The 128,402-nt window shown below is 49.7% G+C and overlaps 4 protein-coding genes across 11 annotated transcripts; 1 reads left to right on the top strand and 3 right to left on the bottom strand.

Moving 5' to 3' along the window:
• Positions 1–12,268: 12,268 nt before the first annotated feature.
• Positions 12,269–22,996, bottom strand: CD40 (CD40 molecule). 2 transcript variants are annotated; one of them, XM_061127401.1, is made up of 9 exons: positions 22,855–22,996; positions 19,421–19,499; positions 18,971–19,096; positions 18,537–18,683; positions 18,085–18,178; positions 15,202–15,263; positions 13,419–13,517; positions 13,294–13,322; positions 12,269–12,830 (listed from the first exon to the last, which is right to left on the bottom strand). In XM_061127401.1, the coding sequence occupies exons 1-9, from the start codon at positions 22,903–22,905 to the stop codon at positions 12,669–12,671; spliced, it is 849 nt and encodes a 282-aa protein (XP_060983384.1). In that variant the 5' UTR covers positions 22,906–22,996; the 3' UTR covers positions 12,269–12,668. The 2 variants fall into 2 exon arrangements, with proteins under 2 accessions (XP_060983384.1, XP_060983385.1); XM_061127402.1 differs by having other exon boundaries at positions 13,431–13,517.
• Positions 22,997–39,878: 16,882 nt separating this feature from the next.
• NCOA5 (nuclear receptor coactivator 5) lies at positions 39,879–69,143 on the top strand. 5 transcript variants are annotated; one of them, XM_061127397.1, is made up of 8 exons: positions 39,879–40,015; positions 51,410–51,476; positions 59,915–60,241; positions 61,597–61,733; positions 62,907–63,033; positions 64,859–65,058; positions 66,423–66,743; positions 67,211–69,143. In XM_061127397.1, exons 2-8 carry the CDS (start codon positions 51,439–51,441, stop codon positions 67,798–67,800), a joined length of 1,740 nt encoding a protein of 579 aa, XP_060983380.1. In that variant the 5' UTR covers positions 39,879–40,015; positions 51,410–51,438; the 3' UTR covers positions 67,801–69,143. The 5 variants fall into 5 exon arrangements, with proteins under 5 accessions (XP_060983380.1, XP_060983379.1, XP_060983382.1 ...); XM_061127396.1 differs by having other exon boundaries at positions 62,862–63,033; XM_061127399.1 differs by having other exon boundaries at positions 66,423–66,766; positions 67,211–67,392.
• Positions 69,144–72,197: 3,054 nt separating this feature from the next.
• SLC12A5 (solute carrier family 12 member 5) lies at positions 72,198–106,600 on the bottom strand. Of its 2 annotated transcripts, none has more exons than XM_061125885.1 (26): positions 106,477–106,600; positions 93,099–93,193; positions 92,645–92,776; positions 92,244–92,390; positions 91,397–91,451; positions 90,780–90,910; positions 88,583–88,824; positions 87,397–87,608; positions 85,648–85,818; positions 85,261–85,359; positions 85,055–85,112; positions 83,888–84,062; positions 83,170–83,288; positions 82,764–82,862; positions 81,718–81,837; positions 81,307–81,411; positions 79,670–79,838; positions 77,593–77,788; positions 76,572–76,741; positions 75,970–76,101; positions 74,787–74,894; positions 73,790–73,912; positions 73,503–73,702; positions 73,149–73,163; positions 72,739–72,872; positions 72,198–72,530 (listed from the first exon to the last, which is right to left on the bottom strand). In XM_061125885.1, the coding sequence occupies exons 1-26, from the start codon at positions 106,598–106,600 to the stop codon at positions 72,439–72,441; spliced, it is 3,423 nt and encodes a 1,140-aa protein (XP_060981868.1). In that variant the 3' UTR covers positions 72,198–72,438. The 2 variants fall into 2 exon arrangements, with proteins under 2 accessions (XP_060981868.1, XP_060981869.1); XM_061125886.1 differs by lacking the exon at positions 106,477–106,600 and adding an exon at positions 98,767–98,833.
• A 4,900-nt stretch (positions 106,601–111,500) lies between these two features.
• MMP9 (matrix metallopeptidase 9) lies at positions 111,501–119,042 on the bottom strand. 2 transcript variants are annotated; one of them, XM_061127395.1, is made up of 13 exons: positions 118,657–118,934; positions 117,919–118,151; positions 117,415–117,563; positions 116,988–117,116; positions 116,726–116,899; positions 116,344–116,517; positions 115,756–115,932; positions 115,478–115,633; positions 114,444–114,729; positions 114,182–114,321; positions 113,597–113,747; positions 113,401–113,504; positions 111,501–111,816 (listed from the first exon to the last, which is right to left on the bottom strand). In XM_061127395.1, exons 1-13 carry the CDS (start codon positions 118,792–118,794, stop codon positions 111,698–111,700), a joined length of 2,130 nt encoding a protein of 709 aa, XP_060983378.1. In that variant the 5' UTR covers positions 118,795–118,934; the 3' UTR covers positions 111,501–111,697. The 2 variants fall into 2 exon arrangements, 1 of the variants encoding a protein (XP_060983378.1); XR_009690138.1 differs by lacking the exon at positions 113,597–113,747 and having other exon boundaries at positions 111,774–111,816; positions 118,657–119,042.
• Positions 119,043–128,402: the final 9,360 nt, after the last annotated feature.

The following is a 128,402-nucleotide window of genomic DNA, read 5'->3' as shown; positions in this document are numbered from 1 at the left end:
GCAGGGAGGGAGAGAGGAGTAACAGCCTGAAAGGGGAGGTGAGGTCTAGGCTGGAGCAGAGCAGCCTGGGGACTTTTCCGGTCTTACCTGAGTCCGCGCCTAACCCCTCAAGCCTCAGAACCAACACCTGCGTTTCCTTCCACTTTACTTTCTGTTTATCCCTAGTCCCTCCTCTTCCCCCAGCTCTCTCTGACCCCACCTAACACACAGTGTTAGAATACTGAGTGCTTTCGGTTCAATTCAGTTCAGTCGCTTAGTCGTGTCCGACTCTTTGCGACCCCATGGGCTGCAGCACGCTAGGCTTCTGTGTCCACCACCAACTCCCGGAACTTGCTCAAACTCATGTCCATTGAGTCGGTGATGCCATCCAACCATCTCATCCTCTGTCGTCCCCTTCTGCTTCTGCCTTTAATCTTTCCCAGCATCAGGATCTTTTCCAATGAGTCAGTTCTTCGCATCAGGTGGCCAAAGTATTGGAGCTTCAGCATCAGTCCTTCCAAAGAATATTCAGGACTGATTTCCTTTAGGATGGACTGGTTGGATCTCCTTGCAGTCTAAGGAACTCTCAAGAGTCTTCTCCAACACCGCAGTTCAAAAGCATCAATTCTCTGGCGCTCAGCTTTCTTTATAGTCCAACTCTCACATCCATACATGATTCCTGGAAAAATTCTGTCCTCTGAATTCAATCCTTAAACTCCTCTATTTCACAGATGCGACAACTGAAACAGAGAGGGCTAGCCAGTTGCTCAAAGTCACACAGTGAGGATTCCAACTCAGGGGCTCTGACTCAAGACCATATCACAGTGATGGAGGAAAATGGAACCCAACCTCCTATCCCTCAGGGAAGCCCTCCATCAGTGGGCCACTCCTTGCATACCTCCAGTGATGAGTGTCTCATCACCTACCAAGCTGCTTTGTTGGTTGAGAAAGTGAAAGTGAAAGTCGCTCAGTTGTGTCCAACTCTCTGCGACCCCGTGGACTTAGTCCATGGAATTCTCCAGGCCAGAATACTGGAGTGGGTAGCCTTTCCCTTCTCCAGGGCATCTTCCCAACCCAGGGATTGAGCCCAGGTCTCCCACATTGCAGGCAGATTCTTTCCCAGCTGAGCCACAAGGGAAGCGCTGGCTGGTCAGGATGATTGGTAAATCCCTCTTTTCCTGTCCCTGCAATCTGTACCCCTATAACTTCTTCCCATTGGTGATGTAGCGGAGGGCTGGGGCCTGTCGTGGATGGTGGCATAAAGATAAAAAGAGGACTCAGAAGTCGAGTCAACCTAGATTAGGAGCTGTGCACCCCCTCATTGATGCGAAGAGCCGACTCATTAGAAAAGACCCTGATGCTGGGAAAGATCGAGGGCAGGAGGAGAAGGGGACGACAAAGGATGAGATGGTTGGATGGCATCATCGAATCAATGGACATGAGTTTGAGCAGGCTCCGGGAGATGATGATGGACAGGGAAGCCTGAGTCCATGGGGTCACAGGAGCCAGACACGACTAAGGGACTGAACAACAACGACAGCCTCCATGTCCTCATTCAGGAGCCCGAAGAATGGCTGAGCCTGCGTTGTGAGGATTGAGTGGCAGATGTCACTTCCATCACCAGGCGCGCTGAGAACCCTGGGTAGCCGGGAGCTGCTAGGGTCATGGTGACATCTGTTGTTTGTAGTCCATCCCTGCCATCCCTGGTCATCAGTCCAGGCCCTGCTGTGGTTCATCTCTGGCCCACGCCCAAACTCCCCCTGCCCCGGGCTGCCCGCCTGCCTGCAGCTCAGGTGAACCCAGCTGCGCCCGCTCCCTAATCAGGATGCCAGCCCCCCTGCCGCCCCCCGCGGGGCCCCAAGAGGCTCCTGGCTAATTCCTCTTCCTCAATCAGCCAGTGCTCTCCTGGCCTCTCCACTGATTGGCCCTTTGTTCCCTGCCAGGCCAGGGCCACCTCCAGGGCCCAGCTCTCCCTGGACCACCCTCTGGGTGCCCTGCCCCCCCCACCCCTGCTCTATTCCTTAGACTGTGTTTGGACCTGCAGGCTGCTGAGGGGGTGGGGTATGATAGAGCATGTGCACATCAAACTGCTGGGAATGTGTGGTTGTGTACATACACACACACACACAGACACACACAGACACACACAAGAAAAATCTCAATACATGAGCAAGAAGCCAAGTACTCACCCAGTATCCCTTTAAAGGACATCCACATAAACCAGGGAAAGACACACACACTTTGGGAAAACCAAAAGGCACAAATTCAACCCCCCCAAGGGACCCACACACACACACACACACACACACACACACACACTCCAGCAGGTGCTCCCTCCACTCCAGCCTGTGTTTCAGCTCCCGCCACCCCTCTGCTTCCGCCCGCCCCCCCCCCACACCAACTTCTTAACTCCTCAGACAGGTTAGCTAATGCCCAAGGCCCTCGGCCTGAGCGAGCACAGATAACAACGCAAATCTCATTTCCAGAGTCGGCTGTGTCTGGCTCCCCCGAGCCCACTGCCTCGGGGCTGCACTTGCACTCCAGGGCCCCCGCCCAGCCCGAAACACCACTAGGTGCGGCTGGTCTGACTGTCTGGACTTTTACCATCCCCCAGAGTCGCCGTGCCCCTTCCCAGGGGAGGAGTCCCAGGGCTAGATCGGGGTGGGCGGGGTCGGCCAGTCCTGCCCAGGGAACCCCGCAGAGCCTCAACAGTTTCCCACAGCAAGAGCTGGCCTTGCTCAGGAGGCCGGATGACCGCATCCCAGCTGGCTGGCTGCATCCGCTTCCAGCTCAGTGCTCAGGGTGCAGGGTTGGGGGATGGGGGTCCCCTGAGAGCTGGCTGAAGTGGGGGTGAGGAGAGGCAGGAAGGCTCTGGCACCCTGCGTTTGGGGATCCCTGGATGCCCTTCATCCCTGGGCTCATCCTCTGACTCAGTGGCCTCAAGACCAGGGTCTTTGGGGAGGGGACCCAGACACTGCCAGCAAGAAGGGAGAAGGAGGAACCACTGGTCCTGGGGACTGGCTCCAAGACTGGCATTCAGCTGGAACACACCATCCTGCTATGAGTGAGTGAGTGTAAGTCACTTAGTGGTCTCCCACTCTTTTCAACCCCATGAACTTTAGCCCACCAGGCTCCTCTGTCCGTGGGATTCTCCAGATCAGAATACTGGAGTGGGTTGCCATGCCCTTCTCCAGGGGGTCTTCCCAACCCAGGGACTGAAACCAGGTCTCTTGCACTGCAGACACCAGGGAAGCCCCCCATCCTGCTATAAGGCATGGGACAATACTAACTACACTTGACCCTCGAAAAACACAGGTTTGAATGGCACAGATATCTATGCAGATATTTTATATAAAATATCTATAGGCAGACCTTTTTCAATAAATGCATACTATGGTGCTACACTATCTGCAATTGGTTGAATCTTTGAATGTGGAATTGTGAATACGGAGGGCCAACTGTAGCTACACGTCGATTTTCCACTGCATAGAGGGTGGGCGCTCCAACCCCCATGTTGTTCAGGGGTCAGCTGTACTTCCATACATAGCAGTAACTAGGCGCTACCCCAAGCTCTCCAAGTAGCACCCCCTGAACACTGGTCCCTCCTGTGACTCTCTCCTCATTCCCAGAGATTGAAGAGTTAATACCAGGCGCAGCAGGGCAGCCTCCAAGGACCCCATCCCTCTGAGAGGCCTTCTGGTTGGTCCCTGCCCATGATTACAGGTGGGCAACCACAGGTGTGGAGCATCACCCAGGACCATGGTCCTGACCCTGTTTCTGCTGCCCCTACCCGCTCATGCAGAACCCAGCCCTTCCTCCAATCCAGCTGCCCTGCACAGCTCGCCCTGCCCGTCTCTCTGACTCTGGGAGTCTGGAAACACGGGGAGCCTGGTGGGCTGCCGTCTAGGGGGTCGCACAGAGTCAGACACGACTGAAGCGACTTAGCAGACCTGCAGCATGGCCCCATCAGAGCTGAGGTCCTACAAGCAGCCTGGTGGGTTATGAGTCTCATTGAGCAGGGAAGTTGGAGGCCGAGATGGAACACAGCTGCCCCAGTCCAGCCAAAGACTCTGGAAAGTGAGCAGGGTCCCCCTCTCTGGGTCTCAGTCTAGGAGGGGGTGGCAACGGCCCTCCCACCTGAGCCCCAGCTTCCTCTGCCCCTGGCACCCTTGCTGGTCCCCAACCCCCCAGCACCTCCATCATCTGGAGACGTATTTCATGATAATTTCACATCATCCCTGACTCCAGGAAGATGGATCGGCCAACAAGGTGATTGGGGGATCTGTGTTGGGCTCATAAATTTACTGCCCCTCTGTGAAGCCCCCACGAAGTCCTTTGCACTTGGGAAGGGTGGATAGAGGGGAGTGATCCTTCTCTCCCTGCCACCCATACTGGGGGCCGAAGCAGGGGCAGGGCATTCAGGGGGCAGGGGAAACTTCCCTGCCCTAGGACTACAGAGAGGTCTCGCTCCACATTCATTACAAGCAAGGCTGACTGGCACTTGGCTGGCAGGGTAACCTGCCTTCCCCTGCCCCTCGCCAGCCCCCAGCATCGAGGGGAGGCTGCCTCTTGAGTGGGTACTGGAGCTGGCTTTGGGAAAAGGGGGAAAGAAGCTGGGGCTTTTGCCCTCTCCCCCTTCCTCTCAGTGGTCAACAGGAGGCTTTGTGCTGGGCGGGAGTGGGAGGCTGGTGAACAGCCAGCCCCTTTCAGGAGGGAAAGGCATGCTCACACAGACCCATCTAACACGCAGGCACACACACACAGAATAGCAGCACGCCCACACTAGCACCTGCTGGAGAAGACATCACAAACACAGCAGCAGCATCAGAGCCGCCGCGGAGAAAGGAGCGTGGGGTTTGGAACCCAGGAGAGCCAGGATGTTGGCTGTGCTGTGCTTCCCTGGGCCACTTACTCAACCTCTCTGATCCTCACCTTTTTCAGCTGCAAGGACAACTATACCCTCTCAAAGAGCTGTCGTCTGTTGTCAGGATCAAACGAGATCCTGTGTGAGGAGTGTCTGTATAACATGGCAGGATTACAATTATCTCACACACGCGCGTGCACACACACACACACCCCTTCACTCTCCTTTCTGCATCTCCCCATATCCTCACCTCTGACCTGCAGGAGTTGCCCAGCATAGAGCTCCCTGGGGCCACATTCAGGTCTTCTTTCTTCACCTCCCTGCCCAGGCCACCCCGCCCCTGCCCCAGAGCAGAGACTCATAGGGAACTAAGGTCTAAACAAGTGGTTTTCAGACCTGGTAGAATGTTAGAGGGAGTCCCTGGTAGCTCGGGGTAAAGAACCTGCCTGCGAATTCGAAAGACGTGGGTTCGATCCCTGGGTCAGGAAGATCCCCTGGAGAAGGAAATGGCAACCCACTCCAGTATTCTTGCCTGGGAGATCCCATGGACGGAGGGACCTGGCGGGTTACAGTCTGTGGGACTGCAGAGTGGGACAGGACTTAGAGACTAAACAACAAGCAACAACAGAATGTTAGAATCACCAGGAAGCTCTTAAAAAAAAAACTGATGCCTGGACGACTCCCATCCCACCCCCACACTGAGGACATTTTGATTTGTCAGGAGTGAGGTTTGGGTCCTTCTCAGTGGTTAGGAGCTCAAGCTTGGCAGCTAAAGAGGGCTGAGCCCCGGCTCTGGCCCATGCTGGCTCTGATCTGGGATGAATCACCCACATCCCTTCTCCCAACCTCAGTGTTCCTTGGCTTAGCTAAGGAGCCTGCCACTCCGGAGGGCTGCCATAAGGATCGTGAACGTCATCAGTCTTTCGCTCTGCCCCTGACAGCTCGGGAGCAAAGGGGACCCTCCTTGGAGCGAGCTGGGTCCCGGCAGCTCCAGGTGGGCCTGAGGTTTCTTGCCATCCAGCCCCACCTATCACATCCCCCCAGGTGCTCCTGCCTCTCGCCTCTCTCCACCTGAAACACTAATCCCGTCTTCCTGTAGCCAAAGGAAGGCTCAACATTTCATGTTCCCCAACCCCCGTTCCCTTAGTGACCCTTCCCAGGTCCAGGATGGGGTAGGCCTGCAATCAGCTTCACGCAACGATTCATTTCTCCTCTAGACCCCTGGTTTCCTGGCTGGGAGGGGGACAGGGCAGGCAGCTCTGTTCCTGCTCTGATCCTGCCCTCCTGCCTAATTAGTATTCCAAGGAGGGCGGGCTCCGCAGGCCCCAGGATTTGTTTGCCAGCCGGCCAGTTCCCTGTCTCCCCAGTTCAGAGTGAGTAATTCTGTCCCTCCCAGGCCCATTTAAGGGAGTGAATAATTAGTTACATTCAATTAGGCCTCTCGCTGCCACTGTGGCTCCTGCCTGCCTCACTTGGGGGGACAGGCTCACTAATGAGATGGCACATGTCTGACACGGGGGAGCGGGTGTTAGACACCAGCGACCCCCCACTCCTCCACAGGGGGGCCCCCAAGGCTTGCAGGGAATGGGGAGGGCGGGAGGCTGGGGATGAAGGCTGGAGAGGAGGGGAAAAATGAAAGAGGAAGTGGAGAGAGGGATGCCATAGAAGCAGGAAGGGACTCAAGAGGGAAAGACAGAAGCCACCTAAACGTCCATTAATATGGAGCCCTTACCTGAATCGGGCTCCAGCCAGACAATGGAATCCTATGCGGCAATTAAAAAGCTTGTTGTCGATCTATATTTATTGGCATGAAGAGATGTCTGCTGTACACAGCTAAGCAAAGAAGGCTGCTTACAAAATAGTGCATGCAATAATAGCCCGAGTTGAAAAAATATTTTTGGTACAGAAAACAAGTCTGGAAGGACCTGTAACTTGCGGTTGGTGGGGGGGCGGGGGGCGGGGGCGGGGAAAGCTCTCAGCAGTGGGCTGGTTTTCCTATGCATTGCTTGGACGGAGGTGGGGGGTGGTGAGACTCACCGGTCGGAGTTTGGTCATTTGCCAAAACAAGAATTCTTGTTCAGAAGAGAACAGGGGTGAGATGGGAGGGCTGGGAGGAAGGGAAGGAGGTGATCGGTCAGGGAGACAGGCCAAAGGTGGGGAGGGGGAGACGCAGAGACTACAGAGGGCGGGAAGAGATCCTGTAGGGAGGAGCAGGCAGAGAACTAGCTGGGCGCCGGGGCCCAGCGGGATGTGCCAGTGGCGGGCGGCGAGAGAGGCAGAGAGCCCCCAGGGACTGGAAGAGGGGCCTGGAATAGAGAAGCAGGGGGCCCTCCACCCCCCAATCCCTCCACCGCCACCCACTTTCTGTCTGGGCGAAAGCTGCACACCGACTGATCACCGACCACCCCACCCCACCCCCACTGTAGCAATGTTGCATATCCCAGAGGACCCCCCTCCAATGATCTTCCCCCCATCCCCCAGACTCCAGGACCACAGCATGGTTTGTTTGTTTGTTTTTTAAACAAATTAAAACTGTATCTCCCCACCCCTGCATGTGGGTTGGTAATTTTCTGAGCTAGAATCACTCTTGGGGAGAGAAATCCTTCGGGGCAGACTCTTTAATAACTTCTGCTGCCCAAGGAATCGACTGCCAGGCCCTGAAGGCTTAAGGGGAGAGTGTGTGAGCACATGCCTGGAGGTCTAGATGGGGGTTGGGGGGTGTCATAGAATTAAGAGGGTATTACAGCCAGCTCAGCCCTGGCCCCCCAGTCCTAGAATTTCAGTGTTTTAGATCCAGCTAACCAGAGTTGCGGGGTGGAGCCTAAGGCCCCAGAAACTCTCTCCAGCCTGCCAGCTGGGGTGCAGAGAAAAGAGACAATCTGCCTGGGACATGTGACCTGACTTGACCCTCCCAGGGCCTCAGTCTCCCCTCATAGAAAACAAAAGTAGGACTTCCCTAGAGGTCCAGTGATTAAGACTCCACACTTCCACGGCGTGGGTTTGATCCCTGGGCAGAGAACTGTGCCACACAATGTGGCCAAAAATTTTTTTAATTAAAAAAGAAAAGTGCTGGACACTATGAAATTCCCAGTCGCTTTTAATTTCAACCCTCTGTGATATGCTGTCTTGAGCTCTCACAGTTTTGTTTTAATTTGGGGGATTGGTAGCATTTAAACACTGGGAGATTTAATATAGAAATCTGGGTGCCCAGCAATATATAACTCTCATTCTTAGAGGGCAACCACTGGATGGAATCCACAGATGCCACCTCTCCCCCCACCCCACAAGATGGACAGAGCCTTGCTGCTGCTTTGCCCAGAGGCTCTGCCATCCTGACTCCCCCAACCTGCCTGTCTCACTCGCCAGCTTCCTTCCAACCGCAGCCCTAAAGGGAACCTGCTCCTGCCGGGGCCTTTTCTTCTGCCCTGGGTAGTCACATGGCCTTTTAACAGCCTAATGACATGCGCCTGGTTTTTCACTGGCCAGAGGTTTTGGATCAACCAGTTAGGCTTAAATCCCAGCTCTAACTCTTCAGACCTTAGCAAGTCATTCAGCCTCTGAGCCTCCATCTGTAAAATGGGCGTTCGAAGAGACTGTGCCTTATTCGGGGTTGTCCTAGGGACTTTAGACAAGCATGTGACGTTCTCAGCCCTGCGCCTCGGACGGAGCACTCCGGCCCTGCGCATTCTTACTGCTGTCCTGCACAACCCTACAGGACGGAGTGTCTGAGCACACGCGCACAGTCCCAGCTGGGGGAGAGGCCACAGGAGGAATGCAGGAATGCTTGTTAAGTGGAGGAGGCAGTGGAGAGAGACCCGAGGAACCGGTGAAGTTGGAGAGTGGAAGTCGCAGGAGGCTAGGGCGGATGGACGACAGGAGGAGGAGAGCCGGCCAAAGCCAGCCGCCAGGGTCTTCGGACATTCCTTTGGCGCCACCTTCTGGCTGATGCGAGCTTCACGCCCACCCATTGATCCACAGGTCAGAGTGGACCGTACAGTGTGGGCTGATCGTCTATATTTTTAGAAATGGCAAGCTCCCTAGAACTCATAATAGGCTTCCCAGGTGGCTCAGTGGGTAAAGAAACTGCCTACAATACAGGAGATGCCAGAGATATGGGTTCGATTACTGGATTGGGTAAATCCCCTGGAGGAGGGCATGGCAACCCACTCCAGTATTCTTGCCTGGAGAATCCCCAAGGACAGAGGAACCTGGCGGGCTGCAGAGTTAGACACGGCTGAAGCGACTGAGCACTATAACTCACCTAACTCCAGTCCTTCATCACGTCTGAGCAGGGGAAGCCTCAAAACCAGACAGCAACTTTCTCAAGGTCACATAGAAACTTCCTGGCTGAGGTCCATTTAGAACCCAGAACTTGCTACAGCTGCCAAGAATAACAACCCCTTCTCTTTGTTGGGGATGCAAGATATACAAAATTGTACCTTCTCTTGCTTGGCCAATGAGGAGAGTTCTCCAAAAGCAGATTCTGCAATGAGGGAGGCATTCAGGTAGTTTTTTGGAGAGTTGAACCCAAGAGGCACCAGTGGGGCTGTGGGACATGAGACAGAAAAGAAAAGGAAGCCCATACAGAGGACATGTGTGAATCAAGCCCTCTAGGGAAACTAGGAGACAGTACAGAACACACCTCAGATTTGTCCCTCCCAAGGGCAAGGAAGCTGGGGCATTTATCCTCCAACTTTCACTTATATTTGTTTGAGGGTATTCAGGGCATTATGTAAGAGATGCAGGTTTGATTCCTGGGTCAGGAAGATCTCCTGGAGGAGGGCCATGGCAACCCACTGTAGTATTCTTGCCTGGAGAATCCCATGGACAGAGGAGCCTGGCGGGCTACAGTCCATGGGGTCGCAAAGAGTCAGACATGACTGGTGTGGCTGAGCACGCATGCACACATTCAGGGCATTTGCTCACCCAGCTGCATCTTACCTGCCCTACACCTGCACCAAGCCTGTTTTGAAAACCAGGGAAAGCCCCAAGTACTTGCAATAGGAAACTGACTGCTCAGCAAGAAATGTGAATGCCAAGGGGGGTCGTTCTCAAAGTGTGACCCCTGGACCAGCAGCATCACCTGGGACACCTGTAGAAACGCACAGTCTTGGGCCACATCCCAAAGATACTAAATCAGAAACACGGGCGGCGGAGCCCAGCAATTTGTCTTTTATTAATGACAGGTCTTATAGGTGGTTCTGATACATGCTCGAGACTGAGAACCAGTGACTAGGAGAGATCAAAGGAGGCATCCATAGCATCTGCCCACTGTATTGCCTCCATTTGCCAGATGGGCAAACTGAGACCCTAAAAAGTGAGCATGACCTACCCGAGGTCACACAGACAATAGGTGGCAGACCTGGGTCTTTAGTCTCTTTCTGCCATACCGTCCTGTAGAGAAGCAGCACTAGCTTTTAGACTCTCTTGTGGTTTTAGTCACTAAGCCGTATCCAACTCTTTTCAGCCCCATGGAGTGTAACCCTCCAGGGTGCTCCGTCCACAAGATTTCCTGGGCAAGAATACATTTCCTTCTCCAGTATCTTCCTGACCCAGGGATCAAAGCTTAGTCTCCTGCTTGGCAGGCAGATTCTTTACCACTGAGTCACCAGGCTTCCCTGGACTCGGCAGGGGATAGAGGTGAGGGCCCAGGGCTCCCCTCCACCCGCCCCCCACCTCCACCACTTTACCCTGCTTTCTGAACCAGACGGCTCCCCCTGGTGCCTCCAAATGGTTCTCTCCTGGGAAGGTTGCCAAGCCAGGTGCCTTCTCCCGGCTCCCAGCTGCCCTCACAGCCTCCAATGGGGACAAGCCCTCTCCACCCCCACCCTCCAGGCAGCAGGACAGGTTGGGAAATCCAAAGCAGCTTCTCATGGTGGGGGTGGAGGGGTGAGGTCCCTGGGTTAAACCAGCCCAGCCCCATCTTCAGCAGGAGTCTTTGTGCTGGGGCTTTGCAATCCCCTTCCTTCTCCTTCTTGCCCTACAACCTCCCCCCTCCCCTCCCCTCTGCTCCCACTCCATCTGCTGCTCCTCCTGGCTAGGCTCCCCCTCAGTTGGCACAGCAGGAAAAGAGAACAGGATGGTTTATTTTTATCCCCAGATACTGCTTAGGGGGAAGGGGGCACCATCTGACCGAGAAGTCGTCAGAGGCTCCTATGGCATTTGGGAGGTCAAAGGAGGTGGGGAGCCCGGGAGCTCCCTGGGAAGGGGCCACAGATGTAGGCTCCAAAGAGCAGGCAGGGCTGGAAAAAGCAGCCCAGGACCGGGAAGGGGCGCTCTGAGGGGCACCGCTCTGAACTGTTGTGTGACTAGAAATTACCTCTCTGGGCCTCCATTTCCACCTCCGATAAAGACGTAGGGGGATGCTGGCCCTGCCTGCCCCAAAGGCTATTGTCGAGAATGTGAACCACACGGGAAAACCCCTTTGCAAACAGGGTGCCAAATGTGAGGGCACGTGGAACCCACCCTGGAGAGGCCGCGGCCTGGGGACTTTTCTCATTTACGCTCAGAAGGCGCCCTAATTCTGAGAGCCTGACAGCATGTGAGGCAGCTCATGTCACCCAGCGTGTCCACCCCCGCTTTTCTTTTTACATGTTTGATGACTTTTTAATTACATAAGCAGTGTGTGAATTCACTCTTCTTTGGGGGGGGGGCGGGGATGAAGCATTATGGGAAAGTCAAATCTTTCTCTAACCAACCCTCCCCCGGACCCTTCTTACCTAACTGAGACAGTCCAATTCTTCGAGCTGTGCCAGTTCTGTGCGTCCTTCCAGGACCCCGGTTTATACCCACATATATAACACACTATGTTTATACACGTATCTGTAGGTGATATATCTGGAGAAGGCAATGGCACCCCACTCCAGTACTCTTGCCTGGAAAATCCCATGGACGGAGGAGCCTGGTAGGCTGCAGTCCATGAGGTCCCCAAGAGTCGGGCACGACTGAGCAGCTTCACTTTCACTTTTCACTTTCATGCATTGGAGAAGGAAATGGCAACCCACTCCAGTGTTCTTGCCTGGAGAATCCCAGGGATGGGCGAGCCTGGTGGGCTGCCATCTATGGGGTCGCACAGAGTCGTATATGACTGAAGCAACTTAGCAGCAGCAGCAGCAGGTGATCACATTGTTTTGGGTTGTGTGTGTGTGCTCAGTCACGTCCCACTCTTTGCAACCCCAGACTGTAGCCCACCAAGCTCCTCTGTTCCTGGCGTTCTCCAGGCAGGAACACTGGAGTGAGTGGGTTGCCATTTCCTCCTTCAGGGGATCTTCCCAGGGATTGAACCCGCATCTCTTGCATCTCCTGCATTGGAAGGCGGATGCTTTAGCACTGAGCCACCTAGTTTGGGTTACATGCTTTAAAAAAAAGTTTCTGTGCCCACCATTCTGCAACCTACACCCCCACACCATGACAGTGTTTTTAAGATCTGTTGCATAAATATATTACAATTTTATTTAGCCAGTCCCCTGGTGATGGACAGTTAAGCAGTTTCCAGTTGCTCACTGTCACAAACAATACTGCGATGCATATCCATGTACATGCCTCCTGGGCTCAGAGCAGCTGCCGAATGACATCTGTCAGCAATGAACCGCTTGCTGGGGTGGAAGGTCTGGTGGATATTATTGTGTGTCCTCCCCAAAGTTTTGTTACCATCCTTAAAAGCAGGTTGGGAGATTGAACGGGCTCCAGGGCTGGGGTGAAAGGCGCCCCAAGGTGAACTCCTTCTGGGCTGCAGGCAGAGGGCGGCTGTCGCCCTCCCCCGCAGCAGCAGCCCCAGGTTGGTGTCCATGTGCCCGGGCTGCCACGCCGCTGGGCGCCCGCAGCCTCATTCTCGCTCCTGCACGGAGATGCGGCTCTCTTTGCCGTCCTCCTGGGTGACCGGCTGACACCAACATAAGGTCTCCTGCACCGGAGGAGGTGGGTGGGGGCCGGTCAAGTCCTCCGGATCAATCGTCTCCACGGGATCCTGCCTTTCAGGGTGCAGGGCCTGGGGAGACAAGGCTTGGGGTTGCCCCTAGCAACACTTCTGAGCCCTCCCCTGGAAGCCATCCCACCCCTCGCCCCTTTTGCCTTTCCCAAACCAAGGGTCAGTGCTGATTCCATGGGTGCGTCCTGCCCCCTGCTGGCCACAGCGAGAGTGTCACGAAGCTTCCGTAAGGGGGGCCCCCGGGTTAAGGAAATGCTCCTCCATCACCCACTCCTGGACCCCACACCAAGGCTCGGAAGATGCAGTTCTCCCAGGAAAGAAGAATAAATGTCAGATTTTGCCAGTGGTGCTGGGGAAGCTCTGGGGGAAGGTGATCTTGAGAGAAGAGAAAAGGGGAAAAGGGGAGAAGCCCCAAGCCCAGAGGAGGGGGAGGGGACTGGCCCTGCATCAATTTTGTTGCCATATGGGCAACAATGAATCAGTCTTTATTTCCCGTCTTAGACTGCTCCTTGGGGTGACCTACCTTAGCCTGTTTTTTCTTGGTCATGTTCCCTAGAGAGGGGGAAAAAAAAGGATGGGGAGTTGGCAAGGCAAGATCAGAAAACGGGTGACCCGTCAACTGTGCCTCCTGCCCCATCACCTCCCCACCTGGGGACTCACTGATACAGGCAGATACCAACAGGACAGCAAACAGGACTCCCAGCGTGATGGGGATCACCACCAGGGTCCTCATCCGACTCTGGAAACCTGGAGAGAGCAAGACTTCAGCCATGGCTCCCCACCCTTTTGCCCAAAGCTGCTGTGCTTTGCTGGACTCTAAAACCCTTCTGTGTCTAAGCACTTCTATATCAGAAATTTCAAACACATGGCCCCGAGTAGAAATGTGACCAGCAGATGTCTTTACTGTGACTGGCATGTGTGGTGTTTTGTTTTTTGTTTTTTAATTTATAATATTTGCCAACATTTTTAAATTGGGAGATTGCACATTTAAAATTTAGGTATCTGATTTCTCTTACAAATTTGGAAGATCCAGCCCCAGGGGACCAGCAGCCCACCTGCCACTCATTGGCCAGAATTGAGTGGTGAAAGTTGCCGCTACCAGCTCCCCACGCTCCCCACCCCTCCCTACTCTTTGCCCAGTACCAAGGCCCAGCTTCATGTACATCTGCACCCTTGTCTTTGTTATAGAAGAATGGAGGGGAAGGGAAAGTGTTTCTTGTGTCTAAGTCTCTATTCTATGTGGGAAACTGGGGGAAAAAAGACCAGAGGTGTGGTAAGGACTAAAGTAAGCCCAATGAAGCACTGCCTCAGGACAAAACTGAAGGGGACACCCAAAAGCTCAGTAATCAAGATAAGTCGTATTTTTTTGGCCACACCACACAGCATGTGGGATCTTAGTTCCCTGGCCAGGAATTGAACCCATGCCTGCTGCATAGGAAGTGCAGAGTCTTAACCACTGGACTGCCAGGGAAGTCCCAAATAAGTCATATTTTAATGTCATGTTTTGAAAAATCATATCAGCAAACTCTGGCCCACAGGCCAGCTGCCTGTTTTTAAATAAAGTTTTATTGGAACTGGAGTCGGGATTATGGTAAAGCAAGTGAGGCTGGTTGTACAAATACAGGGTTGGAGCCTGTCTTTATTTAAACTGTTGCTCTTCTATTTGTTATGGAGTTTTTACAGTAATTTTTTTTTAATATTGCCTCAAATATCTATCTTGATGACAGCATTTTTCTGGTGCTCCCTTAAATACTGTGCCCAAGGCAAGTGCCTCCCTCGCCTCACCCCAGTCCCAACCGTGCCAAGAGGAAAGTGAATTTTAAGGAAAAGCAGAGCATCTTTTTCTTACCCCTGATCTTTTTCACTCATTAACTGGATCCTGCCTAATCCCTGTAGTTATTTGAGTCTGTGATCTGTGCTGTAAGTCACCTCCTCATTTTAAAATAAAAACTGAGGTGTCTGGTGGCCTAGAGGTTAGGATTCCGGGCTTTCACTGCTATGGCCGGGATTCAGTCCTTGGTCAGGGAACTGAGATTCTGCAAGCCATGTGGCACGGCTGAAAAAAAAAACTGAGGCCCTGAGAGGAAACAGTGTCACACATGCTGGTCCTCAATGTGCAGGGTGGCAGAAGAGCACTGAGTGGGCGCTTCCAAAATGCCTGAGCCCACGCCAGGTATTTACACTGCCCTATTAGGGGAGGTGGTATTATCCCATTTTACAGATGGAGAAACTGAGGCTCAGAGAGAGGGAGTGACTTGCCCAGGCTCCACAGATAAGCGGCAGAGCTAGCTTGCCACAATTCCAAATTGCCGCCTCCTCTTGCTTTAACCTCCCCTCCCTCTTTCCCCACCAGTGCCTCCGGGTACCCCAGGCTTCCCCTCAGCTCCCCACCTTCTTAGCCTGCCACTGGGGCCCACTCTCCAGGACTTACCGCAGACAACGTCTGTCTTATTCGTCCCCGCATGTTGTTCCACCAGGCCTTTTCTCTCGCAGCTGTGTACAGACACAAGTACACACATACGTGCACATGCAGACACACACACACACACAGAAAGAGACACTAAGTTTCCCCAGTCGTGAGATTTCCAACCCCAGAGGGAGACAGCCAACAACCAACAAGTCCACGTTCATGAAGCATGTATTATGTGCACTCTCCTGAGCTGGTTGTTATGGGAATGACGCGGACTGTTCATCTAGAACTCATGAGTACAAAGGAAAGACGATGGTAAATCATGAAGGAGTGAGGATAGGAAAGCCTCTGATGAGTGCCAAGTGCACTTGAACTGGGAATGCTTCAGAGTAGAGGAGAGAGAATCCACAGTGACTGGAATGCAAGGATGAGGGCACTGCCCAAATTTGGCACCACTGATGTCCGGGGGCCACATAATTTTTCTTCTGTGGTGGGGACTGTCCTGAATACCATAGGATGTTTAGCAGCGTCCCTGGCCTCTCCCCACTAGAGGCCAGTAGTATCCTCCTCCTCTGTTGTGACAACCAAAAATATCTCCAGATATCATCACATGTCCCCTGGGGAAGAAAACTGCTCAGTTGAGAATCTCTGGTCATCCAGAAAGACTTCCCTGGGGAAGTTAGATCTCAGTGGCCCCTTGAGGGATGTAAAATTTAGAACATCAGTATATTTAGGGCATGCCAGGGGGCTCAGCGGTAAAGAATCCACCTGCAATGCAAGAGACACAGGTTCAGTCCCTGGGTGAAGATCCTCTGGAGAAGGAAATAGCAACCCACTCCTGTATTCTTTTCTGGGAAATCCCATGGACAGAGGAGCCTGGTGGGCTACAGGCTGTGGGGCTGCAAAGGAGTCGGACACAACTTAGCAACTGAACAACAATAATAACATACTCTCTTTAAGCAGGACAACATGATACTAAGGATTAGGTGGGTGATGAGCCAGATGGTATAAGGAAACTCTGGAAAATTGGGTCTTTAGAACCAGATCACTAATCAGCCATGCAGCTTTCTACTGGATTCAACTGGATTCAGCTGGTGGGTCGCATCAGCGTCCAACCAGATGACTCAAGCTGCTAGAGGATTTAATGGCCAAAGATCTCCCAGGAGGAAAAACGACAGAAAAATGGCTGGCCAGGAGGCCATTGCCCAAGTCATACATGAGATGATGAAGACTTGGACCAAGGTGGTTCCCAGGAGGAATGGAAAGGGATGGACAGAGAAGGACATCACAAAGGACAAAACATCTAACACAGGAAAAAGAGAAGCTTCAAAGAAAGCACGTATATGAGAAGAGTGCTTAAGAGTTTTTGAAACACACTTGCATGTCTTTTCCTCCACCCTTGTGAAATGAAGGTCTTTCTCATTTTCTGAATGAGGACACCAAGGCTCAGATGAGGGTCACAGTTCCACACAGTCACACCCTTTCTAAGCTTAGTGAGTTTGGAACCCAGTGCTCTGGTTCCACCAAGCCAAGGTGCCTCCCTTTCTCAGTCAACATTTATCAGTAAAGATTTATTGAGCACCTACTATGCAGCAGGCATAAGGGATACATCCATGGAAAAAAAAAAAAAGATCGTCTCTATAGTTCAGGAGTTTGCCACCTACTGGAGACAGGCAGACAGTAAACAGTGTATATGGGATGCTACTATTTGTGTGAAAGATCCGTTTGCATGTGCGTGCCTTTGTTTATGCAGAGAATCTCTAGAAGGACACGCTTGGTCCAGTGGCTGCAGGATGGCTGAGGGTGACAAGGGGACATATCACTGTTGGCCCTTGTATGCCTTCTGTCCTCATGCCTGTCTTACTCATTTTTTCAAATTAAATGTAAAAAAAAAACTTAATCAGGCGTGTGCTTAAGCATATTCCAGGCAGAAGAGTTTAATGCAAAAGAACGAACAGTGTGTTGAGGGAATTGCAAGCAACATGATGTCAGGAAGAGATCAAGAGATGGAGCTGGGAGGTCAGAGGCTGTGCAGAGGAGTTGGGGTTTCATCCCAAAGGCGCAGAGAGCCACGGAGCATTTTAAACAGGGAGTGCCGTGCTCCGAAGAGAACAGTGGAAAGCTTACTTTGGCAAAGGGATGGAGAGCCAGCTGAAAGGGAGAGGATAGAGGCAGGGAGGCCAGTGAGGAGGCTACAGCATCATCCAGACCACAGTGATGAGGTCCAAACTAAGGTGGTGACAGGAAGATTAGAGAGAAGGAGGAAGAGTCCCAAAACATTTGGAAGGTTAGACAGACAGGACCTAGCGACTGATTGGGGGAGACGGAGGGGGATGCTGCAACAGGTGCCCAGAGGCATGTTTGTGCCTGTCACAGTGGGTGAAGGGAGCAGGCAGGTGCCCCTGGCTCACCTCCGAGGAGGTGTACCCTTGGCAGATAGATACAACAGTCTGGGACCTAGGAGACAAATCTAGACAGATGGTGATGGAGAATGATCAAAGGGGGATAGTAGCCAAAGCCATGGATGTGGAAAAGATGGTCCAGGGGAGGTGGGCAAAGTGAGAGGAGACCAGAGCCTAGAACAAAGGCCTAGAAAACCAGTTCAGGAGGAGGAAGGAGGGGCTGAGAGGGGTACAAGGAAAGGAAGAGAAGTGTCACTGTGCCCCCATGGAGGGAGAATTTCACCAAAGATCAGAGAGCAGCAGTGTCTATTACCACCAAAAGAGAGCAGGCAAGAAATGCCGAAAGTGTCTGGTCAGCCATGGGGTCCCTCGAGACATTCTAGAGGTGTGTGAGTGTGTGTGGACGTGGGGAGTGGGGACCGAAGGACAGGTGGCCAGAGAGAAGGGAAGCAGGTCCCGTGCCCCTCTTGGGGCAGGAAGCACAAGGGATGAGTCCTTATACCTTGTCCAACGGTGACACTTTTCAAAAGCAGACGACACATTGGAGAAGAAGCCGGCCGGGCAGGGTTCACAGATGGTATCCGAAACCCCTGTAGCTGAGGGGGAGGAGGAGGCATTGATCATCACAGTGGACCCCCTGTCTGGCTCTTAGGGGGACCGGTGGGCAGGCAAGACCAGAAGGGCATCCTGCTTCAAAGCACTTCTCCCCACAGGACACACCTTCCCTTGCTGCAGGCAGCCCCTAAGGAGGCTTCTCCCACGGCCCTCCCGAGGCTGATGCCCACAGTGGGAGGCAGAAGGCAAAGGTTCCACTTCCAACCCACTATGGTGGAGATATCAACGTAGGCTGGTCCCTCCGCCTCTGGGGCAGAGTGCCCGCTGCCCAGCCCCTCTCCTTGGGCCCTTGCCTCCTCTCTCCTGCCTCTAGAGCTGATTCGCACACAGGCCACTTACCGATCTGCTTGACCCCGAAGCCAGGGAAACACAAGCTGTGGGGCGTGCAGCTTTCGCAGGTGTGACTGGTACAGTGCTGGCCTTCAACACACACACAAGTGGTGTCTGTATTCAAGGTGCCCTCGCTCTGGATCCGGAGCCCTAGGTCTGTGCAGAGACAGGCAGGAAGGAAGGATGGGAACCCCTTACCAGCCGTGATCCAGGGGCCCCTGATCTTCATATTTCCCGTTCTTTTCTCTTAGACCCTCTTCCTAGCAGGGAGGGCAATCAAATTAGGTAACAACCAAGACAACCCAGACTCTAACCAATCAGAACAGACCCTGGTTACTAAAAAAAAAAAAAAAAAAAAAAAAAGCCAGGGTGGCTGTACTGTCAGGAATGAGCTGGAATATCAGCCTGACTCCCAAGGGCCCCTTCCCCCGCAGCCCGCATACTGGGGTTGCAGTATCTGTGCTCGTGACAGTATTTCTCTCTGTTCCAGGTGGACAGGAATTCGCCTTTGCCACAGGACTGGCATGCTGTTTTGCTGACCTCCGTGCAGTCGTTCACCAGTTTCTGTCCTGGAAAACATCCAGAAATGAGGGCACTCCAGCCAACCCAATGAGTCAGACACTTCATTGAAAAGTGGTAAGGCTGGGCTTTAGGGAGGGGGGTTCAAAGAGAGCAGTCCCAGAGCCTTCCAGCCTTCATACTCTGGTATAGGACGCAGAAGAGATAGGAACCCTAGTTCTGGGTCGGCAGAGAGGAAGCTCAGAACATCCTGGGACAGGGACAGGGAATCCCAGGGGTCATTTAAGACACAAGCTTATAGTTGACACATGAGATCTGCATCTGCCAACAGACCAAGACAGGTCCCACGTGAGGCTAGAGGGTCAGCATCTCACCCGGCGGACACAAATCACAGCAATGATTGTTCACTGGGTATTGCTTTTCTCCGCAAGCAGTGGCTGGTTCTGCGTGGACCTAAAAACAGAATTGGGTGATTTGAAGGGATCTTGAACTCTCAATTGTAGCTTCCTTGACAGAAAGGTGCAAATCAGCCAGGACAGAGGTTAGAACCAAAGTGGAAGTACAAAGCAGAAAAAGGGGGCCTGTGTATTATATATTGCATTTGTTTTTAACTAAACCGTATGATGACAAAGGTACTCAGAGAATCATTCTGGTATCTTACAAAGTGATTGCACTGTTAACTCACAGTATTCATTGAACTAAACAGATCTTCCTTTTGGTTTGACAGCTGAGTCTTTCCTCTCCCCAGAGACCGAAGAGCACACGAGGACTCCAGCATCTACCCTGGAGTCCTGAAGCTGGCTGACTCCAGCTGGTCCTAGTCCAAATGGGGGCTATATTTAGCATCTGGCCTCTTCCTTCTATTCTTTTGCTCCCCACCCTCTTCCCCTCTCCGAGCCTCATCATGTTTTCTCCCTCCAACCTCTCATCATCTGATCATCCAACCCTTCCCTCATGAAATACAGGATGGAGCAGCTGGAAGGATAAAATCCAACTCTTTCACTTCACATGTGGTGAGACTAGGGACCAGAAAGGCTGATTCACTTGCCCAAGGTCACGCAGTGATAGAATCCGAATAAGAACTCGGGTCTCAATACTCCCTCTCTCCATCAACGTGGGTCTCACCTGCATTATTGTCACCACATCCAGGTACCACCCATGCTATTCATGACTTCTTGTTTGTTTAAATACATTTATTTTCAAGGTAAACCTCATAGCATTGCCATGAGAGAAAAACTAGTATCACTTCTCTTAAATAAAAGGCAACCCTAAAAATAAATTCAGCAGAAACAAAACAATGTCATTAAACCATAGCTGATTGCTTTGCTTACTGACAGACCTCTACCCCAGGCCCGCTCCTGATTTTTATTTTAAAAGGAGGATTAGAAGGCATTTGACAGGAATTAACTATATTCTAGCTCCAGCGACTTCCTTCTTGAAAAAATAAAAAGGATTTTAAACAGAACTGCAAAATGAATCTATGTTGTTAATTCCACATCTGCATGGGGTTGCAGAAGAGTTGACATGACTTAGTAACTAAACAACAGCAACCGCATGCTCTCTAAAATCATCTCACACTTTGGGAACAGCCAGTGAAAAGAACAGTTTTAAGGGTCAAACAGCTTAAAACTCCAGTCTTGACTTTGTAACACTTAACTAGTTATTTTGCCTATCTTATCCTCAGTTTCTACAACTCTAAAATTGGAGAGATGCCTGCCCCACAGATTAGGACTTCCTACGTGGCCCCAGTGGTTAAGAACCCACCTCCCAATACAGGAGCTATAAGAGACATGGGTTTGATCCCTGGGTCAGGAAGATCCTCTGGAGGAGGACATGGCAGCTCACTCCAGTGTTCTTGCCTAGAGAATCCCATGGACAGAGGAGCCTGGTGGGCTACAATCCATGGTGTCACAAAGAGTCGACTGAAGCAATTTAGCATGCACGCATGCACGGATTAGGTTGTGAAGATGAGAAAGAATGGATGAATATGGCCTGGTATGGTGTCCAGAACATAGTAGGTGCTCATTAAATGGCACTTTTAATTATCATACATACATAAGTATCTGCTGGGTTGCCCAGCACCCTGGCTACCAAGATCCTACCTAATTGGTGGCTCTCATTCAACCTGGGGTGGGGGGGTGGGGGGCAAATTACTTACAGAAGTGTATCTTATCCCAAGCAGGGAAGGAGACAGCAAAGGTTACTGCTCCCACCATAACATCACAACACACCATCCCGTGAGCGTTCTCCCCACAAGCCCATGGACCTTCCCCCCACACTCTCAGAGCAATAAAAATCCTCTAGGCCATTTTCAAACATATGAGAAATATAGCCCCTCCTCTGAAAATGTGTCAAATCCCAGTTCCCACTTCACAGTTTCGACCCTTCTGACACGTGGGAGCTTGGAGACTCTCACCATCTGAGAGGCTGGCTCAGGAATCAGGCAGATGTAGATTTATTGGCAGGTTTCACCTACCTAAGTGGATTGGGGCAAGCCATTTTCTCTCTGTGAGCCTCAGTTTGCTCATCTGTATAATGGGGGAGTTGGAAGAAATCAGACCAAGAATGCATGTAAAGTATTTTGCTCCAAGCCTGACACACAGGAGGCTCTCAATAAATAGCCCCAGATATTGTTGTCACAGCCTCATCTCCACCTGGAGCTAAAATTGGGACTTTGCTCTTGAGAAGCCCAGACCACCTTTCACCCTCTCCCCGCTGGCTTTTCCTCCACTTCTCCTCCAAGAGCCCCCTTCCTGCCTCCTTTCTCCCTAAGAGCCATTGCTTACAGTGAAAATGAAAGTGCTGGGGCCAGAGCAGCTTCCCCACGGCATCTCTCCCCTTGCTGCTGACCCCTACTTCATGGGTCGTTCCTGCCCTGCCTTCATGCCAGAAAGTACAGCCCTTGAAAGTTAGGGGGAGACCAGAGGGGTGGGGATGACAGTGTCAGGTACTTGGGGGATTCCCAGCCTCCAGAATGAGGAACTACAAAAATACTAGAAGCGAGTCAAGTGTGGAACTCTGAAAATCCCGGAGATATGCTTGGTTGGGCATATCTGAACCCTTCTGGTACCTAGAGAAACCCCTGCTGGTCTCCCAGCCCTTTCATGGTCCCATGAACTGTTCAGTTCCCCCTGAGAGTCCCCTATGTCATCTTAAATTCCGGAGGCAGGGACAGAGCCTTGGGTATTCCTCCTATGTTGGGGGAGGGGGAGGATCACCACGGTTTGGTTCTGGAGTGGGAATGTTAAAAGCTCCCAGCCTTCTCAGAGAAGCACCTGCGCCTCTGCCCTCATCCCTTGCTCCCGCAAGATGCCCTGGAAGAAGGCCACCCCAGCTGGCAAGGAGGTGATAACGACTCACAGAGGCTGGCATCTATCCACAACGGGAAAGAGGCAGGAAAACGGCCAGACCCGCCCCTTCCCTTGGCTAGCCTCCCTTCTCACTTCTGAAACCCCTCACCGTCTCTTTGGGGCCAGCCTCTGAGGCAGACCCAGACTCCAGTTTTTTGACTAGATAAAGGCTTAAGGCTGCTGAAACCCCCAACCTCATCTGCGCTGCCTAGGCGTTTCCTGAGGCGACCCCACTAGGCGCCCTCTGTGGACCACCTGGGACCCCCCCACCCCAGCCTGGGAGGAGAGAGAAACAGCCCATCTCATTCAGCCATGACCCCGGGTACCTTACCCAGCTTCCACACCCCCACCCCAAAATCAGCTCAGAAGGTCCCCTGCCCGAAGTATCGCTTCTTTTCCCATTCCCTACTCTCTAATCTCAAATTCCCGCCTCTGGTCGGAACGGAATTTCAACTTACGGCGGTCAGAAAGCAGGCCCAGAAGAGACACTGCAGAAGCAGACGAACCATGGCGAGAGAGAACCGGGCGGCCGGAGGAGAGCGCGCCCGGACTCGGCCGCTTCCAGTTCCCCTGTCCCGGCCCGGGGGCCCGCCCAGGAAAGAAGCGGGGTCTTCGGGGACCAATCGCAGCCGGCCTCACTGGCGGGGGGGCGGAGCTCCCGGGGACACACCTTCCTGGGATTTCCCCCAGGACATTCCCGGGGAGTCTAATTCCCCAAGGAGTTTAGGGACGCGCTTTGGGGGTGGAAGCGGGGAGAAGCGGGAAGGCGTGGTTCCAAGGAGAGCTCTTCTTGGGAACCCCCCCGCCGCCCCCTGGGACTACAAAGGCTGAGCAGGAGGGAGGCAGCCGCTTTCTGGGGATGGGGATGAGGGGTTGGGAGAGAGGCGAAGGGAGTGGAAAGAGATCCCTATGGGTGTTGAGAAGACTCCCCCACCCGGCCCTGTTCTTCCCCGCCGCCTCCGGCAATCCCTGCGGAACCGAAAGTGTCGAACGCCGCGGATGGAGAGGCCTAAGGAAGTTCCCAGAAAACGGGAAGGCCACGGCTGGGTAGTGGAAGGAGGGTTGGGGGGGCCTTTCAAGGAAAAGAGTTTCCCAACTTACAGTTTCGCTCTCTTTCAAAGGAAATTCCCTCGCGTGGGCGCCGCGTCCCAGAGCGCCCCCTCCTCCATTCCATCCATCCATCCATCCATCCATCCATCCATCCATGCTGTCCACACCAGACTCTATTCCATTCCTGTTCCCTTCCGCCACCTGAAGACAGGCACTTAGAATAGACCAGTCTTTCGTGGGATCGCAGGACCCCTTGAGATTCTCGGGAGACTGGAGACCGCCTAGTTCTGCAGAAGCACAAGTCCTTGTAGCTATTATTTCCCGAGTTCAGACCCTCCAAGCCTTTCCTGAACCAGTATTGACACTCTGCTCTGCAGCAGGGAACACCTGGGTTCCGGCCTAGGCTCTGCTTCTGATGGGCTGGGTGTCCTTAAGCCTCAGTTTGCTTCAATGAAACCTAAGGAGCTTGAACTAGAGGGTGGTTGGGGTGATGGCTCTCCAAGCTCTGAGTTTCTGGGGGGTCAAAAGGCCAAACTGCGCAGGACGGGAGTGGGCTGCTAACCCCGTCCTCCTGGCTTCTGCTGCAAAGGGCACGTTTGCAGACCTGTAGATTCTTCTTTCAGAATCCCATCCCCTCTCTTCTATCCCCTCTGCCACTGCCTTAATTCAGAGGCTCAGCATCTTTTACCTGGGCTGTCACAAAAGCCTCACTAATTCAATTAAGTATTTGTTGAGTCTCTGCTATGTTCCAGGTAACTCTGAGCCCTCTCTCTAATTGTGCACATTGTTGCAATTCCCTTCATAGGATCTGATCTGATGGGAGCACTTCACTGCTTAAAAACCTTTTTGCGCTGCCCTACAACCAGTCCATCCTAAAGGAGATCAGTCCTGGGTGTTCATTGGAAGGACTGATGCTGAAGCTGAAACTCCAATACTTTGGCCACCTGATGTGAAGAGGTGACTCATTGGAAAAGACCCTGATGCCGGGAGGGATTGGGGGCAGGAGGAGAACGGGACTACAAGGATGAGATGGCTGGATGGCATCACCGACTCAATGGACATGAGTTTGAGTAAACTCTGGGAGTTGGTGATGGACAGGGAGGCCTGGCGTGCTGCGATTCATGGGGTCGCAAAGAGTCGGACACGACTGAGTTACTGAACTGAACTGATACCCTGTTGTTGTTGTTATTTTTCAGTCACTGAGTCTTGTCCAACTCTCTGCAACCCCATGGACTGTAGCACACCAGGTTCCTCTGTCCTCCACTATCTCCCAGTTAGCTCAAATTCATGTCCGTTAAGTTGGTGATACTATCTGACCATCTCATCCTCTGTCACCCCTTCTCCTTTTGCCTTTAATCTTTCCCAGATCAGAGTCTTTTCCAAAGAGCAGGATTTTCACATCAGGTGGCCAAAGTATCAGAGCTTCAGCTTCAGCATCGATCCTTCCAATATATGTTCAGGGTTGATTTCCTTTAGTATTGACTGGTTTGGTCTCCTTGCTGAACAAGGGATTCTCATCTGAGGATGCTCCAAACTCCTTCTCCTGGTGCAGCTGAGTCTCCACTCAGCCCCACCCTCTCTTCCCACACTCACACCCTGCCATGTCCTCCCATGCATGCTGGCTTCAAGTATCCTCACCTTCTCCTCACTTTCCAAAGACACAGTTGTTTCTTTCTTCTGTCTTGCTGTTTTCTTCCTTCTCCTTCTCCAAATGAGTTTAAATTTTACCTTCTCTTTAGCTAAACCTCCTCTTAACTCCCCGAGACAGAAGTAGATACTGCACCCCACCTTCGCCCCTGCTCCCATGTTCCCATAGCATTAACATGCTGGATTCTCACCCCGTATGCCTGGCCCCATTTGATGGTGAGCTCATTGAGGGCAGGACTGAATCTGTCCCAGTCCTGGGCACCAACACATTTGCTGAATGAATAAATAAGTGAATAGGTTCGATAACTTCTTATTCTAAGCACAGTCTCCATCAGAAAGGAGGTACAAAGCTGGTAGTTTCAACACAGACCTCAAGTTGATAACCATAGTCCCAGAACACTTGAAATCAGAGACCAGGGAATTTCATGAAAGTCACACAAGAATGCTTGGGATAGAGAGAACATTAAAATATCTTTTCCCTTTTTAACCCACTTTGAAAAACACAAGCACCATTTTCATTCCTAGGGGGTTGGTGGAGGGGGGCGTTACTGTAATAACTTAAGCCATTACTTATTCTTTATTTGCTTGATTCTAAAATTGGGCCCTTCACAAAACTGCCTTGGGAAGCAAGTACACAATTAAACATTAATTATATTATATAAAACATATCATAGCAGCAATTAAAGCAGCTTAAATTAATGTGTGAAAGAATAAATAGTAGCCTCCGGGTGGCCCCATGGGGTGAAGACAAACAGATGAGATAAAGGGAAGATATTTTAGTATATGCATATCCCGAGGAGACAAGGGCTGGCGGGCATGGGCCCAGAGAAGGCATCGAATCTTCTTGGGCTGAGAAGAGTGTGCTGGTGGAGGAAAGAGAAAAGATGACTTTTCGGGAGGGTGACAATATTTCAGAGTCCCACTGAAGGGTGAAACTATTAAGTGTTCAGTGGTGGGAGTAGGGCAAAGGACATTCTGAAGAGTAGGAACCCAGGATTTTGAAATCACAGAAGAAATGGCCTTTGTAGGGAGGTGGGGGCAGGGGGATGCAGATAAATGGATGAGAAGTGGGCCTGAAGGTCAAGTCTGCAGCACTGCCGGAATCGGGCTGCTAGGTGGTTCTAAAATACAAACCCGATTGTGCACCTCTCAGATGTGAAGCAGCCCTGCAGATCTCTCACTCCCACAAGCCCACAGGGCCTCAAGGCCATGGGTTTCCTGGGCCTGCATCTCTAACTCTCCTCCCTGCCTTCAAATTCCCACTCCAGACTGTCTTGTCATCACTGCAGGGAAAGCCCTTTCCCACTGTCCTTTCAGCAACCAACTCCTTCTCTTTTTAAAAAGTATTTATAAAAAAATAAAAAGTATTTATTTGACTGTGTGGGGTCTTAGTTGTGGTATGCAGGATCTTCGTTGCATCACGCAGATTCTTTCCTTGCAGCACACAAACTCTAGTTGTGACCTTCGGGCCCCGGAGCTCGCAAGTTTCAGCAGTTGTGGCTCCTCTGTCCATGGGATTGTCCAGGCAAGAATACTGGAGTGGGTTGTCATTTCTTCTCCTTGAGTCTCCTTAAAGAATGTAAGATTTTAGAATTTATATATATAACTTTACTTTGCTTACTTTGACTATTTTTTGCCCCGCTGGGTCTTCACTGCAGTGTGCAGGCTTTCTCTAGTTGTGGCATGCAGGCTTAGTTGCTTCATGGCATGTGGGATCTTAGTTCCCTGAGCAGGGATCAAACCCACATCCCCTGCATTGCAAGGCAGATTCTTAACCACTGGGCCACCAGGGAAGTCCCCAGACCAGCTCTTTCTTATCCTTCAAGGCTCAACTCAGGTGCCCCTTCTCTGGAAAGCCTTCTCCATCAGCCAGCCTGGGATGCGCACCCCTACCTCCCCATGCCCGCTCAGAACCCCGGAGCTGCTTGCCTAGGGAAGACTCCAGCCCTACCATGCTGTATTTTAATTATTCTGTTTACTCACAGAACCAGTGTATTGAGGCGACTCAACTCAGTGGGGTATAATAGTGAAGCTTTTTTCCCCCTAATCTCTGCTTTCAGTCCTGCTGTGTTGAATCTCCATTTTCCATCCCTTAATGACATCTTGGGCAGATTGCATTACTTTTGGATCACTTTCTGTTGTTAAGCTTCCATCCTTGAAAGCTTTATTCTCAAACTCAATTTAAATCTCATTTGATCTTCTCCCTTACTTATCCAAGGATTCACTTGAGCCAGGACCCCATTTGTTTGCATAAAAAGTGGAAGTGGGTGCATGGCCTGATTGGGAGACATACCCTGCTGCTGCTGCTAAGTCGCATCAGTCGTATCCGACTCTGTGCGACCCCATAGACAGCAGCCTACCAGGCTCCTCTGTCCCTGAGATTCTCCAGGCAAGAATACTGGAGTGGGTTGCCATTTCCTTCTCCAATGCATGAAAGTAAAAAGTGGAAGTGAAGTTGCTCAGTCATGTCCAACTCTTCGCGACCCCATGGACTGTAGCCTACCAGGCTCCTCTATCCATGGGGTTTCCCAGACAAGAGTACTGGAGTGGGTTGCCATTGCCTTCACCGACATACCCTGCTACCATCCCCTTATTGAAATTGGGAGGAGGGAGCAGGGACAAGCTTCTGTAACACAGCCCTCTCCCTGTTGCTTGACCCTGCTTCCCTGGCTAACCCCGGGAGGCAAGTTTTCATCCACGGAGCATGTAAGCTTCTTAGGGTCTTCCTTACTGCCAGGTTCTCTGACAAGGGGCATCTTGCTCAGACTTGAGCTCTCCTAACTTGTCCCACCACCAGCAGGGCCCCTGCCCCTGGTGGGACCCTCTTCTCAGCAGTCAGTCTGCTTGAGCGGGGTACCAGAAAGCCTAGCTACTGGAGCATCCACCTGACCCAGAGAAAACTCACACCTCCTGGTCAGCGACTCTACTTCCTCCCCTCTCCACCTTTCTTCTCCCCTGCTCAGATAAGCACAGGAGGACATCAGCAGGTCCATTGCCAAGTAACCCCCACCCCTGGGGAACAATATCCCAGCATCCCCTTCTTGGACTCAATATCCAGGAGGGACTCCCAGTGAAAGGTGTGGGGGTGGGAACTATCTTCTGCCATAGACACTACATTCCTCAATAAAATCAGAGAACTCCTCCCTCCCCAGGATTATTATATGGGCAAGGAAAAGGAAAGCAAGGGATTGGCTAAGGGATATGGGATCATTTCTGCCCCACTAGTAAACCCTGGAGAGACAGTACTGCCTCCCATTTGGAATGCGGGTTACATAGGCTGGGCCGGTGGCATTTACCAGCTCCTAAGTAAAGCAAACTCTCAAAAATGACCTTTGGATTGGGTCCTCACTCAGACCTGACTTGATTCCTGGAGAACAGGACTTTTATAGCCAGAGGCCCACAAGGAGCCCAGGCACATGCTGGATGCTAAACAACTGTTGAATGAATGTGGGGCCATGACATGAGACTGAAAGGATGCATTGGAATCCACCTGCTCATCCCCACACCGTCCAAAGTAACTGCCCATCTCCTCCAGATGACCGGACTCTCCAGCTGGGATTCCCAGGCCCAGCCGTGGACAAAAATCTTTCCCCTCAGCTGGGCAGAGCTGGACGGGAATTTATCAAAAAGAACTAAGAAACTCAGGAAAGAACCCAATCAGAAACTAAGGAAACGTAAGAGCTAGCAAAAGTAACCATTGAGCTGACAAAGAGGTTCTTTTTTATTATTATTATTTTTAATTGGAGGATGATTGCTTTACAATGTTGTGTTGTTTTCTGCCAATCAACGACATGAATCAGCCATAAGTATATGTATATCCCCATCCTCCCCCCCACAGAAAATCTTTATCATGATCTGGTTAAAGCCCCTCACTGGCTTGGCTGGTCCTGATGCCTAGACAAAGAGGACTTCATGTCTGGTCCTCAGCCTTCTCAGACTCTGAGATCTGGAATAGGAGATGGCTTTGGTTGGAGAAGGGGCTTCCCTTGTAGCTCAGTCGGTAAAGAATCTGCCTGCAGTGCAGGAGACCTGGGTTTGATCTCTGGGTTGGGAAGATCCCCTGGAGAAGGAAATGGCCACCCACTCCAGTATCCTTGCCTGGAAAAATCTCATGGAGAGAGGAGCCTGGTGGGCTGTAGTCCATGGGGTCGTATGGGGTCGCAAAGAGTCCGGCACGACTGAGCGACTAACCCTTCCTTACTTACTTTGGTTGGAGGAAGGGATCCGAATTCTTTACCGTAGCCTTGAGATCCTGTGTTATCTGGCTTCCGCTGACCTCTCCCTCTTCTGGCCTACTTGCTTGCTACCCCACAGCCGGCGAGGCCTCTCGGCTCCCCCCTCCAGGAGTCTTTGCCTGTGCTGCTCGCTCTGCCTCAAGCGTTTGTCCTTCACTCTTCCTCTGCTATCTCACTGTTGGGCTCTCCCGGTAAACGGCATCTCCTCAGAGAGGCCTTCCCTGATTACCTTATCTAAAGTGAGTTCCTCCGCCACCAAAGGTATTAACTCTCTACTCTGTCATCCATGTTGAAAATCAGCTCAGATGTCTAACTGTACCGCCAGGCTTTCCCTGTGAACATTTTCTGGCAGGCTGTTAATCTTTATGGTTTCAGATTTTATGATGTAAAAATACCTAATGCCAAGCTCAGCTATCCATTAGTTTCTTAGAGAGAGCATTCAATCCAGTCTCCTACGTAGCATGTTGTTGGTACCCCACTCACATGCCCTCCACGTACATGTTCCTATTCCCTACTTCAAGCACCCATGGCCTCTGCCTGGGGGGCCTTGGATGGTTACAAGAGCTTGTTGAGGCGTTGAGGATGTCTGGACAGAAGTGCCAGAGTCAGTGCCCTTGGGAACAGCCATCTACAATGACAAGGATTTGATGGATGAATATCCTAGCGCCCTCATCCCTTTGTTGTTGTTCATTCAGTTGTGTCCAACTCTTTGCAACCCCATGGACTTGACTGTAGCACATCAAGCTTCCCTGTCCTTCACCATCTCTCAGAGTTTGCTCAAACTCATGTTCATTGAGTCAATGATGCCATCCAATCATCTCATCCTCTGTTGTCCCCTTCTCCTCCTGCCCTCAATCTTTCCCAGCATCAGGGTCTTTTCCAACGAGTTGGCTCATCAGATCAGGTGGCCAAAGTATCAGAGCTTCAGCTTCAGCAGTCCTTCCGATGAGTATTCAGGGCTGATTCCCTTCAGGATTCCTTGGTTTGCTCTCCTTGCAGTCCTCACCCCCTGGCGGGATAACTCAGAGTGTGTGTTCCACACTCTCTCCCTGTCACGATTAAGCCCCACTGCCCACAGGGCAGCCTGGTCCTTAACCAACCCTGCAATGGCTTCCTTCCCCTCCCTGTTTCACTTCTCCCACACCCCTATCTGCACTTCCTGGGGCCATCTCCTAAATAAACTAGTTGCATTTAAGTCCTTGTTCCAGTTTCTGTTGTGGGGAGAATCCGACGAAGGCACTTTCATTTGTGTAGGAGGAACCGAGCAGCAGGAAGTGGAGTAGCTAGGTGGGCAGGAATGTGGCCTCTGAAGTCAGAGGCCTGAGTCTGAAGTCAGGTTCTGCTCCCGACCATGTGGCTCTGAGCACTTTCTTGACTTCTGGTTTCTCCTCTGTTAACATGGGCCTAACGCAAGAGGAAGGGGATATATATATGTATACACATATAGCTGATTCACTCCATTGTATAGCAGAAACTAATACGATATCATAAAGCAACTGTAACCCAATTTAAAAAAACTGGCCTAATAGCTCACATGATTATCATAAGAATTATGTGATTTTCCTATAATATCCACTAAAATATTTATATTAATCATTAAATTAGAAAACTGAGTCCTAGAGAGTATATATGCTAGGTCACACAGAAGCCTGGAGCTCTCATATCCCACTTCAGAAGATTCTGCTCTTGTCTTCCCATGGGCTGAGGATGATACAGTCACAGGGTTCCACTTGTCCTAGACTTTGAATTCTCCTAGGTGGAACTGGATGTTTATCGGTGCTGTCCAATAGCACTTTTCAGAGAAATATTCTGTATCTACACCATCCAATGATGCAGCCACAAACTACATGTGCCTATTAAACCCTTGGGAGATGGTAAGTACAACCAAGGAAGCGGATTTTTTATTTACTCCTAATAAACATAAATAGTTGCATATTGCTGCTTGCTAAATCACTTCAGTCATGTCCGACTCTTTGCGACTCTCTGGACTGTAGCCTGCCAAGCTCTTCTGTCCATGGGATTCTCCAGGCAGGAATACTGGAGTGGGTTGCCATTTCCTTCTCCAGGGGATCTTCCAGATCCAGGGATCAAACCCAGGTCTCCTGTATCTCCTGCATTGGCAGAAGGGTTCTTTACCACTAGCGCCACCTGGAAAGCCCGTGTATCACTAGTGACTATGGTATTAGACAGCTTGGGTCTAGAGGATGGGGGTTGGATGATGGTGGGAAGAATCACTTCGTTTTTTTCTTCTTTCTTTATCTTCCCTCCTGTCACCTTTCCTAGCCCCAGCGATCCAGCCCCCTCTTCACAGCACTCTCCGCCTTTCTCTGCCTTATGTTATGTTCTTCAGAAGGAAGTGATAGGGACTGTGACAGCCGTTTTATTTTCATACACCCTGCAAGGTGAAACAGACTCCTTTGTGATCCCTGTGTTGAAAGACAAGACGAATACCTGCTATAAATAAAGCTGAATAAAGATCCTTTTCTAGATGGCTTCCATTGTTCCCTGTTCGCTTACAGTATTCATGCTGAGATAATTTCCAGCTTCTTAGAACCTCAATAGTTATAAAACATACCATTACCTCATTTTCATTTCATTAGATTTACAGGTCACAAGACTACTTTGATCTTTACCAAGTTCATCATTAATGGTTTCAAAATAATGGTTCTTTCTGTTTCAGCATGAGCCCAATACAGAACTTCCTACTTGTGTATTCTTTTATCTCCTGCTTCCTACTTTTACTGTCTAGACAATAGCAGCTAATGGAGTCTTTCAGATGCCAGTGTGTATTTCACACTCACGAAGAGGTTCCCCACAGAACTCTGTGACCCCATAGTAAAAGCAGGAAAAGTGATTTCTTTCCAAACCATCTAATCCCGATGGATGGCCTGAAAAGGTCTGCCTGAGGCATATATCTGATAAACCATCAGCTCTTCAAGGCTACACTTCCATGGTACCTTTCAGTAATTCTGCAGGACACAGTGGGACACACACAGGCTTTGGCACCTGACAGATATAGGTTTGAATCCTGACTCTGTTGTTTAGCTGTGAGAAAAAATAACTTGTCCATTTGAGTCTCAGTTTCCTCATCTGTAAAATGGAGGAATAGGATACTTATTAATACTTTGCAGGGTGCTGGAAAGACTAAGAGGATTTACATAGGAAGCAGGATATTAAAGTCACTAAAAGCACAGATTTCCTTTCTAGTATACTGTCCTATGACCTTGGGTAATTTACCTACCTCTTTGAGCCTCAATTTTCTCATCTATAAAATCGGACTAGTAATACAAGGGTTGCAAGGATTAAATAACGATATGTATAAAGTCCTCAAACATGACTGACTCACCTCTTAGTATACCCAGAGGGGAGCTTCTCATCTCATTCTTCCCAACCCAGGAATTGAACCCAGGTCTCTTGCATTGCAGGCACATTCTTCACCCTGAGCCACAAGGGAAGCCCAAGTCAGCGACCATAGTTTTTTAAATTGAAATAGAGTTGATGTATATGTGACGTGTACAACATAGTGATTCATAATTTTAAAGGTTATACTTCACTTATACTCATAAAATATTGGCTGTATTCCCTGTGAAGTACAATATGTCCTTGTAGTTTATTTTATGCGTAAGAGTTTATTAGCCCCTTACCCTTACCTCGCCCCTCCCCACTTCTCTCTCCCCACTGGTAACTACTTGTTTGTTCTCTGTATCTGTGAATCTGCTTCTTTTCTGTTATATTCACTTGTTTGTTGTATCTTTTAGAGTTCACATATAAGTGATATCATAACATTTGTCTTTCTCTGACTTATTTCACCACGTTGTTGCAAATGGCAAAATTTCCTTCTTTTTAATGGTTGAGTACTATTCCATTGTATATATAAGCTACATCTTCTTTATCCATTCATCCGATGAGCAATTAGGTTGCTTCCATATCAAGGCTGTAATTGTAAATAATGCTGCTATGAATACTGAGGTGTGTGTCTCTTTTTAAATTAGTGGTGGGTTTTGGGGGGGGAATATATATCCAGGAGTGGAAATGCTGAATCATTTGGTAGCTCTATTTTTAGGGGTTTTGGGGTTTTTTTTTATGCCATACCACTTGGCTTGTGTTTCCCCAACCAGGGGTTAAACCCAGGCCCTCAGCAGTGAGAGGATGGAATCCTAACCACTGGACTGCCATGGAATTTCTGATTTTTAGTTTTTTGAGAAAACTGCCTACTCTTTCCTACAGTGGATGAACCAATTTGCATTCCCATCAACAGCATATGAGAGTTCTCTTTTCTCCACAGCCTTGCCAACATTTGTTGCTTGTGTTCTTTTTGATGATAAGCATTCCAACACGTGTGTGAGGTGATAGCTTGTGGTTCTGATTTGCATTTTCCTGGTGATTAGCGATGTTGAGCATCTTCTCATGTCTGCTGGCTATTGGCATTTCCTCACTGGAAAAACATCTATTCAGGTCTTCCACCCATTCTTTAATCAGGTTGTTTGGTCTTTTAATGCTGAGTTGTATGAGCTGTTTACATATTTTGGATATTAACCCCTTATTGGTCATATCATTTGTAAATATTTTCTCACATTCTGTAGGTTGTCTTTTCATTTTGTTGATTTCCTTTGCTATGCAAAAACTTTCAAGTTTAATTAGGCCTTGTTTATTTTTGCTTTTATTCCCTTTGCTTTAGCAGATACATCAAATATTGCTACTATTTATGTCATAGAGTGATTGAATACTGTTTTTAGAACAGGATTCTTGAGTTTTTTTGTGTGTATAACGTTATGGACTTATCTGACCATCTGGAGAAGACTATGGACCCTTCTCAGGATATGTTTTTAAATGCATAAAATACGATAGATAAGGTTACAAAGAAAACTAATTATATTGAAATACAGTCATCAAAATATTATAAATACAAAGGTGTGATATAGCATTGAATATGCTTAATTAATGGTTTAAATAATAATATCTTGTGGCAAGCCTAAAATTTACATAATTTCAAAATAATGATGAGCATAAACAATAATTCAAGATCTCCCTCACAACTGTAATGTGACTTGAAATATCTGTGCTTTCTGTTGGAGACAACATAGCAGGTTCTGCTAACACTATTGTTTGTTGACTACATTCCTAATTGAAAGAAAAGTTTAATTTCAGTAAGAGGTAAATGAAAATAAGGAAGTAGGTTTCTCCCAGTTTGTGAACCTCAGGTCAAGGGCCCCTGCTTTATATTTAGTACCCCTTTATCCTCAGCTGTGAGATTAGGAGGTAACTCCCAAATCCTCCTCATATTCCATTGCACAGCCTCTGATTGGAAAAGTAATTTTAGGACAGAAAAGCACAGTTCTATAACAGTGCAGGGACCTCCCTGGTGGTCCAGGGGCTAAGACTCCACACTCCCAAAGCAGGGGGCCCAGGTTCCATTCCTGGTCAGGGAGCTAGATTCCACAAGCCACAACTAAAAGATCCTGTGTGCCACAACTAAGACCCACTGTAGTCAAATAAATAAATTAAAAAAAAAATTTTTTAAGAGTGTGCCATAGACTGGCAAGCTACTACCAGCTAATTAATGCATACTGAGCAGTTCATGGCAGGCACTGTTCTAGGTGTTTTAGATATGTTAAGTCAGCAACATTCACAATAATCTTTTGAGACAGTTCTTTTTACTATCTCTGTTTTACAAAGGAGGAAACTGAGGCACAGAGAGGTTAGGTATCATGCCCAAGGTCACACAGCTAGTAAATGGTAGGGCCAGGATTTGGACCCAAGTAGTCTGAATGCATAGTCTGTTCTCCTATCAGTTCAGTTCATGACCTCAGTTGTGTCTGGCTCTTTGTGACCCCATGGACTGTAGCACGCCAGGCTTCCCTGTCTATCACCAACTCCTGGAGCTTACTCAAACTCATGTCCATCAAGTCAGTGATGCCATCCAACCATCTCATCCTCCATCGTCCCCTTCTCCTCCCTCCTTCAATCTTTCCTGGCATCAGGGTCTTTTCCAATGAGTCAGTTCTTCGCATCAAGTGGCCAAAGTATTAGAGTTTCAGCTTCAGCATCAGTCCTTCCAATGAATATTCAGGACTGATTTCCTTTAGGGTTGACTGGTTGGATCTCCATGCAGTCCAAGGGACTCTCAAGAGTCTTCTCCAACACCACAGTTCAAGAGCATCAGTTCTTCGATGCTCAGCTTTCTTTATAGTCCAACTCTCACATCCATACATGACTACTGGAAAAACCATAGCTTGACTAGACAGACTTTTGTTGGCAAAATAATATCTCTGCTTTTTAATATGCTGTCTCAGTTGGTCATAACTTTTCTTCCAAGGAGCAAGCGTCTTTTAATTTCATGGTTGCAGTCACCATCTGCAGTGATTTTGGAGCCCCCCAAAATAAAGTCTCTATCCTAAATGGGGAAGGGGGGTGAGATTTAAATTAAAGCCCTTAGGATGAGTAGCAGTTAAAGAGGTGGCAGAGAAGGGAGCGGGGTCGGGGGCGGGGGGATGAAGGTGTAGGAAATGGGCTGGGAGAAGGCATGGCCCAGCTCTCAGTGCCTCCCTCTCTGTCTCCCTCAGAGCATCTTACTGAGCAAGGATTCCCACCAAGACCAGCACAGAGGAAGGAAGAACTTCTGGGCCTTTATTTATGTCATGTGGATCCTCTGAGATCTGGAAATAAGAGATATTAATTCTTTTGCCTGGAAAAATGCATTTATTGACATAATATTGTAGAGGGTTCTACTCAAAAGAAAATTACTGGCCAAGAAGGACACAGCGTCACTTCTGTGTATTCCTGCCAAAAATGTCTGACCTGAGTCTAACAATGAAGAAACATCAGAAAGCCTGGATGAGAGATGGTCCTTAAGATAAATGGCCTGAACTCTTCAAAAATGTCAAGGTCAGGAAAGACCAAGAAAGACTGAAGAAATGTTGCAGGTTAAAGGAGAAGGAAGAGACTTGAAAACTAAAAGGCAACATAAAACCCTACACTGGATTCTGGGCCAGAAAAAAAACTTTTTTGTTTCTTTTGCTCTAACTGGCATTAGTGGGACAGCTGGTGAAATTCAAATCATAGGTTTGATAATGCAAAGATAACATAGAGATACTAATAATTTAATCTAGCATAGTAGATTCAATAATACAGAGAAACAGTTACAAATTGAACAAGGTAAAATACTCAACATTTGGGGAATCTGGGTGAAGAACATTCAGGAATTCTTTGTACTACTTTTGCAACTCTAATGTATAGCCAAAGTTATTTGAAGATTTTCAAAATATTTCTAGGTATTGTGAAGTCTAGAGTTAGAGGGTTTCATGATGCAGTAAATGAGGACCACACTTAATCTGCAGCTTGTCTGAGCTCTGCACATCCTCTGTCTACAGGAAAAGACTAAGAAGTGCTCTCATGAGACAATTAGCAAAACAGGGTGGCAAGAGATTCATCAGTTGTGGAGTGCAGTGCAACCCAGGAGTCAAAAACCCAAGTCACTCACCTCCAATGCTCTATGACCTTAGGCAAGTCATATAATTTCTCAACTGATGCCCCAACTGATTCACCTGTAAAATTGATGCACTAATAGTACTTACCAAGGAGAATATCTACTTGACATCATAAGAGGGGAGGAAAAAAAAAAAAAGAAAAAGAGGGGAGGAATCCTTAAACAAGACACAGAACACTATAAACCATGAAGGGAAAGATCGAAATATATGACCACATTAAAATTTTAAACTTCTCCATGATGAGACACCATCAACAAAGTAAATCGACAAACCACAGAAAGAAGACCTAACTAATATAAGATCAGTATTGAGCATATGTAAATAACTCCTATGGATCAATAGGGAAAACATAAATAAACCCAGTAGAAAAATGGTCCAGAAATATCAGGCAGAAACCTGGAGAGCCGGTAAGAAAAAATGCTCAATATCACTAAATTCAGGAAAATTAAAACTGAAAAAACATATCATTTCACACCTATTGTCATAAGCAAAAATAAATGAATAAAGTCAGAAAATACCAAAAGTTGGCAAGTATATCTAAAAATGGTATTTATAAATTGCTTGCACGAGTATATACTAATACTTCTTTGGAGAGCAATCTGGCTATAAACCTCCTAAAGTTCAAGATGTGGTATACTACAGAGTCATCAATTCCACTCCTAAGGTGTGTATTCTAGAAAACTCTGACATGTATGGGCTTCCCTGACTACCATTGGCTCAGTGGTAAAGAATGCCAATGCAGGAGTCTCAGGTTCGATTCCTAGGTTGGAAAGATGCCCTGGAGAAGGGCATGGCAACCCACTCCAGTATTCTTGCCTGGAGAATCCCATGACAGAGGAGCCTGGTGGGCTACAGTCCATGGGGTCACAAAGAGTCAAACACAACTGAAGCAACTTAGCACAAAATATACCTGAAAATGTATGGAGAGTGATTATTTATAGGAGAGAGGAAGGAAATGGAAGGAGAATCTTAGTTCGTAGAAAGGTATGCATTATATTATCTTATGTAGTTTAATGTATGTTTGAGATATTAAGGAATTTTTAAAGTTTAAATTGTATAGCATCAGAACAGAGAGCCAGAAACAAAAATAAAAATTTCAAAGCATATAGTATCATATAGAGTTGTTGTGAAGAGTAACAGATAATGTAAAACTTCTGGGTGGGTAAAGTAACAAGATGAAGTTGAGTCACAGTATCTCTGTCCTTGGATATCTAACCAAAAAGTAATAATAAAAAGTTAAAGGATATCACCCCAAATTAAGAGTATTCAACCAAACAATGAAAAGAGTACCACTTTATGACATAAGCACCAAAAAGCAGGAATCAAGGAAAGAAACAGAAGATTCTGAACTGAGTCAAATGTGGTTTTTCACCTGACACAGAAAAGGATATCAGGAAAGCAGGTGAATCCACAAAACCCTGAGACTTCTCACCAAGAGTGGGTGAGCAACCTGGGATAAAGTAAAGGGGAAATTCCTGGCAGTAGAAGTTCCTATCTGCTTTCAGAACCTCTCAGCCAAGGCAGGATAAAACCACACAGCTTCCATTTTCCCAGATGCCATGATGAATTACGGGAAGGATCTAAAGGCCAAGCATACCTGCTAATAGGCATCAGACACACTCTGTACTATTCGTAAGGAGAAAACCTAGACAATAGAGTGCATGCCGATTTCTTTCCTTCAGTTATTTTTGTTTGTGCACAAGTGTGATTGTTCGCCTAATTCTATCTCTCCACTGCACTGAATCTCCAAGACAGCAGGGATGGGTCTGCATTCGCTCATGATAGCAAGTAGGTGTATAATAAATCATAAGGACAGCTTGTAGGTGTATAATAAACATTCAGGGAATAAATTAGTGGAGGGACCTTATGAATTGGTGTCAAAGAAATCTGATTTCTCATAATATTCAAATCCCACTGCCACCATTTTTATTTTGCATGCACTATTCACAAGAACTTCCCCGGTGGTTCAGATGGTAAAGAATCTGCCTGCAATGCGGGAGACCCAGATTCGATCCCTGGGTTTGGAAGATCCCCTGGAGAAGAGAATGGCTACCCAACTCCAGTATTCTTGCCTGGAGAATTCCATGGACAGAGGAGCCTGATGGGCTACAGTTCATGCAGTCGCAAAGAGTTGGACCCGACTGAGCAACTAACACACACATTCACAAGGACAAAAACTTGACCCATGGGGTTTGCAGCACTTCCTAACTCACAAAAAGCCTACCTGATTCATATAGCCATCACTGTGATTAACAGGATGCATTTACAATTGTGTGAGCAAATTCCATTTCCTGTAACAAATATATTCTGCAGATTAAATGAGCAATACAACATTTTACATGCTTCCATGATCAACGATTACTTTCTGGGAAATTTATATTTGACATTGAGTGAATATTCCAGAAAGAAAGAACTCAAGATGAATCTGTAACTATATCACCAGAATCCTTTTGCCTCTTGTCAGTGAAATTAAACAAGATACACAGCCGCTTTGCTGCTGCTCCTAAATCGCTTCAGTCGCGTCCGACTCTGTGCGACCCCAAAGACGGCAGACCACCAGGCTCCTCTGTCCACAGGATTCTCTGGGCAAGAATCCTGGAGTGGGTTGCCGTTTCCTTCTCCACACAGACTCTTTAATGTAAACAAAACACTTTCTCTACCTCTCTGCTCTCTTTGTTCCCTGTGATCCGGAGGTTATATGAATATATGTACTAGTCTCCAATACACACATCTATAGGTGTTGAGTTTTATACAGGGCGAAATCAAAGTATTCCAGGATTTAAATGATCTCTTTCCACAATTACAGAGGAAAGGAGGCACTCTGAAAATCTGAAGAAAGGCAAAGCCCTTTAGGGTGGTGGCGACCAGGCCTGGGACCCATCCTCACCCGGGGACGCCGTTGCTAGGCAACCCCTCGCGTTCTCAACTGCCGCGCGAGCCACTTCCCCGCCCTCATCGCTAAGGAGATCGACGCTCCAACTCAGTCCTGCCGCAAACACGCGCGCTCTTGCGACATTGCCGCGCCTGCCGCTGCGTGCGCGCCCTCTGCCCCTACTCCCCGCCCCGGCCGCCATTGCCTCGTGCCCGCGCCGGTCGGTTGGTGGCGCCTTTGTCCTACGGCGGGCAGGTGGGCTGAGGCGGAGGCGGCGGCGGCGGGCCTGAGGCGGAGAAGTGGCCAGCAGCCCGCCGCGCTGGTAGCGGTGAGTGCCGGGAAGCGGTGGCCGTCCGCCGAGGCGTGGGGCTGACGGTTGAGGGGGCCCAGGGCCGGATGGGAAGGCTGAGGCGGGAGGGCCCGCTCAACGCGCGGCCGCGGCCGCGGCCCCCCTGCGGGTGCGCGCCGGGCTGCGCATGCCCGGTGCGGGGCGCGGCCTTCTCTTGACTACCGTCGAGCGCAGGCCCGGTCAGCCGGGGCGGCAGGAGGTGGGCTCGGGGCCGACGGCGCCGCACCGCCGCTTGCGGTCTGAGCACGACCCGCCGATAATAGCCCTGTGGGGCTCCTCTGTAGGCTCGGGCCGCACATCCCACGTCTCCTCGAAACGTGAAGTCGCTCGCCTTTGGGTCCTCAGCTAGTCGGTGGCGTAGTCGGGATTCGAACCCGGGCTGAGGCGGCTGGCCTCACCGGGCTCTCTGCGGGGCGCGCGGCGCTGGGTGGCGAACCGAACACGCTGTCCCGCGTCACCGCCGCCTCGCGGCCCCTTGACAGCATCCTCGAGGCGTCTCGTTGTTAATGTGATATTTTCCCCTACACACACCCGTTTTAATAGCGCGGATCCGGGCCCAGAAAACGGGGAAAGCGACCGAGCCCGCGGTTACCCTGGCAACTAGCGACCGAGCCAGCGTCCCAACCGGCTGGTTCTCCGTCTATGGAACCTGGGTACTTTCTGCACCCCGACGGCTGGCCGGGAGGGCTTTTTTTTAGGACGGCGTTTCCCCAATTTCAGTCTCTCGCGTTGCACTTTTACATCCGTGTACCCATCTGAACAGCTATTTATTTACCAAATGTTACTTTTTCTTCTTTAAACTGACATTTTTTCCCCTCTTTTTAAAATATATTTGTTTAAGGTGGAAGCGTAAATCACCGACCGTTTAATGGAAAGCCAATTCTTTAATGCTCATAAAGAAATAAATACTTACGTATCAAAATAAACAGTGCGTCCTGATTCCTCCTGAAATTATTCTGCGTTCCACGCTTTGGGAAACGCTGCCCTAGGAATGTGGGGTTAATTGTGGTCCTTCTGCCTTTAGCGCTGTGTACAGAATTTCCCCCTGAGACTTAGCGGACTCCATGAAACGCCCTAGGGTCTTCGGGGGGTAATAATTAACGTTAAAAGCTTTCTCGTTGTAAACCGTTCTCATCGTTAACTTACGCGGGATACTCTGAGAGAAACTGCGCTCCAGAGTACCCGGTGTGCCTCCTCGGTTTTCTTGCAGCATTGTGGTGTGGTACCAGATAGTTAAAAAAAAAAAAAAAAATGTTTTGCAAACGCCGGTGGATCTGCTTTTTGACAACTCTAGATTTCATGTTTTGCGTATGAGTCAGTCTGGGTGTGAAAACTAACTGGTGTTGACTTTTCCAAAACAGTAAAGCCCAAACTTTGCTTTGTGACTATTGGAAATCACTTAGCAATATGTCGACATCAGTTTCTTCCTGCATTCTGGTTTCTTTGCCTTTCCTTTAACTCGTCTGTCACCCTCCAGATATGTTTTTGAAACCTCCGACAGTCTTAACGTAAAACATAGAAACAGTGATTTTCCTTGTAGACTGTGCTGGAGAAGGCCCAGAGGAAGGAATTTTTCTAGGTGCAAGTTGTTGAATAGCCCAGGCCTCTGAACACCACACTTTGAAGAAGGCATTGACAAATTGATTTACTCCTTAGTTAACATGGTGTTCTATTTGTAGTCTGTTCATAACCTCTGTTTTTGTGTATGAGAGAGCAGATTTATTTTAACTCACTGAGAGAGAACTCAGAAAAGTCAGCATAGGCCTTTCAAGGGCTTTTTCCTCAAAGACTGTGTAAAAATTCCTTATTCCTTGGGATTACTTTGTGCAGGCACAATGTATAATTTTTGAAAGGCTAAGGTAATTTTTTCACATTTCAAAGCAGCAGTCCTGTGTGGAGAAGAAATGAGAATTTTATTTTAGTCCAGTCAGTTTCAGAACTTCAGTAAATGGAACCTCATCTACTAGTGTTCAAAAGCTAAGAATAAACATTTTTTGGAAAGGCTTTAGAAGTCTGATGAGAAAGAGCACCTGATGCTTTGAAACTTCATTTTAAGTATCCATTGCAAGCATTCGTTCTCCATCGCCTGCAGATGGCAGTGCCTTTGTACAGCTTATTGCTGTTGAGCAAATTATTGGAATTCAGTTGTGCTTTTAAGAATGGAAAACCTTAGGGTGGGATGATTTGAGAGACTAGCATTGAAACATGTATATTATCATATGTGAAATAGATCACCAGTCCAGGTTCAATGCCTGAGACAGGGTGCTCAAGGCTGGTGCACTGGGATGACCGTGAGGGATGGGTTGAGGTGGGAGGGGGGTTCAGGATGGGGAACACATGTATACCCACAGCTGATTGATGCCAGTGTATGGCAAAAACCACTACAATATTGTAAAGTAATTAGCCTCCAACTAAAATAAATAAATTATTTTAAAAAAAAAGAATGGAAAACCTTTGGAGGAAGTATATTTACTATTCTGTTCTGTTCCATTTACATTGGTTCTTTGTTTCTGACTCTCCACAGGAGAAATTAAACATCTCTTACTACACTCACTCTTATCTTGGTGGTAATGATAAAGTACAACAGGCAGCGCTTATTGTTCACAAAGCAGGTTTACAAATACCAACTCATTTTCTCCCTCCTTTCCTTTTGTGAGATAGGTAGACCAGTCTTATATCTTTTTTGCATATGAGGAAACAGTGGCTCATAGAGGTCATATTCCTTGCCCAAATAACATATTAGTAGAACATATTGAAGATAAAAGATTTTGTGGTAAAAAATTGGGAAATGTTAAGGTAAAAAAGCAGTGTTCTTACTCCAGAACTTCTCAGAGGCTTTAACATGTTAAACATATGCAGTGTGGATGTTCAAGAGAGGAAGGTATCATGATGCCTTTCTCTTGCTCTCCTCCCACGAATCTTGTGGTTGTAGTGTTTCCCCCAAACGGACTACTCTTTCTGCTACTCTAAATTTGCTCTCTGTACCTTGCTGTTAACTAATAGTTACCATATGTCTTTAAGACAAACACTTTAAAAGCTCCGTCAGCCTTTTTGTGCCTAAAGATTTGTCCTGTGAACAGCAGAAACATTTGCCTAGACTATTCAGTAACTTGAAGTAAACTACTGAGAAGTTAAAAGGGCAATAAGCAACAGAAAATTACCCTCTGTAATTCTCATTAATGAGAGGCATTAAGGAAAGGATCAGTGTTAGGGCACTGTCTGAGGCAGCAGCACATGAGGGAAATATGAACTATACTGACAGCTAAATGTGTGATACCAGCATGCCTGCTGCTTTTTAAATGGTGGTTTTATTACCACCAAATATGAATATTTATAGGGATGGTCATTTTCATTCTTTATCTTATCACTAAGAAATGAAAGATAATAGGTCAACTGGACTAATTGCATTAATGTTAAGAAAATAATTCCACTCAAAGAATCAGAACTTTTCCAAAGCATAAGACTTTTTCCTTTTATTTCATGTTAAAAACATTATTGTTGACCTATGCAAAGACCAACAACTTTAGGCAAAGAGCAGGAGAACTTAAGTTGCATTAATGAACAGTTATAAAGCAGAATGGCTTACAACTTTAGCTCTAAAAAATATTTTGAGTGGTCTCCTGGTTTGGATCTGGAATGATAGAATTACTGGAGGTTAGGTTGATTCTGCAGCTAGTGAGCAAGCTATGAAGAACTTTGAATTACAAGTTATTTGGCTTTTAGGTTGCATACTTAATTATGCAGTTGGAGACTGAGATAGAGATGATACAAGAAGTTTGTTTTTAATCTCTTCAGAAATTATTTTTGATATCCAAAAGAAAAAATAGGAAAAAGATGATTTTCATTCAATTTTAAAACTTAGAGTTATAAATATATAGTTGAACTTTTTTTCAGTCTTTGGGAAGATTACATTAGGACAGCGTCAGAGTCACTAGAACAGCTCGTTGGAAACACGTGTTCTTGGGTGCAGCTTCCCACCCCACTCCCAGCTGACCTGTCTGCAGATGTTAGCCATTGTTGTCACATGTTCTTTGTGACAGTTTATGAACTATTCCCCCTTGAACACAGGAGTTTAGAGAGGTTTTTAAATGGGGCACTTAAGCATACATTCTGTATAAACTACAGGAATAAATAAATAATAGAGTAGCACTGTAGTTCCCAGATACCTGCCAAGAAACTTGCTTAAGTGTGGATTGGATTCCTAGGCTTTATCCTCAGATACTGAAAGTTTGAGAAGGGGTCTGGGAATCCCATTTTTAAACATCTTCTCAGGTGGCACTTATGTATCTTCATTAAAGAAATGTGATGTTGAGAATGAAAAGAAAAAATATATATGGGCAGGGAGAGGATGGGTAGTTGTTTAATGGGTATAAGAGAGTTAATTTTGCAAGATGAAAAAGTTTTGGAAACCTATTGCCCAGCTGTTTATATTTGTAAGTATATATACTACTACTGAACTGTACACTTAAAGATGATAAATGTAAGATATTAGAAAAAATAAGGTTTGTTGTCTATTTGTTCCTCGTCAGTAGATGGTTGGCTATTGAATAATGATTCCTCTGGCCATCAGTTCATTTTATATCCCTTTATTGAAGGTAAAATCATTAACTTTTAGATATTTTTCTCCCCTCTAGTCCCTTTAATGTCAAACCAGTGATCTTCAAGGAACATTATTTTATAAATGGGCAATATTTTGAATGTCATAGATTTAAATAATCCCCTGTTATTTTGAATAATAAGCATACAGTAAACCTTCATTAATTTGACCTCACTGAAACTCTGTTTATGGTAGTTCAGTTCATAACCTCCTAACATGCCCTCCTGCCACCAGTTTCTTCCTTTTCCATAACAGGTTTTTTTTGTTATTTAGTCTGCCCTGGCTTACATCTGTAATTCCACTCTTTTCCTGTTCCTATCATCCCATTTCCTACATTAAACTTCCTGCAGTATTTCTTATTATGCCCTTCAGACCATTCCTTTCCCTTTGCATATGCTGCAGTGACTTCTCTATTTTCTGGTAAATTCATTCTTCAAGACTCAGTTTAAATGTTACTTTTAGGCCTTCCAACCCCTTCCACCCATCCCTTGTCGCCTATTCCTCCCAGTGTTCTCTCCGCCCTGCCACACACATACGCATAGTTAGGCCTTCTTTATCTCTGCCATAATCCCATTTTAAATTATGTTGTGATTATCTATATACATGTGCCTCTTTTCTTTATTAAACAGTGAACTCCTTTAAGGCAGAGACTTTAGCCTTATTATTTCCTTATGTCTTAAGACCTAGTACAGAGTGTGATGCGTAGTTATGTATAGAAGCATTTGATGTCCTTATTATAAACAGTACTTTTTAAGTTCAGTAATTTAGTTCTCTAAGGATCTCTGGACTTCCCTGTGGTTCAGAAGGTCAAGAATCCACCTGCAATGCGGGAGACCTGGATTCAATCCCTGAGTTGGAAAGATCCTCTGGAGGAGGGCATGGCCACCCACTCTGGTATTTCTTGCCTGGAGAATCCCCATGGACTGAGGAGCCTGGCAGGCTACAGTCCACGGGGTCGCAAAAAGTCGGACACGACTGAGCGACTAAGGGACGAGACTGAGAGACTAAGCGTAGCACAAGGATCTCTACTTGTACAGCTCAGTTGAAATTTTACCTTTTTAAATGAACCTGTATTTTGAATTTTTTGTTGCTCCAACTTTTTTAGTAGTTTAGATTAGCTCAACCTTTGTTGGTCCAAATTAGTGAGCTTTTTCTCTTAGTTGATATTCTCCTTGAATCAGTATAACAAGTAAGGTAGAATATCCATTTTATTAGGTTTAGAGAATTCAAGTGATTTGACTAAATCCTCTCCCCCACATCCCAGAAAAGTAGGACTAGAACTCAGATTTGCTGATTCCAGCCAAGGTTCTTTCCTCAAAAGTAGTAAAAAGGGCCAGAAATTAAATATTGATAAAGAATTTTTGTCTGAGGTGTTATAGTGAATAGAATATCAGTAGTAAAAGCCAGAAACATTGTTGTTTGAGGTGATAGAAATCAAAGTTGTAATTGAATAAGCAGGTCCTACCCTATTGAGTGTCTGGGGTGCTTAAACACTGGTATGACCAGCACAGACTGCCTTTTCCAGGTTTCATCAGCATCTGATCAGGAAGCCCTCACCAGTGTTCAGAATGGAAACCAGCTCTTTCTGCTCCCTGTTGGAGGCAGCATAACATGTTTAAGCACTTTAGTGTCAGGCACACCTGGTTTTGAGTTCTAGCTCTGCCTTGTCTCTGCCTTTTGATCATCTTGTGACCTCAGATAAGTCACCTAATTTCTCTAAACTTCTAATTTCCTCATTCTCAAAATAGAGATCATAATACAACTCTAAGAGTTGTAGAAAGGTTTGCTTGAGATAATGCACGTAACATTCTTAGTACAGGCTCTGGGACAGAGTAAGTATTTTGTAAATATAAGTTATATTGTTTCCACCATTCCTGTTCTTTGGAATAATATCCTAATACCATTAAGGATATAATAATTATTTCAATTAGAAATTGAAGCAGATAACCAAATATGTGGGATTGTGTAGTTTTCAGAGTGAGCTTAAAGCATTGATTTAGAAACAGCAAACCAAGCATTCTCTCCTCCCTAACTCTTTACAGTATAACTCATAATATCCCTGATGGTACAATATATCATCAAAGTCATCTTCATAAATATGGTTTAAGTGAGAATTCCTGTCCTTTCCCTTCCCAGTTTTGGGAGTTACTGTCTCATATTCACTGTCTTGTCAGTATGGTTTCTCAAGTAGCATTATCTTTATCATCATGTATTTCCAATTTAATAATTCCTAATTGTTGGTTGCTTTTCAACTAGACCTTTTGGCAAGCTTTATTTCATTTGTAATCATTTATTGAAATTGTAGGGAATTCCCTGGCAGTCCAGTGGTTAGGACTTATTTCAACAACCAGTGGTGGTATTGTCAAATGTTACAGTTCATACTGCACTTGTTTAGAATAGTCCTGTTTTCCATTGTGACTGTCTTTGAAGTATAAAAATTGGTTTTAAGGTGAAAAGAATTGTTTTGTGGTGGTACAATTAAAAAATAGAGCAAACCAGTTCTTGATACTATGAATGAAACATGCATTTTTATTTATGGCATATCTGAGGACCATTGTGTGAACTCTGTCTGGCATATTAGTCTAAAATAAAATTGTAGATTAGGCATTGTGCCTTCCTTTGGGAGTTCTTTACCCCCACTCTTTTGTGATTTAAAACAGCTCTGCTGCTTCCTGTATAACATTTTCCAGATTATTTTCCATTTTTTTTCCTCTTATGTGAATCCTTTCAGTTGGTGCTGGTTTTCTTGTCTAAAAATTCTTACTAGAGAAGTGCTTTTAACTATTTTTACCCCTTAGAAATTATAGATATTCAGGTGTCGGTTAAGCACCTTTTGGTAATGGTGACTTTGAATGGTATTCACATTGCTAATAAATTGACAAAATGTAGAACTACCAACCAAGCTGAGGTGGAAGAGACATTGAGACTGAGCTGCCCCAGATAAAATAAATCAGGAAGAAAAAGAAGCACTATTTCTTCCCTTTTTTAGGCAGAAGAAGCATTCCACCTCTCCTTGGAGATTCTTTTAAGTTACCACTGCCCTCTTGTTGATTAAATTCCCTCCAAAATTGTGATTCCCCTCTAACGTCCAGAAAGATTCCCAAATTGTCCTTCTGTTTTCCCTTCTCCTTTACGTTGATATCATTTCTATTTCTTTGGTGTAAATTACATATCTCAGTAAGGATTTAGAAGGAAAATAATCTGATTCAATTAATTAATACAAAAACCCCCTTTACTAGTCACAGTATTTGCATTTTCAAATTAAAACTTGTTCAAATGAACCTCCAGTTGATGGGTTTTCAAATTGTGTGACAGAAAATTGGGATTGGGCAAGGTTTTGGTTTGTTGGTTTGTTTTTTCTGCTGCTTTAAATCGCTGTTGTACCATGATCAGCTCTCTGAAGTTATTTGTACTTTTGGTAGCTTCTCTGTTCTTTCTGTGTTTCCAAATTCTTAGGTTTTCCAAAAGTTCTGTATACACATATGTTAGAATTGTTTGTGTATGTGAATTGGTGGTGGTGATAGTTTTTCGTAACTCTTACTGAAAACGCCTCCACCTCTAGCCTAACCTGAGCAGTCCTCTTAGATGGCAGTGAGACTAGCAAAATGTTTCAAGTTTCATTTTGTCCATATCTTACTCCAGGTGGAGATTTAAGGATCTCTTTAATAGGAATGAATAAACAAACAGCTGCTATACCATACCAGAAGTTTGCTAACCCCTAAAATTAAGAAAATGGTCTCAAAGTTCTCTTTTCTGCAAAAGAAACTTAAGCCACACCATCCAAAAACAATTACTTTGGACTCCTCCATGAAAATGGATACTAGGAGGCAAATTACAGTCAGAATGGTTTAAAGATATAATCTTGAATTTTTTAAATAATCTTTGAAATGATTGCAAAGAATTTCACGAACTTCAAAGGAAAATATTTACGTCCATCATTCTAACTGCAACCAGTTTTGCCCTAAAGGTACATGGTACATGAGTATTTTGGTCTCCCCAGTCCTATATTTAATGGCCCTCGCAGAATTGGATATAATTATACAATGCAGTAGTCCTTTTCATATGATGAGGGCAAAATTATATAGTATTTATAGACAACAGTTATAGTAGTACCATGTATTCCATAGTCTCACCTAAGTGTTTGCTGAGTCAAGTCAGTGTTTAGATGAGTTTTATTTACATGACTATTTAATAATACATGGAATTCTGCTGGGAAATATGGTCCTTATTTAAAAGAAATATGCACGCCACTAACACCACTCCCCATGTATTCCAGAGATACTTTGAAAACTTTTTAAGTAATCAAAGACTTTACATTTCTCTCTGAATCATCAGTTCAGTTTAGTTCAGTCGCTCAGTTGTGTCCGACTCTTTGCGACCCCATGAATTGCAGCACGCCAGGCCTCCCTGCCCATCACCAACTCCCGGAGTTGACTCAAACTCATGTCCATCGAGTCGGTGATGCCATCCAGCCATCTCATCCTCTGTCCTCCCCTCCTCCTCCTGCCCCCATCCCTCCCAGCATCAGGGTCTTTTCCAATGAGTCAACTCTTCGCATGAGGTGGCCAAAGTACTGGAGTTTCAGCTTCAGCATCAGTCCTTCCAGTGAACACCCAGTACTGATCTCCTTTAGAATGGACTGGTTGGATCTCCTTGCAGTCCAAGGGACTCTCAAGAGTCTTCTCCAACACCACAGTTCAAAAGCATCAATTATTTGGCGCTCAGCTTTCTTTACAGTCCAACTCTCACATCCATACATGACCACTGGAAAAACCATAGCCTTAACTAGACGGACCTTTGTTGGCAAAGTAATGTCTCTGCTTTTTAATATGCTGTCTAGGTTGGTCATAACTTTCCTTCCAAGGAAAGTGTCTTTTAATTTCATGGCTGCAATCACCATCTGCAGTGATTTTGGAGCCCAAAAAAATAAAGTCTGACACTGTTTCCACTGTCTTCCCCATCTATTTCCTCTGAATCATAGTCACCCTATATTAGAAAGCAGTACAAAGTAAGTGGGAGGACTAGGTCAGTAGGCCCTTCTAAACCTGAACTGATACTCTTCACAATTACATACAGAAGAAACTAGATACTCCCTGTATGATCTGTCTCTTAACATGTTTTAATATTTCAGGACTTGAGACTTCTCTGGTAGTCTAGTGTCTAAGACTCCACGCTCCCAATGCAGGGGGCCTAGGTTCGATCCCGGTCAGGGAACTAGATCCTGCATGCTGCAACTAGACCCCAGTGCAGCCAAATAAATAAATATTAAAAAAAAAGTCAGGCCTTAGTGAATTTTAAGGGTTGTAACTTGTGACATGCAATACCAAACCCATGGTCAGGTATTACTGGCCAATTTCTGTGTGGAACATATTTCCTGATTCTTTATAAAGGTAGAGGGATTGTGTCTGCTCAGTTAGAAACTTAAGAAGCATTTTACATAGAATATACTTCTCTGACTGTTTAGATGTGTTACCTTCAGTTTAGTCAAAAGCCATTCTCCTAAAGATAATGGACTTCTGACTTAAAATGGAACTGAAGATCATTCTCACTTGAACAGGAACTCAATAGTTGACAACATAGCAGGTTAAAGACATACAAGACCTCTTTAAGTTTTGTCATTACTGTGATCTTTCATGTGATAAGACGCTGGTTAGAATTTTTCACACACATAATTACTATTTTCAAAGCTATTTAAAATCACTGTTTTAAATTCTAATTGTGTGATTGTTTAATACCACTTAATGTCATTATTAGATACACTGTTAATTGCTTGATATGGAACAAGGGGAATAAAATTACACTGCAGCAGAAAGCAGTTTTATTTCTCCATTTACTAAAGTATGAAATTTTTAATGTGCTTACTTATTTTTTAAGGCATATAAAAATTATCAGGCGTTATCTTTGAGCATAGATTGGTACATTTCTTTAGCTATTTCTTTATTTCTTACTTACATATGGTGTTTTTATTACTTGCTTCATTCAGCTTTTGCAAAGTAGGTTTGTTTTGTTTTTAGCCGAGAGGCTTTAACTGCACAGATTGGCTTCTGTGAGTTTATGTTTCCACTGTTCTTTATCTAGTTGTATATGCCAGGCTTCTGTAATGAAAACCTACAATGAGTGTTTTATTACTTAACCTTACCAAATGCCAGTTCTTATTCATAGGTGCTTACCTATGAGGGTTATAAATATTAACATGTCATATGCTTTGTTTAGAAAAAAACTAATTTCTTTCCTACATCTCATTTTGGAAGATTCCATCCAATAGAATGCCACAAGGCAAATTAAAAGGCACCCCTGCTTCATGGAATATTAGATGTTTTAAGACAGTGGATTCCAACCATTACTTCCTTGTAATATAAAATGGAACTACTTGCCCTTGCTCTCTCTCTCTTTTTAAAATTCTCTTTCTTTCTTTCTGCTCCCCTCAAAAAAGGATCATACATCTGGCTCTCCAAGAGTTTAGAAGACAACCTTTTCCCCTTTTGGAGGGGGCAGTTTTTAGGTTTAAGCTTGGCAGTGTTAAAGCCTTGACATAATCAGTTTTACACAAATTATGTGTTAGCTAGAAAACTGAGGGACATTCTCTACCAAGCCATGACAGCGTACTGCCGTAACTTAATAAAAATTGCCCAAGTGACTATGCGTCTGCTGAATGGATCTTCTCACACCATCTGGTTGTCATTGTAGTTTTTTTGTTGTTGCTTTCATTTGAAATGTGCTGATGATCTTGTTTTTATTCCGTAGCATTGAACAGATGGGTTGATTATTCTTTTCAGATATTAATAAGGCAGCGGAAAGAAGAAATATGAATACGGCTCCATCAAGACCCAGCCCCACACGAAGGTAAAGTACCCTGAAGCAGTGAGTTACCTTGGGAGAGTTGGGCTCTGGGGAGTTAAGCCCAACTTCGTACATCAAGGGTCTTTTCTTCCCCCCCAAGAAATCAGAAACGCACAAGCAAACAATAAGAACGTGAACCTGTGTGAAGGGCCTTGCTGCTTTTTTAGAACATACATCAGGAGATGCAGAGGAAGCTTTGTTTTCCGTGGCAAACCCAGCAAGTTCAGCTTGCACCGTGAGTTGCAGGCGATTGGAAGAGGATAAACCTCTGTGTGTCCCCCGCTCACGTGTCAGTGGGAGCCTCCACAGCAGGAGTGCCTGAGGGTCGTTGGTGTGTGCTGCGCTGCCCTGCAGCAGGCTCGACTCTTCATTCCACATGGCTGCCGGTCCAGATGTTCACCCAGGTTTACAGAAAGTGCTGCTTGAGAGATTGCTACTGTGCCTGTGCTGCAGATCCCCTGTGCGCTCGCATGCTTGGGTTACCTATTGAGGGGAAATAAAAAGGGCAAAAACACCCTACCTCTAGAAGTCTCCCTTTTTCTTAGTTTTCCTGGAAATAAAAGGCATCTCCCCAAATAGTCTTCCACTATTTACAAAAGAGACAGTCCTGATATGTACCCTCAAGATATGCATTAAATTGGTCCCAGAGAAGACCCTCATTAATGTTGCCATTACACCAAAGATGAGTATGTTGTAATCAAACTGTCTGGCCTCATAAGTAGCACACAAGTGGATGCAGTGTGTGCAGTTTTGTGTGGAGTGCAGACATACATATATCTGGTGTCTCCTCATGGCCCAAGTGGATACTCAATATGGATTTTGCCTTTGCCCCTAAGTAAAATGCCAGTTTTCCACAGTAAACTGTGTACCTAAACTATATACCACAGGAAACTACATTTCATATGATGAGTGAACATGCTGGGTACAACAAATCCTAGTCTGTACTGGTAGCTCCACAGGTCACTTGGGGGTATACCCAGCTAACTGGGCACTTACACATAACATATCGCTGTCCTGCTTTGAAACAAAAACACCTATAGTTTGTTACCTACTTAGAGGAAGGATTGGCTGCTCTGTGTTTGTACATGCGCCCACTTGGACCTGATGGTATTTTCTGAGCTACCAGGATTAAATTACACAGGTATGTTCTGCAGAGTTCAAGCAGACCTTAGGGACAGAGTAATGCTGCTGATTTCAGTTAGATTCTTTGAGCACTCTGCCTGGAAGTTGAATCTAACACCACAATTATAGCTGCACCACAGCTGTTAGCTGGATGCCCTGGTCATCCATTGGTTTCACTGCAGAAGTGAGCATATACATTGGTATTGTTTGTTTTCTCTGACACCATAAGGAATGCCTGCAGCTTGCAGGAAAATACGGTATTGATTGATTTTGTGTATATGTGTGAGTGTCCTAAAGAACATAAATGAATGCTTTGGAACTTCAGCAGATCCATATAATGTCTGTTTCCGTTGTGCTGCATCTAACCACGCTGCAGATGTTGGGCAGTCCCTTCAGTGTTGCTCCTCGTTGCCCTAGTAAACATGGAATACAAGTGACTGAGAGTTTGCATCTAATAGTCAGACATATGGGGCTTCACTGGAAGCTGTGGTTGCTAAATGACTTGAAAGGAGATGCGGTGTATATCCAATTTCCAAGGAGTTCAAATGTGTATGTTTCTGAGGTAGGTAGCTTATAGGAGTGTAGAATTGGTCACTGTAAAGACACGCCCCTGGTAAAATCCTCCTGCTCTGTGTATACTTATGATGTCTGTGATGTCAGGTAGTGTTTCCACAGGCAAAAAGGAGGCGGGGCTGCACGTCACAGAATAAAAAGTAGTTCTCATCTGTGCTGTGATAAGAATATTATATGTCATTCCACTAAAAGTATACCTAACCAGATGCTTTTAACATTTCCCATTATTGTAGGTATTCATTAAGCATTGGCAATGTTGGGGAAATAGCTTACTCCCCTGCTTGAAATCCAGTATTGCCATTGCCTGAGCATTAAATTTAAAAGATTAATTTCATCCCAGCCTAAAATTTCATCTGTAATGGAAGAATGCTTTTTTCTTTCTTTTTTTATAGCCCCCCCCCCAAAAAATAAACATACAAACAACATTGGAGGGGGCCTTTTAAAATGTTCTCCTTACCAGATTTATAAACATATGTCACTTACATTTTCATTTTAATATATCGTCTTCCTCAAAAATAAATTCTAAGATGAGGTCATTTGGGACATGGATTGGACTGTGGCTTCCCATTTATAATCAATAGGAGGGACAGCTAGGCTAATTAAAGATCCATTAAAAATCAGTCTTCTTGGTGATCCATCCCTAACTAGGTTCCTCAAAGTGTCGTTTAGCATGATTAAGTTTCATATAGTCATACTCAGTAAGATTTAGGGAAGAGGGATATTCACATTTAGTTAAAAATTCTATTCTGAGCCCTGTCTAAAAGTCTAAGCAGAGTCCCAGTTTTGTTCCATTTAAAAATAAAAATTTTCAAACCGTAAAGTCAGATAAATTGAATGTTGTATTCAAAATAGAACACTAACGTTTTGATCATTGTGCTTATCGTATATTGTCTCTTAAGATACTAGTCTGGAAGGGGCTAATCATTTCCCTGAGGGTGAACACTGGCTAGCACGCACTCTTCAGGTGCTTGCTTCCAGTCAAAACCTTGAGATAATTCCAAGTGTACCAGTATGTTGACAGCAATCCAGCTGCCTTCATTTAGCAACCCTAAACATTTTATGTGCCCCCAACCATGGAGGAATGCATTGTTCACAGGAAGAAAAAAAAAAAAGCTACCTATAGCAAGCATTTCCCTTAAGTTGTAACTGTTTCTTCAGTGTTGCTACTTTTAATAAGAAAATTGTTTCTAAGCATGCTGGCAAGACCTTTGTAACAGTTATTTTGCTGGACTTTAACCTTGAGTGTCAAAACACCTCAGTATCTTTGGGAATTTTCACAGGATTATCACCTCTTCAAACGTCTCTGTAAGCCGCAGTTCTGCTGGCATTGCTCTCGTTCAGTAATATGCCTCCCTAACGACTCCAGCTGTGGAAATGTGGTTCTCACGGGTACTGGCCCAGTCAAGCACAGAATTCTGCATCAGGGATCCCTCCTCTGGATCACATTTCAGCCTGAATTCTCATCATTTAACCCTTGGACCTCTTCATTGGACTCCACTGTGCACATTGAGAGCATTGCATAGTTAGCATGCAAGTTGTCTAGCATTGGCGCTAGGCATCAGTCCTTAACCATCCTCGGAGACCGGATCATGATTCTAGTCGCACCTCAGTTCTCAGTTTCCATCTTCAGCTCAACACTTCAGCAGTCCAGGTCTTGGACTATCCTTCTGCAGACATGGCCTCTAAGTGATAGTCTACTTTCTAAGCCTTCCTTCATGACCTGAGGAAAAGCAAGTAGAGTTAACTTGTCTACATCAAGACCTCTGCAGAGAATTTCTCTATGTGTTCGTGAAGCATGTTAGGCCTGGTGCCTCGTTGGTGAAAGTCATCAAGGATTGGTTCATCAGAAATAACCTGGCCATAGTCAACTATATTTCAGTTTTTTAAAAAAGAAAAGAAAAAGCCTAACTGCAGACAAGTTTCTTACGTGGCCTGAGGTGATTTCTATGTATCCACAGTGTTAATTCCTTTAATAACTGCTTGCTTCTTGGGTATGAGACTGCCCTAGCTATAGGTGGGCTGTGCACTAACACTTAAGATCCGTCAGTTCTCAACAAGTGCTACCTCTCTACCAACAGAAGAGTTGCATTTGTGTTTGAGAAAATTATCAGTGCGCTTCCTAGGGAGAAGCATGGGCACTTAACAAAATTTGGATCTGTAAGGTGCGATAGCTTGTTGCACCCGTTAGCCTTCCTGCACCCAGTTACAAAATTCTGTACAAGTCTGTTGTCTCTGACGGTAGCATGGAGCTCCTGGTGGGGGATCAACATCACACAGCAGCCAGCCTTTTAGAGAATGGTATTTGTGGACAGTATCTGTGACAGAACAGAAATACAAAGAGCTGATGGATTTTTTTTTCAGGAGAAAGAAGGCTGGCTTTCCAAGGAAAATATTCCAGTGAACAGAAAGAAAAAAGGAGAAGCTGACAAAGAAAAGGACAGAGGCCTTCCTCCCTGACCTTCTGAACAGCCAAGGCCAAAGAACACCATCCTGGGCTTGAGGCAGCCTCTAGCCAAAGAGAAGCTCAGAGTCCATCAGTTGTCCAAGAACTCTCAAATGCCTAGTGCTCCTCAGGAAGAGAAGCACTTCTACCAGGAGCATATCACTTGCCATCTGAGCCATGGTCTTTTCCTTCATCCCTCCCTCCTCACCTCTCAGATGTTTTCACATGGTGTGACTACCATTTCTCTCAAGGCAAAAGAGCATTGGCTTTGCCCCATCCTGCTGAATAGATGAGGAATTTGCAACAGAATTTTAGTGATGTTTATCAACTGCTTTCAGTTTGTGGACTCTGGTTCTGAAGTTTTAACTGTTGTTCAGTTTCTTTTTAGCTTCTGGTGACCTACTACCTGAGGGTACAGTGCATTGGTCTCCAGTTAAACAACTTTGGTACCATGGGATGATATAGTGAACTTCATTCTCCAGAAACTTGCTTCTAACCCACTTGTTATTTGAGGCCAAGCATCTTGTTCAGCAGGCTTCATCCTTGCGGCACTCTGAATCCTGCACATTGTACCACCTTTTTGCTATCTGGTTCTTATTTTGAGAAAGATGTTGGGGCCAACACCAGGATCCCTTTTGTTCTGGGGAGGTCTTTGTTTGGTTCCTAAAGGGTTATTTTGTTTTTGTTTTTGTCTCCAGAAGACAAGCAGTCTGCCATACTGCTTGTCTTTTGGAGAAAGGAAAGAAAGCTTTCCCTTTTCCTTTTAGAGCCTTGCTATTCCTCTCTGTCCCTGCTTGTGCTACTCCTTTGGTTCTTCTTCCCCTTGTGAATATCGTCTCTTCTACATTTTTACCTAGAAGATAATTAAGGGGGAATTTGTAGTTTTGTTGCACATAGACTTTAGATTGACTGCTTGCCTTCTCAAACTAGAAGCATGAGCCTAGACTTTGGGAATCTAGGGTATTGTGGTCAACCTCCAGGAATAAACTCTCGACAGGTGAGTAAGGTATTTCAGTGGATTCAAAAGAATGAGAACCGGATGTGGCATTTGTAATCATCCTAAGGCTGTGAAAAGTGCCATGATGTGGTGGTATTATCCCTGTCCCCACCCTCCATCCTGTTTTCTCAAGCCTATGGCTTTGTGTGTGGTCTGTGGTCTGTCAGGTTCATGATCTCTTTCAGTCTTGATTGCCAAAGAGCACTTGAAATCTGATTCCACCTCTAATGAATTTTTTCTGACTGCTCCCCAAGGCAGGTTTATCTGCCGATCATTAATCCAGAAATACTTTACAGTTGTCCCTTCCCATTGGATCCTGGGTGTTTGCCCACAATATACGCTATATCAGATGTTACATGTGTTAGAGGGATTATATGACATAATAAAAGTTGAAGTAAGAGTCTTGGTTACTTTGCACTTTATTCTAGTGGGAAAACTCTTTAGCCATCCTCATTTAAATTCTCTGATCTCCCATATGTTTGCTCCCACCAATCAAGAGTACTTGTGAGCCTTAAAACATATGACAAGGACTTTTCATAGAAACAAAGTTGGCATTTAAATTGTTTTTGCTGTGACCATGTGGATGAAGTGAAAATGAGGTTTTCTTCCAAGCTGAGGGCATCATGATGAATGTCTATATGTGTAATCATGGTAGATGACAAAAATATGAGGAAGACATGATGCCTACTCTTGAGAGGCTTACAGTTTAGTTGAATAACTTAGTTTATTAAACATTTACTGAACTCTGTGCTGTGTCCTGTGGATACAAAGCATTCAAGTGAGCTTACTGTTTGGTAGGGAAGCCATTGCAAACAAATAACTACAGAACAGTGTGATAAGTGCAGCAATAGAAATATATGTGCAGAGCAAGACTCATGTAACAGGTTCATGGAGCATCTGCTCTATGCCAGACAATATAAGCCTATGTAGTGGCTTTATCATGGAGTCAAACTGACAGTCCTTGTCTTCATGGACTTGCAGTCTAGTAGGGCTGACAGGTGTTAAACAAGTAAATTGATATGTGACATCAAATTGTGATAAATAACATGAGTGAAACAGTGCTATGAGAGAAGGTGGCCAAAATTTAGGGACCAAAGTTGTTTTTTTTGGGGGGGGGGGGTGGGGACCAAAGTTTTAAACTAACAGTATCATGGAGTAAGGAATGGTTAAGCCTGAGACCTGGAAAAATGAGTGTGGAGTAGTTCCTGCTGCACAGTGAGAGGCATTGGGAAAAACCTTGACTAGTTACAGCTGAAAAGTCAATATGGTAAGAAAGACGCAGACTAGGGAGGGGGCGGAATAAGTTTGGAGGAAACAAGAGCTGAGGCAGGGCAGAGTCTTATTAGCCTCAGTAGAGATTTTGAACTGAATTCTAAATACTCTGGGAAACCAGCGAAGGGTTTTACATATTTAAAAGATGGTTCTAGAGTAATCTAAAAGAGGATTAGGAAACAGGCAAGAGCAGAAATGGGGAGACTACTTTAGCAGGCTCTGCTGTGGTTTTGGGGAAAGGTGGTTTGGGGTTGGCCTTCATTGGTTCCAATGGGGAGAAAGAAACATGGGCAGAATGGATATCGATTTCAGAGAAAGAGTGAACAGATTTTGGAAATGTCATTGGAAGAGTGGATAGATAGGGCTTTAAAGAAAGGATGACATCCAGTTTCCTGGCTTGAGCAACTGAGTAGATAGATGTGCCATTTATTGAGATGGAAATGACTGGGGGAGGGACCTTTTTGCTGGAAAAGATCAAGAGTTCAGGGCAGGTTTTACGGAGGAGGTAATCCTTAAAGCAGGTCTTACAAGGAGACATTGTAAAAAGGTAAATCAGATCTAGATGAGTAATAGAAATAGTAAGTGCTCTCAGAGTTTAGCAGGAGAGATTAGCAGTTACTCCAGAGACAGAGAATATTTTTTGGAAGACATGGGACATGAACTTGGCTTTGAGCGTTGGGTGATACTTGAGTTAGTGCAGGAAAATCATTCCACGATGAAAAGCCATGTGAACAGAAATACTGAGTTAAGTCATAAGAACATGTGAGTTAAGTCATAAGAACAGCTTAAGTAGAACTAAGGAAGTTGGATCAGGAAATGAGGAAGAAATAATAAATGGAAAGGGGCCAAATTTGTTAGGGAAGAGTGCCCAGAAGCGTGATAGCCAAGTTGCAGTTGGTAACAGGTGGAAATCGATGGTTTATCTGGTATTTGCTGAAAGAATTGAAATCTGGAAGGTTGGATTTTGGTTTTGTATCTTAGAAATTCTTGGTGGTGCCAGCATAGAATAAGGGTTTGGATTGAACTTAAAAGTCCAATGGGAATGAACAAGAAAAGCAAAGAGTATTCAAGTGACTTGATAGGGAAGAAAAATCAAAGTTAACTCTCAAGAACTTAAACCTTGGTAACTGGGAAGATGATTTTTGGCAAAAGTGAAAAGGTCTGACTGCGCCTGAGTGGGTTGAATAAGAAGCTTAATTTTAAATATGTTGAGAATGAGTTCCCAGTGGGGTAGATTGTCTCATGGAGCATATTGAATCAGATCAAGCCGAACACCTGTGACTTCAAACACTTTTGTTTTTAAACAAAGAATACCTTGACCAGAAGGAGCCAGGTTCTACATAAACTTTAGACTGAGAGAGACCACTACTCATATGTTAAGAAGATAGAGTGTTCCTGTACTTGACTGTGTGTCTTGTATTGTACTTCTCTTTCTTCTTTCCCCTTTATTTGATTGATCCTGCTCAATGTTTTTTTAAGTAACGTTTTCTGTACTTTTAAGGATAACTCCTTGGATCACCATTACTTTGTATAAGATTGTGCCAACCTTGTATGAGATTGTGTCATTTGCTCATTTTTCCTTCATGAGTCTTGCCCCTTATTATGACCACCCCCCAACGCAGCAACTATTCTCCCCTTTTAAAATCTCTTTCAAACAAGTTTGGTGGGAAGAAATGAATGAGGGAAGACCCTTTCAGTTTGAAAACCTGTTGAGATAGAGATGATAGTTTGACATGTATACAAAATATTGAGTTACCCCCCAAAATCTGATAAACACTATGACCCCAGTCAAAACCCTTGGCTGTGGATCATACATTCTTCCTTGAATATCCTAATCTTTGGAGATTCTAAAACCTGCTAGTCTTTATTTGCTGACCAGATGGGTGACTGTCCTTAAAATTGTAATCTTATTTCTCACTGACTGCTGTGTTTTAGAGAAAAATGCTTGGAGGGTGGGGGCTTTCTCCAGTAAAGAGGTCAAGGGTCAACTCCTTCAGTTCCTTTGTCTTAGCATCTTCTTGCCCCCTCCCACAGAGATCCATATGGCTTTGGAGATAGTCGAGATACAAGACGTGATCGATCGCCCATTCGAGGAAGTCCAAGAAGAGAGCCCAGGGACGGCAGAAATGGCCGGGATGCTCGAGATGGCAGAGACATGCGAGACCCCAGAGATTTGCGGGACCACAGAGATACCAGAGACATTCGGGATCACCGAGACAGCAGAAGTATGCGTGATGCTCGGGACATGAGGGATCTTAGAGACTTTCGTGACCTGAGAGAAACTAGGAATTTTCGAGATCACCGAGATCCCATGTACGATAGATACAGAGAGATGAGAGAGTCCCGAGATCCCATGTACAGGTAACCTCTGCAGCCCTTCTGCTTGCTGGGCTTTTTGTTTGTTTGTTTTTGATAGCAGTCTTTTTTATGTTTGTTCTGCTGAACTAATTGAAAACTCTATAGCAGTGCCTTTCTTAGGCCTATGTTTCCGGTGTCTATCACCATGAGAGATGTGCTGCTTAATAAATATTTGCTGAATATGTGATTGAAGACGGATTTTACTTAATGAATGAATCTGGGTCTCTTTCTGTGGGCTGTGAATGGCACCATTGTGCAAATGGAGAAAAAGATGGGAGTGCAAATTGTTTTGGCCATGCAGGACCACAGGATAGATGTACAAATGGCCAATAAATACGTGAAAAGATACTTGACATCCTTAGTTAGCAGAGAAATGCAAATCAAAGCCACAATGAGATAGCACTTCATACTTACTAGGATGGCTTTATTAGTTTTTTTTTTTTTAAGTGTTGGCAAAGTGTAGAGGAACTAGAACCCTCATACATTGCTGGTAGGAATGCAAAGTAGTATGACCGCTGTGAAAAAGTTTGGTGGTCCCTCAGAAAGTTAAGTGTGGTAGAATTAATGATCCACCAGCTCCACTCTTGAATATATATCCAAAAGAATTGAAAAGAGGAACTCACATAGATGGGTGTGACTGTACATAGCAACACTATTCACAGTAGCCAAAAGGTAGACACCACTCAAATGTCCATCAATAGATGGATTAAAAAGTATGATATATCCATACAGTATATTATTCAGCCATAAAAAGAAAGGTCGTTTTTATACCTGCTAAGCCTTGATAGACCTTAAAAAATATGCTACATGAAATAAATATTATGCTACATTGTCACAAAAGACAAATATATATTTTCACTTATATGAAATATTTAGAAAAGGCAAATTCATAGAAAGTAGATTAGAAGTTACAGAGATTGGGGGTGAGATTCTGTTCAGATTGTTCAGGATGATGAAAATTATTTTATATATGTATACTTTTTTGATTTGTTCTATTTTTTAACCACAATTTTTAAAAAGCACAAGGAAGGAGGCTTGGGGTAGGGCCTAGAATGGTTATTCAAAACTAATATCAATAATTACTACCAGTTATTTTGTGTTTACTTTGGGCCAGGGAGCTTACATTATGCTGAGAGCGTTCTGTACATCCTCCCAGTCCTTTTGGAAGGTAGGTTAACTCAGTCCCAGCCACAGAGCTGATGAGCAATAAGTCCCAGATACTAATTTTCTTTCCTAATCCCAAAATTCTGTGCCTTACTATGTCATCCTCACAGACAGCTGGGTCTTGAAGAATTCTCTGTATTTGATTTTTGCAGGATAAAACCTTTAACATTGTGCACATTTCTTTACCTTTTCAGGAGAGAAGGCTCTTATGACCGATACCTGCGAATGGATGACTACTGCAGGAGGAAAGATGATGCTTACTTTGACCGTTACAGAGATAGCTTTGATGGACGAGGCCCTCCAGGCCCAGAAAGTCAGTCTCGTGCAAAAGGTAAAGTAGAAAAAACAGTTTATTCTTATCACAAATAGAACACTTTACAAAAGAAAGAGGAAACTAATAACCAGCTGGAAAGGAGCTAATGACTTGGCTCAGCAATTCACGAAAAGAAGAAATACAAACGGCCTGTTCATTTGTAGAGAGCATTCAGCTTGAAAATAATTTTTAAAATGCAAAGTAGTACTGTCATCTGGTTTAGTCACCCAACAAGAAGAAATAAATATGAAATACTGTCAATAAGAAAAGAAATGGGGGAATACATGTAACTCCATGGCTGATTCATGTCAATGTATGACAAAACCCACTGCAATGTTGTGAAGTGATTGGCCTCCAACTAGTAAAAATAAAGGGAAAAAAAAAAGAAAAGAAATGAACCAAAGATTGAAGCTGAAGAGGTTAAATGTTTGCTTTTTGCTCACTGCCCAAATAAATATAGCCGTCTGCATTACCTGTGTCGTATGTGGGGAGAGTTGTTTTATTTATAATTTTTACCTAAGAGCATCTACTTTTTAGATAAAGACATGTTTTTTTAAAGCCTTGATTTTCTCAGTATATTTAATACATCTTTAAGATTTTTAAGTTGTTTTATTCCTGGTCAAGTTAAGAGCCTCATTTTTAGTTTGTTACAGAACTTATACTTTACTGCCTGGTTTTGTTTGGGATTTTTTGTTGTGCTTTTTTTTTTTTATTACCTGATTTTTTTTTTTAAGCAAATTACAATTACCTGTCAATAAGAATCTTAAATGGTTGTCCCAAAAATGAATATTAGGATAATAATGAGATACTATCTTTTGCCTATCAATTGGCAGGTTTTTTTTTTTTTTTTAATGACAAAACTCAGTGTTGACCAAGATATGGAGAAATAGCACTAGGTGATCCACCCCAAAGAAAGGATGAATTAGTAATATCCTTTCCTAGAGGACATTCTGGTAGCATGTATCAGATTAAAGCAGACATGCCCTGTAATCCATTCATTCCATTTTAATGAACTTATAATAGTAAAAAAATAAAAATTTTTTAGGAGGTAGTCTAGAGGATTACTTCAGAGGAGATGTGTATATTACAACCTTTGCCTACAAGTAGTTCAGGATTGAAAATAAGGTCTGTGACTTATTTTTATAGAAAGGCACGGTCCATGTTTCAGTTTTCCCTGGTGTCATCCTGCAGAGCGTCTGAAACGTGAGGAACGTCGTAGAGAAGAGCTCTATCGTCAGTATTTTGAGGAAATCCAGAGACGCTTTGATGCTGAGAGGCCTGTTGATTGTTCTGTGATTGTGGTCAACAAGCAGACTAAGTAAGAACCCTTTGGATTTTCCCTGAGTGAGGAGAAGAAGCAGAAGAGAAATTAGAAGTTTAGTCGTCTTCTTGGCAGCTGTACCCACTGCCAGGCTGTGTACTCTGGCGTTGCTGTACTGTGTTAACCAGAGTTCTTTCAGTTGTAGATGACAGAAAACCCACTGCAAACTGGCTTGAGCCCAAAGGGAAGTTTTTAGTTTGCTTGACTGGGATGTTCAGGCATGGCTGCATTCAGGGTCAGCCTCTCATAATGACTTGGTCTTTGTGTTGCCTTCACTCTCAGACAAGCTGTCTGCTTGAAGAGACAGAACAGCGCTAGCTCTTGACATGAGACATGAATTTCCTTAGCTTAGCAAACCCATGGAAAGAGAGCTGCTTTTTCCTGTTGCTTCCACCTGAAGTCCTGGAATTATTTCCCATCCCTAGACTGTCACTTTGGCCAGCAGTGCTGGGATGCCCTGATTGGCCAGGGCTAGGTCATGTGCCCACCCATAGTGCTAAAAGTGGGATTAACCCCGTGGAACTGGTGTAGACTGAGTGGTAAAGGGGTGCCTCCCCAAAGGAAAATCCGAGGGCATGTATGTTGGTCAGGCAAAGCAGTAGATGTCCCCTTTGTGAGAGAACCCCGAGTCCCTAATACTTTGGAAGGCATGTCCCTGCATTCGTCAGCCAAGAAACTGGCTTTCTTTGTGAAGTGCCATGGCCTTGCAGAGCTGTTAGGTGACTGTGCTAGCCAAGCCAGAGCTCACAGCACTATTTTATTCTACCTCTGTTTCACATTGTTTCCTTGAATAAGCAGCTCAGAGGTGCAGAAGGGAGTGTAGCAGCTTGCAAGTTTGGCAGTAGCTATGTTCCCTTTCCCCATGTGGTTAGTAAATAACTTCATGTATTTTCTAGCAGTTTGGGGTTAAAGAGCTAATTTTCAAGGCAGAAGCTAGGGAAATAGGTGTTGAGACACCAAACAGCAGGCAGAGTTCACAGGCTCTGGACTGCCTTGTTTAGAAGTAGATGCTGCTTTAACTTGCAGATAGCTTTTTTGCCTTTTTATTTTTAAATGCATCGTAACAGCTATCATTTTCTGAGCACCTACTCTGTACTACTCCGTGCTAAGCGCTTTAAATTATTTTTCTAATCTTCATAGTAATCGTGTTTCATGTGTTTTCATTCATCAAATTTTTCCTGTGTGTGGCAGGTGCTAGGTCCTGAAGCTTAATGCTAATGAGGAAAACACACATGGCCCCTTCCTCTTGTGGAGGTTATACCCTAGTTGGACAGATGACAAAAATAAATGTATTGGTGATGAGTCTTATGAGAAGAAATATATCAAGGATCTGATTTAGATTGGAGAGAAAGTTAAGGAAATGACATATGAGCTGAGCCGTATTATTCCTGTCTGATTGGTAAAGAAACTGAGGTTTGTAAGAGGTAAAGGGATTTGCTTAAAGCTTCAACTTTGCAAGTAAATGTTAGGGCTAAGATCTAAACCTGTCTCTAGCATTTAAAACCCATGCTTTTTCCACTATGGTGTACAGCCTCTGCCAAGACAGAAATGTGCTACAAGTCTTAGGCAACAGGATGGTGTTTAGGAATGACCATCAGACCAGAGAATCAAGAGAAGGGCCTGGGATACTAAGTACTGTTCCATTGGAAGCTTGTGAGCCAATATAAAGAGAAGGAATTGGTTTAGATTCTTGGAGCCTGAAGAGGGTGCTAGGGAGACACTGGATTTGACACTAGGATTTGAAGTCTTCTGGCTGAGGTGCCACTGTGCAGATTGGGAGTTGATCAGGGAGTACTCAACTGGATCCTGTTTGTTTCTACAGAGATTATGCTGAATCTGTGGGGCGGAAGGTCCGAGACCTAGGCATGGTAGTAGATTTGATCTTCCTCAACACGGAAGTATCACTGTCACAAGCCTTGGAGGATGTTAGCAGGGGAGGGTCTCCCTTTGCTATTGTCATCACCCAGCAACACCAGATTCACCGCTCCTGTACAGTCAACATCATGTTTGGAACCCCTCAAGGTATGGAGGCCCCAGTGGGTTAGAATTCCAGAAACTTCCAGATACTAGTTCATTAATTTTTTTATGGCTTACTCAGAAGCAGCAGGTTTTAGGTAAAGGTATTTCAGCTCAAATGTGGTAGGGCCCTTTTATAAGTGCATGGCAGAAACTTGCATAGTCATTTATTTGTTTGATCTTCTTTCACTGGATACAGTTCTGGGCCTGCTGTGTATGACGTTACATTCAGCCCTTAGGTATGTGCAGTGATGTGTTGGCAAATGTTTAACAGCCAGTTCTGGGGTGGGGACGGCGTGGTTTATAGAATTTGCTGATTTCCATGGTGTAAAAACTCCCACTGTGTTCTATTTCAAGCCACCAACATGAAGTCACTTCAGGGCAAGTTGGGAAGAGAGGCGCACAGTCTGCTCGCCCCAGCGAGAGCCAGCTCCAGCACCGCTCTGGCACACCCTGCACTGAGCGCGGTGGAGCCCCTGCTTTCACCAGACTTTGGGATGAGGGACAAAGCATGTGCCAGGCAGTTAGGAGACTCTTTGTTAGTGCGCTGGAGAAGTCAGTGGAGGGACTTTGAGAAGAGGGAGGCAGCCTTGACCTCCTGGAGGCCCAGGGGAGGTTTCCTGAAGTCCTTCCCTGAAGTAACTTTTAGTCTTTTGCCCCCAGATTATTGAGACTCAGTCAACTGCTGCCTTGCGGATTGCTCTCACAGCATAGACTTTTCCCTTCTTCCACCACCCTGGGCCCTCTATTTGCCTGACCAGTTTTACCCATTAGCATAGAGTGTAGAAGCCTCTCCAGTAGGTCATTCGCCTCTCTGAGGAGCAGTCCTCAAGATGTGTGAAGACATTTATATCAAGTGCCAAGAAGTCTTCTCACCACCTTATAAATCTTGTTGCCCAAGGGTGAGGGGAGGAGGTTATTTAGGATCATAATTTGATCTTAATCCATAACCTTTGAACTGATACATTAACAGACAACTCTATCCTGAGGAGCGCGGTGGAAAGCCAGGCTTTACAGAAGGGCTGTTTGGACCCCCATGGCCTGCCTCCTGTGGTTATTCTCCACATGGTCTTTTTGAATCTGTGAGAGACTGTCGTGTTTCTCTGGTTTTTACTACATGTCTGTGATCTAAGAATTCCCCACAGAACTAGCTCTCTACAAGGGTGTCTGTTTCCCACTGAAGAAACCCATTCTCTGTCTTCCCAGCTGCATCCCCTCCCTCCCACCTCTCCCCATCCCCATTCCAAGGCTTTTTGTCAGTGAAATGGTTTTCTTGCTTGTTTGAGGTCAGGAAAGGCTTGGTAGAGTTCAGCAGGTGGGCACTGAAATCTGTCATGGGAGAAAATAACTCATGTCATTCCCTCCTACAGAGCATCGCAACATGCCCCAGGCAGACGCCATGGTGCTGGTGGCCAGAAATTATGAGCGCTATAAGAATGAGTGCCGGGAGAAGGAGCGCGAGGAGATTGCCAGACAGGCGGCCAAGATGGCTGATGAAGCCATCCTCCAGGAAAGAGAGCGAGGAGGCCCTGAGGAAGGGATGCGTGGGGGGCACCCTCCAGCCATCCAAAGCCTCATCAACCTGCTGGCCGACAACAGGTACCTCACTGCTGAAGAGACTGACAAGATCATCAACTACCTGCGAGAGAGGAAGGAGCGGCTTATGAGGAGCAGCGCCGACTCTCTGCCTGGTGAGCTACGTGGCAGGGCCGAGGTGAAGTTCTGACTCTGCATTTCTCTACCCCCAGGCTCTGTTGGGAGGGTGGCAGGCCCAGGGGTCTTTGGGGTGCATAAGGGAATGAGCCCATCCCATGGGTTTTCCCGCATGGGCCATCCTTGCTGGTGTAATAATGGTAACTTAAGATTTGGATACTGAATTCTGATCCCTGTAGTTAATGTGGTGGTGGGTGGGCTAGTATTGCTGACTCCCTGGGAACCAAGATGGATGCCCTTTTTTTTAAAAGTAGTTCTCTGGGGAAACTAAGCTGTTTACTGAAAACAGCACATACTATGAAGTGGCCCCTTTGGGAAATCAATGTTATAGTCTGTGTACTGTGTGATTGATGTAATCAGTGATTGTTGTTCTTCCCTGGGCTGCTAAGCCTCCTGCCCATGGAGGGTATTTTTTAACCAGATACCTCCTCTTTCTGTCTTCTAGGCCCGATTTCCCGTCAACCACTCGGGGCGACCTCGGGTGCCTCACTGAAGACACAGCCAAGCTCTCAACCGCTCCAGAGTGGCCAAGTGCTCCCGTCTGCTACACCCACTCCAGCTGCACCCCCCACCTCCCAGCAAGAGCTTCAGGCCAAAATCCTCAGCCTCTTCAATAGTGGCACGGTTGCGGCCAATAGCAGCTCTGCATCCCCCTCAGTTGCTGCCGGAAACACCCAGAACCAGAATTTTTCCACAGCAGCGAACAGCCAGCCTCAGCAAAGATCACAGGCCTCTGGCAATCAGCCTCCAAGCATTTTGGGACAGGCAGGATCTGCTCGGAACATGGGCCCCAGGCCTGGGGCTCCTTCCCAAGGGCTCTTTGGCCAGCCTTCCACCCTCCTGGCACCTGCCAGCAACTTGGCTAGCCAGAGGTCTGTGTCTTCCACAAGTATCAACTTTGACAATCCAAGTGTACAGAAAGCTCTGGACACCCTGATCCAGAGTGGCCCTGCTCTCTCCCACCTGGTTAGCCAGACCACAGCACAGGTGGGGCAGCCGCAGGCCCCCATGGGATCATACCAGAGGCATTACTGAGGCTAAATCTCAACTTCCCCCAGGCCCCTCTTCCCCCGGCCTCCTACCTGTTGCGTCCTAAGTAGAGTTACTTGGAGGATGTTCTCTGCGCATATCCAGGTCCACATCGAATGTCATAAGTTTCTACCACCTGCTCTCTTCTGCCCAAGGCTGTTGTTACTTATTCCTTCCAGAGTCAGAGTTTGTACTGCCTTGGAGGTGTATTTTTTGTTGTTGGGGTTATTTTTTTTTTCTTTTTTCTTTTTTTTGATAGAAAATAAATATCTCTGGGGTCATGGGCAGTATAGGTGTCTGGGCTCCGTTTGTATTTCATTTGTCTCTGTCAGCTCGATGTGGGGGCGGGGGAGGAGAAGCAGCCAGGCCCCAGCTGGCTGCATGTGGGGTGGTCCTTCCATGGCGAGAGCCACTGCCTTTGTTCGTTTTGAGCCTCCCCAGGCTTTCGGCCTCACGCAGGCCCACCCAAGCACGAGCTCCTGCCTGCGTCCCTGTGTAGGGTTGTAGAGCGCAGGCTGGGCCTGGTGGGCACGGCGCAGGTGCGCCCCGTCCCACATGTGTGGGGGCGGCCTGAGGGCTGCTAAGCAGGCTGCTCTGGAGTTGAAGAGGGGCCATGGCAGGCACTTTTCTGCCTGACCCAGAGTAGTTGGTTCTTGGTTTTTCTTTTTTTTTTTTTTTCCTTTGTGGCTTTCATTGCAATGGAAGATTTTCCATGGACTGAACAGCATCGGTCACCAGCAGTTTAACCCAAACTGTGAATCTGGGCCCCAACCACTCTTAACCCTTTAACATTTGTCAGCTTCTTCCTCACCAGTGGTAGTTTCATGGAGTTGGCTCTGAGAAGACCGCTCTAGACTCTGGCAGTGAACACCTGTTTTTTCAGTGATTGCTTTGAGCTTTTGGCCCAGAAACCAGGCTCTTGTTCTGTTTTCTGAGCAGCAGGAGGTAGGGACCATTTTGATGTCAGACTTTTGGTAGCCAGACGTGTTCTTGATGCAGGAGGCTGTTCAAAACTTTTGAGCCAGAGTGAAGTTACTAGAGGGAGGACCTCTGCCTGCTGCTCTAAGTGGAGCCAAAGGAAGCTGCCTTCTCCCTAGGGATGGTGCTCCTTAGAGCCTTGTGGATCAGCCTCAAGGGACCCCTGGCGGAGACACGGGAGAGCAGTGACTTCAGCTGAGTCCTTGCCAGTAGCTGAGTAAACATTGGTTTCCAAAACTCAAGGTCCCCAGATGGCAGTGTTTTATGTTCTGACCTGTTTGTGTTATATAGTGGTTTTTTTTCCTCTTTGAAACTCCTGTGTTGTTAATAAGATGAAATGATTACTTTTTAATTAAAATGCAAAAGTGAAAGCTGTGTCGTCTGTTTTTGGGTGAGAATCCCCGTAGGGCCTCTCTGTGGCATTGCTTTCCAAAGTTTGTAGGGGAGGCTCCCTGACAGCACTGACTGCTTTCAGTCTGCCGTGAGGTCTGCCCCCGCTTGTCCTCAGCCTGCAGTCAGGCCTCAAAACCTCTTAACCCTAGCTTCTCTCCTACAGCTCCCCTAGTTAGAAGCTTTAACCGCAGTTTGGAGTAAAAGCCTGCTGGGTAATTATGATGGTGTGTAAGCATCCTTGTTTGTGGCAGACTTTGAGTGTGTCAGGCTTGTCCGCTTATTCTAAGGAAAACAGAATGGCGAGGAGGCCATTTCTGACCAGAAGGCAATGGAGAGAGGGGTGCTGTCCTGTTCTGATTTTGTCTCAGTTGCCAGCTCATTATGCAAGGGGTTGGCAGAACCAGCATCCCAGGTGGGGGCGCTGGAGGGCATTTCATGGAGCTCCCCACCAGGAAATGGTGTGAAGTGACTGGCACAAGGCTGCCAGTAGATTAGGGATGAAGACACCGACAGCGCCCAGCCTGAGCTGGAGGTGCTCACTATCTCAGATGTTTGACAGGGCTCTGGAACTCTCAGGACACAAACCAGGCAGCCAGACCTGAAGGGTCAACCCAGCCAACTCTTCTGTCGGTGGTGGTCGGTGTTTCTGATGAAGAGTCTGGGATCCTCACGGGGGCCCACTTTGAATACCCCTCTTTCCACCTACTAGTTCTCCCTGGAGTGTCCAAACAGCACACCTCAGGCTGTGAAGGGTATAATAAAATTATTTTTATTGCATTTTGTGCAGACGGGAGTCTAAAAAATTAATACAGTAAAAGCTATAAAGCATTAAATGGGAGCATTCAACAATAAAGGAAAGAACCAACCCTCTCCTTTTCATCTTGGCACAAAGAACACGAGATCAATACTGAGGCAGAATGCGAAATACTGAAACACTGAAAATTAAAGGCAGGCCTAGTAATAGTAGTAAGTACTCTGGATTTGGTTTGCAACCTCTCTTATTTACAAGGGTTTTCAACTTCATTGCATTGCCCTGCACATAGATCATCTAAAACAAAAGCAACACCAGTTATCACTACAAGGCTATTGAAATATTGCACTCAGAATAAAAGTCACTTGAATGGACATGAAACATCTAGCTACATGATTATAAAGATAAGTTGATGAGTGACGGGTGATAACATTCATAACAAATATTGCACATGTAGCACAGAAAACTTGGGGTTTTGTTGTGGGATGTCGGTTTTCATCAATGGAAACTTTGCTCTTGCCAACCAGACAGCCTGGGCCCAGATAGTGCAACTTTGGTTCCCTAAGTGATGTTAATACAGCCCCCTTTCGGTTCTGCCTAGCCCACCACTTCAGCCTGGGAGTGCTAGGCTCCCAGAAGGCTAGACCCAGCTGTGGTTCTCAGAGGGAGGTCTTGGAGGATGGGGGTGGGAAGTGCTGGTGTCTAATACCTCCAACTTCTGATTACTACCCGGAAAAATCTATCCAGCCCCCTGATCAAACTTCAGAGAGGCCTTGGTCTAACCGCAGGCGTCCAAACCTCCTCCAGCCACACCTGACCCAGTCTAGATGGCACCAGCGCCAGCTCTGCCTTGGGCTCAAAGGAAGGGAGGTGGTGAGGTCAGGAGTACCCAGAAGCCTCAGCTCTGGGAGGTGGACGGGATGTCTAACTAGGTGCAGTCAGGGCCCTGGGGCTGGAGTTACTGTACCCAGCCCCAGAGGGCGCTGGAACGAGCATGCAGTGCATGTCCCCCTTAGTAACGTGCCCTGGGGGAAGGGAACCTGGCCAACGGGGTTTCTCTAAGGGAAGAGGGCACCTCCGGCGGGGCTGGCGGAGCAGAAGCGCCAAGGACTGGTGTTGGAGAAGCCAAAGGCCTTGGGCCCTAGTTGGAGGAGGGCAGAGAGGCGCTTAAGAACTAAGCAAGTGCCGACTCCAGCCCTCCCCCAGGCCCAGGTGCCTGGGAGACGCAGCTAGAGGCCGCTGCTAGGCAGCAAGGCCCGGCCCCCAGACGCGGAGAAGGCGGCTGGGTCCCCGAGGCCGGAGTTGCCGGATGGGAACAGGGTAGGAAATGTCAGGGGCAGCGCTAGGGCCACCCCGGTAGATCCGGCCCCAAACCCAGAACCGCATCCTCCTCCCTCACCTGTCCCAGGGAGGAAACTCCGGGGGAGGGGACGCCCTCCAACCCCCCGATTTCAGTCTTTGGCGAAGAGCCACGGGATAGGGGGAGCAGGCGACAAGCCGGTGGAGGAGAGACGCCTGCTCCCCCAGCGAAGGCACCGGGACGGGGCTTCCTGGGGGCGGGGGCGAGGGCCTCTCTCGGTTCCTCTGGCTTGAGGAACGCCCCTCCCCTCTCCTGGCCCCAGCTTGCATAAAGAGCCGATAAGAAGAGGCTGCGCGCGTGTCTGCAGCCACAGTGGAAGCTCACATTCGCTGGGAGGCGAATCCAGGGAAAGTTGGGACACTTGTCTCACTTCGTCTCCGAAAAGATCTAGAAGGAAGAAGGGTCGGAAGCCAAGGGCGCGCGGAAAGGGTGAGGAGGCGTCGAAGGAGTGGGTGGTCGAGGGACCACGAGTCCCGCCTGGGCCTAAAAGCACTTTTGCTCTCAAACGCTCGGACGTCAAGGAAAACCCAGCCTCCCGAGGCGCCCCGCCTTCCCTAGGCGCGCCCCCAGCGGGAGAACGTGACTGCGGCGAGAAGAGAAGTCCGTTGCGCTTCTAAGTCACAGAAATATGGGGACGTTAAAAATACACGCGATGTCTCCTGTACACTATGTATACGCTCGGCCGGCTCGCGCCCGCGGCCGCGGGAGAAAGGAGAACGCAGACGGCGGGGCGCATCCTCGCCACCCCGCGCGCTCCAGGCCGCCGGGGGAGAGACGCAGAGTGCGGGCGGGGCGGGGCGGGGCGCGGGAAGAGAGGGAAGGGGCCGGGCGGACGACCGAGGGGGTCCTCGAAGCCCCAGGTCCGCTCCTTTCCGCAGCCTCCTCCGACCTTTATTGCAGCGTCTCCTCCGGCGGGGCGAGGCCGGGCTTAGAAAAAGGACGGCCGGGGCCGACGCGCCAACGGGACTCTGGTCTCCGGGCGGGGAGGTCTTCTCCGGGTCCGCCCCAGCCGACGTGGCCTCCGGGCTTCAGGCAGCGGGGAAAGGGGGCCAGGGCGCGGGCACAGGGTCTGTATGTAAACGGTGACAGCGGCGGGGGACGCGGCGAGAGCTCCGGGGCCGCGGGCCGGACGCGCTCGGGCCCGGGTGTTTGGTCCTGGCTCTCAGGAGTAGATGGTGATGACCTCGCGGCCTCCGCCGCGGACCAGCATCACCCGGTCCAGGTGCTCGGTGAGAACCTCGAGGAATTCCATGTCTGAGCGCCCGTCAAGGAGAAAGACCGTCCCCTTTCCTCCCCCAAGGAATCAGGTTCCCGTTGGGCGCCCGCAGATCGCCGGGCTCGCGTCCCTGTCCTAGGTGCTGATTCTGAAGCGGACCCGGCTCAGCCCTTCCTTCCCAGGGCTAGGACCTAAGTCCCCTGACGTCCACCTCCCTCCTTCCTCCCAATTTTAAGCCCAGGATACAGTTTTCGTCACCGTTGCGGTTGCGGGGAGGCCCAGGCATGTTGAGCAAAACAAGCTTGGCACCCTGGGATTTCTGGACGATGACCTCGTTCAGCCGCACGGCCGTGTGCATGCGCCGCACGTTGGATTGGTTCCTGCGGGAGGAAGCCAGGGAGGAGGAGGGCACGTAAGGCTAGGAGAGAGGGGGGACTTGGATCCAGTCGCCCCTTCCAGCACCTCCCCCGCCCCCAGCACTGGGCTGCTGGGATCTGCTCCTTGCAAGCCAGGGACCACCAACCCTAGACCACTCCAAGCTGGGCTACTCAGAGACCCCAGAGGTCAGGGGCGCGAGTTGAGGGTTCATTGCAGACTGAGAAGAGTAGGGAACCTGGCCAACCTAGGAGAGAATTCAAAAATTCTGAAGCACTTACAAGTTCTCCCACTCCCTTCAGGAAACATAAGAGAAGCAAAGAGAGGAAGAAAAAGGAGAGGGGTCAGAAAAAGCAGGAGAAGCTGAGGACTTGAGCCACCATCAACACCCTGTGTGCAGACTAGTCCTGCGCTCCCAGCCCCCCAGCCTTCGCCTTTCCACTGCCTGCACCTGTGCGTTCTGACCCTTAGCAATCAAGCCCAACCTGAGTCCTCAGACGGGGCAACCAAGGAGAGGTCTGGGCTGGGCCTTCCGACTACCAGACCAGGACCCCTTCTGCTCATTTGCTTTCCACAGGGAGCAAAGACCCTGTAGGCTCACCCCAGACCCCAGCCCTTAGCCCCCAGGCCCGTACGGCTTCATGCTGAAGAAGTCCTTGATGCCCTCAGAGGAGACAGGACTGGGGCCCTTGTTCTTCTCTGCCACGGACTTGTCCTTGGTCCAGGTGAGATGCACTTTTTCTGGATCTGCCTCGCCCTCCACCTCAGGCTCCTCCCCTGGAGACGGTGAGCTGCTGGGGCAGCTGGGAGCACTCTGGTCATGGATCAGCTGCACCTGAGGGATGAAAGAAGGCATGTGATTCTTTTGGAGGCCAAAGGTTCTGCTCCCACTGGTTGCAGCCAAACCACCCGAGCTGCATACCTCCTCTTCTGGCTTCTCCTCACTGTCACCAGCTGTCTCTTCTGGGACGTTGAGACGGAGCCGCGTGTTGGCTGGATTCTTTCTCCGGATTGAGCCACGAGACTCATCTGTGATACTCTGGATCTAGGGAGGGACACAGGTTGGTGCCATGGAAATCACTACCCATGCCCTGCAAAGAGCTACCCTCAACGCTGATGTTCAGCCAGGACGTGCACTTTTGGGACCTACCAGTTGTTAAAATACTGCGATGCTTCCACACCAAATAGCTACTGCCCCATGGATATGGCCACTCCAACTCCTCTCCAGTACCCCTGGCCTTCCCACTCCCCAGCAACCAAAGGGTTGACACCTGGCCCAGCTGAGCTCTACCTCAGGGCCAGTTCTGGCTGGTCGGTGCACATCCCACTTCTGACAACTGCACTGTCATCCACCTCCGAGAGCTCTTCTGTCCCCCGCCCCGAGGACCCCACTCACTGGGGTGAGGCTTTCATCCAAACACTGGAGGGCGGGTGGGCCCACGTTAACCACATGGGAAGATCTTACAGCCAGCCTTACCCCATAAGAGCTCATCACCGTTAGCCCTGAGAACACACCATCCACACCCTAGGAGGTTTGCCCCCAGCTCTCATCATCAGCTGTATCCTGAAATATCCACTCATTACTCACTCTCTAAGGGTCTATCATAAGATACCTTGTCCCCCACACTGGCAGCCCACACCCCTGAGGAATCATCATCCATACACATTTAGCTTCCACTCTTCTCCCTTGGGCCCCAGAAGTCACGTCGAGAGTGGAAGATCTGTCACCCTCGCCAAAGCCCCTCTGCATCCTGGCTGGGAGGCTGGAGAGAGGCAACTGCAGCGTGCACCCTTGCTGCTGGGGAACCAGTGCCAGGAGGCGGCAATGCCAGCAGCCAGGAGTGGGCCATCCCAAACCTGTGCAGCCCCAGGGCTGGCAGCAGCTTGAGACACTCCAAGCCCAGCCAGGGCAACCTCACCTCCCGCTCCCGCTCGTTCTTGGTTAAATGCATTTGTTTGAGGATCTGGGAACGCTGCTCCATCACCAAGGTCTTCTCGTAGGTGTAAGCGGAGATGTCACTCTCATGCTGTGGGTAGGCAGGGGTGGGACGGGGGAGAGGGGCAGGGAGGAGAGCGTGAGCTCCAAGCTCAGGTGCGAGGCCAAGAAGAGGGAGGCAGGCCCCCTTCCTGCTGCCAGCCTAGGGCTTCCCTGTCCAATGACCTAGGACAAAGCAGGGGGTGATGCTCTTTGAAGGCGAGGCAGCTCATTCCCTCCTCAGCCAAGCCCGGGACTGGGTGAATGAATGGGTGAATGAATGAATGAGTTGATTAATTAATTACCTGGGTGAATGGAGAGCAGGAAGAAGTTTAAAAAGGAACACAGATGAATGAATACATGCACATATGAATGAATGGGTGAGTGAGTGAATAAATACATTAATGAATATATGGGATTAATGAATATATGGGAATGAATTAATATATGGATTAATGAATATACCATTAGAGGAACGAGTAAATGGTGCTGAACGGAATGGACAGACGAGAGGCTTTAGAGTGTAACTGCTAGACGCATGGACTCTAGAGCCAGTCTGCCTGAGTTTGAATCCTGGCTCGGCCACTTGGTGCACATTTGGGACAAATTACTTAACGTTTCTGTGCCTCAACTTCCTAATCTGTAAAATGGAAACACTGATAATTGGATAACTGCATCTATTTCATTGATTGCTGTGAGAAGTAATGTATATATAAAATGCATAGAACAGTGCCTCACACGTAGTCAGCATTACTAGACATGTCTATTCTTATAAAGGAGACAAGGCAGGGTGGGTGAGTGGGTGGATGGATGGATGGGTGGAAGGGCTCTTGGGTGAACATGTGAGAGGCTTAAAAGTGGATGGGGGTGCCCTGGTCAGGGGACTAGATTCCCCCATGCCACAACTAAAAGTTCACAGGCTGTAACTGAAGATGCCACCCGCCACAAAAATCGACCTCAGGTACCACAACTGGGACCCAGCACAGTCAAAAGCTGATTGGGGGGTGGGGGGAGGACCCTAGCATCACAAACTGATGGGTACTGGGGTTCCCCTATTTGGTTCTGGGCCCAAGGGCAAAGAGGCCAGCGGGACTCCAAAGCGTCAGAGGCAGCTCCTGGGGACTCACCATCTCCACCACCTCGACCTCTGCGGTGATACGTAAGTGGTACAGAAATGTGGTCAAGTCCTTCTTCATCTGGATGCTATTGTCGTCCATCTGGGCCACGGTGAAGATTCGCATCTTACACTTCCGCCAAACCTGGAGAGATGAAGGGGACCCAGAAAGGTCCAGTCCAGATGCCATGCGGAGACCCAGGGCCAGACCTCGTCCCTCACCCTTCCTACCCCGCTTCCCACACATCCAGGTAGCCCACCAATGCTCTATCTCGGCGGCCACTCCCTACAAAAATGCCCCCCCCACTGAAGGTGGGCCCCCCTCCCCCCCGCACTGAAGCATCACTCGCTTGAGTTAAACACGGCTCTCCTCTATAATTCAAGGACATCTGCCAGGGGAGCCACAGTCAGTCCCCAACACCTCAGAATAAAGGAGGTGACTGGAGCCCTCTCCCAGGCTCTCACACGGAGGCGGGCAGGGCGGGAGCCCGGGAGCCCCCCGCGCACGTGGCCACGAGCACGTGCACACGGGAGCGAGCGTGCGGCCACGAGCACGTGCACACGGGAGCGCGCGGCCACGAGCACGTGCACATGGGAGCGCGCACGCACACGCACCTTGTGGTGCCGCAGCAGGAAAGGCAGCAGCATCAGCATGCCGCCGTCATGCACGATCCACCAGACGTCGATGCTGCCTTCAGAGAAGCGCTCGGGGTTCCCGGGGAACATGGAGACATTCTTGGTGACCAGCAGGGCCAGGTGACCGGCCGTGGTTTCCCGAACCAGCTCTGGGGGAGGCCAAGGAGATCGCAGACGGAAAAACAGGGACCCTGGTCCCCTCCTGGCACCCAGCACGCCTCCCCGTCCTGCCTCCCGCCTCAGCCTCGGACTGAGAAGTCAGGAAAGCCCCATCTTCCTGGGCCTAGTTTGAACTTGGGAAAAAAAAAAAAAAACTTCTCTGGGCCTCAGTTTCCCCACTGGTCAAATGGTAATAAGGACACCTGCCCTTTCTGATTAAGAAGGCGACCCTGCAGCGCTCACTTAATCCTCCCAGCTACCCTCTAACTGGGATCTACTGATAAAGCAGCCTCAGGGTTTACCAGCTGCCGTGACCTTCATCTCTCCGTGCCTCAGTTTCACGCCACTAAAACAGAGACAGCCATGCCTGGCCCTCACAGGCCTGCTGAGAGAATCTGAGACTTAGAGAAAGCCGCCACTTGTCTGGCACACGGAACGCAGTCCATTAAGTGTTAGTTACTATATGACTTATTATCCACTACTACCAAGGAATCTGATGCTCAGAGAGGGGGGGAACTTGTGAACAATCACACAGCAACGAAGGGCCAGAGGTTCCATCTGGACCCGCGCCTCAGTGGTGACTTCAAAGCTGTAGGTCTTCCCACTGGCCTGCACTGCCTTCCCTGCAGGGTTCTGAGCCCTGCAAAGAGCCAAGTCTGTCTCCTTCACACCTGAGGCCCTGGGCACCCAGCACAGTGTCTGGCACCTGGCCAGCCTTGAACGCCATCACCTGCACATGCTGAATCCATACTTGTGATGCCTGGGAAGCGGTCCCCAGGCCCAAAGAAGGAGAACCCACCCCCACGCAGCCCCCCGCGACTCCCAGCCCAGCCTGCTCTACCGATGAAGTTCCTCCACGTCTGATGGTCTTCCTTCTGTCGCCAGTTGCGGGGCCAGCCAACAAGCACGGTGTTGTGCTGAAGCCCGCCGAGGCCCCCGGACTGAATCAGGTGGGACACGCCATCTCGCAGGTTGGAAGAAATGACTACCTGGCAGAAGCCTTTCACTTTCTCTGCCTCCATCAGGCGCCGGATGGACTGCGGTGGCAGGGATCAGAAAAGGACCAGCCTCAGGCCCAGGCCTCCCTGGCCCCGCTCAGCCCCTTGCAGCCCCGCCCCCCCCCCACCTCCCATCTCTCCTCTCCATCATCCCGATCTTCCTGAAGCTCAGCTCTGATCGTGTCAGCCCCTGGCACCCCATCACCTATGGCCCCTATTCCCCGCTACTCAAGCAAAGCTCTTCATGATCAGACCCCGTGCTTGCCATCACCCTGCCATGGCTCACAGATTCCCTGGGGAAGCTCTCCCCCACCCCCCAGACCCCCCTCCCCCAGGTTGTCCATGACACCCTGCCTGGCCCAGTTCAACCATCACCTTCTTCAGACACCACTCCTCCACCCAGACCAGAATGAAACTAGTCTCCTCTGCTTAGCCAGACAATTTGATTTTAACGATTTTTTTAAGTTAGCATAATAGTAGGCATTTAAAACATGTATTCAATCTGTGTAATGAAGGAATCGTTTTTATGACTCTCAGTTTATAGCTAAGGAAATTGAGGCTCAGAGAAATTAATACTTGCTTCAGGGCATATGGATAATGGATATTATTGTAGAGGTTCAAATCCAGGGGTTTGACTCCATCCTTCACACTCTTAACCAATCCCCTAACAGAAAGGGCTCCAATTTCTGCCTCTGCCCCAATCTGTTAATTCAGCATGCAGTGGCTGAAAATAAGAGCAGAGTAACCTTGGGCAAATCACTTCCCTCTGTGAGCCTCAGTTTTCTCATCTGTCAAATGGGTGTTGTGATAGCTACCTCATTTAGGAAGAGGGAGAATGACATAATATGTTGTGAGCAGAGCTTAGTATACAGCCTGAGAGATCATCAACACGTTCTCTTACTCTGTAGTTATTAACTCTAAGGTAGCACCTGTCAACTTCAGATGGGTTGGGGAGCCTTCTGTGTATGTTCTGTCTCCCCCACCAGCCTGTGACCCCCTTGAGGGGTGGGGTTTGGTCTTCCACCTCTCCGTGTCCCCCAGGGCCTACCCCAGTGTCTGGTACCCAGGACATGTGCAGCCACGGCATGTTGAATTAAAGTGACCAGTGGAGGCCTCCAGCCCTGGGCCCTGACAGATCTGTGTGAACGGCCCAGTGAGGCAGAAACAGCGGCTGTCACAAGCCATTAGGGGTGCCCCACCCCATCTCATCTCACCTCCCTGAGGCCCGCTTTCCCCTATCCACTTCTAACCATGGCCCCGAGGGGAGAGAGGCCTGAATCACAGACAGAACCCACTTCCTCTGCCACCCACCAGACACCTGTTAGTGCCACTTACTGCAGACCCCGGCTGCCCCAGCTCACACTGGCACTGCCCACTGCTCCGTGAGCAATGACCAGTAGACAGGAACGAGAGCAGGTAATCCAGCCCCCAGGACCTGGGTTCAAATCCTGCTACGCTTGCAGCCAGCTTTGTGACTTTCAGCAAGCTGCTTTCCCTCTCTGGGCCTTGGTCTCTTCCTGTGCTACACTGGATACTTACCCTGTCAACCCCATGCGGTGTGGAAACTGGAAGAATCCACCAATGTGAAAACGCTTTAAAAGATTTATGCTTTGGCAGAAGAAAGCTGCAATAGGAGTCTAGGTTTTGAGTCTCTGCTTTCTGTCCTTAAACAAATGACCTGACTTCTCTAAGCCTCAGTTTCCTTATCCATAAAATGGGCCCTTCTGGCCCTGATCATCTTGGGTTCTGCAGGTTGGATTCTAAGGAACTTAGTCACTGAGCCCTTGGACACAACTTCTGAGGAGGAGGACAGAGAAGCCTGAGCCCCAGCTCATGGCAGAGCTGGTAAGAAGAAAGTGGAAAGGAGCAAGGGGCTGTCTTCCCAACTGCCACATGCCCCCCAGCAAGGCCTATACTCACCTCCTCTGCCCTCTGGGCCTGGGGATGGTTATCCAGAAAGGTGCCCTCAAGGACAGAGCCCACAATGGTCAGGCCCTTCCCTGCCTTGAGCTGGGAGGTCAGCGAGAGCAGCTGTGGATGGACCACGTTCTGGTCTTGGTCCACACGTACCAGCACCAGCAGCTGTGGCCTGAAGCAGGTGCAAGATCACGTGATCCATCCACCACCTCCCCAAGCACCGTAACTCATACACCCATACTCCATACACTAACTGCCTGTCCTCCATACTCCCATCCCCCTAAACATCCATCCACCCATGTCCTTAGGTTATCAACCCATCCAGTCATCTCCCACACATCTCTCCATCCACCCACCCATCCATCTCTGCATCCATCTCACTCACCCATGCATTCATCCATCCACCCACCCACCTATCTACCATCTCACTCACCCACCCATCCATCCATCTATCCACCTACCCATCCATCTATTTTATCCTTCAGTTATCCATTCACATCCATGTTAATTTACCAACACATGCATTATTCATTCAATTACCCTCACATCCACCTACCACCATCCATCCACACATTCATCTATTCACCCAACCACACTCCCATACATGTATTCACTCAGCTATCTACCCATCTATTTATCCGTTCATTTCCTTATTCATTTAGCCTCCCCAGCCAACCATGAGTTTGATAGCATCCTCTAAGCACCTACTCTGGGCTAGATCCTGTGCTAAGCATTTAAGGATTCACAGACTATTTGTGCAAAACTCCAGTCTCTAAAAGGCCAGTTTAGTAGACATGAGTGAGGACAAGTCCACGATGTCCTCATTCCAGAGTTCCAGACTTTACTCTTAGCAAATTGAACCTGAAGGAGAAGAAGGGCTTGCAGAGCAAGCAGTTCGAAGGCACCTGGGCTGAGAGGCGGGAGGGGAAGATTCTGGCTCTAGGTTTGCCTTCCACAACCCCTGAGACCTTCCCTAAGCCCTGGTTTTCACGTGAATCAAGTAGTAGTAGTAGTAGTGAAGTTCTGCTCGTGTCTAACTCTCTGCGGCCCCATGGACTGCAGCCCACCAGGCTCCTCTGTCCGTGGGACTGTCCAGGCAAGAATACTGGAGTGGGTTGCTATTTCCTTCTCCAGGGGATCTTCCCAACCCAGGGATCAAACCCGGGTCTCCAGCATTGTAGGCAGATGCTTTACCATCTGAGCCACCAGGGAAACCAATAGAGAGATTGCTACTAATCTAGAGATTTCTAAGAGGCCCTGTTAACTCTCAAAGTGGATGATCCCACCTCTCCTAGGGCGAATGCTCTCTGATACTCCACTTACCTGTCTGGGCACATGCCTTCTCCAGGGAACTGTGAGCTCACTACGTCCCTGGAGACTGGAAGGGGGCGGTGCATAGATCATGTGTTCATATGTGTTTTTTTTAACAAATGATGTGATGAATGGAGGGATGGATAGATGCTTAGAAACTGGCATGGCAGGTAGGGTTTTGGAGAACAAATGTGTGGAACCTCAGCTCAGCCTCAGCGTTACAGGAGGGAAGAGTTCAGATGAGGCTGGACACCACTCAGCCAGAGCAGAAGGAAGCAGGCGGGGTGGGTCAGGCCCCGCTGCCTTCCCCTTTGGTCGCCATCACTCACCTCCAGTTCTTGGTGTGAGGGGGCCCTTCTTCCAGGCGCAGCAGGGCATAGCGAGCAGCGCTGAGAGACAGGCCTCGGATCCCATCGCCCCATTCCTTCTCTGCCCTGGGGGCCGGGAAGGGGGGATCAAGAGAGGCAGAAAGCCGGGGAGTGCCAGGGAGAAGCACCCACCCCACAGTGTGGAGCCAGAGCCGTCCACCTCAGGCTCAGAAGGGCGGTGGCTCCTGGCCGCCTCCATTTCTCAAAGCCTCAGCACCTCCCTCTGCTCCTGTCTCACCCCCTCATGCTTTCCTCTCCATTCTCCCCATCTTCTCTCCCTTTTGGCCTTAACCCCACCCCTACCCCCCAAGTTCCCATCACCTCTCTCCCCTCCTCACCCCCCTCCCGTCGCTCAGCCTCGCCCCGCCTTACCCGCGGTATTCGATATACTTGTAGATGAGCCCAGCAATAAGCATGGCCACCAGGGCGTAGTACCAGGAGCAGATGAACATGAGGGCCAGGCAGAGGCTCATGCCCAGGAAGGAGAGTGTCCTGGACAGTGGGAGGGAGACCCAGCCTCTGAGCCCCTGGCGGGGTTCTCACTGGTGCCCAGGGCTCAGACGGCAAGAGTTAGATGGGGCAGGGAGGGCCTGGGCCAGACCTGGGAGGCTACAGCCAGGGCTAGGGGAGCCCACGCCATCATCTCCAGCAGCACCACCAGAATCTGGAGCCTCTGGGTGGATGAGCAGCCGCAGACAGGGCCCCACCCAGCTCCTTGGTCACCACAGTGCCCCGGCCCAGTGCCTCAGGCCCTGGCAGACCACCCTGCCAGGTGGTTTCTGAGGGCAGGGGTCTCTGGGGAGGGTTGGAGGCAAGATCTCCCAGAAGGAACATGGGACGAGGCTCTGGTGCAGCAGGGGCGCCGAGGTGGGAGGGAGGCAGGCAGCCTGGGCTCTGGTCTAGGTGTGCCATAGCCTTGGGACGGGGGTGACCTTGGGCCCATCCCTTTCCCCGCCGGAGCCTCCATTTCCTTTTGGTAGAATAAGCATGATCGTGCCCGCCATGTCTGTCCCACCAGCCTGTTGTGGGGATCAGGAACCATCAAGCAGAATGGGCAGAAGTCCGGCCCCACACAAGAAGCACCTTCTGTGCCCTAAGCACTGTAAGGCTCAGAGGTGCCTGTGAGGTAGGTGCAGTTACTGTCCCATTTCACAGCTGGGGAAACTGAGGCTTCCTCATCAAGACTGACAGGTGTTGAGCACTATGGACATGAGAGGGATTCTAGCTGGGACTGTTTATGCTGTCTTCTGTTATTACTTGTCATTATAATTAGACCTTCACCAGGACTTTCCTCATGCTACTTGGGCTACGAAAGCTGGAGTTGAGGATCCTGAGACCTGGAGGGGATAGGCTGGGGTGAGGGGCCAGGGAGAGGATGGTCCTGTGGGATGAGGTGGCGGGGGCAGACAGGCACCCACCAGTGGTAATATCGAAAGCGTGGCCGCCAGTTGGGCGTCCTCAGCAGTGTCTGTACCGCGCAGGCCAGGTTCACAAACATATAGCACATGAGGAAGAACCTAGAACACAGAAAGGCCCGGGAGAGGCAGAGATGCAGGAGAGGCAGAGACAGACTCACAGGGAGAGAAAAGGGGGGAAGGGAGGAAGAGACTGGGGAGGCGGCCGAGTCATGTTCTGACGCGTAGGAAGGGGTTCAAAGGCCAGATCCCCTTACAGCATGCCCCGGTGCACGTGGGATGAATGTCTGTACAACAGAGGACATGTTTCTACGACACTGGGCTCATTAAAGTGGTTCAGGGGGGCTGTCCAGGGTCACAGCTGGAGTATCCCCAGAGCTGATAGCGAGGGCAGGAGGCCAGGACGCACATAGAGAGGATGGGGGCGACCTCGTCCAGGGACGCGATGAGGATGCCAATCTCGCAGATGCAGGCGGTGAGGAGCAGGGCCCACGTTGGCTCTCCGTTGGCTTTGCCGTGGCCAAAAACCTGAGGACACAGCAACCATCACAGGGGCCTGAGACCCTAGGGACTTCTTGTCTCGCTCCTCCAGTCCTGGGGACCAGTACAGGAGAGGCAGAGAGAGGGATGCTGTGCTTCTCATCCTTTAAAGGGACCCAAGGGGATACCAGGTTTTTGCTGTATCTTTCCCACCCTGACATTGGTACCCGAGTGCAGGGAAGTTCAGATGATCCCTGAAGGGGAACAGGAGGGGACAGATGGAGGAGCAGCTCCAGGCGGCCAGCAAGCAGCCGTGACGGAGTTCATCATATACATATATTTTTAAAGAACCACAGAGAGCACCCTCCTCTCATTTGCCCTTTGGCTGTCTCCCTGAGTCCCTGCCCAGTCACAAGGCCCAAGGAGGACCATTTATTTTTCTCCCTAAGAGCAGACAACCCTGCCCAAAGAGATGGCCCTGAGGATGGGCCAAGTCCCATTTTTCGTAGTGGCATCACAGAGAGGAAGGGACCAGAAGGCAGTTCGAGGCTTGCTGTGGCCTCTGCTCACCGGGTGGCCTCGCTGGGCAGGGCCTGGTTGGCTGGTATAGGGGGTGGACTATCGGCCCACGCCTTGCCACCACTGACCTGGAGGAAGGGCACTATGCCATCGCGGGAGATGGCCTGCAGCAGGCGAGGGGCGCCCGTGAGGCTCTGCAGCCCAGCCCCGCAGGTAGAGAAGAAGGATCCAATGACGATAACCCAGGGGGACGGCCAGGCCAGGGTGCCCACCACCAGATTGCCATTCACAGCTTCACCAAACCTGGAAGGGAGCAGTAGAAGATAGGAGATGCTGGGTGAGCAATGCCACCTAGATTTCCAAAGGTTTCCCATGCCAACTGCGGGGCCAGCCATACGTCCACCACGGGGCTTGGCTGTGTAGGGGTGAAGGGACAGACAAAGCCCCTGATGACATGGGCTGTCTGTGTGACCTTGGGCAAGACATTCAACCTCTCTGTGTCTCAGTTCCTTCAGCTGTAAAATGAAGATCATTATAAGCCTATCTCATATGATTGGTGGGAGGAATAAGGAGATAATGTATGTAAAATGCTTAGCACAGTGCCTGGAACTTAGTACTAATGGCAACTCAATTTTTTTTTAATTGAGATATAGTTGATGTACATAAGATTATATAAGTTTCAGGTTTACAACATAGTGATCCACAATTTTTAGAAGTCATACCTCATTTAGTTATTATAAAATATTGGCTGTATCCCCTGTGCTGAACAGTATATCCTTGCAGCTTATTGCTTCTACACAGAGTAGTTTGTACCTTTTAACACCCTCCCCTTGTCTTGCCCCTCCCCCCTAATAATGATTTGAGTACATGGTCAATTGTACAAGACTGCGTCATCCTGGGCATATATCTTAAACTGTGTCTCCATCTGGAAAATGGGGATTCTGGCCTCATCACATGGTGATGTGATGCAGTATGAGAATCAAGAAGAGCTTTTTCTGTTTTTCAGACAGTGCCATTTGGCTTCCTCCTAGACTCCCTGAGACTCCCTGACTCAGTTCCCTCCCTGCGAGGAATCCATCCACATTAGCAGCCAGAGTGAGCCTTCAGGAGCCAACAAACTGACCATTTGGCACTGTCTTAAAACAGAAGGTGCTGCCTCAGTAGGCAGAGGGGGTCCTGGCCCTGGAATGTGCAAGCAGAGGTTGTACCAAGTGGGTTCTGTTTCCCAGAACCCAGCCTCCTGATGCCCACCCCACCCTCCTCAGAACAGGATCGTCCCTGAGCCCCTTACTTACTTGTCCCGAAGGACGACCCCCTCGATGCAGGCCCCGAACAGGACCACGGAGCTGATGTCTGCAGCAGAGGATGAAGGAGAATCCCCAGGGTGGCATTCTCCATCCTCCCCACCCCTCCTGAACCAGCCAGATGAGGCAGCAGCTTCAGAGACCCTCCGTCTAGCCCTCCCCACCCACAGTGGTCCCCGCCCAGCCGTGCAGGATACAGACAGCGGAGGTGGTGGCGATGGCCAGGATGGTGCCAGTGGGAATTGACTTCTGGGCATCCCGCAGGTCCCCAGAGCGGTTAGAACCAGCCATGATCCCTGTGAACAGAGGAGCAGCTAGGACAGGAGCCGTGGGAGACCAGACAAAGGACACCAGCCTCCGAGTCATGAACCCAGGAGTCTAGTCCTGGCCTGACTTGTGTGAGAGCTTGAGCATGTTACTTGGCTACTCCAGGCTTTAATCCCCTCCCCTGTCCAGTGGGAGGTGAACTGGCTCCTGCTTATGTAATGGGGCTACTGGACTAAGAAATTCCCCACATCATGATTGACTTTCTCCCTACCCATCCACTCCCAGGCAGAGTCTTCCCTCTCTGAGCTCCCCTTCACCTGTGACTGAGGGGAAGTAGATGCCGACCAGCAGGGTGAAGTAGGAGGTCATATCGCTGAAGACATAGGGATGGTCCATGTCGACAGGGGTACCATCTGCCAGGCCTGCCGAGGGCATCCCACGCCTTTCCACAATCACCCCCTTGGTCAGGTAGGAGCTCCATAGGTTCTCTGTGGGGGAGACATGACTCTCAGATATCAGGGTGCCAGAGCTCTGGGGCCAGGAGGCAGGGTGGACAAAAAGAAGGGTCAAAATTAACCAGCTCTTATTTCCACCAACATTTCCTAAGCTCCTGCTCTGGACCAGGGGCTTTGCACATGAATCAGATCTAGTCCTTGCTCTCAAACGGTCCAATCTACTGGGGAACATAGACAACAAAGACCTATCTTAGACTGATTCAATAGGTCCCAAACTGATCTTGCCACCCACTCATGGCAAACGGCTCCTTTCCTTTACCCCTTATCTTGGTAAAAGGCACCACCATCAATACAGACATTGCCCACAACTATTGCCTTTCCCCATCTCTGTTTCAAAACCATATCCAACTCCTATCCATTATTCCTCCTAAATATTTCTCAAATAAATCCCTTCTTGCCTTTCTAGTGTTTCTCCACTCTGGCGCTATTAACTTGTAGTGATAACTATGATAAGAACAGGCAATTCTTTGTGTGTGTGTGTGGGGGGGGCTGTCCTCTCATGTTGTAGGGTATTTAGCCACATCCCAGCCTCTACACACCAGATACCAGTAATAACTCTTCAGTTGTGACAACTAAAAATGTCTCTAGATGTTGCCACCTGTCTCCTGGGGTGGGGAGCAAAACAGGCCTGATGGAGAACCACTTTGCTGTCATCCACCACTCTCAGTAAGAAAACCATCATCTCTCACCAGGACTCAGCGTCAGCCTCCTCCTAGACTCCCTGACTCAGTTCCCTCCTTGCTCTGAACCCATCCACATTAGCAGCCGGAGTGAACCTTCAGAAACAACAAACTGACCATGTCCACCTCTTACTCAGAACCCTTTGGCGGCTCCTCATCACCCTCAGAACACTGTCCAAACTCTTCAACATGGCTTCCAGGGCTGACCACAGTCTGGCTCATGTCAGTCTCTCTGACATCATTTCTTGCCCCTCCTTCCCTTGCACTTTATGCCCCAGTCATACCAAATTACTCGTGGTTGGAAGGGCACAATATGCCCTTCTGTGTTTGCATGCTTTTAGGCAAGCTGTTCTTCTTCCTGTAATTCCCTTATTCCCCTTGTATAGTTGAAAGCCTCTTATTTGGTCTTCAAAACCCTTCTCAGATGAATCCAGGAAGCCTTGTCTTACCACCTTATACACACAACCACTCCCTCCCTTGGGAGAACTCTGTTCATTGAATGCACATCTACACATGTCATAATTTATTTGCTATTACATCTGTCTCTGCTATTAAACTCCTTGAGGCCAAGAACTGTGACTTATTTATGCTGTGTTCCTGATGCTCAGCACAGCGCTAGGCATTTAGCAGGTGCTTAGTGAATACTCGCCAAACTGATGGCTTTCTTTCCCACTAAATGAAAAGGCACGCAAGGGTTCCCTTTCATCTCTACCCCTCTGTGATCCCAAGGACAGAACATGGCCCAGAGTAGGTGCTCAATTAAAATGGATCGAATTTAACTGAATCCCAAAGAGAGTCCCTTAATCCTAACTGATTAGTCCACAATCCCTGCAGTGTTCCCTGGACACCAGACCTCTTCCCTCCCTCAGACCTTTGATGAGGCCACTGGCAGCGCCAGGAATGCCCTGGATCTCCGTGACATTGTTTCGCATGAAGTACTCATCACAGGTGGCGTTGAGGAACCGGGAGGAGCAGAAAAGGCCCCAGAGCCGTGTGGTCACTGTCTCATTTCCTTCCCACGCCAGCTTGGCACAGACATCAAAGCCATGGCGAGACAGTGTGCGGTTCCCCAGGAGGCAGATCCTAGGGAGAGAAACAAGGGAGGAAGGTGGGGAGGGATGTAACCTTGCCCTGATTTCACGGTAGAACCGCCAGGGGAGCACGAAGAAACACAGATGCCAGGGCCCCACATCCAGAGATTTCCACTTAATTGGGATGGAGCCCAGGATCAGCATTTTTTCAAAGCTCCTAACCACTGGCCCGCTAGGGAATCTCCTCCCTCCCAAGTGACTCTAGTATGAGCCAGAGCAGAGAACCACTGCTTTCCTGCGAGGCTGTTTCAGCACCACGGACAGCAGTCTCAATGTGCCACTCCTCTGAACTGTGTTATGTAGGGAAATGTGTCCTAGGGAGACAGGCTGAACCAAAGGGACCTGAGCCCATAGACCCTCTCTTCTGTGTCCTGTCATACGATAGAGAAGGTGTTTAATACTAAGAGGTTGTCTCATTCCATAAGGTTGTTCCCCACCCAAGAAAGCTTTCCCTCACATGGACTGGTCATCCCTTCAGAAATCTTTCCACTTGACTCTTCCTAACTCCACCTGAGTGAGCGTGCTCACTCGTGTCCAACTCTGTGACCCCATGAACTGTAGCCTGCCAGGCTGCTCGGTCCATGGGATTTCCCAGGCAAGAATACTGGAGTGGGTTGCCATTTCCTGCTCTAGGAGATCTTCCCAACCCAGGGGTTGAACCCATATCTTCTGCTTGGCAGGTAGATTCTTTACCTCTGAACTGCCTGGGAAGCCCAGCTCACCAGCAAGCAGTTGACCCTCGCAAGGGAAACTGTGCCCACCTCTAAAAAAACTTACCCCACCCTAAAGAGATTTACCTGAAATCAGGAGAGGTTTTCCCTCCCAAGAGAGTTTACTCTGGATCTACAACCACTCTGATTCTGAGGGTTAGGGGCAGGCTGGGGGTGGCAGAGACTAGTGTGAAGACCCTGAAACCAGCCCGGGAGGAGGGGGAGGGTGCCCAACGTGCAGGGCAGCTGCACTTACGGGAAGTTGGGTGGGTCGAAGGCAGACTTGATGACCCCAGCATAGATGGCCAGGATGGAGAGGATGACACAGCCCAGGAAGACAAGGGCGAACTTGTTGACGTACTTGACGCCCACAAACACCACAGTGGCCATGCAGGTGAGCACACAGGTGCCATACACACGCATGTTGTTCAGCATGGCTGCCGCCTCCCCGCTAGCATCTTCTGCCTTAAAAATGGCCATGGCTGGGAAGAGGTAAGCCTGTGGGAAAGGGGTGAGGCAGTCAAGCAGGCAACCCCGTGGGGACCAACGAAGAACCACCCCAAGGAAATAACCTGAGGCGCAGGCAGGGCTTTGGAGAAAAAGATAACTCTTCACAGCATATTTACAGTAATCTGAGACTGGGAAAGACATCCAATGATAGGGTCTGTCCCACGAAGACTATATATAGTCATTATACAGTCATTAAAAGATGATACTGCAAAAATGCTAGGAGCAATTATTAATTTCTATCATTTGTGTTATCAAGTATAAGTATTAATGATTATTTATTGTCTTTATTATTTAATTAGAAAGGCAGATATAAATTAGACATTCATCCCTAGAGGTTTGGGTAAATTAATCATGGTATTTCCAAATAGATTATGTAGCTACTAAAAAGGACAACAAAGATTCATATGAACCAACTTTAAAAAGCTATCCCTGTTAGACTGGATAAAAACAATCTATTTTTAAAGAGAATGTGTCTTATCTCATTTTTGTAAATATATATATGTGTACTTACATGTGAATATATACACACATACGTGTGTATATATGTCTGTCTGTGTGTAGATACATCAAAATGTTAACAGTCGTTTCCCCTGAATGGTAAAAATGTGAATAATCTTTATTCTTTTTGCACATCTGTATTTTCCATATTTTCTATATGAAATATTAATATATTTATATTGTTACAAAAGTTATTTTCAGTTGTAAGTGATATTTGCAAAGAAAGTTTTGAACTATTAGAGAAATCTATAGTTTTATAAAGACAAAATGCAATATCATAAAGAAACACAAAAACTAGAAGATACGCCAAAACGTTAATGATGACTTTCTTCAGGAGATTGTTATTTCCCTTTTAACAGTCTTTGATTTTTTCCAATTTATTTTTTTAAATTTTCCAATTCAATGGGTAGAATTACTTTTATAATAATTTTTTAATTTTGTAAAAGCCATAGAGGTCTATTATTATTCTCTCACAATTTGGCTTCTTGGGTCTTTTATTCCCCATCTATCCTTCCTGACTCTGGACTTCTCCAATCTGTCCCCAAGCCAGAAGCTGAAACATCTGTTAGTTCTAGTTCTCTAAAGCAATGCAGTCGGGTGGACATGCACAGGCTTCAGAGTCAGAAAGACACAGTTTCACATCCCTTCCACATGCCCCTTTAACTCTCTGAGCCTCGCCTTCCTCACCTGTAAAATGAAGATATCTAACTCATGCAAGAGTTGTGAGAATAAAATAAAACGACACATGGCCAGCCACGGGGCCTGGGTAGAATACGTGTTTGGGAAATGTCAGCCTGGCTCTCTATATACCAAGGAACCTTCAGCTCCCACTTCCTCCTGCAGGGGCAGGAAGAACTGAGACCCAAGTCAGCAGCCGTCCACTTCAGACACTGCCCAGGGCCCTGACTGCTCATCAGTCACTGCTTCTGACATCTCTTTCTCAGCTCCTTCTTCTCAGCAACCCGCCAGCCATCTGCCCTCTACCGTTAACATTCACAGAGTGCCTAGCACTGCCCCCTGGCACGTAGTAGGCGATCATTGAGGGACATGACTGTTATCATTTCTACCATGACTGTACTCTTCCTGACCCACCTCTTGCCAGTCAGTCGCCGAGTGACCTTGAGCAAGTCGTCTCACCTCTCTGAGCTTCTCATTTGCAAAATGGGCATAATAATACTTAAACCTCGTGAGGATTCAAGCTAATGACTGTAAAGCACTTGGAACTCTGCTGAGAGCACAGTGGGTGCCTGATAAACGACAGCTGTTCACGTTACATAATTAGTGTATCCTGTCTCCCCAACTAGACTGTGAACTCTTTAAAGACAGAACCACATCTGATATCCCTCTGGCCTTACTGAGTGACCCAGTCTACAGGAGGTGTCCAGGGAGTATCTGTTAACCGACTGCCAGCCCGCAACCCACACCTCCTCCCCGGACCCTCTTACCAGCAGGATTTCAATGGTGCCCAGGATGTACATGGCCCCAGCAAACGTGGTGCCCAGGTAGAAGCAGAGGCCCACGGCACCCCCAAACTCAGGACCCAGAGACCTGGAAATCATGTAGTAGGAGCCGCCAGCTGTGGAAAGAATCCAGTATTGGCAAGAGGTTCGAGGGACCCTGGGCTGCTGTAAGGGGTGAGGGGGGGATCAGAGACAGTGGTGGGAAGGGGGTTGCCCTGGGCCTCACAAGCCTTACAGGCTGTAGCGGGAGACCCAGCCAAACACTGAGTGGGTTTTACAGCACTAATTACCATGTTGCTAATTACCCCTCTAAGGAGGTCATGGCTCCAAAAACAGGATGATGGCAAAGAGGGTCTCAGACAAAGGGAAGAGATCTTTCATCGCCCCGTTCAACACCACCAACAGCCTCCTTCCCCTCCCCTTAAGAGGGCTGCCCCCACTGACTCCACAAACATCACAGCCCAGCCCCAGGCCTGCAGTATTGCCTCTTGGGGTTCCTGAGGGTGCCCATAGCTCTGGGCACTGCCCCTCCTTCCTTCCAACCACCCAGGTCCCCCTCCCACCCGTCCAGGGCCCCTTCCCCTCCAGGCGGCCCCACGTACCAGGCACGACACCATTGGTTGCGATTGCACTCATGGAAATGGCCGTCAGCATCGTCTGTGAGGACAGAGATCACCGTCAGGGCGGCAGCTACCCCACAAGCACCCGCCAAACCCACAAGTCCTCTTCCACTGAGTTTCTCCTTGGTACGGTTCCAACTCCTACTCCTGCCAAGTCCTTCTTGTCCAGAAAAACCTCTTCTTCACCCAGCACATGGAAGGAACGCAAGCTCTTGCATCAGAGAGCTCTGGAAACCCCAGCTTGGCCTCTGACCAGCTGTCTGACTGGAGGAGACACGTCACTTCAGTTCTCTAAGCCTCCGTTTTTTCGTTTATTCAATAGGCAGGTGTACCAGCTTCGTCACTGGCTACTGCACATGTCGAGGGGGGAATTGCAGGTCACACGTGAGGAAGCATAAATGTCACGGAAAGTAGGTGTTTAGTGAACATGTGGTTTTTCTTTCGAGTGAATGGGAAGAATTCAGCCAGACCTGTTTGGGACCCATCATCCCGTTTTCCTGTGAGTTGAAACCTACCAAAATGTTAACTGTTGTGGGGCTGTAGGTGGATCTAATTTATTAATGTACACCTATCTTTTTTTATCAATGAGTCTGCAGCACCTGCACCCACACAGATCCAGGTGACACCTGGTTGATGGCCATCAGGGATGAGCCTGGGAGAGGCTGGAAGGCCCCGTCAGACCTAATTTCCTCTCCAGGATTATATGCAGTGGTTCATATAAAAAGTTCAGGTCTCATGCTCCCCACCCCCCTTCCCTTCCCCTCCCACCCCCAGGTCCCTGCTCAACCCCCAGCTGTCAGGGAACGGGCGAGGGGAGGGAGTCACTCACACAGGAGCAGCAGATGAAGACCATGCAGAAGGCCTCTATGATGCCTGCGATGCCCACCACCCACGTGAGCCGCAGGAAGAGGATGACCCCAAAGATGTTCTGCAGGCACGGTAGGTACACGCCCATGAAGGTGCCCATGCGGGGGGCCTGCCAGGGAGGCTGGCGTCAGTCTCTGCTGCCCACGATCCCTACCAGCACCCCAGGCCCTCTCCTCTTCCCCATACTTTCATCCCCCTTCCCTCCCCCACCATCTCTACACCTCATCCCCTCCCTCCGCCTCCACCTCCTATCCTTCTGTCTCCATCATCCACCCCTTCACCTGAATCCCTTTTTCCTTGCCCGCCTTCTCTCTCCTCCAGCCCTTTTGTCCTCCCCCAGCCCTTCCTCCCCAAGGCCCTCACCTGCACTGGCTTCTTTTTTCCACCCTCGTTGTTTTCTGCCTCCTCGTGCTCCCTGCTTCCCTGGGGCAGATTTGTGTAGTTGGCCAGGCCACTGAGCAGGGAGGACACCATGGGGCTGGTGTCCATCTCCTCCTGTGGAGGGAAATTGTTGGTGTTGGGGCACCAGGGTCTAGAGGAGGGTGAGCCAGGTGGTAGGAGGCAGAGAGAGATGGGGACCAGGAGGCAAGCCGTTGAGACTGGGATGAAAGGGGCAGGGAGAGAGGGGGTTAGGATAAGATGTGGGGGAGCAGGGGCAAAGGGAAAGAGAAGAAGGGATGGGGAGGTTCAAGGAAGAAGGCGGACCTGAGGGAGCAATAGAGAGGAGGGGACAGTGCCCCCAGGGAAGGAGGGAGGGAACGGCTGATGAAGGTGGAGCTGAATCTTGGGGGGAGTCCCAGGACCCCAAGCAACCCACCTCAAACAGGGCCATGTTCTTGCCGTCATATTCCTTCCCCTTCTCTGTGTCGGTGCTATTGATGAAGGGGCTGCTCTCCTTGGGGTTGCCATCACCTGAGAAGGCAGAGGAGTGAGAGACTTGGCATCAAGTGTTTGTTACCCGTCTGCCTGGGCATCCAGCTGGATGGCCACTTTAACTCGCTGAACCTCAGTCCACACATTGAAAACACGAGCTAATGCTACCACCCTTGCAGAATTTTAGTTCTGTATAACAAACCTAGCGCACTCCCTGACATGTGCAGGGTATTTAATGAATGTGGAAGTACTTCCTTGCTCTGGTTGGGGGTAGGGGGCCCTACTTCATTCATCAGGGCACCCAAGACTCTCCAGAGTTCCCTCCTTGACCGAAACTGGCCCACTCTGGTGTTTGGGGGTGGGAGTGGAAGCATGCTCTTTCCTAGAGGGGAGGCAGAGACCACTGCAGTCTGAGGCTCCCGGGATACTCTGCCTCTTGGAAAAGTGACCCCCTTTGGCATATCCTGTGACCCTGGTTCATCTTCAGTCATTGTGTATTTACTGGATGTCTCCTGCATGCCTGTGTGGGCGTGGGGGTGGGGGAATAAAACACAGCCTAAGACCATCCCTGCCCTCGGGGAACCCAAAGGCAGGGGAGATAAACCCATAGCCAGGAGTTTCCAACCCAGAGTGGTAAGTTGTGGGGCAGAATATGAACGATGGACTGTGGGAACGCGGAAGAAGCACTCAGCCCAGCCTGGGAGGTCACGGAAGGCTTCCCAGAGGAAGTGACGTGTTGGCTGAGAATTGAAGGATGAGTAAGAGCTAGACTGGGAGGGAGCCGGGAGGGTGTTCCAGGCAGATAGAACAGCAGAACAGCGTGTTCGATGGCCCAGAGGTGAGAGCGAGCTGGACTGGGTTACAGGGCCTGAAAGAAGTTTGATCTGGAGGAGTCTAAGGAAGGGGAATGGGGGGAGGGGCGTTGGAGGATGGAGGAGAAGCATATGAAGAAAATGAGGCTAGGAAGGTAGGTGTGGGCTGGGTCCTTAAGCGACTAGCCAACCAAGTTAAGGATTTTGGACTTCATCCAGAGGACAGTGGGAAGTCACTGAAGAGTTTCAGGCAAAAAAGGACCGTGGACAAATTTGTGTTTTAGAGCAATCACTCTGGCCTTTTGACGAAGAATAAAGAAGTTATTTAGGGGGGACTTTCCTGATGGTCCAGTGGTTAAGACACCATGCTTCCACTGCAGGGGGGAATGGGTTCAATCCCTGGTTGGGGAACTAAGATCCCACATGCCAAAAAAAGAGGAAAAAAAAATGCAGAAGCTAAGGACTTTCAGAAATCTGGACAAGGACTGATGATACCCCAGACCAGAGCAGTGTGGAAAAGTGAGCAAACTAGAGAATTATTGGCACACATTTCTATGCCAGATGTGTGAGGATGTGAGAAGGAGGGATCTAGGATAATGCCTGGGTTTCTAGCAGAGGTAAATGGGTGGATGATGGTGCTATTTAATAAATGGAGGGAAAAGAGGGAGACTGGGGGTGGGGAAGAGGCTGAATTTGATTGATGGTGAGGCATTGTAGGACACTCAAGAGAACTTGTCCAGAAGCCCTTGGATATATGGATCAGCCTGGGACCCAGAAGAGAGGCTGGGCATGAGAATCAGGGGTAGCCCGTGAAAAGTTGTGTAGCAAGTGTGTGGAACCATGTGCCTGGATGAGATCATGCAAGGAGGAAGTCTCTAGGGCATTAAGGAGAGGGTCCTTTCAAAGAGACCTCCACACACACACACACACACACAGGCACACTCCCGTGGCTCCAGCCATCACACTTTCTCAATTTTCACGGCTGAATCCCAGTAGTAGACATCTCTTTGGACTCCAACGACCAAAACAGAAGTGAAGTGGAGGCCCTACATATTCTGAATTTCCTGTCCCCTCATCTCCTGACCTCTCTCTCTCCATCTCCATTCTGCTCAAATCCTCCCCATCCTCTCCTCCTGAAAACCTCCCTTAGTCTCTCAGCCAGGGTCCGTCCCCAAAGCATGACCTGCTATAAATCCAGTCTCACCCTGACTCAAAACTGTGGAAGTGATGCCTCACGTCCTCAAGGGAAACCCACCGCCCACCGTCTCCTGCCACTACCTCCGCTTCACTCATCAAGCCAAGAACTCCTGATCACCAAATGGGGCCTCTACCAACTCACTCTTCTCCTCAGGTACATGAGTTCCTGGGATTAGCAGACCAGTCCTGCCAGTGGGAGTCTGGCACGCATAATAGGTGCTCAGCAAAAAGTCTGTTGAGGTGAATTACCCCGGGCTCCCTTCCTGACCCTTCAGGTCTTTGGGGCTAGAGAGCAGGAGAAAAAAAAGTAAGGTGGGTCCCTCTTCATTTTTAAGATGCTGACAAGAGGCCTCGTGTCACCACATTATAGCAGGAACTAGAGGGCTGGGGATGAGATGAGATGATAACCATTTCTTAATGGTTAAGAAAACAGGCTGGAGTCAAGAAGATATAGGTTCCAGTTCCAACTTCGTTGGCTGTGTCAATCCATTGGGCAAGTCACTTAAACTAAACCTTGATTTCCTACTTTGCAAAGGGATAATAATCGTGTTTAACTCAGGGCTGTGGTGGGGATTAAGTAAAATAATGCTTGTTCGGCATGCGTGTATTGGGCGCATAAGTATACTTATTGCTGTTACTATTACAATCACGATTATTACTAATATACGTGGTACCCCACCAACCCTGGCCGCCCTATCCCACACTCCTTCCCCAGCGACAAGATTTAGGGGCCCCGACTCCTGTGCGTTCTCCTCCCTGCGGCTTTTCGGGGTTAAGACCGTCAGGCACGAGAGCCCCCCATTCCTTTCACACCCCTCCCCTCCTCCTTCCTGGGGGCGCGCGGAGCGTGCAGGTCGGAAAAGAGGGCGTCCTGGCCGGAGACCGGGCATCGAAGCAGCCCCGCGCCGGTCTCCATGGCGACCGCGCGGGCAGAGAGTGCAGCGCGGAGCAGAGCGGGCCACGCGCCCGCAGCGGCTTATGTAACGCGGCGCGCAGCGCGGAGCTAGACTCCGGGCCGGATCCCAGACAGGAGATGAGGGCAGGGGAGGGGGCAGCTCGTGGGCTTGTCCTGGGTCGCGCGTTTCCACCCGCCGTCTGGACGGGACGCCAGGCCCCCAGCCTGATCTGCCAGGGCTGATTTCGACCCCTCCCTGGAACCCCGGTTGAGGGGGAAGGGTGAGTTTCATGAGCCCTCAGAGGGGCAGGACCGCGAAGGGGGATCTCGCCCCCATTCCCTTAGCCGGGAGTCAGAAGGCTGGGAGATCGCCGTGCGGCGCGCGCGAGAGGCCGGGCCAGACAGAGGCTGAGCCCTCTCCGCCCCCGCCCTCGCCCCCGCCCCCTGGGAGCTCTCAGCCCGAATCGGCTTTCAATTAAGCTGCGGCCGCCAGAGCTCCCAGGGAGGAAACAGACTAGCGGCGCGGGCTAAGGAGCCTCCCCTGGGGGCCTGGGGCCAGGCCTGGGGGAATCCCCAAGTCAGATGAGGGGAGTAGGGGTCGGCATCAGACCCCAAGAGGAATGGAAACCTGGGAGCCAGAGACAATATTCTTGTGTTCTTTAGTCCAGAGGAGCCTACTTTCTCTGGTCATTCCCACCTCCCCGAGGTCAGGACCTAGGTCTCCTACATTTCCAAGAACCTAAGTTCAGAGATGCCGGATTTCCTCGGTTTGATGGTCTTCCCTCAAGCCCCGGAGGTCCTTGGACCACCCCATCACCGTCTCCAGGTACCACTGGGAGGCCTTCTTTCTCTCTCTGGGGCCAAAATGCCTGACCCAGGTCCTGGCCTCTCTAGTTTCAGGTCCTGGCCACTCAGAGAGAGAGAGAGAGAAAGTCTGCAGACCAGTCTGCTACACTCGGAGTCTGGAAAACTTGTGGGGAGGGGGTAGAACTGAAGGGAGTTCCTAGTTGGAGTCCTGCTGCACACTCTTTTCTAGGCCACCTGAGACCCCACAGAAATCCCAGGAAGGCGCCATCGTCAGGGTAGGGCAAGCAGGGCCTGGGGGACTGGACCAAACCCTGTGTCTGGGGGAGCAGAGCCCCCTCCTCAGAGTGGAAACATCTGAAGGGGATCCCATGTGGGAATGACACCCCCACCTTCGTTCCCTAGGAGCAGCGACGGGATGCCCGGTTCTGCTGCAGACTCGACTTTGCCAAACCACCCCCCTCCCGCAGCCTGAACCTGCTATGGAGGAGGGCGCCTGCGGATTGACCCCAGGGTCACTGGGGAGATGGATGAGTTAGACAGCCAATAGTTCCTGCCCCTACTCAGCTTCAGGGAGGAAGAAGGGGTGTCAGAGGATGAGGGACCCTGATGTCCACAGCCTTCCCAAGCGACCACTTAGCTCTGACTTGGACCCAGGATCCGGAGGACTTCAAGTCCAGGCTGCCAGTCCCTGAAGGACCCTGTGCTTTCAGCCTTTAGGGCCCTTGGGCCATCCCCCAGGGGAGGTCTGCAGGAGTCTTGGCCCAGAGGGTCAAGCAATGCCCAGGGGAGCGTTTGAAGGCGCTGAGCGCAGACAGCCAAAGCAGGAGGCGCGCTAGTGCGCAAGGGACGCAGCGCCGCTGGAGGGTGGGGGGTGGGGGCGGCTGACAGCCGTGATGGATGGCTGAGACCGCTGGGGGGCGGCGGGGGGCCTGGGAGCCTGAGGGGGTGGCTGGCCTCGAAGACCTCGGAGCAGGGAAACCGCGGAGGAGGGCGGGGGAGAGCGAGAGCCGCCAGAGGACTCGCTCCAAGCCCCTCTGCTCCTAGCGAGTCTCCGCACCCACCGCAGCGCGTCCGCAGTGTCCGCGCCACGGCGCCGGGGATTCGGCCGCTGGGACCCCATTCCTGAGGCCTCACTGGGGAAGCTAGTAGAGCTGACTAGAGAGACTCCCCTCTGCCCCACCCTGGAAACCTCACAGCTATCCCAGGGTACCCAGAGGAAAGGGAAAGGGGAAAGAAAGGAGGGTGATCTTGCTTCCCGTCCTGAAAAGGAACCCATGGGAACGTGAGAGGAAGGAGATTCGGCAAAGTAGAGCTGAAAATCCCCAGAGGAGGTTCGCTTCAGTCGGAGGTCGGACCTCGGGCAGCTTTGGGGGAGGGGGCCCGGGCTGCATCAAGTGACCCCTTAAGGAGACGCCGCAGCCGGACGGGGGCTGTCATATGGCTCCAACACCCCCCCCCCATAGGCACCTTCCCCCCACCTTTCAGCTGGAAGTCTCAAAGCGAGGGACTGCAGCAGACTGCGCCCCCCCAACCCCCGCGCTCTGCACCAGGACGCCAGGGTCCCTTCTCGGGAAAAGGAGCCCTCCTCCCGCCCGTCGAGCTCCACGTCAGCCCATACTAGCTCTTCCAACCCTTTTCCACCGACTCCCCCGCTTAGCTAGCCCACGTCTGCCCCCGGGCCGTGGGCAGTGGCAAGCCCTCGGCGCCCAGTTCTGGCCCCGGGCGCGGCACATTCCAGCACCTCGCACAGCGCCTGGCGCATTCCAATGGAGCTAGGCTCCAGGCCGACTTGGGAGCCCACCGCCCGGGTCAATCCCAGCCTCGCCTCCAAAGGAGGAGGCCCCCCGCTCGGTCTCTAACCCCAGGGCTGCTTCCTCTCCTCGCCGCCCCCGATAGCTTACCAGGGTTGGCTCCCCCATCGCCGTCCTCGCAGTCCGTCAGGTTGTTTAGCATGGTGGCGGCGCGGCGCCGGGCCCGGGGATGGCTGCGCCGCCTCGCCCGCGCCCCTCTGCCTGCCTTCGCCGCTCTCGCTCGCTCTAGCTCTCTCTCGCTCTCCGCTCCACGGAGGAAGAAGCTGCAGTGCCCGCCCGCCCGGCGCACACACACTCGCACACGGACACACGCTCACACCCGCGCGCGCCCCCTCTCAGCGGCGGCGCGGCTCACCTCATCCCGTATGCAGGAGGCGTGAGCCACTGGCGGGGTTTTGAGGGGGGAGCGACGGAGGGAGGAAGAAGAGGGGACGAGGGGCGGGCAGTGCGCTCCCGGAGGCCCCCTCGCACGGAACCTGGGGGCTTGCACCGGTGGGATGGAGAGGGTGCTGCGGGGGACGGGGCCTCGCCTCCCAGGAGCAGACGCAGCTCTGCCCGCCCCCCACTCTCCAGCGCAGGCGGGGCCGGCACGTGGGCAGGTGCCATCCCGCGCCCTAAAAATAACGGCAGGGAACTAGGTCGCGGCCGCGGGGAGGCGGCCCCGCAGCGGCTGCCTGGCCGGGGGTCTGGGCTAACCCCTAGAGAGAAGATGCTAGGATCTGAGGCGGCAGGGGGAGCGCGCCGTGGAATATGAGTCCCTGGAGAGCCTGCCTGCAAAGCTGGGGAGGCCGGCCCTGAAGAACGGCGTGGAATCGTGCCCTCGCCCACAATCGCTGCTCAGGAGGCTGGAGCTAGGGATGTGTGGAGGCCAGAGCCTTTAACTCAAGCACTGTGCTGGCCCCCGAGGGGTCAGGGTCAGGGGCTGAACTGTCTGGCTCATCCTGGCTTAAAATGGGAGGCATGAGTCTGAGGAGTTGCAGTGAACCCTTTCTTTCTGTTTAGACCGATAGAGGTCTCAACGTCTCACCTCAAAGGCAAATCACTGGAGTCCCAAAACAAGGGACCCTCCCCCACCCCACTCCGGCGCAAGGAACCTGGGAAGGAGAGGTGGTGAGGAGGAGAGAAGGCGGCAGTGAGGTTCTGGAGCGCTGATTCCCCACTAGGGATGGTGCAGCCTCTGGGGAGGGCAGGCCGGTCGCAGGCTGGCCAGGAGTGGAGTGGGGGAGGGGAGAATGAGGCCGCCTGTCAGTTTGAGACCAGATTTTCCCCTGGGGCGGGAGAGTCTAATCCCCTAATCCAGGATTGCTTTCTGAGGATTCCAGAGCTGACATGCTTCCTGCGTTCCTCCCCCTCCCCTGACACCAGTACCCTAGAAGCTTGATTGTCCTGGGACCCCCTCAGCACTCCAAGACTCCAGGCTCGAGCTGGTGGGGAAAGATCTTAGGAAGCAGTATCAGCAGTGTGGACCCTTTGAGCCCCAGCAAGATGGAAACATCCAATGAAGAGAGCAGATCAAGGGGAAATATTTTTGAGACTCACCCAAGCTCCCAGCAGTAGCCCTGTAAGTTTCAGCGGAGTTCCAGGCCTGGAGAGGATGGTTTCAATCATCTTAGCTAATGTATAGCTTTCATTTTACAGGTGAAAAAGCTAAGGCCCACTGTTGATGGGGATGGGGGGAAATGACTGCCTATGAACGCAATGCCAGTGAATGGCAGAACTTGGCCTAGAATCCAGTTTCCTTTATTCCAGTTTAGGACTCTTTTCCTCAACATAACCTCTTTTGAAATGGGTCCTGCCTCCAATAGAAGAGGCAAAAATGCAGTCATATCCAAACTGCTCAGTGCCTCTGATCTTTGGCTACTAACAAAGGAACAGGGACTGGGTTGGAGATAAACTCTCTCCCTTTTCTTGTGCTCAGGCTTCAGAGGTGCAGGGCCAGAGTGGCCTCTCAGCCTGCAATTGGAGGTGGGCCCAGAAGATCTTCAAGGATCCTAGAAAAAATAAATCTGCACCACTAGAGATCCAGTTCTAGGACGTGAGTTTTTCAGGACCATGGACAGGGCCTGCTGCTCAGATTCTGTTGTCACACATGTGTCACTGACTTCAGACTGGCTCAACCACAGAGTCTTCAGCAGCTAACTGAAGTGGGACTCTGAGGCATCCTCCAGTAAGATAACCCCTTCACTGGATTTTATGGACACTGGAAGGACTCTTTAGGGTGGAGAGCTAGCTATTCAGACAAGGTGTGAGAATTGGCCTTCTTGGTTTTCCCAGAGAGAAAACCACCCACCCACACACAAAAATTGCAATGAGTTTAAATTGGTGACAGGGGTTAAAGGGGTTGCAGGTGGGTAGGCCAGTGTTCAAGAATTTTCAAGCACTGCATTTCACAAACCACCACCACCACCATTATGCTTTTCTACTACTCTGTAGAGACAAGTAATACAATAAAACGTGTAATATGTTTGAGAAGTGCTGAGAAATAAATGCTGAGGTTTTTCAGCAATCCTGGGTGTGGGATGTTCCCCTGGGGGTATTTTCCATTTGTGGTCCAGAGCCCTGGCCACTCAGGGAGGGACTGAACCCACCCACAGAGAAGATCTAGATCCCAAGGGAGTAGATGAAGGCAGGCATGATCCTCTTCCCCTGGTTGTCCCATCTGGGCACCCTCACCAGATCTTCTATCTCACAAGGTATCCAGGATTCAGGGGATAGTGGTGCTGTCCTGTCCTCTGCCACAAAACTCTGCATTTCCTTGGGCAAAGCTGGGTTCCTCTCAGGCCCTGAGTATCTCCATCTATAGAATGAAAGAGTGAAGCTGCATAATCCCTGGGCCTTCTTCCCACCCTGAAAATTCTCCATGTGCTCTCCATTTATCTCAGACCAAATGCATGGAGCTCTTCACAAGGAGCCAAGACCAACCAAGGAGATAGCCACAAGGGGAGACCCAGTCCTTTGGTTCACAGCCCCCACCTCTCAAGAAGACTGATCCTCATTCTGGCCTCAGGCCAAGCCTCTGCAGTGAGGCTTTCAGAAAACACATCGCAGGCACCTCCTGCACTGGCAGCCTGGCCTTGGCCAGTAAGGGTGACCCTCAGCTCTGAGCCCCAGGAACATGGCTGCAAGCTCAGCACCCCATCCCCGCCCAGAGCCCTCGGAGGATCTACGGCCAGGGGCATCCTGTCATTAAATCATCATGAGGTGCAGAGCCTGCCACAGGTCTTATTTCTCAACTCTGAGTCTCTAAAATTCATCTCCCCATCCACTTATGCTTCTGAGAGAGAGAGAGAGAGAGAGAGAGAGAGAGAGAGAAGGTCAGGGAAACTGCCTGATTTGGAAACTCAGGATTTGGACACTGGAAGGAACTTTGTAAGTTATTTTTTAACCAGCCCTCATATCTGGGGAAATTGGAAGAAATGGAAAGAAAATAGAAATGGAAAGCTATGAATTTGCTCCATGGGATGAACCTGTGGCAGACTAGGGACTAGAATATGGCTCCCTGAACTCCAGCCCAGGGTCCTAGCCATTGAATCAGGACAAGGAGCTGTTTGGAAGAAACTGGAGCCACTTGATGGGGTCCTCTTTCTATGAAAGGTAGGCATAGTGTTCCTCTTTCTGGCTCAGTCCCTATCCACCCTTGTCTCTATATCACTATCCCCACAGCCTAAACCACCCACCCCCAGCTCTGGCCTCATGGAACTAAGGCCCTGAACTCCATTCTTCACTCATCTCTTCCCCACTGGGAGGGCCCCTCCTCTAGACCCAAGGCCTCACCATGAATTGATGAGTCTGGGGCAGAGCACACCCCCCCCCCACACACACACACAGGGCCTGCCGCAGACACGTCAACCACCATCATCTCCGTGGTAACCAGGGGCTTAATTAACAGGCTGCAGCCCTGTCACCATGGCAATGGCACCCCGACAGCCCCCCATTCCTCTACAGATTCAGTCCATCTTCCCTCTTTCTCAACCAGGACCCCCTTCGCACTGTACCCACCCCCATCCCCCCCCCACCTGGAGAAGCTGGTGCCCGCTGATCACTCTGGTTCATTGAGAAGAGGGGAGGGGAGGTGAGGGGGATGAGAGACAGAGAGAGAGAGAGAGAGAGAGAGAGAGAGCAGCCCATCACCATGGCAACTACAGCCCCGTTCATAACCAGTTTGTTGCCATGGTAATTCCCAAGGCTCACCTTGGGCTGAGGTAGTGGGCAGTGAGGTTCAGAGTCCTGGGCTGATGAGTGGGTGACCGGAGAACTCCTTGGATAGGCTGGAGAGCTCCAGATCAGATATTTATACCAATAATTCAGTGTTGTTCTTCCCAATTTACAGATAGAGACAGAAACATGAGGTTTGGGTATGGGGGAGGTAGAGAACATCACCTTTCTAGATCATCAAAGAATCTAAGCATTTTTATGGCTAGAAGGACCCTCAGATAGCTTCCTGTTCAACTTCTCTATATACAGCTGGGGAAATTGAGGCCCAGAGAGGGGAAGCAATGTGCCCAAGGCCACACCACAGAGCCTGGGCTAGAGTGTGGATGGGCTACACTCTGGTCTTGCTCCATCCCCCTAGCACAAGTTGGCTTCCTCTCACTCCAGGGGACACATCTCAACTCCTGTTAGTCTTAACCATGCCCAGCACTCTTCACAATGCTCTGTCTTCCTCCGTGAGAAACAGACATAGCAAGGACCAATACAAAGGATGGAGGAGTAGATCAGAGTTGTAACAATTGATCCCAGGTCCAGCCAAGTTATCATCAATCTTCCCATGGTACAGATGAGGCAACTGAGGCATGTGGGCTGCAGCCCAGGAATAGTGGTAGATTCAAGGATCAGCTTTTGAATTGCTTCATTCCTTCCCCATAAGTCATATCCCCTCCTATCCTCTGGCAACAGGAAGCACCCCCAGGGACAACAAACTCCACTCCCTGGGTCCAGAATGAAAGACAATGCTTGTAAGTAAATGAACTACAAAAGGCTCCCCCAACCTTCCCCCACCTTCCACATGCTGCCATCTCTCCCCTAGGACCTGGGTGAGGGCAGCTGGTGGGGAGAGCATCCCCCTGGAGCCAGAGCACTGGCTCAAGAACAGCTGGGGGAAAGATACCGCCAGATTTTAAGTTCTCCTAGGGAGCTCTTATCTACTTCCCCACATCCTGGCCTACCAAGGAGAGGTCCTGGAGGCTGTCTCAGGGCCTAAGAGGTTAAAAATCCCCAGATTAGGGGAAGGGATAGTTAGGGATTTGGGGAAGGTCATGTACACACTATTATGTTTAAAATGGATAATCAACAAGGACCTTAATTCTGCTCAATGTTATGTGCCAGCCTCGATGGGAGGGAGGTTTGGGGGAGAATGGATGCATCTATGTGGATGGCTGAGTTCCCTCCCTGTTCACCTGACTACCACAACATTGTTAATCAGCTAGACCCCAATACAAAAAGAACAAGTTTAACGTTTGGGGGAAAAATCCCCAAATTACTCTGAAGATGGAACTTCAGTAACCTCATGCACACAGGTACCCACCCCACAGATAGACACAGAAATACACACAGCAACATGCCAGTCAGCACACTGGCATACAGTGACACACATAAGCACTGACTCACTGACTGTCCCACGGGTCAACAGAGCTAACGTGGGATGCTTCTCCCTCAAGACATGCAAAGATACACACACACCGCCTCTGCCAGAAGCCCACGGCATTCCAGATTCACATCCAATTTGCACACACACCTGCACAGCCAACACTGGGAGCTTTATTTTACTTCAGTATGCAGGAGCTTGGAAATGGGAACAGGAAGACTGAACAGTCGCCTTGAGATAAGAGAGAAAGCCATCTTATTTTCAGGCTGGGGGATGGGGAATGGCAGGAGAGAAAGCAAAGGTAGAGGAATTAGGAGCCTACAGCCCCTCCCCCTCTCACCTGATGAGCAGTAAGCACGTACTAAATGCCCAGCTGAGCGCTTGGCAGTCAGAACACAAAGGTAAAAGGATGAGGTCCCTGCCCTGGATATGTAAGAGACACACAAATAAATAACTTCCATCCACTGGGACATGTGCTATAATGGTGCACTGGGTGGGCAGAAGAGGAATGTCTGCCTCTGCCTAGAAGTGAGAGAAAGTGAAAAAGAGTTTCAGAAAAGGTTAAATGAGCTATAACTTACAGAGTGAGTAGGAGTTTCCCTGGCTAATGGAGGTGGGGAGAACAGGGACAGGTATACCAGGAGCAGAGGAGGGGAGATGTTGAATGACCAACTAAAGGGTTTGCCATTTATCCTACAAATGATGGGGGTGTTTATGAACAGGAAGCAGGCAGACCAGTGAGGAGGCTGGGGTCATGGCCACATGAGAGATGATGGATGTTTGGAGCAAGGTGACGATGTCAGGAGAGATGTGGCCAGATTCAGGATGAGTTTTGAAGGAAGTGACCAAGACATGAGGACCACTCAGATCTTGCAGGAGGAGAAAAGGAGGCATTGATGGCTCCCAGAGTTCTGACTTTTAAATCTGTAAGAATGGGAAGAACATCACTGAAAATGAGAAAAGGGACAGACATTATGGGAAAGATGAAGAAAGGAAAGAGCCCCCCATAATCCGAGTGACCACATTCAGGATGCGGTTGGTTCACGGGACTGGAGCCCTGAGGAAATTTAGGCCTCAGCTTGGTCATTTATTCAATGCAGAGGTTCGCCAGATAAAACCCCTAAAAGGGTTTTTGGTGCTTAAGTTTGCTGGGGTCAGGGTGAGCTCACCTGCGGCTCAGCAGCGACCCCTGGTGGCCCGAGGAGGCTCATCCTCCCCACGTTGGGGCCACTTGAAGCGAATTCTCCACATTCCTCCCAGACCTTAGAGGCATAAGGGGACCCCTGCGGAGAAGACTGCGTGTGCATCCAGGATGCTTATTCTTCACCGAAGCCTAGAAGGATCCCTTCCCTCCTCTCTCATCTGTACCCTGTATGTATGTACCTCCTTTATGAGGCCACCGCGATGGGTCCTCCAGGAAGATGCCCCTGCTCCCGCCAGAGCTGGCTCCACCCACCGCTTGTGGAACTGGAGCAGAGGGAGCTAAGTGAATCCCCGCAGGAACAGGACTAGCGTCCCCACGGATTGCGCACAGGATCTTAGCTGCCCGGGGTCCCAAACTTCTCTCTCCTGTCTTCTTTCCGGGATCTCCAAGGAGCTGTCCCCGACGCCTCTTGGGGCACTAACGATTGGAGACCTAGCGACCCGGGCTCATGTTTCTTCCCTCCGTTGACTCCACCCCTACACTACTGGCCCGAATCCTTTCGTCTCTGGTCCCGCCCTTTTCTGTCCGCAAACCAGGATGGTCTTGCCTCCTTCCATTGGCTCTGGACCCACACGGCCCGCCCTCTCCCTCTAGCCCCGCCCCCTACCCAAGATGGCTCAGCCCCCGAGGCCCTAGCCTTCGTATCATAAGGCCCGCCCCCTCGCCCCTCGCCCCGCCCCCTACCCGAGATGACCCCGCCCCCTGACTGCGCCCCGGCTCAGCTCCCGAGGCCCTAACCTCTGTATCATAAGACCCGCCCCCTCCCCTCTAGCTCCACCCTCTTCCGTGTGTCCCCGCCCACCTCGAATCTGGCCCCTCCCCTCACCATTGATCCTGCAGCCCTCCTCGGTCTCCCAGCGCCCAGCTCCTCTCCCTTCTCCGGCCTTCCGAGGGGACCGACCCTCTCCCCACCGGTCCCAGTCCCTCCCCTCCCAACCAAAGGCCCGCTCGCCGTGGCCCCGCCCCTGCCTCGCCCCGCCCACCCAACAAGCCCCGCCCCCGCGGCCTCTACCTTTGGCGTCTTCCCCCGAGAGGCGGCGGCGGAGGTCTGCGGCTGAAGGCCGGTGGGGCCTCGGGTCCGAGGTCCCGGCGGTCCCCGCGGGGGGCAGCGACGTGACGGTGAACCTGCGGCTCATGGTGCGGAGAGGCGCCGGGCGGCCGCGGAACCGGCCCGGATCGCACAAGTGGCCGCAACCCGGCTCCGGGAGGCAGAAGGAGCGGATTCCCCCTCCCCGCCGGCCGCCCCCCACCGGCCGCAGCGCCTCGCAGGGTCCTAGTGCCCGCCGGGCTGTGTGCCTCCGTGTCCGGCCACGTGGCTCTGGGGCCTTGGGCCCTCAATTCCGCTGGAAGCTCTTTAGGGTCCAACCCGCTGCTGAGAGCCACCCCGGCACCAGGTGTCCCTGTGTGTGGCTCCTGGAGCTCGGGTTCTCCTCGTCTAGGTCAGGGCTTCCCTGCTGGCTCGGACGGTAAAGCATCTACCTGCAATGCAGGAGACCCGGGTTCGATCCCTGGGTCAAGAAGATCCCCTAGAGAAGGGAATGGCTACCCACTCCAGTACTCTTGACTGGAAAATCCCATGGACGGAGGAGCCTGGTAGGCTACAGTCAGTAGGGTTGCAAAGAGTCCGACAGGACTGAGCGACTTCACTTTCAGGTCTCCTAAACTGGATTTCATTCACTCAATACATCTTGATCGCGCCCCTGCGGCACTGTTTGGGGCACTGGGGATACAGCATCGGATGAGATGGACTGGCTTCCTGTCCTCGTGGGGCTTACATTCTAATGAGTGAGAGGAGAAAGATTACAAGTGAGCAAATGAATAGACAGGACAATTTGAGATTGTGGTATATGTTAAGAAGACAAGGTGGGGTCAAGGGATAATGATTAGGGGGAAGGACTACTTTAAGGGATGGAGTAAGAAGACCTTTCAGAAGATGTGGTATTTGACTTGAGCCCTCACAGATGAGGAGCCAGCTAAGCAAAGGTCTGGGGAAAGAGCCCTCTAGCAGAGAAAATAGCAAGTGCAAGGGCTCTAGGACAGTTCAGGGAGCAACAAGAGGGCCAGTGTGTCTGGAGCAGAATGAGTGGAGAGGCGAGCGATGGGGCAGAGATGAGGTGGGGGAGAGGAGAGCAGATCATACTGTGACTTGAAGGCTTTGTCGAAGAGTCTGGATTCTTATCTATAAGAGAAGCCATGGGAAGTTTCTGAGTAGGGGAGCAATGTGCTGTGACTTACATGTTAACAGGGTCACTCTGGCTGCGGGGTGAGGACTCAGCTAAGGGCACGAGTGGAAGCTGGGAATCTAACTAGGAGGCACCTGCAACTACCAGCTAAGAGGCGATGATCGCCAGGCTGGGGCGGTGGCAGTCCATTCCGGATACATTTTGGAAGTAGAAACCTACATGACCCTCTGCTGGATTGTACGTTGCATGTAAAGGAAAGAGGAGTCAGGGAGGGCTCCTGGACTCTCATGCACTGCTGGTGGGAGTCGAGTTGGGCAAAATCACTTTGGAAAATTGTTCAGTCAGCTAAAGCTGAGCTTAGACATGCCTGTCTACTCAGCAATTCCACTCCGAGGTTTGTGCCCCAAAGAAGTGACAGCTCCTGTTCACCAAAAGGCATTGACAAGATTGTTCATAGCAGCATTATTCATGATAACCTCAAACTGAAAGTTACCCAAGTGCCCATCAACAGTAAAGTGGACAAATAAGTAGTGGTACGTTCATAGACTGAGGACCATAGTGGGAATGAACAATCTTACAATTCGCAAACAATGTGGATAAAATATCATATGGAACAAAAGCCAGACACAAAAGAGTGTGTTTGTTGTTCTTTCACTAAGTCGTGTTCAACTCTGTGACCCCATGGACTGCAGCATGCCAGGCTTCCCTGTCCTTCACCATCTCCTAGAATTTTCTCTCAAGAGTCTTCTCCAACACCACAGTTCAAAAGGGGTGAGGGGGTAGTGATTAAAAAGGGGCATGAGGAAGTTTTTAGGGTGCTCAGAATATTTTTTTTCTTGTTTTGGATGTTAATGAGACAGTCATGTTCAGTTTATGAAGATGTATTGAAATGTACACTTATGAAGGGTCTACCTGTCTGTATGTTTGTTACATTAGAGCAATTTTCTCAACTTGTAGCATTGTTGCCCACCAAGGAACAGTTGGCAATATCCAGAGACATTTTTGGTTGTCGCAACTGGAGGAGGGTGGTACTAGCAATCCAGTGGGTAGAGGCTACATGGCCTTGAGCAACAGATTCACCATCATGTCCCGTCGCTTGCCTGTATGTTAGGGCCCACAAGAGAGGGAGGAAGACTGACCCTGAATGGGTCTAGCATCTGTCCATGGATCCCAATACCTCCTGGAGGAAGATGTCAAGCCTCCCACAATGTATGGACCGTCTCCCACAACAAAGAATAATTCAGTTCAAATTGTCAGTAGTGCCAAGGATGAGAAATTGTGTGCCGGGATAAGGAGCTTAACAGGTCCCAAGATTTTAGGGCTGATCAGGTGTTACATTTGATTGAGGGCAGATGATGTTGTCTTTTATTAACGTGGTTGACTACCCATGGATGAGTGTGTTTGGAAGGTGGAGCCCAAGAGCTCAGTTGAAACAGGTAGGCTGAGATGCCTCTTTGGCACCTACGGATCATGTGGAGACAGCAGTCGAACATCTGAGAGTTCAGGGGAGAGGGTAAGGCTGGGGGTGTACGTTACAGAATCTTTAGCAGAGAGATGCTATTTAAAGCTGCGGGATTAGAAGAGATCACAAAGAATGAGTGTACACAGAGAAGACTTTAAGGGATTGAACACAAGGGCATGCCATCATTTAGAGGTTGGAAAGCAGGAGATCTAGCCAGTGAGAGAGGAAGAGAACGCAGAGAAAGGGCTGACCCGGAGACCAAGTGAAGAAAAATTTCAGGAAGAAAAGGCATTATTCACTGAGTCCAACAAGCCAAGAGATGGTATAAAATGAGCCCAGAGAAGTACCTACTGCATCCGGCTAAGGAAGATCATAGGTGTTAAGAGTGATTTCAGTGGAGGAGTGGAGTGGGAACTAGGCTGCAAACGACTGAGGCGAAAATGGGAGACAGTCTAGACTGTACTTTGGGGAAGTTTTCCTGTAGTTGGGGGTGGGGAATAGAGAAATGGAACAGAACTGAGAGAGAGAGGTCCAGAGAGATTTTAAATAGGTGATATTAAGGAACGTTTGTATTCCAGTGGGAGTGGATCATTCCTGAGTGAGAAATTAGGAGAGAAGGCCCCACCCACAGGAATCTTAGGAGAAAGTTGTCTAAAGCCCTCCTTAAACTCCCACTTGACCCTGGGTGTGGACGATGATCAAAGTTGACCAAGGCCATCACCTCCACTCACCTGCAACAACCCTTCGGTCTAGTTCCTCTGCTTTCCTAGAAGATCAAATCCATCCTCCTCAGCCTGCCACTTCAACCTTCTCTCATGTAGCCCAGACCACCCATCCCTATTTCAACCATTCCAGAACCCTCTCTGCTCAAACCACACATTAGAGTTCTGAGCCATTTCTAGTTGCCCCAAATGCCCTCTTTATTGGAAGGGCTGATGCTGAAGCTGAAACTCCAATACTTTGGCCACCTGGTGCAAAGAACTGACTCATTTGAAAAGTCCCTGATGCTGGGAAAGCTTAAAGGCAGGAGGAGAAGGTGACGAGCAAGGATGAGATGGTTGGATAGCATCACCGACTCAATGGGCATGAGTTTGAGCAAGCTTCGGGAGTTGTTGATGGACAGGGAAGCTTGGCGTGCTGCAAGTCCATGGGGTCGCAAAGAGTCAGACACGACTGAGTGACTGAACTGAACTGAAATGCCCTCTTGCTTTTTCTCTCCTCCCAGCTTTTGCCCCAAGAGCTCACATTCCAATCCCAGGGTCATCACTTACCAGCTCAGAGAGTGCAGGTGAGCTATGTAATTCTGTGCCAGCAGTTACCTCATTTATAAAGTGGGGGAAGGAGTGATGGCAATAGTAATAGTACCTCTAAGGTTAAGAGCAGTACAACTCTCATAGAGTTGTGGGGTTTTTTTAAACTTTTTATTTTATGTTGGAGTATAGCTCATTAACAATGTTGTGATAGTTTCAGGTGGACAGCAAAGAGACTCAGCCATACATATTTATGTATCCATTCTCTCACAGGGTTGTTTTAAGGACTGGCTGTGTTAACACACCAAAGCATGTGCAACAGTGCCTGGAATATAGTCAGTGCTGTCCTAGGAGTAATTCCTATCATCATGTACGTCACTGGATTTTCTGTATCCACTGACTTAGATCTGCGTACTTAGGTTGTTGCCAGTGTCTCAGTCTCTGAACAGTGATGCAGCTTACATTCATCTAGGTGTTGTTTTGTGCACACATGGGTGAGGGTCAGAGAGTAGGAACATATTTAGGCTTGATGGTTAAGACAGTCCTCCTTGCCCAGGAAGAAACTCTTTCTCACCTTTCCAGATTCAGTTCAAGCTCAGATGTCATCTTGGCTGAGAAATGTTTCCTGACTTTAACCACAACATGCAGAATCACACACACACAGAGAGACACACACACACACCCCCCATTATTCTAGAATAAAGGGTCACACCTGCAAGTGTGATGCCACCCCCACCAGCTACAGAATCATCACTTGTAACTATGGTGGACTTTCTGAGAATGGAGATGGAGTTTGGAGCCTGCATTTTAAACAAGTTTTGAGGGCTCTCATGCACCTGAGAATTTGAGGGCTATTGAGAGGTCCTTGAGGAGAGAAATGTAGTTCAACTCATTTCTCTATCCCCAGGGCCCAGCACAAGGCCCAGCTCCATGTAAGGGCTCAATAAATGTTTGATGAATGAATATTAGGCTGGCCATTTCCTCAGCTATAAAATAGGAATAATTTCGTTATACCTTCCTAATAGGAAGGATTGAACGTTAATATTTATGAAGTGTTTTAGAACACCGCCTGGCGTATTGTAAGCTCTCTGCTGGTTACATATGTACATGCAGGCATGCATACCATACATAAATCTGCTCCTCAAGGTTAAAGAATCCACATTTATTAAAAACATTCTAACAAGAAAGGAAGGTGGGAAGAGAGGGCCCAGCCCACCTCCCCTCCTCGTCGTCCTTCAGAACAGATCCACTAGTTGGGATCCGGCAGACTGGCTCATTCCCTATTGCGAGGGTCCCGGAGGGGGCCTCCACTGCAGTGCTGAAGCAGGCTTGGGAGCCCTAGTCCTCGGGGCATTTCAGGAGGTCGAAGGTCACGTAGCCCACATAGTCCACCTGATTCACCTCATTCCAGGAACTCACGCGCCAGAAGAAGTGATCCTGGCAGAAGTAAGCTTTCTCTGCAAGGGAGAAAATGGACCAACAGGGGTGATTCCAGCTCTCGCCCACACATGGACACCAACAGGAGTGTGGTCTTTACAGTCTCGCTTCCTGCCCTTTTGAAATCTTCCCAAGGTTTCCATAAGACATGTCTGTTCCCCACCCCACCCCGGAGATACTGGAGGGCACAGACCTCCATGTCCAAGGCACACACAGGGCCTGGCACACAGTCGATACTCGGAACAATTCATTCAACAAATCCCATTCATCCATCCAACATTCATCACGCCAAGCACTGTTAGAGGCACTGTTACAGCAGAGGGAAAATGCAGGCATGATCTCAGTTCTTTGGGTGCTTACATGCAGGTGGGGTAAGACACATGATTAACAAGCAAATGCATAAGTAAAGGAGATTGGTTTTGACAATAGGGAAAGCAATGAAGGAAATGTAAGTGAGCAGTCGAGTGAATTGATAATGAGGGCCAGAGAAGGCCTCTCTGAAGAGGTGGCCTGAGTGCTGAGACCCGAAGGCTGAGAGGGAGGCATCCCAGTGACAATCTGGGGAAAAAACCTTCCAGGCAGAGCGAACAACTGGCACAAAGGCCCTAAGCTGGGAATGACCTTGATATGTGCAAAGAACAGCCAGAGGCTGGTGTGAGTGGAGCAGAGCAAAGGGGATGACAGGAGTAGGGGGAGGGGGTGGGGAGCGGGGAGGAGAGGGGTCAGATCAGGTTGTGTTAGTTCCTTCGACCTTGCATGCCCTCCCCCTCCTAGCCCCTCCCTCCTCTCAGAAAATATATTTGAAGGTATTGGGACAACCAGCGTGGCTTGGACTAGGGCATCTGCAAAGGAGGTTGTAAATATTTTGGAGGCTGAGTCAACAGCAGTTGTCTGCTGATTGGGGGTGAGCAGTAGGAAAGAGAATGAAAGGGTTAACTCCAGCTACCATCCCCATTTTACAGATGGGGAAACTGAGGCTCTGTGAATAGCAGTGACTTGCCCAAAGTCACACACACACACATCTATGAAATGTCTTATTTATCACTGTATCCCCAGTGGCAGCATGGTGCCTAGCATATTACAGGCACTGATAAATATGGTCTAATAGAGCCTCCATGCAAACCAGGTGTCCTGTGCTATAGGGCAAAGAGCTTCCAGCTGGGAAGCAGGAAATCTGGATTCTAGTTCTGGTTGTGGCCCTATGTCATCAAATGGTCTGGGAAGATCCCTGCCTCTGCAGGGAACTCATCACTACGGGGCATTTGCCTCAGTCTCCACCAGCTTTTTCTTTCTGGCTGGGAATTTGACCAATCACTAAGGCAGGGGCTTCCCTGGTGGCTCAAATGGTAAAGAATCTGCCTGCAATGTGGGAGACCCGGGTTCGATCCCTGGATGGGGATGATCCCCTGGAGAACAGAATGGCTACCCACTCCAGTATTATTGCCTGGAGAATTCCATGGACAGAGGAGCCTGGCGGGCTACAGTCCGTGGGGTCACAAAGAGTCAGACACGACTGAGCGACTAACAACACAGGGTAGGGGAACCTACCGTGGGAGGTATCTCTGGGAGGGATCCTCCCCCTGACCCTGGCTCTCAGCCCTCACCTTGGTACTGAAAGATGTCGTGCGTGCTCATGGGCACCCCGGGGAACATCTGGTCCACGGAGGTGACGCTCTGGGGATCCACCTTCTGCGTCTTCACGTCGAACCTGCAGGACGGCACCGAGGAGACAGGTGCTGAGTCGGCGGGCAGTCGGATGGCGCCCGGGCTCCCCCTGCTGGCGGTCCCCGGTAATCTCACCTCCAGAAGCTCTGCCCACTGAACAGCAGCACCTTACCCCCAGGGCGCGGGAGGGCCCCGGTGACCTGGGCCACTTCCGGGCCCAGGCCCAACTTGTCCAGACGCCTCGGGCCTAGCACCGACGCGCCTGTGTACACCCACACTTGGCGCCCTGCCGGAGAAAGGCTCACATCGGTATGGGGCAGGGAGTGGGGTACACACCCCCTTTGAATGTCAAGAGAGAACGCAGCGAGGCCTTTCCGCGCCAGGCGTGCCCGCAGTCTCCGTGCCCAAGGAGCAGAGCCCCTCGGTAGGACTGCGCCAGGGTGCTGTGAGGAGGGCTGAAATTCAGCCCTGCTAAATATCAGGGCTTCCCTAGTGGCTCAGACGGTAAAGAATCTGCCTGCAATGAGGAATACCCGGGTTCGATCCCTGGGTGGGGAAGATCTCCTGGAGAAAGAAATAGCAACCCACTCCAGTCTTCTTGCCTGGAGAATCTCCATGGACAGAGGAACCTGGTGGGCTACAGTCCACAGGGTCGCAAAGAATCGGACACGACTTAGCGACCAAGCACAGCACAGGGGAGGGAGAAAGACGGAAACTAACCAGAGAAGAAGAAAATCTTCTTGGTGAGCGGATCCTCGAAGGCGGAGTCCAGCTTGCCGGGCAGCGCAGGCCACGTTCTCTTGACAAGGAAGGGACCCTGCACCCGGGGGCCCCCTCGCTCAGAGAGTCGCCAGTACTTCCTGGGGACGCGAAAAAGGAGGGGCGGGGCACTGAGCCTGGAACCCACGGCCAGTGGGCGGGGAGACACAGGCAGGTCCCGCCTCCAAGCCCCCGCCCACGACCGCGCGGCCCCGCCCCTCACCCAGCCTTGAAGAAATGCAGGCGGTTCCCGATCTCCGCGATGGCGTCGAAGATGTCCACGTTGCAGACGTCCTCCGCTGGATCCGGGGACTCCGTCGGGGCCGCAGAAGGGCCAGCCGTGGGAGGACCCGTGGGGCCAGCTGCCGGGGGCCCCGTGGGGCCAGTCGTGGGGCCCTCTGAGGGGCGGGCGGTGGGAGGCCCCGTGACGCAGACTGTGGGGGGAGCGGTGGGCTGGGGTTCGGCGGCGGTGGTGGTAGGAGGCCGTGGTTCAGGCTCAGGGCGAGGACCTGAAAAGAGATACCACGTAAGACAATCCCTGTTCCTGCATCTCTGTGCCTTTGGAGTATCTGCTCCCCTGTGCCTACCTGGAGGTCCCTGGCGCTCTCCCCACTTCAGATGTTGTAGCCTGCCTTCCCCCAACCCCGGGCTGGCAGCTTCCTTTCACACACTCACCCCCACCCCCAGGCTGGTGGGAGAGAAACCTTTTTTGAGCTCTCAAACTGGGTGCCAAACAGTGCTGGGAGCTTTATAAACGCACATTAGTTCCTTTGATCTTCAGAAGAGGGAGGGGAAACCTATGAAGCAGATTCTTTAATATTTTCATTTTTTGACGCGGAAACATACTAATGATAATAAATGGTGATAATAATGAAACTATCAAACATTTATATGGTGCTTGCTATATGCCAGGCATTATTCTAACTCACGTAAGCCTCCTAACAACCCCATGAGGCAGGTGTTAGCCCCACTTTACAGATGAGGAAGTTGAGGGGTGAAGTAACCTATCCAAAGTCATCTAGCCGGATAGTGGCTGGACTGGCTTTTGAACCTATGTCCGTCTCACTCTAGAGTCCAGGTTCTTTATCACCATCTCCAAGCACTGACCCGGCAACAGTTGTACCCACCAGCCTCAAGAGCTCTCAAAGACAGATATCGGAGTCCTAACTCTCCCCTCCTCCCCATTCTCGGGGTGCTCCGAGCCGGCAGAACCTAGCCCTTCCCTCTCCTCCCTCTACCCCTGCCCCACGCCCTCACCATAAAGATGCTGGATGCCCTGAACATCGTCCCTATGCAGGGGGTGCTCCTCGGTGAATCTGTACATGGGGTACATGAGCGCCTCTGGCACGGAAGAGTGATCTAAGCCCAGTGCGTGGCCAAACTCGTGTGCGGCCACAAGGAACAGGCTGTATCCTGGACGAAAGAAGGGAGCCTGAGATCGGAGCCCTGGACCGAGCTCCCAGCCCGGGGCATCCCTCCCCGTCACCACTGCCCTGGCTGAGGCCCCAGCCTCAGAACCTCGGCACCCCGCCCACCTTGATCCGGGCAGAAGCCCCACTTCTTGTCTTTGTCGAAGTTGGAGGTGGTGGCGCACCAGAGGTGCCCATCATTGCGACCCTCTGTGGTGCAGGCCGAATATTCCTTGCCCAGGAAGGTGAAGGGGAACACGCACAGCTCCCCCGCCGCGTTGCCCCCGGTCACCGTCGCATCGACTGGAGAGACCAGAATCTCGGGTGAGCCAAGTGGAGGCGGGGTGTTGGGGGGCAATGAAGAGCCAGGGACGGGCCAATCGAGAAGCTGGAGAAACTGGGAGGCTTATTTTAAAAGCCCAGGGGGAGTTGTGGGGCACCGCCGACATCTGGCTAGAATGATGGGCGGGGCCCGGGGATCGCAGACCTAGGAGGAGGCTGCAAGCCTGGCTGAAAGGCCACGCCTCCGCGGATGCGGCGGCGGCGGCGGCATCTGGAGGGCTGGGGGAGAAGCTGCGTGACTGCAGGCAGCGTCAAGGCCGTCCTGAGCACCGACGGGAGCGGGAAGACAAACGGACGGGTGGAAGGGCCACGCTTGGGTACCAACTCGGAATGAGGGCGGGAGGCTGAATCAGGTAGGTGGGTCAGAGGTACCTCGGGTCGGGCAGAAGCCGTAGAGCTTGTCCTGGTCGTAGTTGGCGGTGGTGGCGCACCAGCGGTAGCCGTCGGATCGGCCGTCGGAGGTACAGGCGGAATAGGAGCGGCCCTCGAAGGTGAACGGGAAGACGCAGGGCTTGCCGTCCGCATTGCCGTCGTTGGTGTAAAGTCCTGGGAGGCCCGCACGATTAACTGAAGGGGCCGCGAGTTTACTGACCCACGAGCCTCCTGTGTCCGCCTCCCCTTCCTCGCCTCGTCTCACAGAGGAGGGAACTGGGCCCAGAGAACAGGAGAGGGGTTCTCAGGCCACCCTCGGCATCAGTGGCAGAGCTGGGATTAAGAGCCAGCGCTCTGGACCCTCGGGAGGGTGGGCACTCACTCTCACTGGGGCAGAAACCGAACTGGCGGTCGGCGTCGTAGTCGGCGGTGGTGCTGCACCAGAGCTTGTCGTCGGAACGGCCGTCCGTGGTGCAGGCGGAGTAGGAGCGGCCCTCGAAGGTGAAGGGGAAGTGACAGGCGGCGCCCTTCGCGTTTCCGAAGTAGGTCGGAACAACTGCGGGAATGGGGGACTGGGGTCAGGGGGACCGGTGATGCGCGTGAGAGGAGAAGGGAGTAGGGGCCGGGGCAGCTCGGGATCTCACCAACGCCTTTGCCCAGAGACCACAACTCTTCATCGTCGAAGTGAGCATCTCCCTGAATGCCTGCGCCAGGAGGAAAGGCGTGTGCCAGGAGCCCATGCTTTCCATCGAAGGGATACCCATCTCCGTGCTCTGAAGAAGCGGGTGGAGAAGAGAGTGAGCCGCGTACGGTTGCGCAGGTTGTGCACTGCCCAAGGGCGCTGGCCTAACTGCAGGCTAAAATCCGGCCTAAGAGCCGCTGTCCAACATTTGCTGTCCCAGTGCAGTGAGATGTCGGTCAGGAGGGGGCGCCATAAGGGCGAGCGGCCGCCAGGGCTTCGGGGACAGGCAAGAGAAATCCAGGTCCAGGCCCCCCTGAATCTCTCTTTGATCCTCCCAACTCTGTCCCCATCTCAGATTCTCCCGGTTTCCCCCTTCTTCGCGTTCTCACCTCTAACACCAAACTGGATGACGATGTCGGCTTCGCGGCCGTACACTCGAGTGAAGGTGAGCGGCGTCACCGCGCTCCAGAGCGCGAAGGCGCGGGCAAAGGCGTCGTCAACCACGTCGCGCGGCAGGTCTTCCGAGTAGTTTTGGATCCTGGAGGGAAAAGGCAGGAGGACAGAGGGCAGAAGTGAGAGGCGGGAGCCGGGCCAGCAGCACCACCCGGTGTCTCCGCGACTTCAGATACACAGCGCTGCCTGCGCTCCACGCTTTTAGCTCGAAAGCACTTTCAGACGCATTTTTCTCTTTGGAGTCAGATGGCGAGGTCTATTTCCCCCCGATGGGGGAGACGGAGGCTCCGAGGGGGAGCCACTTGCCTCAAGGCGGGCACATTCAGAGAAAGCCATGGACTGGCCTAAGACGGGACGTGTTCGCCAACGGGCGCCGCGCGGGGACCCGCCTCTCGCCACCCTCTGCGCCCCGCTCGCCCCCGCGGGGCCCCGCCGCGCACCAGTAGGTGATGTTGTGGTGGTGCCACTTGAGATCGCCCTCAAAGGTCTGGAATCTGCCCAGGTCCGGGACGCCGCAGCGCGGGGCTCGCATGGCGTTCAGGGTGGTGCTGTCCAGCTCGCCAGTCTCGGGCAGGGACAGGCGCCGCTGGAGACGCAGCAGAGCTCGCCGCAGGGACTGGCCGTCCTCGCTCAGCTCTGCCCCCGGGGTGTAGCCATAGCGGTGCAGGTACTCCTGCGGAAGCAAGGGCAGAGATGCGGCGGGGCGCGCAGCCCGTCCTCTGCCTTACCGGGCAGGGGCTCCATCCCCCCCTGCTCTCAGGGACCAGCAACAGACAGTGTCCAGTACTCGGTACCCTGGATACCAGGGCTCATGCCCACCCCAAGAATCTCCCCTCCCTGTGGACATCCTCAGCTCCATTCCACTCCAGGATGCCCCTGTCCAGTGCCTCCCTCAGGGCCCCCTAGGGTTTACCCCTGTTAGCCCTCATCCCATCGCCACTCCAGAACCCTCCAGTGCCCCTTCCCCATTTCCCACTGCCCATCTAGGCAACCCTCATTAGCCTGTTTCCAGCAGTCCCTGTCCAGAATCTCCCAGTGCCCGTTCTCAGTACTGTTCTCCAGAGGTGCCCATCACCTCCCCCCCACAACAAGCCCCAGAGTATCTCGTCTGAGACCCTGCGCCCCTCCTGGGACTCCCGGCCAGCCCTTCCCAACTCTAGATGGGGGAGTGTGCCTACCTCTGCCAGCTGCCTGTTGGTGAGGTTGGTTCGTCGTTCTCCCGGGAAGACCACGACGGTGGGCTGGCGTGGTCTGGGGGCAGCAGAGCAGCAGGCTAGCACCAGGAGCGCCAGGACCAAGGGCTGCCGGGGGCTCATGGTGAGGATAGCAGTTGGTCTGGCTGCAGCCGCCCTCCTGGGGGCTTTAAAGAGGCTGTCAACTGAGTCAGTGACCCCGCCCCTCTCTGACAGGCCACTGGCAAGAGCTGACTCAGGGCATGGTGTGTGTGTGTGTGTGTGTGTGTGTGTGTGTGTGTGTGTGTGTGTGTGTGTGTGTGTTGGGCAGTCCCAGCATGAGAAGGCAAGGCACGGGCTTACACCACCTCCCCCCCTCCCTCCTGCCCGCAGCCCCCATTGCCGAGTCAGGCAGGACCCCAGACCCAACAGGAAACCACAGGCCCACAAGGGAAGGATTGGGTTTTGCAAACTGCAGAGCTTGTGAGAACTGCATGAGAGGGAGGGGGGCAGGCAGGGCTGGCTGGAGGAGGCCCTGAGCCCTCCATCGGAAGACCCCCGAGAGATCAGCCTAAGGGAAAAGGATGGAAAGTTCCTGAGACTTCTGTCTGAACCAGACGATCCCTGCTTCCTGATCAGATGCCCTCCGTGGACCCTTCTCACACTCCCAGGCTCTGCCCTCTTCTCCCTGGAAGCCTGCCTTGACTCAGCTTCCTCTCCCTGCTCCACCTGGGGGCAGAAGGAGTGGGCTCCGCTTGGTGGAAATCGGGGAATTCCATGGAGACAATTCCTGGTCTTCAACAGACTGGATCCTTCAGAATAGCACAGCAGTGGTGGGGGGGGGGGAGTGCAGCAGGTGGGGACGGTGGGAGTGTTGTGGCGTCTGGAAGCCAGCAGACATGGCCTCATTCCTTCAGTGCCTTGGGCAAATGTCTTCACCACTGTGAATCTGTTTCCTCGGCTGTAAAAAGGGGCCCTTTTGAACTTTACCCCTTTTCCATAGCCGGCTGGGTCCTGCCATTCAGGGCGGCAGCCCTCTCAGTGGTCTGCTATGTCCCAGGCCCTGGGATACTTATTGTAGCTGAAGGCAGTGAGGTTGGGATGGGAGAGCAGGGTTTGGGCAGAGACTGGAGGGGTGGGGTGGGGTGGGCCAGGCCTCGCATATTCTGTGGCAGGGGTCCTGTTGTTGTTGTTTAGTCGCTAAGTTGTGTCCAGCTCTTTTGTGACCCCATGGACTGCAGCCCACCAGGCTCCTCTGTCCATGGGATTGCCCAGGCAAGAATACTGGAGTGGGTTGCCATTTCCTTCTCCAGGGGATCTTCCCTGCCCAGGGATCCAACCTGCTTCTCCTGCATTGGCAGGCAGGTTCTTTACCACTGAGCCACCAAGGAAGCCCAGGGGCCCTGTAATTATGTGTAAATATCTGTCCAGTGGGCTGCTGACTATATTCTCTGTCCACTGGGTGTGCATTGATTTAGACTTCTCCACTTGGGGAGATGGTGTGTAATCATCTGATGATTTGTGTGGAAGAAAAGAAAAATCTGTATCCCCTACACTGCCCGTCAGTCAACTGAATAAATGTATGTGAGGTCCAAAAAATAAATAAATAAAAATACATTTAAAAGGGTTCTTTGTCCCTAAATTGATGTGGGGATGAGATCAAACACATAAAATACCTAGGACTGTGTATGTTGCAAATATTCAAGAGTTGGCTGTGATCACTTTTCATGATTTGGGCCAAAACCAGGAATCGGACTGGGAATCAGAAGAGGGGGGTCTTGGACTCTAATCTGCTGTGTGGCCTTGAAACAGAGCAGGATGCTATGGTCCTTGATGCTCCGCCCGCCCCCCCGCCCCCCGCCCCCCCCCGCCTGCATGTCCTCAGCCTGCCTTTTGTCTGTGGAAAAACTTTAGCCAAAGAATAAGTTTAATCAGAAAAGTGAGAATATGCAGAAACAAAGGAAAGTAGCCCAAGGAGACCAAATGATACTAGTTTAGTCATTAAACATGTCAAGGACCTTTAGTTTGTTCTCAAGGGCTACAGGTAATATTCTGAGCCATATCCTGTGAGCTGTCTTACAGATACTGAAACCGCCACCAGGTGAAAAGTTAACCACATGATGACCAGACGTAGCCATGACATCAGCTGCCACAGTTCCAAAAACTGGCCTCAAGAAATGGAAACAAATCGACCCTGGAGCTGAAGATGAACTGTACCTCAAAACAATCAAGGTGATGCCGGTCAGACCACCGATGACCAACGTCAAGATGACTGTCAGAGTTGACTATGCTGTTTCTGCATGTAGCCCCCTCCCTCAGCCTGTAAGAGTTCTTTGATTGTCAGTAGAGGGAAGTTGGCACAAACACCAGCCCTAGTTATCACCCCTTATGCCAATAACCAGCAAACTCCTTCCCTCCCTTCTTCCCAGCCAGCCAGTGTGCAGCGAGATCTATATTTGCCTTCTTCAAAGCATTATTTGAGAAGGATGACAGCAACAATCTGACAAGTTGCTGTATTTAAAGGACTTACTACGTGCCAGGCACTTTATAGGCTTATCTCATAAGTCAGTCTCTGAGATGGAGACAGTTAACTTCCTTTATAGGAAAATTGAAGCCCTGGTGTTCACAGTGAATGAGCACCTGCTTTGGAATCACACTGTTCTGGTTTTAAGTCCCAGCTCTGCCATCTCCTGGCTGTGTGACCCTGGGCAAGTCATTTCACTTCCGAACCATAATAATAATGCAGTTTTTAGAGATTGCATTGCAGTGACTAATAAGCATCTCGTTTCATCCCCACCACTCTGTGAGGTAGGTTTAATGAGTACCCCTCCCATTTCTAGAGGAGGACGCTGAGGTTCAGAGTGGTTAAGGAACTTGGCTATGACCACACAGTGAGTTAATACATGAAATCGGGACTCAAGCCCAGGGCTATTTGGTTCTGAAAATTTTCATCTTTATTACCATTTATAGGAACTGAGATGACCAGAGGTTAGAGGGGAGTTGTGGGAGATGGAATGGGGGAGGGGAGAAAAAAACAGGACCCTTCTTTCCTAATCCCTGGCGCCCACTGAAGATCAGAGAGGAAGCTCGGGTCTTTAGGGATTAGAGGTTGCAACAGGGGCCTCAGGGGAACTATATTCCAGACTTGAGAGTATGGAATCATCCAGCAATATAGTTTGACTTTATTTTTATTAATTAACTTGTTTCTGGCTGCACTAGGTCTGTGTGTCTGCCCGCGGGCTTTCTCTAGTTACGACGAGCAGGCTTCCCATTGCAGTGACTTCTCTTGTTATGCAGCACAGTCTCTAGAGATGGGCTTCCGTAGTTAAAGCGCGTGGGCTCAGTAGTTATGGCACACGGGTTTAGTTGCTCCACAGCATGTGAGATCATGGATCAAAGCTGTGTCCCCTGCATTGGCAGGTAGAGTCCTAACCACTGGTCACCAGGGAAGTCCAGCAGAATGACTCCATGACCTTAGAGACGGAAACATAGACACCGTCCAATCCAGGGGATCTTCAGCTGGTAGCAGACATAGGCTTTAACCAACTTGCCATCAGTTGTACAAAATGCCATTATCTGTGTATATATGTCACATTTCTCAGATTTAATGGTATTGATGTTTGAGGCCAGATAATTCTTTGTTTCGAGAGACTCTGCTTTGCAGTGTAGGATGTTGAGTAGCACCCCCAGCTTCTACGCCATGCTGGTAGCACCTCCCCCTGCCAGTTGTGACAACCAGAAATGTTGCCAAACATTACCAAATGTCCTCTGGGTGGGTAGGAAGGACACAGACACCCTCAGCTGAGAACTATTGATATATGTTGATTTTTTTATGTAAAGGGTCCAGAACTTTTATCACATATTCAAGCCATTGATGACAATCCTCAAACCTTTAAGGACCATTTACTCAAGAAATATTTGTTGAGTTTTTATGGGCCAGGCATCGTGCTAAGATTGGGGAATATAGCAGTGGCCAAAATAGGCTTTGTCCCCAAGCTCATGGAGCTGAAAGTCCAGTAAGGGAAAAACTGAATGAGTAATTAGTACTGGAGAGACATATATCACAAGAAGGAGGCATATTTATCTATTCCAATATCATACAGATGAGGAAACTGAGGCCCAGAATGGGGAATTTACCTCCCTTAGGTCACAGAGCAAGCCAGGGACAGAGTGGGAGGGGGGCAAAAAGGAGTGGTAGCTAAGAGGCTTGCTCTGGAAATCAGCTGAGAAGTTCAAGTCTCTGCTCTGGCACCAATTTACTGTAAGTCATTGACATAACCTGCCGGTGCCTCGATTTTCCAATCTGTAAAATGGGGGCAAATAACAGCGCTTACCTCATGGGGCTGTGGGAACCAAATGAGTTCACAGAGATAAAGTGCCTGACCCATGGTAACAGTGCTTGCTGCTGTTCTAATTATGATTCCCTCCAGGCCAGCTGGCTGTTTTTACCAACTGGGGAACAGAGAGAGGGAACCCCGCCAGGAACCCCAGAATTTGATTCCTGGAGTCAATCCAACCTGCCTTTCCTCACTCCTCCCAACTTCCTCCTTTACCTCTGGGCTCCCCAACCCCCACCAAGGGGAACTTGAGGGAGCTCGGCCTTCAACACAGCAGTGGCAGGAAGTGGTTCTGTCACCACATCCCTTCCGCACTTCCCCCAGCCCCTCCTTCCCCAATACCACAACAGAATTTAACCAAGACTCTGGGAGAGCAGGATCCACCCCCAGGTGAGCAGCCCCCCAACCCTGTCTGGAGTCAGAACTTGGACTCGAAGCCCCTCAACCAGGAGGCCCCATCAGGCTGGGGAGGGGGCTGATCCTGGAGCCCTGAGTCACCAGCTAGATGACACAGCCCTGCAGGCTGCTATTAATAACTCCAGGCCCCCAGACCGAGGTCAGCCTCACGAGATGAGGCTTCGCTCCCCGCTTCCAGACAGGGGGAACTCCAAGCCTGTTTCTCCCAAACATGCCCAAGAGGGGAGGGGCAACCCTGAGAGGCCCTGGCAGGATATGAGGAAGACACTGTTGTCTGGGACCAAGCGGGAAGGTGTGTGGACTGCAAGACACCACCTGCCCCGAGGGGACAGCATCATTCCAGTGCCTGCCCCGCTCCCCCACAACAAACGCACCTACCATTCTAGCTCCAGGGTGTTGGCAATTCCCAAGCTGACTCGAAGAGACGCTAATAATAATAACAATACTATTGTGCCTACCACCTATCTGCGTTGAGCTCCTTCTATAGGAAGTCAAACCTGGACAGCATATTAAAAAAGCAGAGATATCCCTTTGCTGACAAAGGTCCATATAGTCAAAGCTATGGTTTTCCCAGTAGTCACGTATGAATGTGAGAGTTGGACCATAAAAAAGGCTGAGTGCCGAAGAATGGATGCTTTCAAACTGTGGTGCTAGAGAAGACTCTGATCAAACCAGTCAATTCTAAAGGAAATCAACCCTGAATATTCATTGGAAGGACTGGATGTTACAGCTGAAGCTGCAATACTTTGGCCACCTGATGTGAAGAGCCAACTCATTGGAAAAGACCCTGATTCTAGGAAAGATTGAGGGCAGGAGGAGAAGGGGGCGATAGAGTATGGGATGGTTGGATGGCATCACCGGCTCAATGGACATGAGTTTGGGCAAGCTCAGGGAGATAGTGAAGGACAGGGAAACCTGGTGTGCTGCAGTTCATGGGGTCGGACACAGTTGAGCAACTGAGCAACAACAACATAGGAAGTCACAGAGTACAGACTTTGTGATCAGCCCTCCTGGACTCAAGTTCCAGCTTCTACTCCTTCAGGCTGGGCCGCCTTAAGCAAGTTATGTTGTCTCTCTCTGCCTCCATTTCCTCATCTGTAAAATGGGAAAGAAAAACAGTCCTTACTTCAAAGCGTTGTGGGAGGATTAAGTGAGATTAGACACTGCAAGTTTTCAGTACACAATGGGTATGGAGGTGGGAAGAAAATTAGCTCTTAGGATTCTGTCACTCTAGTGCTCTCCCCTGTACAATGAGGACTCACAATGCCAGTTAACTTCACAAATTAGGACTCATGAGCCCATTTTACAGGCGAAGAATCTGTGAGGCTCAAAGAGTTGCCTGCACAGTTAGCAAGGAGCTGGCCTGGGACTCAACCCACATCTGACACAGCACGCTGTTCCTTGCTGTGCACGCATCCCCCCGCCACCTCAGTTCGATGGTTCTGTCAGCGCTGGAGTGGGGGCACTTGACAGCGTATCCAAGTGCCTCATGGCTGATCTTCTCAACATCCTATTTGAGTCTGGGCTTGCAGAATCCCTTGGCATTTGTGGGAGGCAGAAATTGGAAGCCATTTTTAAGGTGATGGACCCCAGGCCCAGAGAAGCACTTCATGTTGCTCACCGTCACACAGCTGATGAGTGACGGAGCTCCTGCCTAGACCTTCTGACTCCACATCTCGTGCTAAGAACCGGTCACTGGATCTTGCAAGAAGGAAGTCAATGGGGGAAGCAACCTGGGGGGTGGAAGATGCCCAGAAGACAGGCTGAAGGGGGTTAAAGCCTAGGAACCAACAGAGAGGACAGGTGTGGGTTATCTGGGCTCTATAGGAAAAAAAAATGGAGGGGGGTGAATAAAAGAGGGTAAAGAAAAGATCAAGGTAGCTAGAAGAGGCAGAGGAAGAGTCAAGTAGAGTTTCCCTTAAGGTGAGTTCATGACCTTGAGAAGTGATGACACTGTGGAGAGAGAGGTGTGCGAATTGAGGGGGAAACAGGATGCACCTGGGACCAGTTCCTTTGGCATGGGATTACCCACGGGCAAGTAACACTTTGCTTGGGGTCCCAGCAGAGCAGGTGCAGCCCCTAAATACACATTTAAAAGGTTGCTTGTATTTTTAAAAACTTTTTGTATTTGTTTAATTAAGACTAATCTTTTTAGAGCAGACCAGGGTTCAATCCCTGGGTTGAGAAGATTCCCCTGGAGGAGGAAATGGCAACCCATTCCAGTATTCTTGCCTGGAGAATCCCATGGACTGAGGAGCCTGGCAGGCTACAGTCCATACAGTCACAAAGAGTGGATATGACTGAGTGAGCACAAGCAACTTCAGGTTCACAGGAAAATTGAAGGGGAAGTACAGACATTTTACCGCATACCCCTGCCCTCACCCATTCACAGCCTCCTCTGTCTTCAGCATCCGCTACTAGAGGGGTATCTCTGTTACAATTGATGAAACTTCATTGACACATCACCATCACCCAAAGTCCATAGTTTCCAGCTCACTCTTGATGGTGCTCATTCTATGGGTCTGGTCAAAGATGCAATGACATGCATCCATCATTATGCTATCATACAGAGTAATTTCACTACCCTAAAAATCCTCTGCACTCCACTTATTCATCCCTTCCTGCCACAAAGATTGTTTTTGATATTTGAAAAAAAAAAACCAAACCTTAAAGTAGCCTGCATGGGAAAAGTCAGATCTTTGGTGGACTTCCTTATATAGTCATTTTAGGCTTTAGTGTTGTTTTTCTTTGGATGACATGGGGGAGGGGAACCATACTCTCAGTGTTTGCAGCCTTGAAAGATCTAAATCTGGTGCTGTTTACAATGTGTGTCTGTGTGTTGGGGGGGTGGGGGGCGCTAACTCTCAGGAAACCCCAGGTTAAACATTCAATGGTCGCTCAGCTGTCCTGGCCAGATACATGCAGAACCCTGGGGAACAGAGCAGGAGAGAAAAACCCAGACAGCACACAGGGCAACTGGCAGCCGCTTTGGCCCTTTTACATGCCTGGGTTGCATCTCTACTCTTGGCCGGGCACACTTTCTCACATGTCTTTTAGTTCCCTGGTTCTCAAAGTAGTCATGGGACCAGCAGCATCAGCACCATCTGGAAATTGGTTAGAAATGCAGACCCTCCCCTGCCACCCCCTACCCCCAGGACTACTGAATCAGCACCTCTGGGTGGAGCCCAGCAATTTCTGTTTTAACAAATCTGCCAAGCAATCCAAGGTGCGCTCAAGTTTGAGACCTCAGCTTTACTTGAGCTTCACCCGAAGGGGGAAGGGGAGGGGCTTCCCTGGTGGCCCGCAGAGAAGGCCTGAGGGCCTTCAGTGGTAAAGAATCTGTCTGCCAACGCAGGAGACATGAGTTTGATCCCTGATCTGGGAAGATCCCACATGCTGTGGAGCAACTAAACCAGTGATCCACAATTATTGAGCCTATGCTCTAGAGCCCAGGAACTGCAACTACTGAAGCCTGAGTGCTCAGAAACAAGAGAAGCCTCCTCAATGAGAAGTGCTTGCACCCCAACTAGAGAGTAGACCTGTTGGCCACAACAGAGAAAAGCCCACACAGCAGTGAAGATCCAGCACAGCCAAATAAATTAAGGGTGAGAGGGAGAGTTTTTGACCCTATTTGCAGATGAGGAAACTGAGGCTCAGAGAGATGAAGCTGCTTGCCCAAGGTCACACCCAAATTAGGTGGGAATCTCGCCCTTTATGACTGCAAAACTGATAATCCTCACCCCAGTATGATAACTAGGATTGATGTTCAACAAACACAAACAAGTGTTTAACAATCACTACCACTACCACCCCGCACCAGTCAGAAGTGACTCCAGCCAAGGAACTCCAGGAGGCCCCACAGAGAGTGGATATGCATGTGTGACCATTATAAACCCTTTCATTCCTAGATCTGTAGGCCTTGAGGTCTGGAGGAGAGGGCAAAGGGCACTGGGGCACTTAAAGGATTCCATGTAACCTCTGTTACCAACGGGTACGGAAATATTTCAATATTTTAACAACAGGTGCTTACCGGCTGAACCTCAGCCCTAACTACAGTCCCCTTCCTAGAAGGAGAGGCTTCTTCTTTACTACCAGGGCAGAGGCCCTGGAGCTAAATTTAGCCCCGAAGAGAACACAGGTGTAACAAATGTCTCCTGAGAATATCCATTCAGCAGTGCTTCTTAAATTTGGCTGCACATTGGAGTCTCTCGGGATTTGATTTTCTTTTGAACAGCGATGCTTGGGTTTCACCTCCAGAGATTCTGACTTAATTGGTCTGGGGTGCGGCCTGGGCACTGGGATTTTTTTTTAAAGCCCCCCACGATTCTCATATACAGCTAGGAATTAGAGCAACCCCTACAGAGCCCCTGAAACCTGTAAGAGACTCCGGATTAAGAGCCTGTAGTTTGCATCAGTATTTCCCAAGGCTGAGGACTTAAAAAAAAACCACCGAAAACAGATTCTCAAGAGACTCTGATTCAGTAATCAGTGGGGCCCGGAATTGGATGTTAGCAAGCTCTCCAGGTTTCCAAATCAGTGACCCCCGCAGGCTGTGGTAACTGAGAGAGGCTCAGAGATTCCACCCCTCCCCACCCCCGGCCCACCCCCAACATCGTTGAAGCAATGGAGAACATTTTGCCAGGAAGTATCCAGAACCGATTTCCGCAGCTCTTCCTTCCCCTGTGCTGCGGAGACGTTGCTTCAAAGCACACGCTCTGAAACGGAGCCCGAGAAGCCCTCCCGAGAGAGCCGTTTTCTGGCTGCTCCGCTGCAGTGCCCCAGGCCGGCTGAATGCCTTAGAATCCTATTAATCCCGGGACACCCTTATTTGGATGCGATCTGCATGTATTTGCATACCGACCTCCAGTGCTCCACCCCTCTTCCCCCCTGCCCCACCCTCCCGTGGCCTTTTAGGGGAAAATAAAACTAATATATTCACAAAGCCCGCTGAGATGTGTTCGAGCCTCACGCAGCGCTGGGACTTGGATACGCCTGAAA

The sequence above is a fragment of the Dama dama genome, chromosome 23 (genome assembly GCF_033118175.1).
Source record: "Dama dama isolate Ldn47 chromosome 23, ASM3311817v1, whole genome shotgun sequence".
In the NCBI taxonomy this organism is placed as follows: Eukaryota; Metazoa; Chordata; class Mammalia; order Artiodactyla; family Cervidae; genus Dama; species Dama dama.
Note: the sequence above shows the minus strand (reverse complement) of the source record. Positions and strands in the feature narration are given on the sequence as shown.

What these genes read in the sequence shown, in the direction of transcription:
- SLC12A5 (XM_061125885.1), bottom strand. Translation starts at nt 106,600, where the DNA reads ATGAGCCGCAGGTTCACCGTCACGTCGCTGCCCCCCGCGGGGACCGCC. An exon ending in AGAACATGGCCCTGTTTGAG is followed by an intron (nt 92,777 to 93,098) that starts GTGGGTTGCTTG and finishes TTCCCTCCACAG; the next exon opens with GAGGAGATGGACACCAGCCC. An exon ending in GAAAAAAGAAGCCAGTGCAG is followed by an intron (nt 92,391 to 92,644) that starts GTGAGGGCCTTG and finishes CCTCCCTGGCAG; the next exon opens with GCCCCCCGCATGGGCACCTT.
- MMP9 (XM_061127395.1), bottom strand. Translation starts at nt 118,794, where the DNA reads ATGAGCCCCCGGCAGCCCTTGGTCCTGGCGCTCCTGGTGCTAGCCTGC. An exon ending in GGGCATCCAGCATCTTTATG is followed by an intron (nt 114,730 to 115,477) that starts GTGAGGGCGTGG and finishes ATCTCTTTTCAG; the next exon opens with GTCCTCGCCCTGAGCCTGAA. An exon ending in CGACATCTTTCAGTACCAAG is followed by an intron (nt 111,817 to 113,400) that starts GTGAGGGCTGAG and finishes TCTCCCTTGCAG; the next exon opens with AGAAAGCTTACTTCTGCCAG.
- CD40 (XM_061127401.1), bottom strand. Translation starts at nt 22,905, where the DNA reads ATGGTTCGTCTGCTTCTGCAGTGTCTCTTCTGGGCCTGCTTTCTGACC. An exon ending in CTGTGATTTGTGTCCGCCGG is followed by an intron (nt 19,097 to 19,420) that starts GTGAGATGCTGA and finishes GATGTTTTCCAG; the next exon opens with GACAGAAACTGGTGAACGAC. An exon ending in CCAAGAAAAAACAGGCTAAG is followed by an intron (nt 12,831 to 13,293) that starts GTAGGTCACCCC and finishes TTGTCTCCCCAG; the next exon opens with GCCCTGCACCCTGAAAGGCA.
- NCOA5 (XM_061127396.1), top strand. Translation starts at nt 51,439, where the DNA reads ATGAATACGGCTCCATCAAGACCCAGCCCCACACGAAG. An exon ending in AAGTCAGTCTCGTGCAAAAG is followed by an intron (nt 61,734 to 62,861) that starts GTAAAGTAGAAA and finishes TTATTTTTATAG; the next exon opens with AAAGGCACGGTCCATGTTTC. An exon ending in CAGCGCCGACTCTCTGCCTG is followed by an intron (nt 66,744 to 67,210) that starts GTGAGCTACGTG and finishes TCTGTCTTCTAG; the next exon opens with GCCCGATTTCCCGTCAACCA.